A 111,794-nucleotide genomic window follows, 5' to 3' on the forward strand; every position below is an offset into this window, starting at 1 on the left:
GCAGTTGGCAACAATAAACACGGTTTACTGCTATGCAAATTTGATGAGAACTAGTAGTCACAATGTTTCGTCCTACTGTAAGTGTAAGATTAATTTATTTTAACACATTTAAATTCTATTGCTGCTTATTTTGATTCAACTACGAGTATACTTCATGGGGTAAATAATTGTTTGCATTACCATTAAAAAGTATGAATTGTTTTTAATCATTTATAAATATTATACATAAAATGACTATTTTGCGAACTCTAAACACGCCGCAAAATGGATCTTAAGGCCCTACTATGCTAAAGTGTTGTTATGCAAAAGTTTTTTTTTCACAATTTAGAATAAATTTTAAATATTTATCTACAACGTTAAAATTGTTTCGATTCAAAGAACACAAATAGGATAAAAGGAAAGCGGATTTCTTTTTTTTTATAACCAACGTAGTTTATTTCAATCATTCATAAATGAATTAATTCAAAAGACGTACATAATACAGGGTTATTATTATAAATGATTGTAGTCGAAGCAGGCCATGCCCATGTTATGAGATTTTTGCCGTTTTCATGTGAACTGTCAATTTTTGTCGCTGTCACTGTCATTTTTTAGGTGAAAAGTGCGGTGATACCACATTATTTATTTTTTTAAATTAACGATTGAATCCAAAAATATTGAGTTGTTTTGCAACCAATTTTTTCCACGATATCTCGCAGGGTGGAGTGCAGTTTAGTATTGGCATTTTTTATCTACTGTTCCAGTGAAAATAACTGTACCTACCTTGGGATATTTTTTGTTGACAATTTATCTCTTAAAAACACGAAGACAGAAGAGACCTGAAATGTTTCAAAACGAGCGACAAAAAATCGTTTGACTTTCATCACCAAAATCGAGTAAAGAAATTCCTCTTCTCTTCTGTAAATATTACGTCGTTATCTTTACCAAGAACTTCATTTATCAGAAACATTTTTTCTCTTTCCGCCGGGAACACATCCACCAAAGCTCGACACATTTAAATTATCTCAAGAACGCCCTAAAACGTGCTCTCGCTCTATTAAGACACTGGTCCACCTAAAGAATTTAACGCTACCGTCCCATTAGCGCTGCATTTCCGGTAAAATTCAAACCAATTTGTGAAGAGATCCGTCAGACATTCGATCTCTTTATTAAATTGGAGCGACAGGAAGCATACACGTTTTAATCACTTTTGATTTATGTCTTTGGGATATTTTTTATTATCTCGACCAATTTGGTAGAGAAAGGTCGTAAAGTCGACGTGCTAATAAACAAACAGTAAACACAGACAATATTGGAAGGAGCCGGCAATTGTCCCTTATTGACACAATTAAGGTCATTGTAAACAGGGACGGGTGAAAGTGAATATTGGGGGAGCTTCAAAGCCAGCCGACGACCTCCTACCTATGCTGCTCGTCGCCTGGCATGGACCTAATCACCAGTCCTGTTGACTCTTTCAATCAGGACACGATTTGAATATTTGACAAAGGACAAGATTTTGAAAAAATTCCTATCACATTTTTATTGTATTCGGGAGTTTGTATCTAAACGGGTCAGAACTACCTACTGTGATGTAGTGAGTGGCAAGTCTGCCACTTGGGATACTCTTAATTAGAATAAATCTCATGTTTCATCAACACGTGCATGTTACCCACAGGAAGCAATATGTGGTCAACGATTAGACTGGAATGAGGGACTAATGAGAGCAAATGAGACAGAAAGAGTAGAAATTTTAAGTGGTGTTGATAAACCATCAACCATGTGAGTCGGTCCTGACGAATAAGACTACTGAAGATGTCAATTATCTCAACCCGTAAAATAATCACACAACACAAAAGCTCATTTCAGCTCCCATTTCATTCTAAAATCTCATACTTGCACTGCTTACAATGACTACATGATAACTTAAAGCAAGGATTACATTGTACCGATGCTTGTAATGTTTGTTACTTCAGTGATTATGGTGGAAAAATTTGCTGTTAATTACTCGTACAATTGTTAATACCATTTTATTTTACTCGTTTAGATTATTCAGTGGCCGAAATTATTCAAAAAATATACCTATCGTTTTATCTACTTTTGCCCGCTGTTATCTATCTATGCGTTTATTGTTGGGTTTTAATGAGTAATAGATTATTTTAAGCGTTGCGACAAAAGGTCATACGTAATATTCTAATACATATTCATTGATGAACCTAAGGGAATATCGCATAAAAATATACTCCTCCAGTAGATGGTATATAGGTGTAATTTTTAAACAGAAGCAGAGAGCTGCACTTTGTTTCACTTTTTAGAGACAATTTCGAAATGTGGTCGTTGAGGAATCTTTCGTTTTTTAATTTATTGGCACTTCTGGAAATTCTGCCTAGATCACACACTACTTCATTGTGATTTTTATGAACAATATTTCCATGGAATTTTTGCTGCCAGAACAAATATCAGATTTCATTTATTTGTCAAAGTGATTATACTTTTCAAAGCAAATTTTACCGCAAGATGCCTAATGATAATAAAATAACAACCATTGAATTGTTAAAAACCGACTACATATTACTACATATGACACAAACAAGATAGCTATTTTTTTGACATGTGAGAAATCTAAAAATCATCTTACCTACAAATGTACTGTAAATTAATTAAAACGTAAAATACAAATTCATTATTAAATAAATTTGTTATTATGTACACTTTAGTTTTATTATTAATTAATTTAATAACATTTTGAAATATTCGACACTCTTGGCTAAGATTCAAATTCAAAAGTGCTACTCATCTCAATTCTATTTTGTTATTAATCTCTCTAATTATGTAATAAGATTTAAAAAAATTGTGTGTTCAAAATATTTCTTTTTTAAAGGCTTTTTTCAAGATTTTGGAATACAAGGACAATACACTTAATAGTTTCAATTTTGTCTCAATTGAAATTAGTATCTGTGAAAATACTTTTGCTGCAAATTCAGTAAGCTATTTCGAATTGAAAAATGCCTCCTCAAATCGTTCGACAAATAAACTGTACAACTTTTCAGTTTATATTTTTATATCTACAATCTACACTTTAATTGCTGAAAAATATTTGTTGTGAAAAGGAATCATCAAAAATGTCTTAAAAAATGTAAGTAAAAATAGCAGCAGATCATTTACAATGTCACTTGTGGAAGAAAAAAATTATTTTTCATATACCGGGTGTATTATGAAAAACCTTTGGTGCTATAACTTCCTTATTTTTTATCCGATTTTAATAAATGATATGTCAAACAAAATCGTTTTAAATGGGCTACAATTTGAATTGATCCAATATTTGTTCTTGAGTTCTGTTTTTGACAAATGATAGTAAAGTTTTTTTTCTTCAAACCTCCGTAAATTATGACATTATCCTGCTGCATTGATAATGCTAAAGTGTCACTTCATTGTCATGGCATCTAACGAGCTGACGAGCGGCAGATAAAGTTATTATCTCCGCTGATGAGCGGCAGTAAAGTAAACTAGCTAAATCATTTGAAATTCCTACCTGGTTTCTTAACATGTCTTAAATAATTTGTTATGAAGGTTTGAAGAAAAAACAGTATATGTTATTCGGAGCAAAAATGGTTTTATGTACTTTGGTTGGTTTACCAGCCGCAGCACATAAAACTTCATTTTTGCTCCTCATAACATAATATACTATTTTTCAAATGGCACTGTTAACTTTTTTTGCTCAGTTTTATAGAGATTTTTATTTTAAATATGGAAATGTAAACAACCATGCTCATGCATAGAAACAAAAAAAAGTAATCAAAAAATGATGTATTTTTTTTTAAATCAAGCAGTCACATTAAACAGTAATAAAAGTGCATTCTAATTTTGCAAAGTGACCAAGACAGCTATGGACATTCAAAACAATGTCTATTTGATTCCGGCCAATAACAGAGATGATTTAATAAAAAGAATCGTAGCAGTATGTGAACAAATACCGCCACAATTTTTATTAAACACCGCAATGGGGGTCAGTGGAAGGTGTCCAATGTGTCTTAGAGAGAATGGAGGAAATTTCAAATATGTATTTGCTATAGTAAAGTTATGGTTACTTGATTTTTGGAAATGCAATTTTTTTTTTTAAACAAATTTTTTATTTTTTATTTTAATATTTGTGTATTCAGAAGATAAACATCTATCAGAATAAAGATAAAAAGTATACAGTGCAACTTAAAAAACAAAGTTAGCTGCGGTCTGTCAAAAAATATAATGTTAAAAAATAGTTATTTATGATGTAAGTGTTACAAGTGAGCTTTTATTTTGTAAGTGGGGTAGATTGGGAAACGAGCGCAGCGAGTTGACCAACCCCACGAACACAATAAAATCACTTTTAACACGTCCATCATACATCTATTTTTTGTACAACTGGTTTGCATTGCATTAAAAAACGCAGTCGTATTTTTGATGTTTATTTTAATTTCTGCGGCAAAAATCAGGTAGCTAGTCTTGTATTGACATTTGTTTATTAGAAACGTCAAAAAAGTTTTCATTACGTTTTGTAAAACACTTTCAATTCCACGTTATTGCATTCGTAAACATGGAATGCAAAGAAAACGACGTTAACGATGCCGATATCGATGACAGATTTCCCGCAGATATTGAAAAAGCGCCAAATAGAGCCACTTTACCATTTATAAATAAGTAAAAAATAACTAGTGTTAAAAGCTTTTTTTTGCTAGTGTTAAAATAGCTATTTATGTAACCAGTTAGGAAATGCGTTATTTTGTGTAACGAGTGGAATATTTGCGGGATGAGCGCAGCGAGATCCCGCAAAATCACACGAGTTACACAAAATTGCATTTCCTAACGTGTTACATACAAGATTTTTTCTAATTTTGACAAAAAAAAGTTTCTTCAAACGTTAAACGAAGTAATGAATTTCATTAATAATATATTATTATTGTGTTAAAAGATCAAGTAGGTAAGTAGGCACGGTTATTTTGCTTAAAAACAAAAAATATGACAGTGTCAAATTGATGATACAATAAATTTTTCCTAACCAGTTAGGAAAGATTTTACTTTTCGTAACCAGTTACGAAAAGTGTGACGTTTCCCAACGTCAATTAATTTTGAAAAGTGTCACTTTATATGGCAAAATTAGAAAAATACTTTTAACACGGTAAGTTATAAAGAGCAATTTTTAATTAAATTAGCTTCCACTAAAAACGTCACTTTTAATGTCTGTTGTATAACAAAAATCATAGCATGTCGGGCTATAGTGTTTCTAAAACGATTTTGTTTGACGTATCATTTGTTAAAATCCGATAAAAAATAAGGAAGTTATAGCACCAAAGGTTTTTCATAATACACCCGGTACATTAATACAATAAGTGGTCTAATTTTTTCCAACAAAATTTGTCATTTAAGACATGAGTAGCTTTTGCAACGAAAATTTTCCAAAAGCAAAAACTACGAATGTCTTAAATGACAAATTTTGCAGAAAAAATTAGACCGAGAAATTTTTTATCGAGTTGACCTAATAAATTTGACGTTTCATTTTGACATACATTTTTTCGCTGAAAAACTGCCCGTTGTTTTTTCACTCTGCTGTTTGTTTTTTCACTCTGCCCTGTGTTTTTTCAGAAACAATATCACAAGACTTCCCATTTTTTGCCTAAAGCAACAAACTTTGAGTCTAATAAAATCAAAATTTTCCGAAAAAAATGGGAAGTCGAGTTATATTTGTCTAGACAAATTCCCGAATGAACAATTCAAACAAACATTCGGAACAACATCACAAAACGGATTAAAGGTTAGTTTATATTCATCGTGGCACTTTTCCTGCAACAATTTACCTGTTGTATTCCAAATTGTTTTCACACTGTAGTCAATATCACTGCTGGAGTCGTTTCTAAAACGTTTTTTTAAATCCATTTCGGAAAACGTCAAAATAATTTTCTGACATTTTGTTCATTAATTTGTGTTACCAACAAAAACAAAAGCCTTGTCAACATTGTTTTTCACCGGAAGGGAGATTTTTGTCGGCGGAAGACGCATTTTCTGACCATGAGTAGATTTTTTCGCGATATTCGGCACACTATTGGTCAATATCAACTGTTTTCATAACATGAGGGAATTTGTCACTATAAATCAATTTGATTGGTCCAAATTAGGGATGGGCGATATACATCGATGTTAGCCGAACATCGATGTTTTGATTTCAATCTTCGATATTTTGACATCGATGGTATTCTTTTTCAAACGTCAATATTTTATCGATGTTCGTAATAAAACATCGAACATCGACAAAAAAAACAAAAAAAAACAAACAGGAATACAGTTTCCAAGAGATGACGTGAACGGCCCTTCTGGGAAGTGCACGTGTATATTTGGCCCTGACTTCGCAAATCGGGATCGGTTGATCTGTTTCCACTTTCCACTGCGGCGCTGCCATCGCATTTACTTTTGCGTTTCATTCTGAGTCTCTCTGATTCTGAGTCTGAGTTGAAAGTGAACAGAAGAGAAGTGAAAGACTTCTTGTTGTCAATGTTATTATTTTTGCAATCTATTGATAAAAGCTTTTGGAATCTATAATTTTCGTAATTCTAGTTGGATACCTACCTAATTTTAATTTTTTGATATTTTAGTTTTGTACTTTAAACAGTGAATAAACATGTTTTTTTATCAATTTATTAATTTAATATGTTCAAATGACTATTTTCGCCCCAATTTTTAATACCATCGATGTTTCAAAATATCGATGTCTTTTGTTCGATGTTTCCTACCCATCGATGGTCGCTACCGATGTCAACACCGATATTGAACATCGATGTTTGTGTTCGATGTCCCATCCCTAGTCCAAATTTGAAAAATGCTGCAATTTGATTGGTTAAAAATTTTCGAGTTGGATTGTCCATAAAATATTATCGTACCTACATACCTAAAATGTAGATGATTCTTTTTTATAAAATTTTCCTGAAGAAATTGTACTATAAAATATCACACTATTCTAAAATTAAACGTCTATACCTAAATAAAAAGGTATTATTGTGGATCAAGAGATTAGTACAACGGCAAAGGAAATTATGTAAACTGTTGTTTACTCTGACATTATATTACCTAAAGTTTACTTTGAAAGGAAAATGGTGTGAACAATGGAACCTGTTGTTACAGGTCAAGAAACAAGTACAAGACTGCTAATTAGTTTGACTTTATTTAATGTACCTATTCATCTTACAGATCCTTTCTAACCTCGCACAAACTTTCGGAGAAAAATAGTTTGTTTTGAGCAAAGAAAAACGAAACAATTAGGGCATAAAAATTTGCAAAAGAAGATTTTTGTGGCTGACAGAAAAGAATCTCTTTCCGATAACAATAATGAGTAGTTTTTTGGGAGTTTCGTTGAACGAATATCAAGTAGGTAAGTGTGAAAAATATTCTTGACAGACACACCACTTCTCTGTAAAGGACAGATTGATCTACGCAACAGCTGATGATGATGATGCACAGCGCCCCCACTTAATTTATCCAAATGATAAACATTTCAAAATTTAGGACCCCCAATAAAAGTGTAATTTGCATAGTTTAATAGCCCGTTCTGTCGTCATACATAATAACAATACGGTATCTGCAAATCTCCGCAATCGAATCACGCAACCTTTGACTGAGCCGAAATCTCGTTAAATACGAGATATCTTTCAATCTCGACTGTGTGTTTAGACTGTGATAAGCCTATCAGTTTGTTTCTTGCAGTATCACAATCTAGTTGTAAAAGATGCTGATCGTGTAGGCGGTACTCTAGCAGCCATTTGCATGCGGAGCGGCAGCCATTACACCTCAGATCAAAGCATGCCCCGGAACAAAACAAGCGCGGTGTATCAAAATCCGGTAACTAGATTTAGGACCGGTGGATGAGTTTTCCTCGCTTCCACAGCGTTTCCGCCCGAGGGCACCGACTCGGATGGAAAGCGTCACACTCAGCCGAGCTGATGGCGAAAATTTAAATAAAAATCGGAAATTGAAATTGATAAAGGCTGAAAGCTGAAAGTTTTGCGGTGTTTTATAAAGTCAGGCGAGGTGGTCTGGGGATGATGGTTCACAGGTGGTCTACTAACATGAATTTTTTAAATTACATTGTATTTCCAAATCTAAATCTCAAATGTATTTGTAGGTACATATATCTTACATATTTTTAATTGTATTTTCTTTATAACACTTTTTTTATTCATATTTGAATTTTTTAGGTTTTACCTACTGCAGGATTTTAATACCTACTAATAATTAGGTACATCGATTACAGGGTTTAGACTTGACAGCTGCTGACAGTGATTTGTAATGACATTTTATAGAAGTTTCCAGTAAGTACTTACTTTATTTTACATTCAAAGCGAATGTTCAAACTCAAGTTATTTCAAAAATATACCGTGCGATCCAAAAGTCTTTCTATCAAGTGGGTCATGACAGTGGAAACGAATGTCGTTGAGCTGCATCATATTTGGCGCATATTTAAATAAAAATTAAAAATATGTTTTATTAGTCTGTCCGTATCCTTTGATATTTTTAATTTAATATTTTTTTATTTTATGGTGTAATTATAATAATGTCATGGCTCACTTGATAGAAAGAAAGACTTTTGGATCGCTCGGTATTTATTAAAAATCATTAATTCGGTTTTTCAATATCAATGTATTGCAATATAATAATCAATGTGTCCATAATGTTAACAATTTTATTAGAAATATCATTTCAGTGTAAATTATATATTTTTGTTTGATTTAACTACAGTGTGGAATAAAATGATTTACATCTAGTTACCTTTGCATTACCCTTGTAAAAATACGAAATGCCGCTCTACAAAAAAAAAGAAAGCCTAACCTCAAAATATTCCAAAATTCCAAATGTGATTTATTGCGAAGGGATGATATGAGTGCAAAGTAGAGATTGAAATTAAAAAGGAGCTAACAAAAGCAAGTCACAGCTAGTGTTGAAAGTGGCCACCAACGTTTGTTAATTCAATTTAGTAAATTGTAACAATTGTCAATTCGATTGATGACATTTATTGACAGAACTAATAGTTCGGCACTTCAAAAAAAAAGTAGAGCGGTACAGGAAAATTTACATGTGCAAAAATTCCAAAGGTAACTAGATGTAAATCATTTTATTCCACACTGTAGCTTTCATTGTGCTAGTTTGGCACAACAATGAATTATTATGAAAGATATTACTTTGCCTTATAAAGAAACAAATTCTTCAAAAGTTTCAGAATTAAGAGTAAATTTCTTAGATCTAAGATTAGAAAGAGATAATTGACTTATTATTAACTTCCATGTTATACCTAAGATATGACGAAGATTCGAATAAATCTGCCAAAAATTTTAAAAAAACATAACTTTTTGATGGTTTTGTAAATAATTAGAAAATGTTTATTTGCTTCTTATGATTTTATTGTAAATATCATGTAAAAATATGATAATGATGTTTTAATTCAACTCTTCGTATTTTATAAAGAATTCATTTTACACTTAAATCTAAATGGTTCTGCTAACTGTTCTTTCCGAATTTTCCATTGGGCTTAAACAGGTGTCAAACAAATGACAACGTCTCAAAAAGGATTTTAAATGTCTGTGTATTCCCCAGAGTTCGTCTGGATTAAAAACTAGTCGTGCCACGTTCCAAAAATAAGAAAGGAAAAATTCACTGAGAATTTATACACTTAAAAAAATCTGTAGGTCGTCATCGTCAGGTTCTAGAATTTCGGAATTTTCTATTAGGTAACGAATAGACACAACTTCCTTTTTGAACTATTGAGTCCCAAGTGTAGAAAACGACCCGTAGGGGAGTTTCCTATTGGACAAGTGCGCCAATGCCCTTATAAAACCAGTTTTTTGTGTTATTTTTTAGAATTTGCATCCTTGTTTAAATAAAAAAAATAAATTTTTAAATTCTAGGGAATTTTGTATTAATTGGTAATACAAGGTAACGGATGCAACTACATCTGCAACAGATGTTAAAAAGTGGAGTTTGAACATTAATATTGGAAGTTTTTTGGTGTAAATGACAATAATACACTGAGATATTGATAAAAATTTTCTTAGACATCTATTAAACTACGACTCCAAATTTAATACAATAATATACCTATTAGAGACGCAAATTGAAAAAATTAATTATACCCTTGTCTATTTTTTTTAAAACATAAATTAAGAAAGAGTGTTGGAAATTATTATGATCTCTGTTTTGTCTGTGATAGATACAACTGATCTAGAGAAATAAACTATTACTATTAATTCTTTTTGCACTTAAAACTGATGATAAAACTCAGTGGAGTTAAATATTAATTTTAATAAAAATCTAAAAATTCGCCTACCTACTAGTACCTACCACATAATTTAGAAATTGGCCTGCCTTTTTAGTACATTTTTAAATTTAGAATTTAATCTGAAAACTTACACGAAATGAACACTTTAATAAACAAAAAGTTCTTTTCTCGTTAGTGTTTCTTATGTAGAGCCTTCGAACAAAATACCAAAACAGGTAGACAAGTTATATTATACCTTTCTGTCTCGTAGCATTCTGCGTTGGGTTTTTCCAAATTTGGTAATGCCAAAATCCAAAAAAAGATTATAGTAAATTTTTCACATTTACTAGAATTTGCTAATATCTGAGCATCTTTTTAAGAATAAAACTTGCTTTTCTATTTTTAGGGTACTTATAAAGAGCGATCAAATTAATTTGTAATCGAGTTATCCATGAATCTGAAATCGTATGTCATTACTTGAACTCCACGCTCCAATAAACACAGCTTGAGACATAAATTAGATCTTGACATATCAATCGCAAAAGACACACAGATTCAAATCCATGGATGACTCGATTACAACTTAATTTGATCGCTCGATACTTTGTATCTTTTTCAAAATAAATTTTGTTGAATACATAGGTATACAATTTATTTTGTTGGATATGTGGTAATTGATTTTTTTTATACAGGCTGTCTTAAAAAAACGGCCCACGCCTATAACTTCGCTATTGATGACCCAAATGAAAAAAAAATTACAGGAAACGAAATGACTAAAAATTAAAAAAAAAAAAAAAAGATTTATTATTAGCAATGTGCTACAGGAAATCACGTAGGTAAATGTTAAAACACTATACAAAATAAAAACCCTACAAACCTGAGTGAGCATATAATTTTTATACCATCAACCCATTTATGGGCAATGGACAACGTTTATTTTTCAAATGGTAACCTATAATTTTTTTATTAATTCTGTTAGTTTTTTTTTTTTTGTTCCGATTATAATGGCATAAAAAACTATACCCTTTAATAACAAAATTTCCGAGAAAAAAAGGAAAATATGTTCCATCAAAATTAGATTTATGTCATATTTATTACGTTAACTACAGCTTAAGCCTATTTAATATTGTAAATTAACATCATAGCCGTACCCACTTTCTGCTTAAAAAAAAAAACTCAAACTTAAACTACATGTACATGTTCCTCACTAACACTTTAAACTGTGATTGTGGGAGCATCAAATTTTCTAAAGTCCAAGAGTTCCCTATTTTTGATAACCTGGACACTGGCGAATTTACTCCACAGGATGTTCTATTGAATGGAATGACAAACGGACCTCTTGATCTTAAAATTGTACAATTTTCGTAAAGGATAATAATTTTACTTCCTAATTCAGGGCTATCTACCAGACCATTCAATATCCCATGCAAAAAACATACGTCCGCATAAATTCTGTGTGACTCCAGTGAGCTGAGATGCAATATGTTCGCAATTTGAAAATAATCGTGCATGATCCTTATTGATCCTACTTATTCTTTGCCAAAGAGTATCCGACAAACAAAACATTAAACACAGCAAATAAAATTTTAATGAAAAAAAAAGAAGTAATTTTTTAGAAAAAAATATATGTTATGAAAAATTGCCAAAATTTGAACAGCATTTTGAATTACGTAGTATCTCGTATTGTCAAATTAAATCAACCGACAAAAACACAACATGGAAGTAGCGCAAATTTTCTAATAATTTATTTAAACAAAACAATTCGGTTGCCATGGTGACCATAGCACTCCCGATCATTGAAAATATCCCAATTTAACTATAATAAAGAAAAATAAGCACAAATATAATTTCAAGATCATTTCTTAAAGAAATCATAATGAGTTGTTTTTTGTGCCGGTCAGTGTATTTTCCTTTTTTTCTCGGAAATTTTGTTATCAAAGGGTATAGTTTTCTTATGCCATTACAATCAGAAGAAAACTCTAGCAGAATCAATAAAAAAATTACAGATTACCATTTGAAAAATAAAAGTTGCCCATTGCCTATAAATGGGTAGATGATATGCTCACTCAGGTTTGAAGTGTTTTTAGAGCCATTTCATTTCCTGTAAAAAAAATTTCATTTGGATCATCAATAGCAAAGTTATAGCGTGGGCCGTTTTGTTTTAAGACAGCCTGTATATAATTATCTTTATCAATGCTATAGAAATCCTTCAACTTTATTTTTCGGTAATTAATTATTATTATTCACCATTATGATGAAGCTTCAGCAGTCTGGGATGTAGAAAATGAGAACGAACGACCAACAATTCCACAATTTCAGAAGAATTAGGATAATATCAATATCAAACGAATAATTGCCAATGACTTATCTTTAATTCATCTAGAGACTTGGCTCGTTTTAAGGCTTTGCAATGTAGAAAATCAGGATCTTGGTTACATGCAATACCGTCTCCTAATATTGGTACTCTCTTAGATAACACTTCCTTCCAAGTTTGTATTGGTTTAAGACTGGGTTGTAATCTTTGTACACCTCATATTTGCAAATGCAACGCGAAAGTTGACGAAATTGGCAACCACGGTCTAAGTTGTTCCAAAAGCTGTGGTAGATTTTCCAGACACACTGAAATTAATTCTATATATTATCAACCGGTCTTTGACTTCTATTCATGTTAATTCAACTTTAGAATCAAACGGACTGTCTCGGGATGATCGAAAACGTCCAGATGGGATGACTTTAGTACCATGGATTAAAGGTCAACCTTTAGTTTGGGACTGTTGTAGATACACTTGCAGACAGTTACGTCTTGAAAACATCTGAAGTTTCAGGTTTTGCCGCTGAAATGGCTTGCAAACGCAAACATAGCAAATATAGTTCAATTATTTCGTCAAATTACATATTTAAAGATTTTGCTTTTGAGACCTTAGGCCCTTGGTGTCATCGAAAATCGACTCATTGCGGAATCAGGCGATTCAAAATCGCAAAAAGCATTCGGCGAACTTTTCCAGATTCCACATTATTATCGGAAATTTTTGTATTGTAAAACAAAAATTATTATTATTACGAAACTGTATGCCTATGTATTACATACTCGTATACAGTGAGTTTTTTTAAGACTGGCCATAGGCCTATTATCTGGTCATTTACTTCATTTCGTGATACTTAAATGGTTGTAATAGACAATTTACAAACAAAATGCTATTGGCAGAAATCCAAAAAATAGTCTGAATATTACTTTAATAAGGATAGATTCATTATTTATGTTATAACAAGGTTCTTTACTTCAATAAAAATTAAATGAAATATTCAAAATCACCTCCGTAGGCAGTTAAGCAATTAGGTACACAATCAATTACAAATTTCAGGTGAAATTTTAGCCTACTGAAAATTTAAAATTGAACCAAACGGAATTCAAAAAACGCCTTTTTTGCTAGCTTATTCCTTGCTTCGGTTATTAAATTGAAATTGCTTCAATGCATCATATCCCACAACTTTACTACAAAACTGGGTTGAATATTTTCATGAGGACAAAAGTTAACAGGGGGTTGAAAAATTAGCATGTAAAACCCTATGGCCAGTCTTAAAAAAACTCACTGTATACGTACTTACATACAGGGTGTAGAATGAATATTGGCTCCCCTAATTATTTTACAACAAAACCTTAAACACAAAAGTTGTAGAATAAAAAAAAATTGTACCTAAATCCTTATTTTCTAACACCTTCTGGTTCTGTTAACCAAGAAAAATTAAATATTAAAAATCTACCGATAAAATAATAATAGCCATAACTTCCGAGAACAATGAAGTTCATTTTTTGACAAACGTAACGAGTTTGCTGATTCCTCAAAGAATGAACTCTTTTAACAAAGAAGAAAAAGTTAACTTCGTAAAATGGTATTACTCCGGATTGCCTTTTAGAGACATCTATCTGGAGCGACCAATTCCAAATTTGACATGTCGTCTTTGGTTGTCACCTCGGTTACACTTTCCAGCTATTGCTACTTTGACAAATTCTTTAATTCTTTTTTTTTTTGAAAAAATAAATTTTATCTTTCAGGTGAAGTTTTTAAGCTACCTTAGACCATTGTTTTTGAAATGCCATTATGAAACTCGTGAGAAGTGTCCCACTCGTGCGCAAGCGCACGTTGTGTTTCTGTTAAATTAATCGTTTTCGAAAACGTTTTGTAAAACAAATAACACATACGAATGAAATTGACAGTAACATTTGACTGTTTGACTTAACTATGTACTTGATTTTTTGACTTGTTTTTGTTCGTTATAAAATTTATTTTTTCCAACTTTTTTTTTTTTTCAGAAATTTCCTTATGTAAGATAACAAAATTTTTATACTGTCATTTAGACAATTAAAAGGGCTATCAGAATCAAGAAAAAAAAATAGGGGATTTCCATTTAAAAAAAGTATCGATGACGTCATCACTCGAAAACAAATGAATGCTTGGTGTTTTCTTTGGTACTAAAACATGTATTTTTATAAACTAAAATTGACCTGTCCAAAGATTTTTTGAAAAAAAATTCTTTAATTTTTAAGGAATTTATTCCATACTTTTGCCGCTCACTGTATGTAACTTGTAACTGTTTGCAAAATGCTGTAATATAAGCCTAGGAATTCGAGAATTCGATAGTGAGAGGCAAACAACCTCATGGCAGAAACAGTTTTTCTAAGAAAACATTCGTTTTCGTAGGTCTGCTGTCCGCTTTAGAGAAATTTTTGTGATCAGAAATTGAATGAAAAGGCTGTTCGCGTCGTCCGTTGTCGGGAGTGTCCATTTTATAGAACAATTTAATGTGAAGAAACTAATGGGACGAAATTAGAATTTGTCCACTCAAGGGAATTGTCCGCTATTCAGAAGTGTCCGTTAAGGGAAGGGAAGTTTCACTGTACTTCTGAACTCTTGTTGAAAAGTACATATACTAGAAATTATTTTTTTTTGTTCGACACTGTCAGAATTTGAGAATTTTCTCCTATGTGAACGGATTTTGATAAATGTGACAACTTGTCAAAACGAAACGTCAAGTTAATTTTAAGATTTTAAGCGATTTGGAGCCTTTAAGGGGCTCGTCGAACAAAAAAACGTTGTATTCAACTCGTTCTGTTCAACTCGTTCTTGTGTAAATTGGGCCTTTTTTGGCACTCGTGGGCCTTTAAAACGCTCGTTTCACTCGCGTTTAATAATGGCCCATTTGTGAGAAAGAAGGCCCAATTTACACACAAACTCGTCAAATAAACTACTATTAAATTATCTGGATCAATTTTAAACAACATAATCTTAACTTCATTCAACTGAACTTATAGACTGCATAGGTTACTGGTCAGGATGTCATCATATCAACGTCACAATTGTCTCTACTACAACAACAACCGAGTAACAGGATTCTGATTTACATTTTCTTATTCAGTAAAGTTGATTTTAAAAAATGGTTGTTCTTCTAGGTAGTTAAATCTTGAGGAAAGATATGTCAAAATCCTTTTGTATGTCTCCAAATGGTGAGTGAATATCTTAAAAAAATACCATGACATGTTTTATATCACTATCGTAGTGTAATAAAAGGCAATATAAACTTATCTTGTTTATGACTTACCATACGTAGTAAATGATTTAGCTGTAATGTGGTGTACCATGTAAGTGTGGTAAGTAATAAAGATTATACATTGTAATTATTAATGGTTGAAGTTTATTGTTATTTATAAAATGATACCAGATACTGTAAGATAAAAGGGCGCTATTAATGTTTTTTCATATTTATAGGTAGCATAGCAATAAATGTTTAATTTAAAGAGATTTACTGACAACTTATCGACCCACGCACTGTGGCAACCGCGTTCAACCCTCACACAATGTATTCGCTAAAAGCACCGAAAACAACTTTTTCTTCGAAAGACAACGAACACGTCGACGAGCGTGTGGTTTTTCCCAATTTGATTCCTGTCCCAATAAACTCGTTGACATTAAAGTGTCACGGGGTAAATTTCGAGAAGGATTTGCGAAATGGGGCGTTATCGCGGTGGTAAATAATAATAGTCCCAGTTATCTGTGCAACAAATCCTGTAATACAATGCATATAAATTAGCCTCCTAATAGAGAAATGTTGTACACAAGCAAAATTAGGATTAAGCTCCTTATCTGAACCATATGTCATAGAGGCGAGGACACAGCTTTGCAATTTATACAAACTGTCCGTATCATATTTTGCTTTTAATTGTAACAATTCGAGTGATGCGATTACGGTTTTTCATAAGCAATAATTCTAAATGGATTTTTTCAACATTCGTTAAATCGCCCCCCAATTTTGTCCTCGTTATCGAACACTTATGCTGGATTTGGGAATTTTAACTGTACAATATGGGAGATTTAGGACTGATCCTCGCGTGTGTCATAAACCGATGCCGATGGGCATGTTATCAAATAATTCTCGAAGATTTATTGCGAACGGCATGGTCCTCCTATCTTTCAAAACACAAGAACGGTATGCCCTTGCACAAAATTGCCATAAAGTAAACAATGGTGTGACGCTAGTTATCCGTGACGATTTCTTTATGGATTCAGGGTCTCAGATTTGTATTTCAAGGGCTTGAAGACTGAAGAAAAGGAAACCGTTTCCACTTACGTGTACAGTTAAATGCTCAGTGGCGTGGCAGCAGCTACACCGATATTCTTGCCGATGTACCTAAAGTGGTGAATTCGACTTATCACATTATTATCATTTAAAAAATTCCATAAACGGAAAACGAAAAATTTAATTGGAAATAGAAATTACAAAAAAAAAATGTGGAAAAAAGTAAAATTCAACCAAAACATATATTTTGTATGTTTAAGTAAAATTTGTAGTGCAAAAAATATTATACGCTACTCGCTTGTTTTTTGAAAGCAAATATTAAGGATGCCAACATTTTAAAACATTTTGTAGATATTTTTGGGACATCTTTTTAAGGTGCAGACAGACTTATGTTTTTAGGCAGCTAACTGCCCTGGAGCCTCCGTGAGAAATTGTGGGTGGTTTGTTTTGGAGGCCAATTACACGGAAATTTTTAAGGGCATGCGATGAATAAAAGTGACAGTAACAATGACCGGTTTCTACCAAGAAGCGCCACGGATGGCGCGTGGAAACATCATAAATAAGAAAAGTAAGAGTAATAAAAACATAAATAGAGCAATTCGGGCCAAGGGCAACGGGAACTTGCCTTTTCGGACAGAATAGAATGGACAATAACTATAGGTAGTCATGAATTTACTTTTACTGCATAATTAGGGGACGAGATTTGAAAGGAAATGTTTTCTAGAATCATAATTTCAGGGGGACAGTATCTCAGAGCCCTACTTAGTCATGGAGTGTTGCAAGTGACTATTTACAAAATGATATGAAATCGACCATACTGACGATAAATGACGCTTTCAAGTGTACAAACAGATAATTTAACACTTTTCATGATGATTTTCTTTGTTGAAATATTGTTTCATTTTTTGTCATTTTAAGTTTAAACAAAAAGAATATTTTTGGTAAGTGCTGTTTCAATTTTTACTTTGCTTCATAGATGATTCATGATGAATATACCCAATATTCCAAAAACGTTGTAAAAATTTAAATAGTTCTGAGAAGTGACCCAAAAAGCCGGCAAGCTGCAAAGTGTATAAATTTGTCAAAGTGCAGGCGAAAATACTTTTATAATTCACAGCCGTGGAACACTTTATTATTTTATGGATGCTGTTATGATTTTTCTTAGGGCTCACAAATCCATCATCAGTGAATAATTTAATTACCTTTTAAAATACCCTAAAAAACACGAATATGTCATCGGAGGTTAAACAGTATCTAAATATTATTGAGAAGTTCGTTCCAAATACATATTTTACTGGCATTTTCAAAATGGAGTTCCGCCGAGGCATTATCATACCCTAAAAAAAAAAACAAAATATTTCCAGATCATACATTACAAACATTATTAAGTCAGATTTAACTTAAACATTATGCAGAATACATTAAGCAGAAAAACCAATTACCAATTAATAATACATCAGAGAATTAATAAAATAGTAGTTTATTTAACGAGTTTGTGTGTAAATTGGGCCTTTTTGGCATGAGCGGGTCAGTTTAAAACGCGAGTGAAACGAGCGTTTTAACGGCCCACGACTGCCAAAAAAGGCCCAATTACACACGAACGAGTTGAATATAACGTTTTTTTGTTCAACGAGCCCCTTAAAGGCTCCAAATCGCATAAAATCTTTAAAATTAGCTTGACGTTTCGTTTTGACAAGTTGTGACATTTATCAAAATCCGTTCACACAGGAGAAAATTCTCAAATTCTGACAGTGTCGAACAAAAAAGGGTTATTGTGTTAAATTTTGTGATATCTGAACATTCAAAACTTACGAGAAAGCTTTCCATAGAGGTTGTTCGTACTCCATATTTTCTTGTGTCAACGTTTGCATTATATCTAAAAGACTAGAACAAGTAATAAACAAAGTAAAAAATGTTGTTATTGTTAAGAAATATGTACTGCACAATTCAAGAGTATTTTTAACTTTGCAAAAATACATTTTTACCTTTTACAAGTTTGTTGTTTCTTACTGTACCTAGGTACATACCTTGTTCATATAAATTACCAGCAGTGTTTATGTAAGGTACCCTTCTTCTCAAACATCTTTCTAAAAACTCTGTAGAGAATTAGGTATTTTCTATTGTTTACAATGCAACAGAAAATATTTTGTTCATTCTGTTTCGAGAAAAGACGTCAATAATTATCATCTGCTGGAATTTTTCTTCATTATTTCTACTTCCTTACAGTATTTGTCTGAAACAAAATTTCTTATCAAAACTATTATATACAGGGTTATTCATGTAACATGACGAGCCTGACAATTCACAAAGCAATCTCGATCCCTATTACATTATTTGGCATTATCATAATGCACATAAAACATAGACAGCTTTTAACGTCAGCCTAATAAATGTCAATTTCTGACAGAAAAATACTTCTCTCATTAAAGCAAAGTAAAGTAAAGTTCGAAAACATTTTCAAATACTAGATACGAACGGAAAATGCAGTGACAGATATACCTTTTAAGTTAATAGAATACCTACTTGGATTCCTGATTTAATTTTTATTAAATACCAAGACACAATGAATTACTTTGTAAAGTGTATTTTGGGTTGCATGTTTACCTGGTCAGGCTCGTCATCTTACGTGAATAACACTGTAGGACATTTTACCAAATTTTATCATGACTAGAAATGACGTCCTATACAAGTTTTGACATTTCGAAGTCAACTGTTTTAGCTTCCACAGTAAACTAAAATTTCCACTACCTGCTACTTGTTGTAATCCTCTAGTAACCACATCCGCTTTGAGCAGATTATCAGATCGCTAAAACTTCCTATGACAAATATAAATATATTCGGATTCTTAAAATGTAAAATAATGTGAATGGATTCAAAAAGTGAGCAGCATCACTGCATCAGCAATTAAAGATGTCGAGCAAATACATTCCAAATTAACTCAAATTAATAGTTTTATACCGTGCGATCCAAAAGACTTTCTATCAAGTGGGTCATGACAGTGGAAACGAATGTCGTTGGGCTGCAGCATATTTGGCGCATATTTAAATGAAAATCAAAAATATGTTATAATAATGTCATGGCTCACTTGATAGAAAGACTCTTGTGAAAATATAAAATTTTGAAATTGACTAAAGAACGACTCAATTATTTTCATTGAGTGACGTATACAGGGTGATTCTGAAATACATAGTTTGGAAAAAATGAGGAGTACCTATCCTTGACACAAAATAATTCTACGTAAATGACTTTTGGGGGTGAAATCATAAGGATGGAAATTACCTCATATCCTTGTAGGTATTTTCGACGCCTATGAGTAGGGAAAATTTGTCCGAATTTGTTCACTTCATTAGCAACCACTGTTACATCAACTCCACAATAAAGTCATAGATGCAAGTACACTGCTTTGTAAATGTTTCTATGGAAATGATCGAAAGGAGTAATAATTTTGTAAAATCAATAATAGAAAATTCACACTGACGTTTGTGACTGACGGGCACCTTTTACCTTTGACTTTTATTGTTGCTGAACTACCAGGATAATCAATTAATCCTGTGTTACACGGGTGCACTGCCAGTCACACGAACACACGGGTTGGATCTGAGAGACCCAAAATTCAATATTTTTTTTTACAAATGAAATTATGGTTTTTAAGTTCTGTTGTTCATTAGTGTGTCCGTTTTCATCATATCCACCTAATTATAATAAATTTTAAATTAAAAATATACTTTCCGATTTTTTGTTAAGACACTGCATTTTCGATATATATTTTTTTATTTATGTTTAATTCTAAACAAACATTTTGTAATAAAGTGTTATTATTTTTTTTTTCAGTGGACAATACATAACATTGTGCTTTGAAGTCATCAAAATTCATAAACAAAAATCTGTACAGAAATTAAACAGTTTCAAAAATCACTGCCTAAAATTATCCACGCAGACACAACAAAACACCACGGTGTGTTCTAAACATAACCAAGGCTTGCAAAATTTACAAAAATATTTTGTTTTGAGATCTTTACATTATTTACAGCGTCCTAGACTATTTGCAGGTGGATCCGGGCGCTGTTGTTCCGGAAGTCCGGTCAAGCAAATTGCTGATTCTCGGATGCTTGGTTTTAGGTGTATGGATCATTCACTCGCTGTAAATATTACTAGAGGCCACCGTCTTGTGTTTATTATTTGTTATTTGTTGTTTTGTTTGTTATTTGTTATTATAGAAAATAAGATTATAAAAGTTACGCGATGACAGGGGTTGGGTCTCACAGACCCAAATGACCTCCTGACAAAAAACCGCCCTGGAATTATTTTAATCACATAATTCGTACAGACTACAATACTCCATATGTTGAGAAGGTACTGAAAGCCCAATTAAATTACTTAAAACATAACGAAAATATACCTAACTTATCTCACAGACCCAATCCGTATGACACAAGGTTAATCACCTTTAAAACTCAGCAGCGTACTAGCAATTTTGTCAGTCATTTGTATCTCGAAAACGAAAACACTTCTATAAGAAAATTTTGACTTCATCATCACCAATTACCGGGTTTTTTCCAAACTTATTTTAGAATCATCCTGTATATGAAAAATTAACGCTAATTCATATTTTGGGATTTTATGAATTTCTCGTACTTAGAGAAACAATGATACTGATAAGAGTCACCTATGCTACGAGTATGTACGTGTGTTTATGGCACTGTTCTACGCGTAGCATTAAAATACTCGCTGGCTCATGTATGTTACACTGGTAAAAAAATATATGATCATTCGGGGTGACTATGACTATGGCGATAAGATGGGATGAATTAGAATATGACGCTATAATACTGTGTACCTACTTAGAAAAATGGTGCAGAAACAACTTTTATATTCTTTTTGTTAGCGAGAATCCTCTCCGTTTCAAGTGCAACAAAATTCCGACCAACTACTGGGTGAATCGTTATAAATAATCCGAGGATGTCCATGCACCACCGACGATCATAAATATGCGCACACGCTGTGTACACGAAATACTAGATGTTTTCACGAGTCGGTCCATGTTTTGGCGATATGACACGCGGCACAATAACCGCTTAATTTATCGATAATAATCATGCAGAAGCAGATATCGTGATCACCTACAATCATTAATCCCACTTTTATAAGGCCACTGTGAGAACCCATAAAAGACGATTTATAAATCAATCCGATCTGTCTCCGCAAGCAAAACATTTTCCCTTTTTATCGGCGGAGCTTTCAAGTGCCCACCGTTCGTCTTGAATTAACAAATCGCAGCTCACCCCGAAATATAAATAAGTTATTATCATAATTCAATCCCAAAACCAACAAACACGAAAACACCGAAACTGTGTTTACACGAAGTCGACACTTGACCCCTCTCCGGCTGCACAGGGCATAAAACGTCTGCAACGAAATTGAGAATTGTAAAATACGGCCACTTATGCACTTTATGGGTGCCTCCAAATTATTTTCCACCGCCAGAAATCCCACGATTTATTGCTCCCATTCGAACGGTTCGCTTTTAATTTAAAGCTTTGTTGCAAAGCTCCCAATTCCGGCATGAACCGCCGCTTTTATGTGGCATAAATTTTTACACCTAGACTACCTATTATTTAACCAAAAATTAGAAATCGACCAGCGATTTCGTCAGGCTTTTACCAATCGCTCTACACTCAATCCTCCATCGACCCACCACCCTTTTAACACTAACACGTTCGAATTGAATGGAAGAGTTCCAATTTTAACGGCGACTGTGATAATAAACAAACAGCGTTTTATGGGATCTTTTTCAGATTTTTACGTGTTTGTCAATTACTCGGCTACCAGGAAGGACAATAAAATCCACAAAGGACGACCTCGGTTAACAGCGCGCAAGAGATGGTCAATACTTCGCCATCTAGTCCGCTTCTTTGGAATTCGCTAGTGCTGGGAAGCGGGAGGAGATGTCGCTGGCAAGTCCAGGTGCGACTCATTCTTCGGCTCTTCGAGATACCTGCCCATGCACCTGTTCTTCCAACCTGCACGCCTGCTTTGGACGTTGCTGAACAGATGGCAGCAGTTGACATTAAACAAGCGAGGTTCAATTTTTCAGACGAGTACGCTTGGGTACTTCTCAGCTATTCAGATCTTGTGTTTCAGGTGGGGGAAAACTGAAAAACTTTGCGAAAAACTAGATGATCGACAGAAAAGCTTCAAGGGTGTTTTTGCGGTTGAAAAAGATCGAATTAAGTGAAAGCTGAGTTTGAGTGTCTAAATAATAATAATAATAATAATAATAAAAATTCTTGAGGCATTCCTGTAAATAAACTGACCGGCTGGGTTAATTTATTGTCGCGTTATTTTCCTAATGGCTCTCTAAAAGCTTCGCTCCATTTGCATGCGCTGCCCAAATTAGGAGATTTCTAATCCTCTAATTTAATTAAGCTCTTAATTGCGTTTTGCTCGAATCTGAATAATCCAGGGCCGGTCGAAAAAAGTTGTTTTACAGTTGAAGCCGGACTTGGCGCTTTTAAATTTGGCGGTTTTATGACACCAGAACCGGAGAAAAAAGTACCGATTTTCTAGCACTTGCCCACGACGCGCTAATGACACAAGAAATCTGGAATTATTCCACGGAATACTCCACATAGCCAACACAAAAAATGTAGTTCATTAGTCGGCATAAAAAATAAATTACACCAGAACAAGATGTATGTATCGGAGCATAAAAATAAATCTCTTCCAGTCACCTCTCTTCGTCCTGCCGGTCCGCGAAGGACTCTCCGTCTCGCGCTGAAGCTAACGTGGAGCCAACACGAGACCGGAATGGGTTTATATCAAAGCAAGCTGTGCTGGGATATTGTCTTTTTGTCATGAAACGCTGAAGAATGCGAGCAGTGTTGGCATCCTCCTCTTCTTGCTGGGTCTTTCCTCTGTCTGTCCTCGTTCGATGACTCGGACGCGGATAAAAAATAAGAACCGGTACCAGAATGCGGCGTTGCCAGGTCACCGCGAAGAATTACTTTACATATTGGTTTTCAGTTTGTCGAGAGTTTCACGAGAAATTTAAAGGTTGGATTTAATTACCAGGTGGTAATTTAACATTTTGCCGGGTTTTGAGTAATTACGCAATCCGACTGGAGATGTGCAATTAAACTGTTAAGAAAAGTGGCACGAGGATTGTCGATTGTTCCATAAATTATGACAATTTTTAAGAATTTCCCAGTTTCCCTTGCGTCATTTTCGCTTAATTGTTGCGGGAGACCTTGGGGCCCTTTCGATCTGCTCGAGTAAAAATCGCTAATGACGCAAACAATAAACAATCGCTTTTTCCAATCAGTTGGCCAAACATCGTAACGCCAGTGATGGGGACATTAAGCAAACTAATAGGATGAGCCGTAAATTAGGACCGTTTCCTGAAGGACATAAAGCTTTTAATCAAAGCCCGTGGCAGCTAATAAGGAGCCAACTATTGCCAATCTGCAGGAGTTATGTTGTTTGCGGAACATGACGACAACAATGGAACTTTCAGCGGAGTCGTAATATCAGCCCTCCACTGTGTGCGCAGGAAAAAGTTTATTATCCTCCCATCGTGGCGCCAGCGATAACCCTTTTTTGCGGTAGCGTGCGATTCGAGGCCTTTTTTCCGACGTAGCGAAACCATTCAATGGAGGCGAGATTGAATTTCGGCTTGCCCCTACCACGCATCTGTTGTACAGTCACAATAATTTTAAATTACAAGGCGGCATCTAATCGGTGCTACAATGTACGATGGAGAGGAGGTCATTATTACAAACACAATAGAACTGGTCGAGTCGTATTTTAATTTTGGCTTAATAGTTTTCGGGCCAAATTGATGGTTGTCCGAAATACCGTCTAGATTTGTTTCAGGATTTTACAGGTGGGTCAAGTCTGGCATAATGAATTTTACGACTCGCGAAGATGCGTTTTGCTGGTGCTATGCTCTAGATGTCTAGACCCAGTTTCCAAACTACATACTGACATTTAATAGAGATAGGCAATACATAGTTTTGAGAAATAGTGAAATACAATTGACAAAAGGGAAAAACTAAAAGAAAAACTATAATTCTAGTGTCGACAATAATGGCATGTGAATGTGGCATGGCAATTGGCAAAAATATAGTTTTGAACTTTTGAAACACGTTTTTAAAGTTTTAGGAATTTCCAGATAGTTTTAAAGACATATTTTTGAAACTCTATTAATATTAGATTTTTTTTTAATTCATAGACGAAAATTATTTTCAGACAATGCTTTTTTAGATCTTAGATAAGGGGAGGCTGAAACAACCAAATACTTATGGTTTAATGTGAATAATTCAACTGTAAATGTCACAATTACAATAGTTGTGAAGAACGAACATAAAATTATATGAATTAAAATAAATGATGCACCGTTTCAGCAAGATTAGAAATGATTTGGGTTTGAGAACGGTTCCTAAAAGAAACCGCCATCACTAACATTTGATGGTGCCGCCCTCCCGTACGTACAAATGCGACGTAATCCGTATCGTAATTAAACTTAGGTTATGTAGACAGATTTTGTGACAGAGTAGACAATGATTTTGTGCCATACGTTTTCGATTCTTTTGTTTTTCACAGCATCACAGCCTTCCCTAATTTTAAATTTTGTTGATCTTGGTGGACTTCGAGAATATGTATTCTACGTAAGTAGGTACAGATAATCGAATTGGTGGATTTTACATTTCACTATACATAATTCCACTCCTCCAAGTACAAATTAAAAAGAATCAGATAAAAGTTCTTTAGAGCAGTAGCCGAAAAATTCTTTGTAAAATCTTGTCAGGATAAAAACAACCATACCTAGGTACAGTCGATAGACAAATAAAACTGAGACAAAAATGACAATCACATAAGTCAAAATTTACAAATTTGCATCGTTTAATTACGGCTTTATCACAAATAGGTTAACTTAGGTATGACATATTATATAGACACTGACAAATATATTGACAAATCTTTGTTTTCGGAAACTCACTTTACTTTTTATTTTAAATACATAACTAGTGGCTCATACCAACATGTTAAAAAAATCTAACTATACTCGTACCTATATGCAAGCAAGAAACTGAAAATTATTTAAACCGAATATTTACCTAATCAAAACACAACCAACTTTCTGGTGTTCTCATCTGTCAAATATTTTTTACAAATCAAGACTACATTATATTAAGCATTATAGATTTGAATTGTCAAATTCAAGGACGGCCAAGCTTTAGTGACTGTACCGTTTATTTAATGCATGATTGGACTTTTGCTGAAAATGTATTCATAATCAAAAATCATGAAAATGTTATTTGTGTCAAAATTGTGAAATAGAAGTTATGAGGCTTTTAATAATAATTTATTTGCTTCTAGACGTTTTACAGTATCAACCCAAGAAATTATTAGATAATAATTAGATAATGAAGATTGTGTGCATTTACAAAATTTATGGCAAAAATGAAAAACGAAATGACGTGACGGACTTGTCAAAATTTGAAATTTTTATTTATTTTAAGTTGTCATTACAAATAAAAAATTAAAGTGTCCATTGGTATGCCTTAGTAACTTTATCAATAGTAACAACCTAACTGCATTTGGACAATATTAAGTTTTTTCTTTTGCAGGCCAAGGCTTATCTCAGTTATCTCTTCGTATCGGTGGTATAAAAGTTAATTTCTTCTAAACTTCTTAAATAATATAATAATTTTAACTTTCCTTGTTCAAAATATTTCTTCTCTCAACAAGTCTATAATCTATACCTTGTTACTAAGACAATCTTACAAGTTATGAATATCAATAATTTTATTGAAAAAAAGGAAATTATTGATATACTGAGCGGGACAATATGATCATTTTTTAAATTTATGTAAGATTAGGTACTACTTAACTATTTAACCATTTTTGTTAAGTTTTAACAAATTAACAACAAATCATCAACCGAGTTTTCCACAAATAAAAAAGTATGTTTCTGTAGCCATAGAAAAATAGCCACCTTTTTTCACTTATTTTAAATAAGAAATGATAGTTGGTTTCTCATTAGTCATTATTAGTGTGGAAATCAAACATTACAATACTCAAGATGGGAACATTTATTGAAAAAATAATAAAAGTGAAAACAAAATTATTAATATGGAAATTTCTACGAGTTATTTTTGCAATTTGTTAATGTAATGACTGACAATAATTGATTTGAAGATGAAGAAATTGTTATTACATTTTTTTTTTATGACGGTGAATGTTTTTTATTGCCAAAATTTTCACAGCAACATTCATTTATCATTAACTGAATTTTAAAGTTTTTGGTGATCTAATTAGAAAGCAAACAAAAATTTCAATGCTTCCTAATCAATTTTACATAAACGTTATTCAAATGTCAAATTTTCAAATAAGTTTTTTTTAACTACTTAAACGTCTGTATAAAAAATCTTGTGTGGAAATATATGTATAAGCAAACTGGATGATTTTTTTCACTTATGCTTTTGCAAAACTCGCTTACACTCGTTTTACAACTTTCGCATACGAAATGCATAAATAACTATTCTTAGATTCCAATTTGAATCCATTAATCTAAATTGTTAGATGACCCTTTTTTCATACCTACACATATAGACATTTTTGTGGTCGTCAACATTATAGAGATTGCAAAATGTTTAGACTTAATTTATTATTAATTATGCAAATTTTATGGTATGATACAGCGATTTGGTTTGCAAAATTGATGGACGAGTGTCAAATGATATAAATTTAAAACACGGAAAATAACCTAAAAATTAGATTCATTGTATCATGTTTCAACAAAATTTGCTCACAGCAAATATTTCCTAATTATTATTTAGTACCGCTTTATATTTTGTAAGAAAAATTCGATTTAGGGTTGCACACTTTTCTTTCTCTTATCATATTATTTCTATAACTGTCTGACGCAAATATACACCCATTAGTTTTTTTTATACCATTCACAAATGCGAAGATATTCTTCTAACTATGTATCAAAGGGCGCTTAAATTCCTTTCATCTCTTCTTGACTGATATTAGGCTATTTTCTAAACTTGTCTACATTAAATCAAGTTCCTGCATGATTCGGAATTTGGTTCGCTCCTGGCATTTGGGCATTTTGTAATGCTTGACATATTTTCCACTAATAAGGTTGTAATGAATGTCACTTTTTTACTTGTTAAAAAGAGATACGATCTGTCTTTCGAGAACAAAAAAAAATACATTGTCTTTATAATTTCATCATTTTTAAGTGATTAATTCCCACATACATCAAACATGCGCGTTCAGACAATCAGAGCGCTTGCTTTCATCCAATCAAAAATGTTTATCGCGAATAAATCATCCTCCTAATCTGTCTTCTGTCAAAAGCGGATAAAATTTCATGTTACTCCTGTCAGATTCTCAAATTGTTTTTAATAATTGTGTTTTTAATAACTGTAAGTATTATAAATAAATAATTAACGTTAAAGTTTGTATTCTGAAATTAATCTTGCCAAAAATAACGCGACCTAATTTTTTAAATCTGATAAAAAAATTAAGTCTTGTTATTTTATCTTCGATGATTTCTTAAAAAAGGATTGCTTTAATGTAAAATATGCATTTATTCAGCTTAAATGGAATTTATATTTTGTTTACATCATTTTAAAACTTCAAATTTTGTAAGAAATGATGATGGCATCTTTGTATTTTCCAATTGCATCACAAAAATGCTTTAGTGCCACTTGATATCCTTTTCTTAGCATTTCCATGACTCATAGTTTACGTTTCCAATATTTTTTAGAAATTTATACTTAAAGAATTGCAAAATAGCAGAATATTTCCATAAATAGATGAAAAATGTATTTTTTGTTTTCCCAAGTCTGTAACAAAAAAAAAAGAGTTAAAACAAATCAGCCTGATATTGACTATGTCATTTTCTTTCATATACGAAAGCCCTGAACAAAAGCTAGTTAATCATAAATTTACAATAACTAGCAAACTTTTAGCTTACTTTTTCGCATTTGCCCTATTCAAAGCCTAAAATAATGTAAGAATCTGATATGTATATTAAAAAAAAAAACATTATTTATTTACAAAAATTGCAAAATTTCAAAATTTTCTTCAACTTATTTTTAAAATTTTATATTTTATTACTTTCAAAATATTGTCGGCATAAATGTTAATGACATTAAATCAATTGAAAAATGATCAACACTGACCTAAATTAAACAAATTATCATTGACACATATTCTGGTAACATAAAAAGTACCAAAGTTAGTGTTGAAGAGACGATTGTGAAAGCACTACTCGTCAGTTTGCAGAATAAAAACACAAACAATGCGAAAAGTCAGGTTAGATTTAAACAGCTGATCCGTATTTGTAATCCATGGTTAGTTCACAATCGACTCTTCCACGCCAACTTTGAGAAAAAAAATTAAATGAACACCGGATGTTATTATATCGAGTGTTCAATTGAAAAGATCATGAAGCACGCTTTCAATTTTTCACAATATTGTGAAGTATGTATGTCTTACATCAGTGACAAAAGTTAGGTTAGGACCACGTTAAGAAGTGACATTTTTGATTAAATTTATTTTATATGTAATGTGATGGGCAGATTATAAAAAAGGTTTATAATTAGAGCAAGGCATGTCTCTGACTACATATTTGACATTGAATACAAAACCTCTTAATTTGACGAAAGTCAAGTCAATATTGTTTATGTTGAAAGGATTAAATGCACACCAAGACATTATTGCTTACATTGTCGATACGTCAATTACAAATATGTAATCTTCTTGGATAATCTGCTAGATTCAATTCCTGCACTGCTGTGACACGGCAGGGATAAAGATGTAAATTCTTGTGTAACATTTTGTGCGTTGTTCCAATTCCAACAGAGAGATTAATTTGCTGACTCAATTGTCGGATAGATGTTTTTGGTGCATTAATTAAATTTCAATTCCAAAAAAAACGAAACTCAACTTAAAAAAAGACGTTACACTCGCAATACATAACTGACATCTGTCAAAGAAGGCATCATCCCGTTTTCGCTTTATCTTCTTTCAACAAAAAGTCATAGGCCCAGTTGTATCGTGAATTGAATTTGTTATTAGAGTTGGCACTGGAACTGTCAACGCATGTCTAATTTTGAACTATCGCGGCAAACGTCACATTTAATGACAACTGTAAAACAGAAAATGGCGAATTAAGGATTCGAGGGATTAAGAGAAAAATGACAATGGTAATGTTTATTTTATTAAACAATGTTACAACAGATGCTGAAAGTGTTCACCATTTTGTTTTAAGCACAAACGGGCCCTTCGTTAGACTCCACTGATAGCATTTTGTAACATTAATTTATACACAAATAAGTTTATCGATTCAAAAAGACCTACGGGTTCAGTTCCAGCGCCAACTTTAATAACAAATTCAATGGATCGCTCGATATAAACCTTAGTTAACATCGTGTCAGCTAACAGCGCGTCAAGTCGAAAATCCGCCCATTTGATTAGCTGATTCAAATTCAATGTTAAATATCCCACAATCAGATCGCTTGACATTATGTTAACTTTAACAACGAACTTGACATCGCTTTATACAACCGGGCCATACCTAACTTAATAAACTTTTCATTTGAACACCCGTTATAACAGCTGTTATTAAAGTTTGTAAAAAAGATAAAACAAACAAATAAAACGGTTTAACACTTTTCTAATTCACTAACTAATTCACAGTATGTATTTATTTGTATGTCTTTTTTTAGGTATCATCTGTAATTAATTAATGGGCGCATATTTTTCATAAAATAGAAAGTTGATTTGAAATATTTAGGAAAAATTAAATTATGTTCCAAACAAAAACAGTAAAAACAAAATAATTTTGAAGTTCTTTGAAGAAATTCGACCTGTCTTGCAATAAATAAATTTTTAATATTTGGTTTTGTAAGTGATTTGTGCAATTGCAAAGACAAGAACAATTTAAAAAATATTCCGAAAAAAATATAGACGGATGACGCAAACCTATCCATTAATTAATCATTCAAAGAAATCTGTGCACGTAATTTAATTTCCCACAGATCTGGTGTAGTTCCACTAATTGATGTAAATGTAAAATAATTTCTATGACATAATCACTTATTAAAATTTATTTCGAAGGTGTGTCCTTTCCTGTCTTCGGCTCAGACAGAGTTAACGTATACGAAAAGTGAATTAATACCTACCTCAATATTTTTAACGTGTCCATTAACTACACCCCGCTGAAGCACCAGTCAAAATATTTACCCCTTCCCTCTCCGAGGCCTAGTCGCCACCCTTCAGTAACTGGAACAAACCGGAACGAAAATGAAATTCAAATGGGGCGAAGACAGCGGTCCAACCCGGAATTAACATATAGTTCACATTCGCAGCTGTATGAAAATTTATGGTGCGGCTTCTGCAAAAGCAGGTGGTTTGTGTAAATAAATTCAAGGGTGTTAAGTGAAATCTCCCGTCATCTACTACCTGAAGATTAGGGGTTAGGAAGCGCAGGTGGACAACGTCAGCGAACACCTTTGATATCCGACACCCACAATTCCACCACGAGGTTCCCACACACTTTTGCATAAACATATAAAAGCTACCGAAGGAGTGTCTCTGTCACCTGAACACGGTGACAACCTAATTGTAGAACAATGGTTTTACGGCTGACACTCGTCAGTCTCGCGCGATTTACATGAGAGAGGCTTGGCCCAATTTGAGAGGACAAAAATCGGAAAATTTTTCCGGTCGACTCTCGGAAAGGAAGAATTATGATGGTGCTGGTTAATGACGTCCACACAAGCTAACTCGTTATGTATCCGTTATTCATAATCAGCTTGGAGAAGGACAGCGACTGAGAGACGGAGGACAGCTTTGAAAAGAAGACCCATTACTTTTCATTAGAGGCTTGACAATCTCGACCACTTTCAAGTTGGGATTTTTTATGAATTAAATCCGGGTCCACAACTACCTAACCCGATCAATACATTCCATTCACATTCACACGATTAAACAGACGAATGTCATAAAATACTTTATTCAAAATTTCCAAATGTACATCACAAAACATGCTTTAGAAACTAGACTAAACTAAAAAAGAAACCTTACTCAAATTTATTATTAAAACGAATTTTACATTAACATAACCTCAATCGGAATTCATTTGAGATCGATTTGTTCACACAATAGTACATCCGGGCTTTGATCCCATCAAGTTTCCCAAAATAACTTAAAACTTACTACATAGGTTTGTACCGTAACACTTTTTGGGTGCGTTGAACTATACACAGTGACCTAAGTACAACAAAACACGCCCCCAAAACAACCTATCATCTACAAAACAAAATTGCGAGCATGTAGTCCCTTCCTTTATCTATTTACAAGTACAAAAATCACAATATTTACAAAAAAGGAACTAATTTTGTCATTAGGTACCCTTCTTTCATTACCTTCTCATGATATCTTCAATGGTAAAACCAGTCTTCTTGGGAGGATTCTGGGGCGGCCGCGGCGGCGGCAACTCATCTTTCTTCATCGACAAATCACTCGCCACGCTGCTCGACGCCACCGCCGCTTCCATCTTGAGCCCCACGTCGCTGGGTTTCATCGTCGACGGCGGCATCGGCACGCTCTGAGGCACCAGAGTATGCTGCATCGGCGGCTGGTGCATCAACCTCAGTTTCATCTGAGGCGTGTAGGTTGGTCTGTCTGCATCCAGGTGTCGCTTCCTGAAGTTATCCAAGAACTTCTGTTCGACTAAAGCTCCACTGGTGATGGTCGACGATTTCACGGGGTGTAAATCGCGCCGTATTTGGAGCTGGGGGTGGTGTTGAGGGGGTGGTTCCGGTACAGGTTCCGCTTTCTCGCACTCGATTTCCGGTCGATCTTCCTGACCCGGATCGATCTCGGGGTCTTCTTCGAGGTCGTCTTCGTCGTCTATTCCGTGTCTGAAGTCGGGGCGCTCCTGGTGGGGTCTCATGGTGTAAGGACTCGACGAAGAGCATGGCTCGTGGCACTGCGTCCTTTCGGGAGCTTCTTCGCGAGTATCCAATGAGGGGCTTCTGGGTCTCGGAGACATTCCTTCTATGTCGCTGGAGGGCAAGTATCCGTCACCTAGTCCATCTGCCGGGACGTCGCCCACGGCATGGGTGAGAGCGTGTCTTCGCAAGTCGCAGTTGCGTCTGAAGACCTTTCCGCATGAGTTGCATTCGTAGGGTTTGTGGTCGGTGTGTGTTAACAGATGGGTTTTTAAGTTGGAGCGCTGGTTGAAGGAGCGACTGCAGACGGGACACTTGTGCGGCGATTCCTCCATGTGAAGAATTTTGTGGACGGCGAGAGTCCGCGACTGGCAGAATCCTTTGCCGCATTCTCCACATTTGAACGGCTTCTCTTTGCTGTGGATGTATCTGCAATTAAGAAAAAAAGATGCATTACGAAAGCCATTTGCATAGTTATGGTTGTTGGGATGGAATTCGCCTCGTTACACGGGATGAGATCCATTTAAACGATAAAAATCTCGCGTGCCATGCATACAAGAGCTGAGGTTAAACGTTGGATGGACAAGGCCCGAGATACAACAGGGACAGAATAATTACTCCAACTGAGTCAATTAAAGTTAAATCGCAACCATATTTTTGCTAAAGTTTTCCCAAAAATCGTTTTGTTCTAAGATTATTAATTTATATGCGTTTAAGAGAAGACAAAGAGATGAACAAGGCGGGACGTTAGCCCTGAAGCACTCAAGAGGTACTCAAAGTTTACAACGCTTAGACATGGCTGAAACATTGTATCACATATTCTAAGAACGTACTGGCATTTCATAGTAGATAGCTTATTTTTTAAATGTGACAGGGAGGGTAAGAATTAATTGCCTCGCCCTCCAAAATAATAATAATAAAAATAAAATTAGTGGAAACATTAAAAAGATATATATTTCGGTTTTTAAACAGATAAAGAATGAACTAAAGTAGCTGGTTTGAATGGTACAGGGTCATTATAAATTATTGTTCCATCGCAGTAGGCGTTGGTGACGTAGTTGACTGTGCCGCAAGCCTCATAACATGAGTGAGACTAGTATCGCCGATAGGTGGCGCTACTAGCGGTAGTGGAAATCTGTCTACTATTGTATATTTTTTCCTGGTAGGCGGTTGCGCGCGCCATTTACAAAATCCTGCAACAAAATGCAACCTCCCTATTGGTTAGTGGAATAGAGTAACCAATAGGGAGGTCGCATTTCGTTGCACGATTTTGTAAATGGCACGCGCAACCGCCTACCAGGAAAAACTAGACTATAATAGTTTGTCTAACGTTGCGATGCTTGCGGCACATTAAAATTTGTGTGAGTTTTCAACTCCAACTGCGATGGGACATTTATAATGACCCCGCAGAAGAACTAATTTTTACCATTCGACTCTTGAAGTGAGGCTTAAGCAATGATTATTTTTATTAGTGTTATATTTCAATTATTATGTTCGATCAACTGTACATCCGCGTTTTGTACTATGTTTTAATTGACTGCAATAAAAACAGTGGAGAAATCTGATAAAGAATACAAAAAACTTGTGTTGCAGTTTTAGTTTAAAGATTTCTTGTATGGTTAAAGTAAAAAATCCAATTTTACAAATATTTTGCTGATTTTGAAACTTGAAATCGAAAAATGACAAGCAAGAAGTAAGAATCTGCAGATTCGCGTTCAAACGTCAAGAAACAATAGAGGATACGTCCAGGTATTTTTATTTGATCGTACGTTATCATCTGCAACTCATCTTCATCATTTAGCTGTCAATCGGAACCATATACTTTAATAAAACAAATGAGATAGATCTTCATTAAAAAATGGTTCAGTCTTTTATTATCTAGAAATCATGTCGGTCATCAGCTCAATTTAAAAATATGAAAGTAAAGTGTGAAAAAATATCATTTCCAATAAATGTAAAACAATTAATTCTGTTCTGTAAGTAGGTATATTCGAAAACGTGATGGAATTATACAGAAAAAATTTTGTGAATCACAAAGACTTTGACGTGGACATGTTGGACTACACAGTATATTTATTCATGAACAGTTCCACGTAAAGTAAAGTAAGTCGTGGTTTTGAATTCCTCTTTGATGCAATAATAAAACTCCCCTGATTCGTTGTCAATTTGCAGAATGCCCAACAGATGTCAAACAAAACAATGTTAATTAAGACTAAATCATGTTTAGAAGAAAAATATAATAAATATAAAAATAGTACAGAGTACAGTTAAATGTTTCATTTAAAGTGATAACAGCAAGTTCTTTTGTTGTTATACGGTTATACCACTGTTTTGAAAAACTGAAACTGTTGTCCAAAAACAAGATATAATCTTCTTCCAAATTTCAAGAATTCAAGAAGTATGAACGACATAAATGTTGATCTATCATCATTTAGCTACAAATACTTTTTCGTGTTCGTTTCCTGAGAAATATAACCGGGAAAGTGGTATATAACTAAATATATAAACTTTCCTGGTTATATACCTAACTTGTCATCTGTCAAAGATAACCTCAAAATTTATAATAAATTAATGTTTTTTAAGATTTTGCCCAAACGAACACGAAAAATGTTATTCAATATTCGTGCGCTGTCACTTTTCAGGTATGAGGCCGAAATTTGAAGCACGAGGCGTTACCCGAGCTACTCATATGAAAATAACTATTTCCTATTTCAAGTCAAGTCACGTTAAGAACTTAACAGAACTAATGAGATTCAAAGTGTGCATTTTAATAATGAATTTATAACGAAAATGCTTTAAAATGGGCTTATTAAATTCGTCAGCACATAAATATTAAATTGTTTGTCTCTGAACTACGATGATTATTTAAATTACTGTTAGGATGAGGTATGCAATTAAGAAAGCTCTTTTGTAACATTTTATTTTGTCCCAAGTTACCATTTAACTGGGTTTATTACCAGAGACATAATAGATAGAGCAATTTGTTATTTCCACAGTTGGAAACCTTGGTTTGACTTAATTCATCGTGAAACATCTAATGTCTTTTTCTCTCGAATTTTAATAGTTTTAAATAATGTATTACAAAACAATAAATTTAGTTATTTATGTACGCATTTATGTGTACATCACGTTTAACTTTACTCAGACACTGCATCTATCGTCTCGTAATTGGATTTTGTAATTGTTGGGCAATACCTGTGATTAATCTTATTCAATTTTTCTGCCTATTAGCCAGTTTCGAGATTTCATCTTGTTTTCGTGAAATTAAAACTTATCTTGTTCCGAACAAAATCCCAAACAAGTTCTCCAATTACTTGTGGCCCATCAGACAGCTTTTATGTCACTTTATTTAACTTATGACGGTTTGTTATATCGGAAAAAAACATTGTTACACGAAGCTGCGCCATATGTGTGACTAATTAAAAAGATGTAAACGACAATACAACCGTCCCGCCGGTAATGTGGATCGGGTCGTTATCTAGATCAAAAATCAAGTTGGCCCTGAAAGAAGCTGCTGCATATCTTCAGCCTTTGGAAATAGACGTGTTACGTCACCTGAATAGTACACCACGTACGATTACGTAACGCGAACGTAATGCAGAAACGTATAAAAAACGACTTTTCGAAATAAAAAATTAATAATCCTGGCGGTCGGTGTACACGGTTCTCTGCATTCCACAGCGTATTAACCGGAGCAATCTATAATATACGGAGTGGACATGCTGGGAGTCAGCTTACAGTCCGGCTCTGAATAAATTCATAAATTTTTAAGTTAATCCCTCGAGAATCCGACCGTGTACAAGTTATGCGATGCCACCGTAGGGCTAACTTGCGAATTATTCATACGTTGCTAATTACTGGTTGCCGACCAGCTGTTGACGATGGCCAATAAAAATTATTGAATTAACGGAGTCGCGGTGTAAGAAAGTCGTTAAAAACACGGTTTCGGTTTGTTTGAGGGGCACCCACGCAGGTAAGAGCCGAGCAGGGGTGCAACCGGGGCTCAAACGCGCTATAACTAATTGTTTTCGTGGATCGTGATTATGCTATTAAGTGTGTTTGTGCTTCTTCGGGAATGGAGAAACTGAGAACAAACGCACTCAGTTTTGTGATTTATAACTAAATAAATTGAATCCATCGTGTTTGCAACGTACCACATTTCAGTAACAGGTGTCTTCACTGAATATTAATCTACTTTTGCCAGTAAATAATCCCTCAATTCCACTCCCCACCACGATATGGCGGATCGGTCAAAAAAATCTCCTTGGTGGACTAACAAAGAATGTATCATATACGATTATAGCGTGAAGTTTGTTTTTTCTAAGGAGTAATACCAAATTTCAATTCATGGAAGTTTTTTTATTTACGATTAAAATTGTTACTTTACATAACCTCAGAATCAAGAAAACTTAAATTTAGGTGTTTTTATACGTTTAAACAAAAAAAAGTGTGTAACGGTGACACTCTTTTTTCCACTTTTTTCTAGTTATAAATGATTGTCTGGTCCAGCTTGCTATGAAATTTTGAATGTGCCGCTTTATAGAATAAACTCGGCAAATTCTGAATTAACATTTTCAAGTTTGATTGTTGGCAAAATCATACCCTCAAAAATTTTGCCAATCTGTTTAGCTCTAAATGTTATTAACTGTGAAAAAACGAATATATATAAGGAACGAAAACTGGATTAAAAAGTGCGAATAAAATGCCATTAATGTCAAAAGTGACAATTCATAATAATTTAAAATTGGGCATCTGTTTCAAAAAGGCGGCACAATAATATTTTTTGACCCGACAATAATTTATAGAACCCTGTATAATTTGAGAACACTGATGTATGCACGTGCATGTATCAAGACATGCACGGCCGTGTGCAAACCGCTTTATTTCAAAATTATGATTCACAAAGAGATCACTTTCTACTAAAGTTTTTTAGCAAACATATTTTTACATTATAAAAAAAATAAAACAAAAAAAAAATCTCTAAACCAAATAGGTACCTAGTAAAATACCAATAAGTGAAATTTGTTCCTATTTTTATTTCTGCTGCAAATTGCTTAACAAATAAAATATTTGAAGGCAATTAACTTAATGCACTTAACACTTAATCAATAATCAAGTAAATATTTATTAGGAAACTAATACTTAATAAAGGTTTTACACTTTTTTCAATTAAACCTCTCCAATATTTTAAAACCAAAACATAAATTAGTGGATGTAATAAAATTGTCCATCCATTAATAAAATATTAAAGTAGGTATCTCTGAAAAATTGTAAATCTTCTGGCAAAAAAAAAAACATCGCACAGCCGCTGAAAAAAAAATTGTCATGTTGTTAAGGTTAGAATTTTGCTGTCAAGTCCACAATTATTGTTTTAGGTTTTGAAAAATAAAATGTTATTAAGACAATTCGAATGTTAGAATTTTTTTCTGTGTAAATCAGATCGTCTTAACAACCTATTCGATTAGTAACTAAGAAAATGTAATGGGCGGGGCAGATAAAATGTTACGTCGTTCTTAGTATAGTAGTAATCAAAAATAACAAATTAAATTCCATTTCAAAGAATCATGCGTTCAAATGAAAATCTGGGCTGAGTAGGTGTTTAAAAAAGTAAACCACTTGGAACAGTGCAAAGTTTGAATTTCCCGCCGTTTCACACAAATGACATTTGTTTATCGGCACATAATTGAACATGTTTGTTTTTAAAAACAAAGGGTGTCCTTAGATATTTGCTTCGAGAAGAGGAATCGTTAATTATTCTATTTTTAATGCTAAGAAAGAAAGAAGCAGGACGATTTATTGTTTATAAATTTTAGGTTAGCTGTCAACATGCTCTTATTACAACTGTCAATTTACACTTAAAAAAAGCAAAACAATTGACGGTTTCCAGCGCTTCCCCAGAACAGGAATTTTTAATTTTTTTAGTACTCCAAGTGAATTTGGACTAAAATGTACCAAAACAGAAAAGATCTTGTTACTCAACACAAAAGTAAACGGAAGTCCCGAGTTTACATCGAAATACATACTAACATCCATCCTTGAGAGCCTTTTATTATAAAAATAAAAATTATTTGTTACACAGTCTAGGACTGGTTTTACAAATCTATGAGGGGCATGGTGACCACCTCAATAGACCGGGACCAATGGCTTAACGTGACTTCCGAATCACGAGACAGAATATAGCCTTTTTTTTATTATTTTAAATTTCGCCCTGGGTCGGAATCGAACCCGCGACCCTCGCGTCCCTGAGCCGAAACGGACTCCCTTAGGCTATATTATGCCTATTTTTAAAATAATTTATTCCTATCATTTAATTGTTTTTTTTTTTCTTGTATATCCTCTAAATCCTGTACATTCCTGATTAAAACTATTTCGTCAACGCTCTAGTAAAACGACGAAAATATAGGGGACAACGTTTGCTTTGGTGTGGCGCAGCACCCACAACCGTATAGTACGAAAATCGAACCGAACTTGTTCAATTCACACCTGACGCTTGTATGGTGGTCTCTTTCACAAGATACTTGCAGGTTATTTCGTTGTTCGGTCTTTGGCCGGACTCTCCAAGGCTAACCGGATAACAGCCGCTCCGTGCTTCAGATCTCGAGGAACGAACGTCCAGCTGCCATTTTACTCTCGACTTGTCGATGGTCCGGTGTGACATAATTTTCCGGGTTTCTCTGCTATTGTCCGGTCGAATTTCGAGTCTAGTCCGGCCCGGAGGCCGATAATATTTATGATACTGCTCTTCAATTAACAGGTGGAGTTTTGGTATCGCTCTTACCCTTCTATTTTTAGTGCAAGACAGATGATGACCGGGGGCTAAATATTATCTCGTTTATGCATATAACCTGAAATTATGGGCTTTATATTTTAATTCGTCTTGATTTATTTTCAAGATGGTCGAGGAACGATGGTCGGAGTCGGTTTGCGGCTGAAATTTCACCGGTTATCTAGTAGAAGCTGACCGTGGTTTAATGAACGAAGCTCGAGCTCGTGCTTCTATACATGACATGTGAAGGTCTATAAATTTCAGACACAAATGGTTTGAAGGGTTATGATACTAAACAACGCATTTTAGTCAATTTACCTTAATCAACAGTAAATCATCACTAAAAGAATGCACAAAGTACAATAATAATTTATATCTACATAAAAATATGTCCTTTTAAACATAAACATAATGCAAAATTTCTGAAACCAATATTGAAATGTTAATTGGAAATGTAAAAATGTTATTATGACTTTTATCCCTTCTAATTACTGTAAGGACGTTTGAAATGTTTCAAAAGATTAGTTCATTTTAAATCAAAATGAATTGTTAGTTAAAGAAGGTTTAAAAATGGAATTTTAATTTTGAAACAATTATTACCAGTATGTATTTGATTAAATTTTTATTGGGTTGGGACAGTAGGTACACGTGCAGTCGATTAATTTCTACAATTAAATATTAAATATTGGGCAATTATGTGATTACCTATTTGAAATTTGTAATTTCGTATGTCTTGCCAAAATGTTGGAAACACTTTTTTCTAAGATTTTCTACCAGTGTAAGTTATAAAAATATTTTAATTTAATAAACATTATTCAAATATTAATAAAAATGAAGACATGTTTACCTTTAAAAATAGTGAATAATGTCAAGAAGTATTTATGAAAAGTAACAAAAAGTAGCCCAGTGTGAGTGTGATGTCAGATTATTTCTTAATACTAAATATGTAATATTAAATTACTGATTAACGATTATTACAATCTGATGAAAAATTTAATTGATAGCACAAGAGCAAAAAATACAACATTTTTTAAAAACAGAAAAATGTTTCAACGCATTCTACATTGTTTTGTCAATTTTGACGTTTTTGATGATGTAATAATTTGGAAATTTATGTGTCAGACAAAAACCCTCCTGGAGAAAGTGTAAACACCGTTCACATTGTTTTGGCATAATGGGAGGCCATGATTTATTTTTTAACGTTGGACACACTGGTTCATTTCCCTCACTAAAGTGTCTGACATGAGGAGCTATCAAAATGAACAAAGCAATCATGTAGCTGAATTTGGCGCGATGTCTGAGTATTCTTCTATTGCAAACTGACAACAATGCACTAGACATTGATGCTATTTATAACCTCAAATTTAGAAAAATTTGAAACCTAATTCAGCAGGCAGCTTTCCATGGCCTCCCATTATGCCAAAACAACGTGAATGCATTTTAAGAATGAAAAATATGGGTGCACTATTAATTTTGTTTTTTTCTTTCGACAATGACTGAAGGAAAAAATTGTTTGGTGCTACTTCAGCGTTATAGAACGCGCAACTATGGCGTAAGTTAACTAAAAAGAGAATATTATGCTAGGATAGGAAGCGGTAGCTTATACAAAGAACTGTAACAATGGAATAAAAAATGTAGAAATAATGCCATTAAAATCTAAAAAAATAAGGCAACAGAATAAAAAGTGAATATCGTGAAATCACATACAGTTAATAATAAACAATATTTTCCACTGAAATGAAACCACAAAAGTTATTTTTCTAAGTAGGTGTAGATTCTACATACTGATCCATTTTTTCTAGACAAAGCGTAATTGTTTGCTATTTTTGTAGGTCGATTTACGTAAGTTCTCTGAATAGTAGAGCGAAACCACAAAAACATATCGTCATAAAAATAACTCATTTTAATTTGATTTTCATGTAAAACTTTTATCACATAATTTGTGTTAAATAATATCAAAAGGAGAAAATAATAAATTCAATTAGAGATACCCCATATTATTTTTTTGCAAAAGTTATTTTTTTTTCAAACGGCCATAAATATGACATTGCACTGCTGCATTGATAATGTTAAAATGTCACTTCATTGTCATGGCATCTAACGAGCTGACCAGCGTCCGTGAAGTTATTATCTCCGCTGAGGAGCGTCCGTGAAGTTATTATCTCGGCTGAGGGCGTCCGTGAAGTTATTATCTCCGCTGATGAGCGGCTGTAAAGTAAACTAGCTAAATCATGTGAAATTCCTACCTGGTTTCTTAACATGTCTTAAATAATTTGTTATGAAGGTTTGAAGAAAAAATAGTATACATATGTTATTCGGAGCAAAAATGGTTTTATGTGCTTTGGCTGGTTTGTCTGCCTCACTGCATAATATACTATTTTTTATATCGGGCGTTCATTTAAATTTATCCTCAAAGTAGGAGTTGAAGAGTCGACTGTGAACGCACCACGGATTACGGATCACGGATCAGTTGTTTAAATCTAACCTTACTTTTTGCGTTGTTCGTGTTTTTACTGTGCAGACTGACGACTGGTGCGTTCACAATCGATTTTTCAACGCCAGCTTTGAGGATACAGTTAAATGAACACCCGATATACTCTCCAAAAAAATAATCAATTATTATGAGGGGGCAAAAGACTCATGGAGTGCTACAATAATCTGTAATCCTAATCGCTCCATTATCAAGTTTTAGCTAAGAAACATTTGTCAAGGATCCCACTAAATATTCTTGTTGAAAAGTGCTAAGAAAAAAATGTGTGTGAAAAAGACCTTTATCCAACATTCAATAGTAATATTGTGTTTTACTAGTTAGTTTTAATTAAGTAAACTGGGCTATAACTAGTCTGTTGTTATAACCCACGTTGCCATTTGCACCGTGGGTTATAACATACATAACCCACGTTGCCATTAGCACCGTGGGTTATTAACGTCCATAACCCATCGGGAGCAGAATTTCATCAATAATGTCATTATCTAAAAATTTTGGAATATTGAATAAAACGTTGTATGGCATACGTGGGTTATTAAGTACTACCCACTCGAGGTAATAACCTACTCGGGCAAGCCCTCGTAGGTTACAAATACCTCTCGTGGGTAATATCTTAAATAACCCACTTATACCATAAATAACTATTAGGGTATAGAAATTAAAAACAAGTTGAGAAACATCCTGTTAAGATTATGTAGGTATTTTCTTTTTAAATAATTTGATACTGTTTATAAATTGCACTGAGTAAAGTGAAATTTGAAATACATATTTGATAACGTTATGTAAAAATCAGTGTACTGCTTCGGCAAAAATTTTTAGTTTATCTCCTAAAATATCTTACAAGTTTCCTATTGCAAAATGATGTAAAACCAGCTGTTTCTCAGTCAGTAGCAGTTAAAAGTAAATTCAACACGATTCTGTACTTTTGGAAGATAACTTTTGTGCAAGGTCGTGATGTGCAAAGGTATCTAATAAAAATTTGAAACTATGGATCAATAAACAGTACCTAATTAAGCTTTAGCAACTGTGCAGAAGAGTTTCGTTACTCGAATGCACCAGACGTGCGACCCCGATTAAAATCTACACCAAACGTATAATTCAAGAAGCCGGACGTACTCTTCCGGTACTCGTTAAGATGTTTGATTGAGGAGCTTCCGTGGTTTACATGCTTATTACTTTGGCGATAAGCCCGAATCCAAAACACCAATCTAATTAAAATGCTAATAGAGTTAATTGGCCGCATCGTTCACATCATAAACAATATCCCCGACAAATTACGCCAGTCTGTCGAACGCGTCATAAAATTTGGGTCAAAAATCGTGGATCGGGTTGCGGTCAGAAGTCGATCGAGTTCTTGTGGCGAGCGAGAAGGAGGGAAGGTCTCGGGGCGGACTGAATGCAGTCGTCGAACTCGTTATTTTGACGCACGAATGATTTCGAATGATAAAATTCTTATTGCCGACGTTAGAACGGCCTACCACAGGAGCGTAGAGTAAATGTAGTGTAAGTAATTACAACCTACAAGTAGTATGTCCGTGGTTATGGACGCGTAAGATCTAGAATCATGAAGTAATTAGTTTTAATTGGATATCGGATGAGCGGTCGGGATTCTTTCGAAGATGCCACCGGAGAGGAATGCAGATCGCCGAATTCTTAATTAAAGGCAACACGGTCGATTGCCATAACCAGACGATGCGGATGCTGCTAGCAAAAACCTGATGGTGGTCATGGCGAAACGTATGGTGAAAAATTATTTTATGTCCAACTGCTGGAAGGACAGCTCTCTGGACGCAAATGAGTGATGTGCTTTCAAATTCGAAGTGGACACAGAAGACAAGTGATTAATCTTCTCATTTAAAATATTTTTCGGGTACCTTTCCAGTCTAGTTTCTTTGTTTGGTACACATTAATAAAATATCTACATTTCTCATCTGCATCAAGTATACCGCCTGGATGATAGAATCTTCCCCAAATACTGACTTTTACCAAACACTTCAAATCCTAGGAGCTGCACTTTACCAGTCAACTTTTATTTTTGCAGTCTATTAAAAAATAAAATCAAATTTATCCTGAAGATGTCTACAACCACATATTGATCATAATCGTTAAGATTGTTTAAAATTGAAGAAAATTAAAAATTAAAAAAAATTGCTATTACATACAAAAATTAAGGATAGTTTTATGAAATATGAAACCTGGTGGCTTTTGTAAAAACCGTTTCGCAGAAATATCTCAATATACAGGGTGTTAGGTAAATGTCCTGCCAAACTTTAACCGCGAGCTACTGGCTTCATGTAGAACTCGGAAAAAATATTTAAAAAATTCTGTCAAAAAATAAATTGACATTTAATTTTTGAGGTAAAATTTTTTTTAATTACTTTTAGTCTTCTACGTTGTCCCACAACCTCGTAGGTAAAATTTCGACATATTTTTAAAATACACCCTGTATAACATATTTTATAAAATGTACGCCAATGCGAAGTAACCTCTAGGAAATATGCTTTAAAACAAGAAAACCGCATTGGTGTACGTTTTATAAAATATGATATACAGGGTGTATTTTTAAAATGTGCCGGAATTTTACTTACGAGATTGTGGGACAACGTAGAAGACTAAAAGTAATTAAAAAAAAATTGTACCTCAAAAATTAAATGGCAATTTATTTTTTGACATAGAATTTTTTTAATATTTTTTCCGAGTTCTACATGAAGCCGGTAGCTCGCGGTTAAAGTTTGGCAGGACGTTTATCTAACACCCTGTATAATTAATTTGTTAAAAGAATTAATATCTTTACCTACTCTTTTTACAAAGATGTACTATATTTAGATAATATTTGTAAATCAATTTATTCTTAATTCTTGGTATTAAAAATGTCTATTTTTATTTATTAATATGTATCACATTTAAAAAAAAATGGGTAATAACTGGATGCCTATTTTTATTGTTAGTTTTAAGACTATATTATCTTATGTAACCGTGTTTCAGTGTTTCATAACTTCTTTTTTATATTCTTATACTCTCTGCGCCTTCGGAAAGGTGCGGACAACTTATCTAGAGTTTCTAATTTTTATTCAAATGTTTAAATTAAAAATCTTGTCATTTCTCAATTTCTAGAAATGAAGAATTTAATTTATTATTGTAACGTCTGGGTTTAACTAACTGAGCTGCGGGTTTAAATTTAGAATATGTATACAAGTTTCCAAAAATTATGAGTAATAATTACCAAAGAATGCAAACACAATAAAGGACCTCCCACTGTGCATTCCCGACCACTCTTTATTTGAATTTGTTTCTTTACGCTATGTACTCCTGTCTCCACACCACAAGACGCTAATTAGAAACTAGTCGAACCTCCGACCACCACACCATCGTGATTTTGGCCATACGATGGCAATCGCAATGACTGTTCGAAAGATTTGATTAGCGAGTATTGATGCATGATTAAAGATGAATTGATTGATTCGAGAGCAGAGAATGCTCGCTTAGAAATGAGGACATGATCTTGTCGGTCTGCCGTCAAAAAGAAGGCGGACGGGTACCAGCACTCCCTTTTGTTCCTGTGAGCGAATTTCGTGCTCTTCTGTTGCATTTATAATGGTTTCAGATCCGTGGGAGTTGACAGAAACGAGTTAACGACGAAAAATTAAGACAACAGAGGTCACCGACAACAACAAATTGACTGATCATAATGAAAAGAAATTTGAATAATCTTACGATTTTGTACGTTCGTGTTGGCAAAGTCGTACTTTTGTCGTGGAAATTGTGCCAAGGGTCTGCGAGCTTCATTCCTCAATTTGTCTTCGCGAAAAAGAAAGACAAAGGACTGAAGTTTCAGGAAAAACGCAAGGTGATCGTTGTCTGTTCGCAAGTAAATGTCACGAATTATCTTCGTATTTGAATCATTATCATCTTCATGATCTTCACACTTTCAACAGAGGCTTTAACGAGACAGTTGTTTTATGTAATGCAGTTGTTCATTAAATATTCGTGACGAATTATCCTTTGTATTTTTTATACTCACCAAAGTACTTCGCTGCAAGTAAGATCAATATGTTACATTCCTCAGGTTATTATCTTCGTCGATATGATTTTGCAGCTTTCACATTTTTCATGAAAAATGAAGAATCAGATTACTTTACTTATATGTACAGTAGCGAGCAATAAATTTTGGTCGACAATGTCATTCTTTGACGCAATGGAAAATGTTCCATTGTAAATATCATAACCTATTATCATGTTGTATGACATTAATTGTCATTTTTTTCTAATTTTTCTGACACTTTATTGACATGGGTACAATCAGGCAGGGAAAAATGTTTAATTTGTGGCAATCTAACCAAATTCTGAAATGACATTGACGACCAAAATTAATTGCTCGCGACTGTACATACAGACTGATTCACATAACTTTCCGACTCTAACGAAATTTAAATGCAACCAGTAATACGTTATTCAGTGATAACTTGATAGCTTTATTTACTCTAAAATCTGGACACTCCTGCCATTATTGACAATCACTTGACAGTTCCTTTTTGTACAATTCTGAAATAATTTTTGTTAGTTAAAATGTGCTCCAATGACAAAAGGATCGATATGATATCGATATAATTATGAGTCAGTTATTATTGCTATTTTTAAATTTTGACTTTTGTGAAGGATGTCCAAACCATACAAAACTTTAAAATAATTCAAGTTTTTGGATCAAGTTATGAATGAAAAATGCATTACTGGCTGCATTTATGTTTCGTCAGGGTCGGAAAGATATGTCAATCAGTCTGTATTAAAAATAAACATTTTAGGTTAGTTTATTTTATTTGAAATCATTTAAGTTTTTATTTTATAATTTTTTGTCAAGTTAAAAAATAACTGATAGAATGAACAAGTTATAAATGTATGTACACTGACTGGAAGTAGCGCAAATTTTCTAATAATTTATTTAAACAAAACAATTCGGTTGGCATGGTGACCATAGCACTCCCGATCATTGAAAATATCCCATTTAACTATAATAAAGAAAAATAAGCACAAATATAATTTCAAGATCGTTTATTAAAGAAATCATGAGTCGTTTTTTGTGCCGGTCAGTGTATTTACAAAAACAGAAAAATGGAATAATTATTTAAGTTCCCTCTATTTATCAGGACTGTCTATATTTAAAGAAATACATTTTAATCGTTTGATACTTTACAATTCTAAAGTCTAAGTTTTTAAAAACAACAAACATTTTCAAAAAATTAAAACCATATTATGCAAAACCTATCTGACGCTTTGCATATTTTTCACACAAAGTTTCATTTATAACTTAATATTTGCTCAATAAACATCTTCAAAAATGGAAAGATATTATTAACTTGCGAATTAACAACAGCTAAGTGAGAATTACTCTCATGAGAAAGTCGGTTTTTCAAAGTAATATACATCACAGTTACTCTTTCTGAATAATATTTCTATTTCAACAATTATACACTTTCTAAAATTTATTAATAAACAAATTTCGTATACTTTTTCGGTACCTAAAGTGAGAAAAATGTTGAAAGTGATAGCTTTGAAATGACTTAGTTTTTTGTTGATCTGTATAACAAAATTCATTATTTTATCTGCTCAAAAGAAAGTTGTTTAATAAAAACCAATGTCAAAATAATAAAAGCAGTAATAAAAGAGAAAACAATCAAATTTTAGATCATTTCATCATCCTCAGGACAATATTACGATTACGATGGTGTACCTATGTGAACTGATAAAGCAAACTTTCTATCTAAATGATCCTTTTGACAAAATAGTTTTCTTCAAATCATACATTAAATAATTTATCTCCAGTTTATCTTCTTTATAATGTGAAAAGTAATTAAAATAATGCACATTCATAACAAACTGGTTGCCTCAAAGTAATTAAAATTCATAATGAGGAAGCATTTAAACAATTTTTCTAGAAAAAAAATAAACAGAATATTGCCAAATTACGTAAGTAATGTCAAAGAAATGACCTCATATAACTGCAGCAGACAGACTTACGAGCAAATAATTTCTGAACGTGTTTCAGAATTTTGAGGAAATTCTTTCCAAGAAAAAATCTTCAGGTTCGAATAGAATTTACTCACCAAGTCACCAATACTGACAACGAATGATGAAACTAAGTTAAACAGATTAGTTTTTGAATGTTTAAGTGAAAATTGGGAAATTTATCAGATATTAAAAATTAGGTCGTGTTATTTTTGGCAAAAATTAATTCCAGAATACTTTAACGTTAGGTAATTAATTATTTATAACACAGTTATTAAAAACACAAGTAACAATTTGAGAATCTGAGACATCTGCAATTTTAATCACTTTTGACAGATGACAGAGTAGGAGGACGTTTTTATCGCGATAAACATTTTTGATTGGATGAAAGCAAGCGCTCTGATTGGCTGAATATGCACGTTTGATGTACGTGGGAATTAATCAGTACTAAATTTGTTTTGTGAAAGTGGCTAGTTTTATATTGGTTTTTTTTAAATTTGATGTTCAAATCACAAGCGAATTTGAAAAAACTGTGGCCTTTCATTTAATAAGAGACATAAATAAAGCAATACATTCCAAATGGTATCATTAGTTATTGAGTAATCTTTATCTTAACGCAAAATTAGAATTTTTTTACTATTCTAGCAAATTGAGAGTAAGGAATGTGTCGTTAAAGTGGAAAAAATATTAAGATTACAGTTATCTAAGTTTCCATCATGCAAAAGGTAGTGATATAGAATTATGAAAATAAATTCCAGTTATTCATATGTAAATTTGTTTTGTGTTATAGTTTATTTAGACCTGCATTTACATTACATATAATAGACTTAATAAATTAAGTTTTACGTTATCTTCTTAATTCTTCTGAAGATAAGTTTCGACTTTATAAGAAAACAAAATAATAAAATTAAATCTTGTCCTAAGTTACAATAAATCTTTTATTTCTCCTAAATATTCTAAACACGCTTAGGTTATGTTACCTACTTTTTAAGTTGCTCATTCTCCAACATTCTTCTTAAAAAACTAAATAATTACAAAAGAAAAAAATTGTTTTGCAAAAAACGGAAAAATAACGATAACATTTTTCAAAGTGGATCCATAAAACTAAGAACCGTCATGATAATTCAATTTTATTAGCAGTCCTGGAAACACTTTCGAAAAGCATTCCAATAACGTGTCCTAAACGGTACGTTTCTGCATAAATTCTTCGTTGGCTCATGCCAAACGTCATCGAATTCTTTCGCAGCTCCAATTTCGATCAAGTTTTTTCTTTCGGCATAAGTGACGGTACCGAACGGTCGAGTAATCAAATGAACCACGTTAAACGTGACACCGGATTAGTCAATCACCATTTAAATTTGCCTTCATTCGAAGCCGAACGATCACAAAATTGATAATTATCTAAACACTCATAAAGTAATAAAATTTTGAAACCTTGATGTGTGAAAATTTCTACGGGCCGCGATGACTCACGTCAAAAAACGTGTGAAATACAGAGGCGTAACGACGAAAATTGACGGTGTTCAGTAATTTGGCCGTAAAAGCCGTAAAATAATAAGGTTTTATTAGTGTTTGCCTAATTATGTCAGTAAAATGCAGTCGGGCAGTAAAATTTTATCCTGCATTAGGCAGACTCCTGCCTTTCGAAAAAACAGTTACGTTTTGAAATATGTATCTTCGATACAAGGCGATCGATTTAATTGTTGCAGGTGTATTGATTTTTTTCCGACAATAGATACACCGGATTTAATTAAGCTGAGCCTTATTAAAAGTTGAGGCTGCAATGTAATCATGTATTTTTTTCCTGTACAAGCTATTCGTAGAGAATTTTATGTCCCGCGGAGTGCTCTAGTAATTTCAAGAGATGGATCTAGAAACCAGTTTGTTGCCGCAGGCCTACCAACTGTGAGACAAGGATGTTTACAAAACGTGCAACACAACCTGATTATAAAACGCGTCTCTGTAATAACCCGATCGAGAAAAACACCGATCGAACGGTTCGATTTTAAATCGAATTATATAAGGGAAGTTTTGATGGAACTGTACCTCCACGCACGGCCAGGAGTCACAAACATTAGATAAAATCTGGGGTTAGGGCCAGGTCGGCCGTCCTAAACAGCGTCCACTTTTTTCCATCTTCAGATTCTACCTGCCGTACCTGTCTGGCCCCTCTTGTCTCATTGTGAGCCGAAAATGATTAATTCCGTCTTTCGGAAATTTCGGCGTTTCAGAAAATCGAACAACAACTACAGCTCCAACCTGTTTCAGATCCTTAATCCGAAAATGTCGTTATAAATACGACTTAAAAAGTCGAGGACTTGGCATTTATGATCAATATTTCAGAGGCCGGAGCTACCGGGAATTTTTAATTCGGCGCCCCCTAGTGCGGGCCGCGACCACAAATCATCCCGATTTTCCTAATTCGATTAAATTAAATTGAATTTTGGTCGGGTTGAACGTCGACTTTTTTCCTCTAATCAGTTCGTCCATCTCTCGAGGAATTAAAAGTCGAGGATTCCTGGGTTGTCATTATCGCGATGGCCGTCAAAGTCTGCGGCAATTATAATAAAAATTGTGTGGCTGATGTTGAGAAATGTGGACTCAAGGCCGCCATCTTCAAAAATGTTGATTGCTTGTAATTACTTTTAATCGGCGATCAATTTATTCAATAATTGGGGAGATCTAAAAAATGATTACGTTTTAAAGTCATAATTACGGGGCCGCGTCATGGGACATGTAAATTTTCATCCAGGACCCCGCCGAGTCGGATGTTTTTTTCGAAACGATCCGGACTAAATAATCGCTGATAATGATACCCACTAGCTTCAATTTTTTCCTTTTGTCCACTTTAATTACCACAAGTAATTGTCAAAGTAATTACACGTTCGATGGAAAATGAGACGCAGTTGTTAATTACATCTTGATTTGTTTTCTTCCGTCAAGATTTTTACTCAATATATTATTATTTCTCTCCTTACTGTAAAGCCACTTAAAAATACTTTTTCTCTTTATTATTTGTTCACTGTGTACAGTTTGATTTTGAAAGTTGTGCAGATATTTTAACCTGAGGTAGTACCTACACCTACGTGTTAAAACAAAGCAAAATAATCCAACTTGCCTAATACAGAGCTATTTACACAAGAGTATGCAACCCAAATTACATTAAAAACCATGGCGCCTGTGAAATGTAATTTGGGTTGCCTGTTAGGCTTGTACTCTTGTGTGAATATAGTGAATAACCCTGTACAAATGTGTTAGTTTACAAGAGAATCAAAGGAATCAGTTGAAAATTTTCAAATTTGGCGGGCAGTTTTGACGTAGAGGTATTTTGAATAGAGAAGAACCTGTCACGTGATATGCGTAGGAAACGAAATTAGGTCGGACTCGGGCGGAGTAGTTCATTTCTTTCTGCAGGGGGAGGTGGCGAGTCAGTTGCGCACTTGCGCAGGTGTGGCGTCATTTAATTTCAATTAACAGGTTCTGAAATAGGTATTGTTACGTCTAATAATGCCTGTTAAAGTGATGTATGCAAACTTTTAAAATGTATTCAACAATTTTTAAAATATTATCACATAATCAAGCTATGTCGAACGTCAAACAGCGGGGAAAAAATAATTTGCTACGCCACTGCGCTCGGTGTCCCTTCCACTTCAACGCGCAGCAAAGGCCACGTGACAGGTTCTTCTCTATTCAAATTACCTCTAGAATCAACCTAAAAACTCAAGTTTTTATGTCATTCGAGGTTATGTTTGACTTTCATCATTTTATTTTTTTTTTGATAACTTTTTATAAAATTTGTAAAGTGACGATAAAATGCAAACAACAAGGGCTTAAACAACAAAGTAAAAAGACGGTAATTGTGAGTAAAAGCATAAAATAAAACATCAAAGAAGTCGCATATTTCATCATTCCGACCCAGAGTTCAAACTCCAGCATGAAATGGTGACATCGAAGGTCTCGATGAAATTGAAAATTTAGAGCCCATCCCTAGGCGGACAAGATCATGGCTAGAATTTTTTTGCAATGCTGAAGGAATTTTAATGATTGATTACGTGGAACGCAACCACATAATCACTTCAGGATCAAGCTGCTGTGCAAAAGAGCCGCGTTTCTTTGAACACAATTCTAGGACTTGATGACGCATCCACCATATTCACCTGATCTAGCTCCTAGTGATTTTTATTTCCATATTCCCAAAACTGAAGCAAAGTACCTCAGAAATTCTTTTGCGATCAAGATCAAGGTGGTTTCTTGTTAAAACATACGTGAAATAAGTTTTGTCAAGTGCACGGTGTTTTATTGAAAAATAATTTTGCAAGTTTTAAACCATAAATGCTAACAACACTCTTGTAAGTAACATTGCCGGGAAGACTGATTATGTACAGTCGTTGACCAAAATAAAATAGGACACAGTAAATTTCGATTGTGTAATTCGATATTTTTGCGAATCCATCTCTAAAGCTTGTTTGACATGATGCTAAATTTTGTAGAAAATTTGTTAGAAAATGAGAGAGACCCTCGATCAGGACCAATGAACGATCAGGATCATCGTCTGTCTTTGTCAGATCCTGATCGGTCATTGGTCCTCTCTCATTTTCTAACAAATTTTCTACAAAATTTAGCATCGTGTCATACAGCCTTTAGGAAACAAAAGTGTCAAAAATAAAAAAAAAATTCTGATAAGTGTCATCATTCGACAATATTTCAAAAATTCACAATCATTCAATTGAACAAAGTGACAGTGACGAGATGACAAGTGAAAAAACACAACCTAACTTTTTGTAAATCAATCGTCAAGTCAAATCAAGTTGTAATCTGAGACACATACGCCTCAGTTACACTACACAAATCTTTGAATTGTGAAACTGTCTAAGGTAACACTTTGTCCTATTTTATTTTGGTCAACGACTGTATCTAAAAGATAACATAAAAACATCATTTTATAAGGGCATTGGCGCACTCGTCCCATATAAAACTCCCCTACGGCTCGTTTTCTACAGTTGGGACTCGTGCCCCAAATCAACCCTTATAAAACTCGTTCTTTAATATACTATAATACCTTAATGAAGCAGAAAAAGATAAAACTGCGGTTAGTTTTAACAAAATGTAGTACTCAGTACCTATACTTTTTAAAGGTTTATCCAAGAAGTACCATCTTTAGAATATACCTTCATATGTGTTCATACAGTGATTATTGTTTTGAAAGAAGTGCTATGTTTCATACTTCGAAGTTGTATTTTTGTCTACTCCTCTAAAACACCCAAAATTTGCGATTTCGGCTACAGCAAGATATTCACGAGTGATAATAAGCCCAACGGAATTGAAAATGCAACCCACAATACATTTCCAAAGTTAACGTGACTATTTTAAATGTCGTATTGTTTTAAAATGAAACTGACATTTATGAAAAAGTTAAAATACGATTAAAATGTATTCGAACGATTAAAATGTAATAAAAAAGCTTCTGCCGTTGCGCGTTTATGCAGACAATAAACATTTTCCCAAAAACTCTTCGTTTTTTCATAATTTCATTTAACCAAGCGAATGACGTTTATATCAAAATTTACGAAACTGCACAGCTAACTACGTTTTATGTTTTTTATATCAAAAAACAAAATATTCACGTTAACTTTGCAAGTGTATTGTGGGTTGCATTTTCAATTCCGTCGGGCTGATTATCACTCGTGAAATACGTGGAGGGATAAAGAAATCAAGTCAGTTCAAGAATAGGTGCAACGATATGAGCAATAAAAAAACTGTGGACGATTGTCTAATAGAGTTTGAACAACCCCAAAACGTAAATTGTTTGTATTTGGAAGAAAAATCCACAAATAACTCTGCGCCTAGCATGTGCACGCTATTTTAAATGGAAATATAAACCTTAATATTGAAACACCCAGTTCAATTCCATATTTGAGGATCTAAAGTTCAAGGATGTTTCTCGTGGTTTACGCAAAATATAAGAGCACGAGAGCACATCTATTAGAAATGTTTTTTACAATCTGTTAAAGAATGGTTTTCACGATATAATAAAGCATTGATACTACAAGAGGATAACGGCCGCAACATTACATTCCACTGTGTGAAGCTTGAAAAGAAGAAAGGAGATCGATCGCATGGAATAGCCTTCTGCATTCCCGGATGCGAATCCGATCGAATTTGTCTGGACCATTCTAAGACTTAAGCTGATAGGTAAATGTCTAATAACACTTAAGTGGGTAAATACTTATGTGGAAAAACAACTACATACTTAATACAAACGCATCTTTGTATAATTAATATATTTTTGTTTGCAATAAATTAACTTTCATCTACTTTTATTATGTGTCAATTATTGATGCCACACACTTCTGAAACTAAAATAGTTATTTACCAAATGAGTGCGATAATGACATTTTTCGTGTATGAGCGCATTATTTGCGGCACGAGCCACCAAGGACCGAGTGCTTCATTTGCGCGAATGTGCCGAATACGTCTTCTTGCATCGAAGTTCGTACAATATTTTTTGAAACGAACATTATGTCTGATTTGTCGTGTATCCTTTGTGAGTAGGATGACCCTTATCCATGCGCTTGTTAAAGTGTCAATCGAATTAACAGCGGTTTATTTTCACTCTTTCGAAATTTTCATCATCCAAATTGGAGAAATGGCGTTTTGTAAACTAGAGTTTATTATTATCAAGTCAAATTATTTTCAGAATGCTCAAAAAGGCGAATGCTTTTTGGATGATTTTAAAACACTAGTGCGCGAAATCGACGTTCACGCACTAGTGTTTCAAAATCATCCAAATGGCATTCGCACTAGTGCGCGAACGTCGATTTCGCGAACTACTATGCGTTCGCGAGATATCATTTTGAAGGTAGTGAGTTCAAAAAATTTAGAGAACCATGTTTCTGAATTGTTAATTTCAAAAATTGTAATCGATGTATGTAATTGGTTATACCTTCATCATAGCTACTAATTATTAAATGAATTAATAATTTGCAAGAAACCTGTTTCTTAACATTTAGAGTACTACAATAGAAAATCAAGGCAATTTCCATAGTGTTCTGGTAACTAAACTTCCAAACTGTAGCATTTCATAACATTTATATTACATATTTCTGTCAATTACTTTCCGGAAGTGAACCTAACTTGCAAATTCCAATTTCGTTCAATCGATTTCTTAGGCATTTTAATGAATTTATTTCGTCTTTATTCGAAGAATACGGCCATCCGCAATTTGTCGCCTCATTAAAACAAGTACCTATTTGTAATTTCGATAATATACCAACTGTGCTTGTTAAGTTCCGTTTGAATAAAGACCACCTGCCACATGTGAATTAAGAAAAAAATGAGATCACAGCAATAAAATTAATTTTATTCGGCATGTTTATGGGAGTGTCTCCTACACGGCGATAGCCTTAACAGCGCGTATAGATATTGAAACTTAATTGGGCCACAACTTTTCAACGCTAAATGTCAGATCGGCGATTCGACAAACTCACCTATGATCCCTCAGATGGTCCTGTCTCCTGAAGGCTTTACCACAGATATCACACGAGTACGGTCTCTCGTCAGTATGCGTACGTTCATGAATCAACAAGTTATAACTCTTGGTAAACTGTCTGTTGCAAAATTTACAAATAAACTGCTTCTTCGGCCTGGAGGCCCTCCCGGGCGCCCTCAGCAGCCGCCTGTCCAAGTGCGCATGCATTTGCGGAGGTCCCGGCTGGAACAGGGCGCTGCTGCTCGGGAACGGAAACGAAGCACTTCCCGGATTGTTGGGCAAGAATCCCGGATAGCCCGGATGGGTCTGCGACGAAGAGGACGACTCCAGCAGTCCCGCAGGCGGTCCGGGTCGATGGGGGAGCATCAAAGCGGCGGCGTGAGCGGCGGCAACGCACGCCGCGCCTTCTCGCTGCAGCTGCAACTCTTTTCTCTTGTCGTTCATCATCACCATCAGCTCGAAACTCGTCGACTTCCGGGAATAAATCGACGAAGAGCTGTCACCGCTTTTGCTAGAGTCGCCTCGCTCGTCGCCCAAGAGGAGGGGATGCATGTCGGCGGGGTACAACATGGGGTGCATGTTTCTGGAGGGTACGACAGGAACGAAGGCGGAAGACTCTCGGTGGTGGCTCATGGTGGCCGGAAGGGGGAGCTGGTGGTGGTAGGTGATTTGGGGGTCATAACTGGAAGTTGTGCGGCTTCCGGAAGAGCTCCTGGTGCTGCTTCCGGATGACGGTAGAGGAAACTCCCGGCGAGATAAGGCCAGAGGGCGCTCTTCGGCTTGAGTGGTGGCTGCTGTTTCGGGCATCGCGCCTGCAATCAAAACAAAGTTCTCATTGATTTCAGATCATATGTCAATGTGTGAAATGGGGTAAAATCACCGATAAATTTATATAATCTTCGTCAAATGGCGGAAGTGTGAAAAGTAAATGCATACGAAATAAATTAATCCGCATATAACAAAAAAAAAAGTTATACCCAAAAAATCAACAGATGAAAATTTAATAAAAACTGAAGATAAAAACACTATAATAATGTCTTATCAATGTCATATTATGGAAACTATATGAGTATATTTCGGGTGTGCATTTAAATTTCTCCTCAAAGCTGGCGATGAAGAGTCGATTGTGAACGCACCACTCGTCAGGCTGCGGAGCAAAAACACGAACAACGCAAAAAGTGAGGTTAGATTTAAATAGCTGATCCCTGATCAGTAATCGGTGGTACGTTCACAACCGAGTCTTCAACGCTAACTTTGAGGAGTAATTTAAATTAACACCCCATATAAACTATCGCTTATTACCTTTTTATACAGGGTCATTATAAATTATTCACCGATCGCAGTTGGCGCCACCTATTGGCGATACTAGTCTCACTCATGTTATGAGGCTTACGGCACATTAGACTACATCGCCAACGCCTACTGCGATGGGACAATCATTTATAATGACCCTGTAGAACATCAGCTACATTAAAACAAGTGAAAATGTTTAGAAAATGGCATTATTCATGCATAGATTATTTGTATTACTTTCCTTAAATTGTTGTATATAAAGATAAATGCAAAAACAAAAAAGAATTTATTCTTTATACACGCCACCTTTCCTGGGTAATCACTACAGTGGTTTGGAGATTGAATACAATGAACGGTGATTTTGCAAAATTTAATTATTTATACATGCATGACTAAAACTAAACCACAGGACCACAGCTCATTGATAATAAAGCTTGTTTACTCTGGGATTTCAGGATGATTAGCTAAATTTTCTTGATCCATTTTTAAGGATGAACTGGAGTAACAATCTCAGCAAAAAGTTGCGGAATTCTTAGAATGCTATGAGACGTTTATTACGAGGATTCACTATTTGAAAAAAAAGTTTTAAATTTTTGGAAACGAATTGTAATCAGTTGCAAGTAAATTTTGTGTTTACATATTTTCTTGATATTTAGATAATTACTTACATGTGATTTTACAATCTTTTGACTAAGACTGTACGTGAAAGTAAACAGAACCACACTGAATTCAATTTTCATTGCATTTCTGTTAAAGTTCTTAACGTAACTGTAGTAAAACGTGCGGTATGAGTGTAATGTTGCATACCGACGTCAATTATATCCATTTTGTTCACTTTTTATTGAAATTAAAACAGGTACATAACCTCAAAAACCGTGTTTTTTCCACATATAATTAGTGATTACATGGAAAATCCTCTAAATTCATTAGAACATTCTACGATATCGATACTTTATGTGTGAAAAATTTAAGAAAAATTGGCCATTTTGAAATATGTTTTTTATCAATTTATTATACGAGCATTGATCGATTTCTCATAAGAACGCGTGTAAAATATGCCGAAACTTTAAAAGGTAATAACTTTAAAATTCCTCGATATATTTTTTTTTAATTTGGCACAGTACTTTAGCATGGATGAAAGGACTATTGTACCAATTTTAATCAATTTTCGCCATTTTCAATGTTACTCTAGTTCATCCTTAACAATATGAAGCAATACGAATATGTTGAATACAACGGATGTTAATCTAACTGCTTTCATGGCGAGTTCCTTAAGGTGTCTAATTGTTTATTTTTGTTCGACACTGTCAGAATTTGAGAATTTTCTCCTGTGTGAACGGATTTTGATAAATGTCACAACTTGTCAAAACGAAACGTCAAACTAATTTTAAAGATTTTAAGCGATTTGAAGTCTCTAAGGGGCTCGTCGAACAAAAAAACGTTTCATTCGCGTTTTAAAATGACCCACTTGTGCCAAAAAAAAAGCCCAATTTACACACGAACTCGTTAAATAAATAACTATTATTCAATATAATACTGGGCAACTTTTAATGATTGAGACAAATTTAGTGGGTTGGCACTCCCGAATAATTGGTATGTCTAGTCATTTGTCAGAGTTGTCTACTGATTGACAATTTGCTTTATTTTGACTTTTGAACTGTCATATTTGAATTGACAGTCAAGTTACCAACATAAAATAGTAAATGTGTTGCCAACAAAAGTCACCCGGAATAACAAGTAGTAGAATAATTATCATGGATATAATCTACGAGTGAAACCGAGCTCATCCTACGGACTCGTATGTGCTGCTCCAGTTTCACGAGTCATATTATCGATTACTTATCATATCAGCAATTTATATTTGATGAGAGAATATAATGAATGAATAAATGAGGAACAGTTAAATCGATAAACAGGCACCACTGGCTTTGTTTTTTGATAATTGTATTTTTGGCGACTTACTCATTGTTTCATTTCACCGACACAGCGATGTCTCTCCAACGATTAGTACATCTTTTTTAGCTTACAATCGCGCAATTTGAAGAAACATGTTTAGCTGTCAAACTTTACAAACGTTACCGTTACAAACGGACCAATGAAAATAGTCGAAAACTGATGATGTGACACAAGAATTACATTCTCATTTAAATAATCGATACTCAATTTTTTCTTATTTAAGAAATAAACAGCAACATATTGCAGCAGATGATGTCTTCTATGTTGCTTATGTTACCAAGGCGTTCCTCAAGTATTCATTTCGATCGTGATCTAGATCAGAGATTCTTAAACTTTTTTCACTCCTGATTTCTTTTCGTAAGACAAAATTGTGAAGGACCTCTTAGTGTCATAGATTCTATGGATATAAAGTACGAGTTATAAAAGTGGGATTCCAAAATGCTTTCATCAGATGTCTGGTCTAGATCAGCTCAATCGTGTAGTGTGTTTTTAAAGTAGTGTTTGTTAATGTTCACAAAACAGTGGCTTAAAACAAATTAATTTGTAGTAATAGTAATATTTAAAAAAATAACAATTAATTTTCCTTCAACTTCAAATCTATTTTTTGGCTTTATTTTTAGAAAAATACAGTCCAAGTCTGAAATAATTTGAACTTGAACTTGGCACATGTGGAAGAGAGAAGAAATTAAAATATGTCAGCTGTCAACTAGTAAATGTTTATCCAGAAAAAAACTTGTTCAAATGGACTGTTAAAAATGCTTTTTACACAAACCTTGAAGAAACACAGAAATATGTTTTATTGATGGTTTTTAACAACATCCAAGAAAACTAAAGGACAGAAACTTTCCCATTTACCCTGTTCTCATACTAAAAACCTCTTATACGCAAGGATAAATGAGGAAATGTCAAAACAAAATATATATGGATTTTGATTTGATGGCTATCTTTTATTCGACAGGTTATGCAGAAATTTGTCTTGTTGTTGATCTGTTTGATTGTGTTATACCAATAAAAATAATAATAATGGAGCTCATCAGCCTCGGATGCACCAAGGCTGGTAAGAGCAAGAACACAGTGTTTGCCCAAGACGGACCTATTTGCTTTACTATTATACCGCACTGTTGACTTTTACGTTCCAAGAAGTTGGAGGAAAAAAAAATTTGGCTTGTTTGTCTTGAACATATCTCCGAAAGGGGGAAATCGATCAAGGCTCGGAACCACGTAGGTGCCTTCCATAATTGTAAATTCATGAAGAAACCAATTAAGTCATCGGTTTACTTTATCTTACCAAGAATGATTACCATATAGATTTAATTTATTGCGCATGGATCCTTAATTATACCTCCCAACAGGCTCGATAATTAGTCTAAGAAAAAATCCAATTAAAGCCACATTCACACGACCACAACCCTCAAATAAATCGTGCAAAGTCTTATCTCTACACGCCATTTGCGATTATTCCGTAGTCGTAATTAAGGCGACGCCTAGAATGCACCGGTGCAGTGAATTTTATCTAGTGATTGTCTGTAACGCTTTTGTCACGATTCCAACCGACAAATTCGCAGAATTCAAATTACTGCAGTCGTTTATTAATATTAATTATGTCTTGTTGCATTATGAGGAAACTTGTGGTCGAAAGAACAAAAGAAATGTAAAAATAGATTCCAACGCCACCGAGTCCGTGATATGATTGTTGATAAGTCTGTTCGATACGGTTTGACGTGTGTTGCTTCTTGCTGGGAGATTTCCAAGAAATCCGAACAACTTCCCCATGAGAAAATTCACGAGTAATTGCCGCGTTCCACATACCAAACACTCAGGAACTATCGCGTGTCTTCGGCCTGATCCAGTACGAACAATCTTCTGGCCGCATGCAAATGTAACACGGTCACAGATAACACGAAAACAACTTCTGGAGGCGAAGACCAGTGAACGAGCAACTGCCCAAAATCCCATTTCCTCGACGGACCGACAAATACGTCACGCTTTGCGGTCGCGTTGATACCGTTTTCCCGAAAATATCACTGACTACTGTTGTCACTTATAAATATTTATGCGTGACCAATCTATTTTCAAAGGAAATTGTAACTACAGTGAAAAATCGTACGAATGAAGGTGTCCCACAGTGTGGACTGGGTACTGACGATATTTGTTGGTCAAATATTTACGCTCCAACTGACTTCGTTGGTGTTCGTAAATCCTTAAGATTCCGCTAACTCACTAACCTCAAAATTTACAGCAACTGATGGACACTATAATTATGTATTTAAATTATTTTCGCGGAGTAAGTTATAGTATCCATTACAAAGTGAATTAAAAAGTTTAATTCCATACCTGTCTGGTGTGTCGATAAAGTATATCATTTGCATTTTAATTTTTCCACTTGAAGAGATCAAGATTAATGCAAGGAATGTCTGTGAGATTGTGACAAATTACCAAAACCTTCAACCGAAAAGAACAGGGACGTCCAGACAACTACAAAATTCTTCATTCGGCTATTATAACTGATTTATATTTAAAGGACAAAACAAAATTAATTAAACAATGAATTAAACTTATGCCTTTAAGCTCAGCTACAACTGAAGTTGTTGTAAATCATGCAAAACAGCTCCAATTTATCACAAGGCAAGTTTTTTGAATTTTCTGATTCAGCCCTTCACCTCATTCCAGTTGCGAAATAATTTAATACAAAAACAAAAACATGTATAAAGAGAAAACCGGTAACTTGCAGTTTTGTGCTGAATTATTGTTACGTGAGATGCAGAAAATAGTTGTTTGGTGCTCTGTTTCTAGGAAGATTGAATAACAATTTCTTGACAATATCAAGCGCGACCTCGCTTGGCAAAAATACGAAGAAAATCTGATCTTCCGGTACTTTCGGAGTTTGCAAACACCTAGTCTATCACTTGTTGATATCGCCCGTTCAAATGTAATCCTGGGCTGGGAAGGCCGCAGGCGTTGGAAACCGTCAATTGTGCTTTTTTAAAGCGTAGATTAATTGGAGCATGTTGACAACTAACCTAAAATTTAGAGCCAAAAAATCTTTCTTTTTTTTCCTCCTTTGCAATGTTTTATATTAAAAATCTGATAACTTAACGATTCCTATTCTCGAGGCAAATATCTAAGGGCACCTTTTGCTGAAAAAAAACATGTTCACTTATGTCCCGATCAAACATAAACAAATGTCATTCGTGTCAAACGGCGGGAAATTCAAACTTTACACTGTTCTAAGCGGTTTAATTTTTCCAACCCTATTCAGCCCAGGATTTCATTTGAACGCGCGATAATAATCTTTACAATCAACCTATTATTATGTTAAAGCATTACTGAACTCTCTGTTTTGAAATAGTTTTGACATTTTTTTAGAATTTATGCTTGAGCAATCTTCACAGTTATTATTTATTGTCGTTGTGTCCGTTTTAACACTTCTGGTACAAATAACCATAAAAAAATCATTCACACTGTTCCGTATCAGCGGCGGAAAAGATGATAAAAAGAACTGTACCTTGCCTATTCGGAATATTAATTCTGTCGGTCTTCTCAAATTATAAAGATATTTATTTTAGTATTCATATAATGTTCTGAAAGAATGTCAACAAATAAAACTGTCAAAACACAGCGTTTATTATCACGGCCGTCAGTCGACTGATTAGTTGTGTTACATTGTTAATTTCGCATTATACAGATTTTATCAAAAATCGCACGTGGTTTCTAGGAATCTCGATTTCGAATTTTATCTGTTGCAAAAATTAGCACCCAACCTTGAACAATAACGAGAATAAAATTTATTGGGCGTAACCTGTCGCTCAGAGTTCTAGTAATTAAGGAACGGAAAGTGTGAAATTCCAAATTTTTGAGTGGGTTTGTGATAAACGACCAAATTCTTACAAAAGTTTGGATTCTGATCGAGGTGTCCCAATAACATGCATATTATTGTCGGAAAGGTTGACAAAATTGTGACCTTTAGCGAATCTGCATTTTACCATCAGCACCAACCGGTAGCAGAATTACCACTTGACCGGCAGTGATTTTCACCAAGATGGAGCAGTGCAAATGAAGTTATGACTTCTTGGTCCTTAAAAGTATTTTATTGGTCTCATCAAAGCCCCACTTGAGTAATCTGAATCGAAATGATTATTCATTTTATGTTCGTGGTGATTTCATCACCTATTCAAAAGAGAATCGGCTGAAGAAATTCTTTTCAAGAGGTTATGAAATCGTTACAAATAAAAGGTGAATAGACAAACTAAGGATGTTATTAACATAACAGCTGTAGAACACAAAACGTACCAAGTTCTTTTGTGGACCAACCTGGTTATTCTTATAAAAATTTATTGATTGTGTTGGCAACTTACCTTGATGATCGAATTAGAAAATTTTGAAGAAAAGTGAAATCTAGTTTCAAGGCAGGTGTTTTGTTCCACAACACAAACAAGACATAAAACATAAAATACGTGTCGATATTTTACAAAAACTAGCAATAAAACATAGAAATTCTTTGCATTTATTTGTACGAAATGGAGTTCAAGTTTGTGACCAAAAACTTGCTTTTGAGAGTCATATTATAGCTGGACCTGTGAAATAAATAAGTAGTTTGAATCTAGTTATGTAAATTTAATTTAATTAATTCTTTTGGGTAAACTAATGATCTTTTTCAAAAATGTCAGTGTTGCTTCATCCTGCGGCTCGCTGTTGGGAAAATTAGCTTCGACAAGTGGAACGTTAACTGTTCAAACATCTGTAACTGGAATTCTCTGAAAAATTATTCGTCTCATTTTGGACTTGACAAATAGTTCATTTTAAGTCGACTAAGTTTTCCAATTATGTAACTTTGGCTTTTTAGGCTGATTGTTGTGTTCAAAAGTGCTAAAAGTTACTAATTTTAATTAAAATACTCGTTCAAATACAGCATTTAGAAAATATTTGAAAATTGACTTTACAGCATTTGGGTAGTAGGTATGTATTTCACTGAACGGTCCACATACGTATCAGGTGTTCATTTAAATGTATCGTCAATGTTGGCGGTGAAGAGTCGATTGTGAACGCAGCATTCGTCAGCCTGCAGAGTAAAAACAGAAATGACGCAAAAAGTGAGGTTATATTTAAACAGTTGCTCCGTGATCTGTAATCCGTGGTGCGTTCACAATCGACTCTTCAACGCCTACTTTGAGGAGGAATTTAAATGAACACCCGATATGTTCGTAATGTTAAATCACAATTAAAAAACAGTTAAATAAAAAGGAGAAAGTATAAAAACTGCTTATCTGCATTGCATGCATATTTGCAATAAACGTAACTAAGCAAATATTGATGAAAAAAGGGAAATTCTTGCTGAAAGGAAAGCGACATTTAAAAAAAATATCGTAAAAAAAACTGCTTGGAAAAATAAATTATTTTTATTTCTGCTAATTCAACGAGGACAAAAATACAAATTATTTCTAAATATGGTCAAAGAATATGGTAGGACATCTATATTCTGCATAAAAGGAATTTATTGGTGGCACAATCTGCACTATATCTCGTTAATCTAATTCAATTAAAATACGGCTCAAGAAAATTTCCCGACATTAGAGTGACATAACGCCTCTAAGTTGTAAAATGACATTTAATTTTTCATTTAAAGTTCAAAGTTCGTGCATGAGCATTTATTACAAAAACTGTAAAATTTTAACCAACACACATGCCGCCTCATCTTTCACGCGAATTTACAGTTCTAAATCCTCATGAAATTCTCAAACAAAGAACTATAATTAATGACAAATAAAAATGTTTTTCAAACAATTACACGAATTTTTAAAAGAAGCAGAAATATCAGGAAATTATAAAATACCGATCTAGACCACCGTTTACGTCTTTTTTTGTATACAAACATTTCATACGCAACACGAAATCGCTTCACCTTGTATTTAAAGGAAGAGAGAAGATAAGATAATGAAAATATAAACAACACCAATCCCAAATCTGCCTAATTAATATTAATCTGTGGACTTTTCCCTGCTTTTGTAAGATCTAATACGATTCGGTCAAATATTTTGATCAGGATTTCTTGTGCACTGAAAGGTGAACACACTCCTGCCCATTAGTCAATAGTTTTCGTTGGATCGTGAATGCCCCGGGCGGCCCAAATTTAGATCAATTTACACAAAACGAAAGCAACAAGTCGAGAAAATAACATTCCAATTAGTCCACTTTTCGACACTTCTCGCAGCACCGCTTCCTTCCTCGTCCCTATCTCGAAAACAGAGTCAAAAACCAAAGAAAAGCGAGGTTGCCAGACTCACCGCAGCGTTGTGAAAAACGCGACCGCGTTATGTTAATGTGAACCGTCTAGATAAATACGCAACGTTAGAAACAAACGCCCATCGCGTAGAGTAGCAGCTAAATATGTAAATCAAATTTATTCCAGTGTGTATCAAGTGACACATGACATATTGTCTACTACCATTATGTACGTGCGACTTTCCCAACGTGAGCATGACCCCGCAAAAACGCTCAATTAATTCAAACACGTAACCGCAACCAAAAAAAGGACTATTTGTAGTACGAAATAAGGAGCGCGACCGCGAACAAGATGGCCGCCCTGAGCGCCCGCATCCGTGCGACGGTGCACGTGGCAACATCGCGCGAACATAGCCTACTTACATCGGCTGAGATAAGGGGCAAATATTAAATTTTCGTCTAAGCCACCACTTTTATGGTGATTAAACAAGAAGACAGCATTAAGGCGTGGATTAAAGTGCCGTTGTCGACAACAAACAAGATTAGTGCGTTCTCCTGGCGCTAACTCTCTCTCAAAGCGTCAATGGACACGATTTTAGCACTCTTTTTGTTTGGGTCCACCCATTCAAGACGCGACTTATTGTTTCTGGCGAAGAAAGCTCCCGCGATTAGAAAGTCATCGGTGACCACCAGGAAAAGGGCTAGACTGACGCTGATTGGATCTCGAGTGCAATTGCAGAAGCACAAACAGAACCGTGTTTGCTTATGATGAATGATGATAATGTGCGTAATACGGATAAAAGGGCCAAATTCTTACCTAATTGCATCCAAAACGTCCGTAATAAATCACATTATAGGGCACTTGTTGTGAAGGGGGCAACCACTCGAATCACCGCGTAACAATTGTCACATTTTCCGCAAATCCACAGGTGCTGTGGACAACAAAGGTCCGACAAGAAGGGCACAAAAGGGCTCTATAAAGCGATAAACGCACGGGAGCAGGTAGTAGAAGTCGCGTCGTCCAGCCTGCTTTGACTCTGATCTCGACTAAGGTATGCCTGGCTTTGCTCAGGTGAACCTGCTGGTCTGGAAGGGGGCTCCGTGTAGAAGTTACGGTAGTAGAAGGCCTCGCCACTACGGCAGCGGTGGCGCATTCAACTGTTCTATGTTCGGCCGCCGTGTGGGCCCCCCTTTCTCCCCCTGTTACGGGCCTGTAGGCGTTTGGCGGCGAGTATTAATGGGAATTTCGATGGACGCGCGGTTCTTCCCGGATTTATTAGGCGGACTGACGCCCCTCTCGATCCTATTATACCTCTAAGAAGACGAATGGGAAAAAAATATCACAACGAAATACCAAGGGGAAATTACATTTTACCAAGCGATCGTAAAATAAGAAATGTACACATTTATACCTCGTCGGGGTGCTAAAGTGGCCAAAGGACCACCCGGATGCCTACTGTGCAATTGTTTTTAGCAGCTTTAGTATCTTTTTATGATTTGCAGTCAATAACGAAGCTTTGAATAACGATGGAACACGGCAAAGAAACTTGCCGAGTTTACATTGTGACTGATTAATTTTATTTTAAATGAGTAAGTATTCCTTTGTCGGCTCACTGTTTACATATTATAAAAAGTTCATTATTTGTTTGTCTTTTCTTTATTTCCCTTTATAAAAATGATAAAAATTAAATGAGAAGTGACTGACACAAATAGAGAGTGGGGCAACGAGAATGAAACGGGCTTATTATGATGTTATGTGACACTTAATTTAAATTTTTCCAAAAACGGTCGGTCAGGTCAAATTAATTTTTCGTGTTCGTTTCCTGAGATATATAACCGAGAAAGTGGTATACAACTAAATATATAAACTTATGTACCGGTTATACAGGCTGTTTCTGAAATACGTGTGTTAAGCTAGTATGACACGATACTAAATTTCACAGAAAATTCTGTAAAAATGACAAAGACAGACAATGATCCTGATCGTTCATTGGTCCTGATCGAGGGTCTCTCTCATTTTCTAACAAATTTTCTACAAAATTTAGCATCGTGTCAAACTAGCTTTAATTTTAACTAGTGAAAGAACTCGCTAACTTATGAAACTTTTCTCTATAACATTTTGTAAAATTCGTAAAAGTACTCCAAGATTTTTTGCCCCACAATTTTTACCAAACGAGTCGTTTTGTGTGATTAACTAGTTTCTATTTTTTGTAACACTGAGAATCTAAATTTTGATTATTTATTTTTTCTATAACAATGGAACTTTTTAACAAAGCTCTGTTTCTATCACAACAGAAAATTTTCGCCCTTACCCATAGGTATAGTCCATTTTTTTATTATAGTCCGATGAGCTTAGTCCGAATCAAGAAGTCGACATGACCTGCGTCTGTTTTCGACATTTGACAGCAGTGCATGGTTCTACCAATATTTGAAAATTTATTTAGGCAACATGAGACAGATATTGTGTTCTTTCGTGCTTTCTTGGTATTTCTGCAAATTCATTCCTCCGTTTTAATTTTATCTTTCAAAAAACCGCTCCCTTCAGAATGCTTTTGATAACTATTTACATATCAACTAATAGGTCAGATATATTAAAAATTGTTGAAAACAGCACTAAACAACCACGTTTAGACTGTTTTTCTTTCTTCCTAGATTTTGTTTCGGCAACGCCATGAACACAAAACAACCTCTATGAATTATTTTACCCCCTTACCTGTTAACTTCCAGTCTTGCAAGTTTCCGCGCAATTCCAATATTGTTTTTGCAATTTACAAATTCTGTAAAAGGATCTGTCCACATGCTTTTCGTTAGCATCATACGGAGGACATTTCAAGCAAAATTAAACAAAATTATCCCAAATAACGTGGTTAAAACGTAACCTAAAAATTTGACGTCGCTAGTGGAATAAACGTACAATTCGCGTCTTGCTCTAATCGCACATGCTAAAGCGAGATGCATAGTGGGACACGCTTAATACAATACGTACAAGAATTCAATAGTTTGTTTACATTATGTTGAAAAGAGATAGCAATATGACAGTTGTTCTGCTTTTTAATTGATACATCGGACTATAATTAAAAAATGGACTATATACACTTTGATGGTTAATTTATTCCAAATTTTAAATCAATTTGTATTGCTTTTTCGTAAAAATGTTATAGAGAAAAGTTCCATGATTTGGCTCGTTCTTCCACTGGTTAAAATTAACACACGTATTTCAGAAACACCCTGTATACCTAACTTGAAATCTGTCAAAGATAACCTCAAAATTTACAATAAATTAATGTTTTTTAAGACTTTGCCCAAATGAACACGAAAAATGTTATTTAATATTCGTGCGCTGTCAGTTTTCAGGTATTCGGCCTGTTTTGCATCACTTGGCTGACGGCTCGTGCTTCAAATGTCGGCCTCATACCTGAAAAGTGATCTGATAGCGCTACTCATATGAAAATAACTATTGAAGGGTCACGTGTAATATGGCTATTTTCCTTTAGACGAAATACTCCACCCTTGGAAATAGGGGTATCAAAATGAATTACCTCTACAGTAGTGTTTTGTTTTTGGATTTTGGGCAACAGATCTCCAGAAAAGCAGTCTAAAGAAACAGTATATTTAAGGGTTGAAATTACTTTTATTTCAATTATTTCATATTCTACACTCTACATGAGTGTGTAAATGGAAAATGAAAAAGCCATTTTTTTTTTAATTTTGATTTCGTTTTCATATTTTGCAGACCTCATTTATTATTCATAAGGCACATAATATCAAAAAATTAAATTAAATTTTTCTATAATTGATTCAAAAAATTGAAATTCACGCATAGTTATCTGTGCATGAAGTGGGTCATTTTCTTACGTGTCTTTTTTTTACATTGTTAGTAAGATCGAAACCATAGAAACCATACAAAACAGTGTGTGAAATGCAATTTCACGCATACGACTATTTCTGTTTTTCATTTCACGCACTGTTTTTTATTAGTTACCTAGCAACATGGTCACTGCATTGAAACTTCAGAGTTCCTTCAAAAATTTGAATTTTTAATTTCAATTTTTTGAATCAATTATAGAAAAAATATTGTTTATATTTCGTGCGCGAAGATGTTTTTGTGCATTCAAAGGCTTATACTGCCTCGACCTTCGTCTCGGCGTAAAAGAAATTTTCATGCACAAAAAACACTCTTCGCGCACTTAATATAAAAATAACTATTTTCTCAATTCTTAAGGGTAATTTTGCCACCGGCTGTAAAAGATGAATCACCCTGTATAAATTTTTCTTTTTCTTTGTATTCTTTCCTGCTGTGGACACTGAAAATGTACTTATTTTCCTATATCTATTTCTTAACCTTATTCTACATAATCTATTTGATACTTTGGAATGGACTACAAAATATAAAAAAACCTAAGTTCTGGGGGTACAGTAAGGTACTCTTCCTATATACAGAATATTGCAGAACTGCCTCCCCAGAGAAAAAATAGAGTATTTGTCAAAACGAAACGTCAAGTTAATTTTAATGATTTTAGGCGATTTAGAGCCTTTAAGGGGCTCGTCGAACAATAAAACGTCATATTCAACTCGTTCGTGTGTAAATTGGGCTCTTTATGGCATGAGTGGACTCATTTCACTCGCGTTTTAAAGACACGCGTTAAATAATAGTAATAATACTCGTTAAATAATATATGTTATGACATTTTGGAAAACTACTTTAAATTTATCAATAAACAATACTAAATTAAAATCCGAGCCTATTCAAATTAAACGGGGAATTTATCAAGGAGATTCTTTAAGTCCTTTATGGTTTTGTCTAGCCATTAATCCTTTGACAAATCTATTAAACAGCACTGGATATGGTTTCTAATACCACACTATCCAAATTAAATCACCTTCTTTATATGGATGACATAAAACTTTATGCATCTAAAAAGAATCACATTTTATCTTTACTAACAATAACTGAAAATTTCTCAAATGATATTGGCATGAGTTTTGGTATTGATAAGTGTAAAACGCAATCAATATGTCGTGGTCATTACGAAAATTTAGAATATATAACTAAAGAAGGAGAAATCATTAAAAATTTAAATAAAGGAGAATTTTATAAATATTTAGGTATTAATCAATCAAATCATATTCAACATTCAATTATAAAAGAAAATTTAGAAAAACAATTTTATTTAAGAATTAAATCCAATTTAAAATCAAAATTAAACGGCAATAATTTAATTAAAGCTGTTAATACATATGCTGTTCCATTGTTGACCTATTCTTTTGGTGTTATAAAATGGTCCAAAACTAATTTACAGAATATAAATATTCAAACTAGAGTTCTCTTTACAAAATTTTGTAAACATCACCCCAAATCTGCTATTGAAAGATTTAATTTACCACGCGAAAATGGTGGTAGGGGGTTTTCAAATCTAGAAATTCTACAACACAATCAAATTGCTTCACTAAAAAATTATTTTCTCAATAGAGCTCGTGATAACACTTTTTTTAATGCTTTGGTTTCAGCGGATGTAATGTAATGTAATTTCAGATATTGTTGAGCCAAATATACCTGACACTATAGCAAATATAAAACAAAAGTCTTTACATGGGAGATATTTTAAAGAGCTAGAACAGCCAGAAATTAATATTCAAGCTTCTCATGCATGGCTTAAAAAATCAAATATTCATCCTGAGACTGAGGGTTTTATATATTATATATTTGCAATACAAGATCGTGTTATAAATACAAGAAATTATAAAAAACACATATGCGGTTTACAATCGATCATCGATAAATGTAGGATTTGCGGAACTGAAGGGGAAACAATTGAACACATCATTTCTTCTTGCACCGTTTTGGCTCAAAGCGAATATAAAAAACGTCATGATATATTCGCAAAAATTATACACATGAATTTAGCAGTTAAATTCAATTTATTAAAGGATACACAACCACATTACATTTATAAACCAGAAAGTTGTTTAGAAAATGACAATTACAAATTATATTTTGATCGCACAGTTTTAACTGACATTCACATTCAGCATAACAGACCTGACATTATTATTTTAAATAAATAACAAAAGGAAGCATATCTTTTAGATATAGCTGTTCCAAATTCACACAATATAACACAGACATATAATACAAAAATTAATAAATATTTAGAACTATCCGTTGCTATGAGAAATCTTTGGTGTTTAGAAAAAATTTCGATTTTACCATTTATAATTTCAGCAACAGGAATAGTACCGCAATCTCTTTTTAAAAATTTAAAAATTTTGGACTTACAGAACACATTGGTGGTTGAAATTCAAAAAGGTATATTATTATACTCATGTCACATCGTGAGGAAATTCCTTAACATTGACACAGAACATAAAACACAAAAAAGTCAAAATGTGGAGGCGAGACGCCGGTAATTATGTTGATAAGCACTGCACTATTACTTGATAGTATTATCCGTAATAGTGTATGTACTCCGGCAAAATTGCCGTGCCGCCGGGTGGAGGTGGGATACGAAAATATGTACTATTAAATAAGGAGGTAAGTCAGAAACATGACAAAACATAATGAAATGTTGTAAAAACGTATGCTAATACAGAAACTACATATCTTTTGTATTTAATTTATTCAGGAGTTAGAGTAGGTACTTAAGTAGGTACTATCGCTGGCCAAAAAAAACTCGTACAGCCAAAATTTTAGTATTGTACATTAAAGTTTACAACGTCAAACATTACTGTCAGTGTCAAAGTCAATTCGAAAATAGTAGTTTATTTAACGAATTCGTGTGTTTAAAGGCCCACGAGTGCCAAAAAGAGACCTATTTACAAACGAACGAGTTGAATACAACATTTTTTTTTGTTCGACGAGCCCCTTAAAGACTCCAAATCGCTTAGAATCTTCAAAATTAGCTTGTTCCGTTCACACAGGAGAAAATTCTCAAATTCTGACAGTGTCGAACAAAAAATATGTTTAACTGAAATTCAAAAACAGACTACATTAAGAGACGGGATTTCGATACGGGCAATTGCTGCTAAGGTTGGTGTTGTACCGTTTTATTGGCCAAACAAAAAATCAAACCTATGCATTCATAATCTTTATTGAAAAAGCGATATTTACACAACTCAAATTTTTAATTTTTGAATCTGTTGTTCTGTCATCTGTGTTTGTTTTGACCAGCGATAGTACTATGGCGGACAATAAATTTAGGCCGGCCTGTCATTGGCTTGACATCAAACTGTGAAGCTGGCATTATGTTCAACTAACCCCATTTTCGATTTTTGTCATTTTTGTCATCGTGACAGCGATAATCAAAATTAAAATTGGGGAAAGAAGCGTGCACCAGAGAGAAGTGCTACTACAAATCAGTTATGCTAGTGCGTCATGATCTGTAAGTTATGAAAAGGGCGAAGAAAACGCCAAACAGCTTGAAAACCTCCAGTTTGACAAACTGACACATCAGTCATAATGACAATAAATGGTCGCTTGCATTGACTTTTTTGAAAGGTCAGAAATTTGCCGGCCTAAATTTATTGTCCGCCATAGTATAGTTCTCCTAGAGCTGCAGCGATTTTATGGCAGGGTACCATTGTATAAACGTTAACAACACCGACAATAGGTTTAAACCGCAAGTACAACCCCTAATCGTAAATTCGTCCAAGTACTACCCTGTAAACTGACAGGTATAGAACGAAAATGATGATTGACAGGGGTCTGTTTATGTCGCTTATCGGCAGCTCAACAGGCGTAATAATTACTATTACCCTGCCATAAAATCGCTGTAGCTCTGGGAGAACTATACTAGTATATTTAATAGGATAAAAAAATTTTGTAAATTTTTATTTTATAAAAATGATTGTGATATGATTAATCATAAAAACCAATAAAACATTCAGGTGAAATTTTGCCGTTCTTATTTAGGTGTTGCATATGTTTTATAGGAAATAATAGCAACTAAAATTTGTGCACTTTCTAAATAGTTTCTGTTGCTCTACTTTTACAAACAATAAAATATAATTTTTAGAATTTGGATCTCTAATAGGTCTATTATTGTATTCAATTTGGAGTCGTTTATGGCTATCTATTAAAGCACTCGTGGTTTAATAGATCTCTAAGAAAATTTTTATCAATATTTCAGTGCATTATTGTCATTTACACCAAAAAACTTCCAATATTAATGTTCAAACTCTACTTTTTAACATCTGTTGCAGATGTAGTTGCATTCGTTACCTTGAATTACCAATTAATACAAAATTCCCTAGAATTTGAAAATTTATTTTTTTATTTAAAAATTAAAACAAGGTTGCAAATTCGAAAAAACTCGTTTTATAAGAGCATTGGCGCACTCATCCCATAGAAAACTCCCCTACGGCTCGTTTTCTACACTTGGGACTCGTGCGTCAAATCAACCGTTAAAAAACTCGTTCTTTAATATACTATTTTATAATAGTACATTCTTTGATCATTATTTCAGAAATTAAAAAAAGATAATTAATATTAATTATTAATTAAATTTGGGGAATTTAATCATATCTATTGGCTACTTCTGCCAACGCCTGTCATTTTTAATGTCCTTGAAAGTACGTAAACTAGCATTTAAAATTTGAGCGTGTTATTAAAAATGCCTCGCAAAATGAGACATTTATTAAACTCTCAAATTGGTTGTTATTAGTTGTTATGAACTTTATTAAAATGCTGCGCTACTACGTAATATCTCTACATAACCACAATTTTTATATTATAAAAATTTTCACTCTAGATCAAAAGTGTACATTGTTGCCAGCTCTATTTTGGGTGTAAATAGCGGTGTTGTGGTTCTTTGATAAAAAAACAGACTATACATCTTTTACTCCCACTCTGTGAATAAACATGTACTATTCCAGACACGGAGTTTTGACCAACATTTTTTAGATATTTCTAAAAAAAATTATGTACAGTCGATGGACAAATAAAACTGGGACAAAAATAACAATCACATAAGTCAAAATTTACAAATTTGCATCGTTTAATTACGGTTTTATCACAAATAGGTTAACTTTGGTATGACATATTATACAGACACTGACAAATATATTGACAATTCAATGGTCTGATTTACATAGATTAAATTTTAAGTGTCCCAGTTTTATTTGTCCACCGACCGTACCTAAACCAATCATTAGTGTCATTAATAAATGACAATTATTAAAAATCACATTGAAGTTTTTCTTGTGACCTCAAAAAAGCATGGAAACGGCATTATCGAGTCAAAAGTTATGTTATATTCAATAAAGGTCAGTTCACACATATCGAGCGATCAAATTAATTTGTAATCGAGTCATCCATGGATTTGAATCCGTATGTCTTTTGCGATTGATACTCTCGTGTCAAAAATGGATTACTCCCTAGGATTTAGGGATATTCGTTACTAGGTTGCCATAAATTTGGTTAGGTTGGAGGCTATGTGGTTTCTGGTGACAAACAAAAGATATCCCAAAAATGTAAGACAGGCAAATGGCTAATTTCTCGCTAAGTGATAGATGATTTTCCGTTTCACAATCAATTTTGGTTACTGGCGGCATATTTATTTGGATTTAATCTCTCAATTCAAAGTAACCAACCTTAGGCATTCAAAATTACTTTTGAAAAATCTAGTTACATACAACATGAAAAACGTTATTTCCCTAAAGTTCGAATTCTAGGGAGTAATCCATTTTTGACACGAGAATATATCGGGATCTAACTTGTGTTTCAAGCTGTGTTTATTGATTTGATCGTTCTTTATTTGTTAGTTAAATGTCAGTTGTGGCCAAGATTCCGTGTCCGGAATAGTATCTAATAAAATGTTTTTAATTACTTTTTATATGATATCACAAACTTTATTATTTGATTTCATCTTATTTATTATTAAAAAATTTTCATAGATACTCTAAGGGCCGATTTCACTAACGCCAATTAACGTTAACTGTAAGTTAAAATGTTTCGTTACTTTAGGGCGGGTTGCGCCAACGTGAGTTAAATTTAACTCCAGATTAAAATATAAGTAAACATTGTTATAACAATAGGTAACTAAAGTAACGAAGCATTTTAACCTATAGTTAAATTTAACTGGCGTTGGTGCAACCGGTCCTTAGTTACCTATTGTTATTATAACAATGTTTTCGTATATTTTAATCTGTAGTTAAATTTAACTCACGTTGATGAAACCGGCCCTAAATGAAATTTAGCTTTGCAGTCCCAGTTAAAGTGCTATCGTAGCTTAAAATGTTCTTAATAATATTCATTAAGAACCCAGAAATTAAAGAGAGTTCTCTGTTTTATTATACCTATCATATAATGAAAAATGAAATGAATAAATAAAGCTTCTAAATGGTTTTTAATTGTAGGATTTGTTAGCTGCAAATCTCTAAAAATATAAATATACATAAGCTTCTTTAATGACTGTTCAGTGCTCCCACGTTATTTTTTAGACTGTTAAATATAACATTTTAAATATTAAATACGGTTTGTTTAATTAATCAAAATAACAGACAAATACGATTTATTCAGATGTGTTGAATTAATATTTGCATAAAAAATAAGTCTGTTACATTGACAAATTACTGAAACTAATTTATTGCTATTTCTGGAAAATAAACGTCTAGCGATTTGCTGCGAAGATGTTTCTTATTTTATAATTAACCAAGTTTTTATAACGTAAATGTGGTTAAAAACAATCGAGGCATTTAAATAACAAAAGTTCTGTCATACCTTTGAAAAACGTTGTAAACTACTGCAATTGTTTCTGAGAAAAACAAGCACAACGTTTAAACAACGCTACTTTTAAAACCCATCTAATAAATAATAATAACAATGTGGCAAAGTTGCAACTGCGATTATATTAAAAATTAACACTAATTTGTGGAGTCGCGGTGTTTTTAATTTTCGACATTACCTATGCAGTGTTTAGACTTTGATAAAGCCGTCATGTTGCAAACTTGGGGAATTGTTTGTATAACTTATTAGTGCCAATTATTGCCAATTTGCAGGACACATTTCCTTACAAGACAAAATTCTTGTCCGACTAGTTTTTTTTCACAGTCACAGTATGGTATATCCTGCTCTCTTAGTTATTTTGTGTTGAAATTATGACCCCGCAAACGATTTTTGACACTTTTTTTGAAAATCTGATGCCATTAAGTATGCAGCTCCTCAACAAAAACATTTTTATAGCTCTGATAATCAACTGTTAAATATTTAATTTATCTCATTGAGATCTCGGCTTGTGTTGGGACTCGGAGTGAATATTTACTTACAATTCGTGGGCAGATAACGAAAAGTTAAAATTTTAATTGACGTATGCAGCAAGACGTATTTAAACCAGTCTTGACCACCAATGCAGGTGTTCCGAGATCACTGACAGTGGTCACTCAGATTCAAATCAGTGAAATAAATTCTTTCTAATTAAAAAGGAAATCGGTTGTAAATATTTCGACAAAATTAAAATTCGCCCCCGCCGCCACTGTCCGTTATGCGGGACCACACGGTACGGTTACCACCATTGCAAAACCTCAACCCAAGTCAGGAAGTGCGAACGCAAAGCGTTACACCACTCATGCAAGAACGAGACATGGATATGTAGGTGTGGTCGGGACATAAAGACAAGATCAAAGATGTATAACGAAAGGCTTCTTCACACCGAATAAATTTTATTATTCTCCAAGTGTCTGCCAATATTCTCCTGGGTAAAACACGCTCGTCGGGGGACACGTATCTTTCAGCTGCTCCTCGAAGTATTGTTTCAAAAGATCTACATTGATTTTCACCAGTTTCTTGTGTTTCTTTCGCTCCAGAAGTTTGACACTCTTTAAATACTGCCTGTACCAGGCTTTTTCTTCAGGAGTGAGAGACGTCACACCTTCGGTGGCTATTTTGTGCAAGACGGTCTTTCGGGTTTCGGTAAAGTTTTGGAATTCTCTGAACCAATCGGAATCTTCGAAGTTTATTTCAGATGGGGTTTTAGTACTCTTGGCAAAAACTTCATTTTCTAACTCTTTCAAGTCGACTGATTCTTTCTCGATAATTTCTTCTGGCTCTACGATTTCGGCGAGCTTGTCGGTCAGCTCCAGCAAAGCACGTTTTGGACGTCCTTTTCCTCTTTCGCTGTCCAGTTCATAGGAAAAAATATGTTCCCTCGAGAGCAAAGAGTATTCAGCTTCGGCTTTACCTAAATCGTCGAAGTTTTAGATCATGGCTTATTGTTTATAAAATATACTAACCATACCAAAGCTGGCCATGATAGTCGATGTAAATTATATCTCCAGAGGGCTTATTGTTAGTGAAATTACTAGTTAGATGACTGCCATTTTTGAAAGTATACGTTCCGGGGCCATTATATTTGTACTTCAGAATTTTTCCAGTATACTGATCTTCATTTTGATAAGTTACTTTCAAATTTTCCGCTTCATTTAACTTATCTTCTTTCCAATTTCCTTCATACGTTTGACCGTCGTGAGTAACGTAAAGCCCTGGACCCTGTCTCCACGCTAACCCACTCACGTGAGCGTTGTAGTGACCGGAGTATTTGTCTTCATTCGGAAACGTAAATTCCCACTCGCCTTCCTGAAATCCTTTCTTGTTCATTCCCGCCACAAATTTCTCCAAACATTAAAATTTGACAAAGAAGAAATCTCGCAGCTCCCTCTATTCAAGTTTAACCATAATTAAACTTCTGTCCAATTTTCAGGAAACCTTTTTTCAGCATTGTAGGAATCAATATTTTAAAATAAGATAAAAAAAGTGATGTCTACATCTAGTTTCTTAATAAATCTTGAGATATATTTTAAATAATGGTTAAAAATTATTTTTTTTTAATTGGAAGAGGCGCCACCTGGTGGCCCCCGACGTCATCTGATATTGACGTATGACGTGTACATTGTGTACATGTCAACGAAATGTCAACAATTTAAAATTAATTTATCAATGATTTGAGTGTTTGTGCCATGGAATATTTTCGGAGTGGTTTGAAATCAGTTCTGGGCACTCCCGCTCCAGGAACCCAACCAACGGGAGCAGAAACCGTAAGTTAATTTCCACAGAAACCCAAGACATCTGCCAAAATCCACATAACCTCAATTTTTAAGGTGGAGAGATTAGTTAGCAGAGTAAGTACTTCGACGTTACTGGAAGACCGCCGAGATGCCTGTCGAGCCCTCAAAGCCCTGTCTCGTAAATATCGTCTCGAAGTGGGGGCGCAAGGAATGGATGTGCTACGGCAAGTCTTGGAGCTGGATCGATCAGACTGTGAGATTATTGGCTACTGCTTGGATACCCTGTGCAATATCACCTCAAAAGAGATTTTTGAGGAAGAGAATGAGTCTAATATTAATATGAAGGTGAATGTTGGGGAGCAATTTACTGAAATGTTTATAAAAAACACTGAAAATGTCACTCTTGTATTGGGCTTTCTTGAAGAGTATGATTTCCGGGTGAGATGGCCTGCAGTTAAATTATTGACATCACTGTTAGCTAGTAAGCCTAAGGAAATTCAAGACATAATATTGGTTAGTCCAATGGGAGTTTCAAAATTAATGGATTTGTTAGTTGAGAGTCGTGAAGTAATAAGAAATGATGCTCTTCTCTTGTTAATTAACTTGACCAAATCAAATGCCAACATTCAAAAGATTGTTGCATTTGAAAATGCCTTTGACCGCCTTTTTGATGTTATAAAAGAGGAAGGATTGACTGATGGTGGTATTGTTGTTGAAGATTGCATGTTATTAATGTTAAATCTGTTAAAAAACAACACCAGTAACATAAACTTTTTCAAAGAAGGTTCATATGTACAGAAACTGGCCCCCATGTTTTTACTCCCTGACAATATCGAAGAAATCGGGTGGAGCCCCCAGAAAGTATCAAATATGCATTGCATCCTTCAGTTGGTTCGTACTTTAGTCTCCCCAAATAATCCAGTTCAGATTGTAACTTCGTGCCAAAAGACCATGAGAAATGCGAATTTATTAGAGGCGTTGTGTAATATCTTAATGGCCAGCGGGGTTCCAGCCGACATTCTTACAGAAACAATCAATACTGTTGGGGAAGTTATCAGAGGAAATTTGACCAATCAGGAGTATTTTGCCAACGTATTGGCGCCTTCCAATCCCCCGCGGCCAGCTATTGTTGTTTTACTGATGTCTATGGTCAACGAAAAACAACCGTTCTCGTTGAGATGCGCCGTCTTGTATTGTTTCCAATGTTTTCTCTTCAAAAACGAAATCGGACAAGAACAAGTGGTTCAAACTCTCTTGCCCAGCTCTACGAACTCCACCCTCACAACAGGTCAACTCTTGTGCGGAGGCTTGTTCAGTAGCGACTCTTTGAGCAATTGGTTTTCAGCAGTCGCTCTCTCTCACACGTTAATCGAAAATCCCGCCCAAAGAGAGCAACTGCTGAGAGTACTACTGGCGACCAATTTGGGGGCCCAACCAGTGAGTTTGTTGCATCAGTGTGCCGTTTATTTGCAACAAACGTCGAAGCTTCAAGCTAAAATCGGAGTCTTGATGTTGTTGGCGATATGGATGAGTCACTGTCCACAAGCTGTACAGGTTTTCCTCAACGTTCCTGGGGCGATGGCGTTTCTGACGGCGCAGACCAGTGCCAGCGAATACGACAACAATGAAGAAATATTGCAAGGATTGTGTGCCTTTCTGATGGGATTATGTGTCGCGTTTAACGACAATTCTGTCCAGAATTATTCGAAGGAAAATTTGTCGCAACTAATCGAGAAGAGAGTAGGGACTGAAACTTACTGCAAGAAGCTGAGCGAGATCTCCAGACACGAAGTATACGCAAAAGCGGCGAAACAACCCCAAATTAGAGCGAAACATTCCAGTGAATTGTTGTTAGAATTCGAGTTTTGTAAATTGTTCAAGGCTCTCGAACCAGTCATTATTAAAGCTTTAGGGGTGCAGAGGGATTTGTCCAATGGAATGTCAGAGTTGAGTTTGAGCGAGCACGAAAACGCTTTACTGCTCCAGTATAAAGAATTAATTCGGGACCAAGATAAAAAGTTGCAAGATTTGCAGAAGAATATCAACAATATGCAGAGGGAAAATCAAGATTTAAAGGTAATCACATTTATGTGGAACTGATTATTTTATTTTAAAGTCGATGTTATACAGGGTTATTCTAAATGATTGTAGTCGAAGTAGGCGTGAAAACTGAATGTAAAATTTATGGTTGCCGCTCCACATAAAAAAATCCTCAAAATGATGTGTTAAATTGGGTGCAAAACAACTCAATATTTTTAAAATTGATTGTAGAACAACTCAATATTTCTGGATTCAATCGTTAATTTAACAAAAATAAATAAAATCCTCATCACCGCACTTTTCACCTAAAAAATGACAGTGACAGCGACACAACTGACAGTTCACATGAAAGCGGCAAAAACGTAATAACATGGGCATGGCCTACTTCGACTACAATCATTTAGAATAACCCTGTATAATTTCAAATATCTTTTTGATGTACAGTTGGTTGTAAAAAAAACGGGAACTGTCAGAATAAAATTGACACATTTTTACAATTTTTTCATAGTGTGAGACCTTCTTCCGAGAGATAGGTTAGAATTATGGTCAAAATTCAAGGACATTTTTAAAAATTATTTGACAGGTATTGTCAAGTAGACAATAAATTGACAAATTGTCAAAACCAAATTTACATTAAGAAAATATTCGTTTTTCGTTTTTTTTTTTTTTTTTTTTGTAACCAACTACGGTCGATGGGCAAATAAAACTGGGACACTTAAAATTTAATCAATGTAAATCAAACTATTGAATTGTCAATATATTTGTCAGTGTCTATATAATATGTCATACCAAAGTTAACCTATTTGTGATAAAGCCGTAATTAAACGATGCAAATTTTTTCATTTTGACTTGTGTGATTGTCATTTTTGTCATCGTTTTATTTGTCCATCGACACGGACGCTTCACGCTTAAATAATAATCAATACGCAATGTAACAAAGAACAATAACAACACCAAACACAAAAACAACGAACAATAAAGCAGCAAAAAACAAGGAGTTTTTTACCTTCAAATTTAAAATGTCATTTGAACAAGAAACATTTTCGGTGACCATATATCTTAATTTCCCCAAAAAGCGCCCGTACACTAGCGCTCTGCGGGGATCACTCAAACTACACTTTTGAACAGGCCGGTTATATTGGGTGATTCGAAATGATTGTGAGAGTCGACATTTATATGACATTTTATAGGCGTGCATTTGATTTTTTTTTATACCATTGCACATTGATTTGACAATTTTCAAAATTGCGCGACTATGAACTGTCAAAGAAATGTCAACTCTATCTTACCCACATACATTTTCGAACATAGTTGCCATACTTATTCACAATCATTTTGAATCACTCAATAATACAGCAGGTCGTGTTCTAACCCATCTCTCGTAAAAAGGTGTCACACCATGAAAAAAATGTGTCAATTTTATTCTGACAGTTCCCGTTTTTTTTTTGCAACCAACTATACACGTTGAATAATGAATTGAGCATTGCTAAATTCGCATTATGTTGGTTCCCTTCATTATCACTATCTACAAGACATAATCATATAACCAAAAAACAAAATTATTTGACCTTGAAATACGCAATTCATCCTGAATTCACTTTAGACGCTGTATAGAGTATTTTTTTATTTACAGACACAAATAGAGGAACTCCGCCAGACCAACTCTCAGCTTCACGACCAGAACACATTATTGAAAGCTCAATTGCAGTTGTCTGCAGGAGCAACAATCGTAAATGAGCCATGTGATAAAATCAAGCAACTCGAAGCGGAACTAGTTGAAAAAGATGCAGAACTGGAGAGGATAAGAAAGGATCAAGACGACCTTTTAGAATTGTTGACTGATCAAGACACCAAATTAAATTCGTTTAAAAATAGATTGAAAGAACTTGGAGAAACCATCGAGGATGTAGATTCCGAGGATAACAATTCACTGGGTTCAGACAATGAGGTGTAAATAAATTTAAGTTTCAATTATTTATTAAGACATGTAAAAATGATCTAATATTTTATTTAATACCAAAAGTGAAAAATGTTGAACTGGATGGAAAGTGAGTTATTTAACGTCGGCTTTTTTTAAATATACAATTATGAATTGCATTGAGTTGTATTGTATTGCATTTTGATTTATCTGCCACCACGAATAATATTTATCCCGTTGTTCACAAACATTATTGATATTCCTGTTAACAGTATGACAGCCACAATAACAGTCACAAATAACCCAACAGAAACAACGAGTAAATTGTGGCAGTCTGACTTTACTACCTTGATATCTACCGAATCATCTTCGTTGGTTGAATATGTGAAGTGGACTTGACACACTTTTCGGTTTTCTCTATGTTGAAAACTACAACTCTGCTGGATTTCAAGATTTTTAAACATTTCTATACGAACAGTGTTTCTGATTTTACATGAAATATTCCTTTTCGTTAAGATGTAATAGGCAACATAATGTTCGTAATACTTGCACAGTTCACCGCATTTGTCACATCGTTCGCAGTGTCTCCCAGAAAAACCCTCGTCGCATTTACACTTATCGCATACACATTTACCGTTATTGCTGCATTCGATTTCATTTCCACGTGTTTTGCAGTTTTTTGTAGAATTCAAACAAGTACAGTCTTCGCCGACGTATTTATTACGACACCGACAGGCACCGTCGACGCAATTACCGTGACCTCCACATATCAATTTGGTAGAATCATTAAAAGGACAGACATACTGGCAAAATTCTCCCGAACATGGAAAAAAACAATGACATTTGTTGCCCCTACAGTTTCCACTAAAACAAAATTATCACATATATCACAAGTGCAAAATTTTTAATCGGAAAATTTTTTTGCTAATGAACGAAAACATCCATAAATGAGGTCAGAAGACCAATTATTATCAAATAAGAGCATGAGACGAAGTCGAGGGCTTTTATTTGATAATAATAATTGGTCTTCTGACCGAATAATTTATGGATGTTTGAGTTCATTAGCAAAAAATTTGCCTATATTAAAATTTTGCACGGGGGGTATACGGCTGATTATTTCCTGAATAGAATGAAAAGAAACGCATTATTTCCAATCCTTTTAATTCAAAATAATTTATTTAAAAAAAAAATCAGGTACCGACATTTTTTATCCGATTATTGCACAGTGTGCATTTTAGAGAAATTTTTTCGGGCTATTTTTTGTTTTCTTGTTTTGATTGGTCAATATTTGTCACGCACTTGGTTGAAGACATATTAAGGAAATAATCAGTAACAATTCTCAACAATAAAATTTATATGTACTATCGCGGCCACGGAATTTTGGCCGTCACTTTCATGTCAATTAAAAAAAAATGGATGTAGTCCATGCTTTATTGTCATTATGATTGACTTTTGGAATTGACATCCAAAAATTTGTCAATGTCATACTTCATTCAAATAGTTGCGAACATGGCACCAATACCCTATTTTAATAAAGTGCAGATAATATCCCTGTTCCAAGATGGTCTATCACATTCTAAAATTTCGGAACGTTTGGGTATAGGAAGAAGCCCGATAAAATGGAGGCAAAATCAAACAGTGGAACGACGACCAGATTCCGGGGGAAGTCGAATTTCTACACGTAATCAAGACGAACAACTTTTAACTGTGATACGAAACAGTCCTTTTACTACTGCCACTGCAACAGTGAATATCAGTAATTTTCTGGGCTCCGTCAGAACTTCACGTCGTCGTCTGCGGAATAGTGAACTTCGAAACCACGCAGCTGCTAGGAAAATACGCCTTACCCCTCGGCATAAAGAGGCAAGAGTTGGATTTGCTTTAGAGCACTTAGCAAAAGATAATGCTTTTTGGAGCCGAGTTGTGTTCTCCGACGAAAAGGTCTTCCAGTCGTCGCATAATGGTCGTGTTAGGGTGTATAGACCACGAAACAGCCGATATGATGAACGCTACGTTGAACCGACCGAACGATCCGGTCGCTTTTCTGCTAACGTATGGGGGTGGATTTCTGCTGTTAGTCCTGGGGTAATGCTCCATGTGGAAGAGCGGCTGAACTCTGGCGTTTATATTAGGATCCTGGAAAATGTGATGCGCCCTTCAGTGACTAGGGTTTATCCCAATCAAAACTTTATCTTTCAGCAGGACAACTGCTCCGTGCATAAGTCTCATAGGGTAGGTAGCAACATGGTTCCAGGATCAAAATATAAACGTCCTCGACTGGCCCAGTCGTAGTACAGATGTGAACCCGATTGAAAATATGTGGGGTTTTTTGGTAAGGCATTTGCAAAAACAGAGACAAATTTATCGTAATAGACAGGAACTCCTTACTGCGATCACTGATGCATGGCACGCGTTACCTCAGGACTACATCAGAAATCTATGGCTTTCCATGCCCAATAGACTAAGAAAAGTTTTAGACGCAAATGGGGCAGTTACAAAATACTAGTTTCTTTGCATACCTATTTTACCTATTTATTATGTTTTTATTTTCCGTATTATTTATTATTTATTTTATTATCCGTACCTATTTACGCTTTCTTTTTCTTTGTCAACATTAGGTTAATAAAATATCATTGTTTGATCTTCACTTAAAGTAGCTTTACAAGATATCGCATTTTGTGCAGGAAGGCATGTTTGTGCTTATTTAATGAAAGGCGTGCTGCAGCACATGCGCACCTCCGCTAGGGTGCACAGATCTTACCGAGAGCTAAGAAAGATTCAAGAAGATCCAAGAAAGTCTTGTCTTGAATCCGACGGGAATGGATCTCTTTGCGTTATTCCTGCATATACATCTATAATATGTGTGTGCTTGACTTGTTGCAGGCAATGAGGAAGCGCGTTTTCATGCAAGTCAGTCAAAATGACAAGTCTTGCAACTTGCAATAGCAGAAAGTGAGGTTACGAATACGTAAGGGGCGCTTTACATCTCATGTCAATGGAATGACAAGTGACGGCCAAAATTCCGTGGCCGCAATTGTATTTACCATCCGGAACACTGCAAGGCTACGGAATTGTTTTCTTCACTGCAACTTTCTTTGATATCAGCCAAGTGTACAGTTTCTTGACTTGCTCTTTGTTCTTCATTGTTTTCAGTGCAGTTTGAATTACATTTTAAAAGTTCTTGATTTCCTCTTATGTTGCAGCGATAATTCTGGAAATTCTGAAAACAAATTCGTCACTCCTCGAAAGTCAAAACTCTAATTTTCAGTAAAAATTACTTTGCAAATTAGAATTATGTTATTTGTTAATATGTGAGGTAGGTATACATTATATTTTTTCGCGTGGATGTCGAAACTGGATGGTTCAAAATTATCTATTTTGTTTTGTATATTGCGCTGGACAGAGAAACCGTTAATAAAAAAAGATAGTTAATTGTTAAGTTGAAACTTGTGGCAACAAAGCATTGAAGAATGTCCTTACGAAAATCAAGGGCTTCAGAGGTTCACGGAAAAGATGTTTAAATGTAAATTTAGTATACATACTATCTTTTTATGGTTTTTTATAATAATGCACATGTTTACAAACCTGATCACTACACCAAAGACAACAATAATGTGCTTGTATGCAGTTTCTACAATTATTTTCTTTCTTACAAATATTGGAGTAATTTTCACACTCTTGACTGGCCCAAATGATTTTATTTGGTGATAATGAGACAATTAAAAATGATATACTTATCAGCAGCATTACATAAATATGTTGTATTGATGAATAAAACGTACCCACTTTTACTAGGAATATGTTATGGTTATGTACACAGTTTTACGCACCCTTTGTATAATATTTGATAAAGCGACCTTCAAGCGTTTGTACATATAAGGGACCTTCCTTTTTCTCTGAACCAATCTTTTTATGAACAACGAAAAATTCCAGTTATGACGATATACTACAGTAAAGAATAGGTATTATATTAATTTTTCTAACACTAATATCTTATACTGTATCCATGGTGCATTTGAGCTCACACCTTATGTTTCCCATAAAATACACTTTATCCAACATTCAATAGTAATATCGTGTTTTACTAGTTAGTTTTAATTGAGTAAACTGGGCTATAACTAGTCTGTTGTTTTAACCCACGTTGCCATTTGCACCGTGGGTTATAACATACATAACCCACGTTGCCATTAGCACCGTGGGTTATTAACGTCCATAACCCATCGGGAGCAGAATTTCATCAATAATGTCATTATCTAAAAATTTTGGAATATTGGATAAAACGTTGTATGGCATACGTGGGTTATTAAGTACTACCCACTCGAGGTAATAACCTACTCGGGCAAGCCCTCGTAGGTTACAAATACCTCTCGTGGGTAATATCTTAAATAACCCACTTATACCATAAATAACTATTTCTCTATAAGACACGTCGTCAATAGCAACGTATCTTATAGAGTCATAAAATACGCTCACACATATCATTCAAGTAGCATTTTATTCTTCATTTTTACAGTAATTATCACAAAAGTGAAAAGTACAATTATTGAATTGGAACTGCCACATTAGATTCGTGCTCTTGTTCCTAACATCTTCTTTAACTTCTGCTGTTTCATCCAATGCAAGTGCCCGGCCATCGAAAACTGGCAATCTTTACATTTTCTTCAAATGATTCTTGCCGTAGTGTGAATTAACTTTTAATGAAGTTCTACACGCTTACCCCATATCAAGAAAAGCCAAAATGACATCTTCCGTTACCTCCGTGATGCTTTTTTTTTTATTGTTCCGGCCTTGAAACGAAACATACACCTTTTCGAATGCACTTTTAGACTTCATTGGTAACAAATTGCCCCTTTTTTCTTATTTCTTCTGGAACGTTTTGGCACATTTCAACGATGAAAATTGTTTTTTTCCAAATTTGTTGATATTATTACCATAGTATCCACGGCAACCTCTGCATTTTGTGTATTGTGACGCGCCTCGAATAATTTCTGAATTTATTAAAATGTCTGATAAGATGTTAGTGTTAGAAAAAATCTTGAAGACAACGCGTGTTTTATAGTTTAAAAATCTCGGGGCCCGTTTACAGAAATGAAATTAAGTTAATCGTAATCAAATGCGAGATTAACTGAACACGTGATCAGATTGAACCAATCCAAGTTTCGGATTCAAGGGTTAATGGCGCATTAAAATTTAATTCAAATTAAATATTTAATTCTCTTTCTATAAACTGGCCCATGATCTATTAAATCCTCGCTCCCTGCGGTCGCTCTGATTTAAACTACGATCTCGATTTTTAAGTCGTCTATAAAACACTTGTTGTCTTAATAGCTATAAACCACAAAACAGAACAAATAGTACTATTGCGGCCAAAAAATTTCGTCCGTCACTTTCAAGGCCCTGACATAAAGTGTAAACTACCCTTAAGCACCAATAACCTCGCTTTTTTATCGTTATTGTCATTTTGACAATCTGTCATTCAGTCCATCAGTTCAAATTTTGTGAATACAAAGGACAAGTTCTACTCTTACACAATTACCACACGACCGCTAGTTGCACTAGAGGCAGACTTGCGGCTATTTTTGGATTAAAGTACCAAACAGAGAACCGTGGAAATTATACGAGTATGCCGTAGTTTTAAAAAATCAAACGAAAAACATTAAGGCAAAAACAAGGAAATGAAACATTTATTTTTGTTTAAGTACTTAGCTAAATCAAAAGATAAAATGAATGAAGTTTAAAATCAATACTTGGGCATCGCTCCATTGGCATCAATAACTCGCCTTACACGACGCGACATGGAGAGGCATAAATCTCTGTGATAATTCCTAGGTAATGATTGCCATGCATTAGTAATCGCAGTCAAAAGTTCTGCCCTATTCCGAATCAATTGTCGTTGTTGCAAATTACGAACCAAAAGTCCCTACATGTTTTCTTTAGGGTTCAAATCAGGATTGCGACTCGGCCAATCAAGAACGTTTATGCTATTATTCCTGAACCATTCTGCTACCCTATGTGCTGTATGCACTGAACAATTGTCTTGTTGAAATATGAAGTTAAAATTCGGAAAAATTCTTGAAACTGAGGGCATCATCACGTCTTCAAGAATCCTAACATAAACACATCACTGTTGAGCTGATCTTCTAGATGCAACATTATCCCGGGGCTATCTACTGAAATCCATGCCCATATGTTTGCCGAAAATCGACCGCTCCTTTCCGTTGTATTTGCTTGTATTTACCGCTTCAACAGCCGTCATAAAAGGGCTATTGCGTAATCTATTGAGAAGCATATTATTTTCTTCTGCAGTAGATGTGCTAGGCCTCCCTGAGCCTTGGCGTCTTTCAATAGTTTCATTTTGCCTCCATTTCTGAAAAATGGACGAAATTGTACTTTTAGGTATATGAAGGTCCATCGAAATCTCAGCTTGGGACATTCCTTTTTGTGCAAGAGACTTTCAAAAGTGACAAGTAAAAACATCAATCATAATGACAATAAGGAATGGACTACACCGATTTTTTTGAAATGACGGAAAAATGACGGACGAAATTTTTTGGCCGCCATAGTACCTAGTTTATTTAACGAGTGGGCCTTTAAAACGCGAGTGAAACGAGCGTTTTAAACTGGCCCACTCATGCCAAAAAAGGCCCAATTTACACACGAACGAGTTGAATACAACGTTTTTTTTTGTTCGACGAGCCCCTTAAAGGCTCCAAATCGCTTAAAATCTTTAAAATTAGCTTGACGTTTCGTTTTGACAAGTTGTGACATTTATCAAAATCCGTTCACACAGGAGAAAATTCTCAAATTCTGACAGTGTCGAACAAAAAACTAAGTTATTAGGTAATGCAATTCAAAAAAATACAACAAAGAGACATTCTATCTAGTACAAAAACCTGCAATAGTGAAAAAGTAAAAAAATAATTCTACTGTGAATGCAAAAAATAATCGAAGGTAAAATAACAAGACCTATAATCTGTTTCAAAATCGAAAATCCACCAACACTGCATTCTACCTCGAAAATACAACCGACAACGTCGCCAACTTTTGTTTTTAGTGTGTTTGCAAGTGTCGGAAAAAGTGGGGTTATGAAAGAAAACTGTTGACAGTCGTTTTGGTCGTAGTTCATCGTGTTTTTTATTCTCATTTTATTATTTCACTCAAAAGGTATGATATGGTAGCTACCATCTTTCTGTACATAATAATTATTTTGTGTTACGTAATAAACTCAACAGTTCGATGTCAAATTTTGGCGGGACGTTGAGCCAACCCAAAAAAATGAAATTTATTCTAGGGATTTCTTTGTTTCTGCCAACATAATTCAACAAGTGGTGGATTTTTGATTTTGAAACAGATTATAATTTTTTTATCGGATAAATTTTTCAATTTTACGAAAACTTTGCTTTGACAATTTTACGAGATGAATTTGGGCATTTTTATTCTGGTTAGAGCAGAGAGCTTTAGCTCCAGCTTTGAATAAAAATGCCCAAATATCAACGAATAAAGTTTTAAGTGAAAATTGGGAAATTTATCAGGTATAAAAAATTAGGTCGTGTTATTTTTGGCAGAATACACACTCTAACGTTAGGTATTATACAGTTATTAAAAATACAATTATTATTAAAAACAATTTGAGAATCCGACATTTTTGATTGTATAAAAGCAAGTGCTCTGATTGGCTGAACACGCACGTTTGATGTACTATGGCGGCCAAAAAATTTCGTCCGTCATTTTTCCGTCATTTCAAAAAAATCGGTGTAGTCCATTCTTTATTGTCATTATGACTGATGTTTTTACTTGTCACTTTTGAAAGTCAAGCAAAATGCCATCGGTATCAAATTTTAATAAGATTAAAGTAGTAAAAAGTGGACTATTGAAAGACGCTAAGGCTCAGGGAGGCCTAGCACATCTACTGCAGAACAAGATAATATGCTTCTCAATAGATTACGCAATAGTCCTTTTATGACGGCTGTTGAAGCGGTAAATACAAGCGGTTTCCCAGGTTCCTTTAGAACCGCTCGTCGCCGTGTAAGAGGAAGCGAGCTTAAGAATCATGTCGCGGCAAGGAAATTGAGGCTTACACCTATGCATAGGGAGGCCCGCATGGCATTTTGTTTGGAGCATCTAGCAAGAGATGACGCTTTTTGGGCTCAAGTCATTTTTTCGGATGAAAAAGTGTTTCAATCGTGTCCAAATGGCCGCCTAACAGTCTACAGACCAAGGAACTCCCGGTATGATGAACCGTATGTCCAGACAACGGAAAGGAGCGGTCGATTTTCGGCAAACATATGGGCATGGATTTCAGTAGATAGCCCCGGGGTAATGTTGCATGTAGAAGATTGGCTCAACAGCGATGTTTATGTTAGGATTCTTGAAGATGTGATGCTGCCTTCAGTTTCAAGAATTTTTCCGAATTTTAACTTCATATTTCAACAAGACAATTGTTCAGTGCATACAGCACATAGGGTAGCAGAGTGGTTCAGGAATAATAACATAAACGTTCTTGATTGGCTGAGTCGCAGTCCAGATTTGAACCCTATAGAAAACATGTGGGGACTATTGGTTCGTAATTTGCAACAGCGGCGACAAGTTTTTCGGAATAGGGCAGAACTTTTGACTGCGAGATTTATGCCTCTCCATGTCGCGTCGTGTAAGGCGAATTATAAATGCGGATGGAGCGATGACAAAGTATTAATTTTAAACTTCACTCATTTTATCTTTTGATTTAGCTATTTAAATAAAAATAAATGTTCCATTTCCTTGTTTTTGCCTTAATGTCTTTCGTTTTATTTTTTTTTAAATTACGGCATATACTCGTATAATTTCCACGGTTCTCTCGTTTGGTACTTTAATCCAAAAATAGTCGCAAGACTGCCTCTAGTGCCACTAGCGGTCGTATGGTGATTGTGTAAGAGTGGAACTTGTCCTTTGTATTCACAAAATTTGAACCGATGGACTGAATGACAGATTGTCAAAATGACAATAATGATAAAAAAGCGAGGTTATTGGTGCTTAAGGGTAGTTTACACTTTATGTCAGTGCCCTGAAAGTGACGGACGAAATTTTTTGGCCGCAGTAGTATGTAGGAATTAATTTTACTGTTCTCAATTTTGCATTGTACGGCAAATGGCAGGCGCCGCTTCCCAACCTTTACACACACAACCATTGTGCCCGTTAATCGGTCATAATATGTATGCAATAAAATTTTACGACCTACAACCAAATTGAGAATACTATACATGGCGTACAAAAAACAACAAGAGGTTCTCGTTGTGAAGTACTTACGTAGCACTTCGTAAGTTACTTCCGGACTTCCGGAGGATGAGTTTCCGCAACAGTATACAGTTGTACAGTTGCGGAATTAAAATTTCGGGCAGTATTGTCAATGTCATGATATAAACTCTAAAACAACCTTTACGTTAATAACCTTATTTTTTACTCTTGTCATGTTTTTGTCTTTTTGGCATTCAAAAATTGTCATGTTTAATTTTTGAATGTCAGTCATGATGACAGTAGAAGGTGCTTCACAGAGATTTTGTTGAAGTGACAGAAAAATAGTGCCCGAAATTTTAATTCCGCAACTGTACGTACTGTCGCGAGTAATACATTTTGGTCGTCAAGGTCATTCTTTGACGCAACGGAAAATGCTCTAATGTGAAACGAGCTAACCTCTAATAAATTCTATTTGTCTTGTTTTGTCAAGATCTTGTCAACTTTTTGGAAATCCCAACTGGGTTACCACCCTAGCTTCTGACACATCCGTCACTATCAGCGAAATAATTTTTACTCTGTTAAAATACGATATTGGGGCCATAATTTTGAATATTTAGAATAAAACTTTGTCACATTTTTTTTTATTGATGTTTTATTGACATTGGCCCTAATTAATCAGGCAAAATTTTTAATTTGTGACAGAAGCGGGAAATTTCAAAATGACCTTGACGACCAAGATTTAATGCTCACGACTGTACATCCCCTAAATTGCTCTTGGTATTGGCAGTATACTTTTAAGCAGAACTAACAAAATGATTTATTAGCTGTTGGGGTTACTGACTCTTATTCTCCGAGAAGATCGTGGTTTTTGGGTAAATGTACTTAGATACCAAAAAATGAACTATTGCTCAATATAAAGCAAATTTCCTTTATTCATTTTGCATATAAGCGTATAAAAACAGATCTACTACATATTTGACTAACATGAAAATGTAAAATGAGACCATTTTCATTTATTCTTGTTTACTGTGTAGCTGCACCAACTCCATTGGGTTATCATATTGAGTGACAGGAGATTTATAAAGTGGATTTTCTCCAGACTGTGTCCCTTGACTTTGTTTTTTCATAAAGTCCTGATATTCTCTCCTGTCGCGATACATATTTCTTCCTTTGATTACTAAAATTGCCAATATTCCGGCTAACAGTATTGCACCTATAATAATAATAGCAAGCATGCCAGCAGCTATGGGTGCACTGCATTGTGATTTTGTTGCTTTTATATTTACTGATCTATCAGGGTTAATTATATATTGAAAATTAACGTTGCATTTTTTCTCTTCTTCCTCATATCGGTAAACACACTGTATATTATCCAAATCTTCGACGATTGTAACGCGAACGGTATCATTTTCTACACTCTCAACATCTTCATTTTTGACGACTTTCTTAATAACGTAAGATTCATAATGGTTACATAATCCGTTGCATGTGTCACACTTTTCGCAATATTTTCCATAAAAGCCCTCGCTGCAGCTGCACTTATCGCAATTACATGTACCATTATTGTAGCATTGTAGTTCACTGCCAGGAATTTTGCAGTCCTCGGTGGAATTTAGACAAGTACAGTCGTCACCAATATATTGTCCTCGACATTGACATTTGCCTTCGATGCAGTCACCATGGCCTCCGCAAATCAGTTTAGTAGATGTAGGAAAAGGACATTCGTACTGACAATATTCTCCAGAGCGAGGAAAATAACATTCGCATTTGCTGCATATGCAATCTCCACTAAAATAAAATTATCAGTAATAATTTTAGTAGTAACAATGTTTATAGTTACAATCCGGAACAAGTCAGTGACACATAATCATTATCTTTAAATCTGCACTTTTCTAAGATATTAACACAAGATTCGGAACAATCGATACCCGTCCTGAAAAATTTACCTTTAAATAATAATTTTATTATTAGATAAAAATAATTCAAAACAAAAATCAGTTTATTTTGGATAAATTACTTGCTAAAAAATTAAAAACTCTCGATGTTGTTTCCGCTTACCATCCATCGTCACAAGTACAGTTACCGCATTCAGGTTTACCATGTTGACATTTATAAGGTAACTTATTTGAACGATAACTACAATCACATGTTGCTCCAACAAAGTTAATATTCAGCTTGATTTTTTCACTAACTTTACTTTCTTCGACGTATAAAGTTGCCTTAAAAAGAATGTACATATGTAATTAATGTATAATAAAAAGGGTTGACCAAATTACAGAAGAGTTACTTTGATATTCAGTTAACATTAATTGGATGAGAAACTTAATTGGTTCCCCTTCCTTTGCGTTGTCGCAAGTGTGCGTTTTCTTCATCTCTCCTGGAACGCACTCAGCAAAAAAGTCAACTTTAAGCCCTTCAATATCTTTTGTGTCTACAGACAAAGCAACTTGTTTCATGAAAGCATAATAACCATCCTCCACTAACTGCAAGACGTTCATGGACTCTGCCTCAAGTTCTCCGACAAACAATGTATCTTGAGCAAGTTTAGCCATTTTCTTGTAGTAGTCAAGAATTGTGGACTTTGCCATTATAATGACGTTTGTTTTTTTTCTTTTAAGTTCGTGGTGAACTTCCTCTAGAGAAGGATAATCGTATAAAGTGTCGTTCATGTAGTTTCCATCGTCATCAATTAAACACTTCTTCTTGTTATTTCTTTTTATGCTTCCTGCCAGTATACCGTCGCCTGCAAGATGCATTCCTCCTTCTGTAGCAATTACCACCAACTTTCTTGATATATCCAACCAATTTAACCTTTTTTGGCAAGAAAGTAGTTGCATCAAGACATCCATTCCTCCTTCTAAATTATCCAAGTTTGCAGTAACATCACTACGCTCTATCTAAAAATAATGCAAATCAGGGTTTTTAATTGTTTTTAATTTCATAATTCAGACTTCTTTAATAAACTCATCTGTGTCGTTAGTAAATTCGCGTCTATGTTTGAATAAGTAACCTCGTTCACAATTCTCATTTTCGATAATACAAGGGTTTTCAATTTCTCGGTCAGTCATCGAATAAAACGGCATTGCTAATTTATCCACATAAGAACCAAAAGCAATGCGATAATTTTGGGTTAACTTTGCCAAAGTCGTGGTTAATTCGGAACCTAGATTTATAAGAGTTTTCAAGTCTTGTTTCATGGAAAACGTAAGATCCATTAAGTAGTATAGATCCAGAGGATAGTTCTTTGCTGGTTGAAAGTAAACGGTGATGTTTTCAGCCTCGCCTAAAAGATGGATTATAGAAATTAAAAAAGATCTATGTTGTGTGAGTCATAATTCACCATATCTGAGGTTTATGTCGAATTCATTAGGACGAAATTGCACTGCTGAAGATTCAGCATCAAAGTTTGCAAAATTTCTATTTACTTTTATTGTTGATTTCGTTTCGTTGTTATATTCAATAAAACGGAAATTACATTTGAACTGTAATAAATTTTCTTCAATGTTGCATCGATTAGCCTTGAATGTATCAGCCTGAAAATATACGCAATGAAGACGCTCATGTGTAAAACAAATTTTCAGAAATAACCGATATAAAGAAATACGTATTAATTAGATACAAACAAATTAATGTAATAATGAAAATAGTAATTATCATTACTTGATATAATAATATTAAAATTAGCTTAGGTGGCGACTGCCCATTTTTAATCTGATCTGTAACAGTAATACAAATACCCGGTGACTATATAAATGAATGTGTCTTTTTTTTCGTAGGTTGGTAGGTAATACTATTGTTGGTAATTCTGCTGTCAATTCTTTTTTAACGTGATAGTTGACATAAACATAGGCGTACTCGCCAATTTGACACAATTTATTAATACATAAAATGTCAAATTGATGTTTTGTACGCCAATTGTTAATTAAGATTGTATGTACTTATCAGGTTTGCTAAAGTAATTTTTGAAAAATTTTCACAACTTAAGAAGAAAAGACACATTCATTTATAGCCACCTAGTTTAAGTAATATAATTTAAAAATTATATTGGGTGATTCAAAATGATTGTGGATAAGTATGGCAACTATGTATGAAAATTTATGTGGCAACTGTGTGATGGGTGGGGTAGAGTTGACATTTGTATGACATTTCATAAGCGCGCATTTGATTTTTTTATACCATTGCACGTTGATTTGACAATTTTCAAAATAGCGCGATTATGAACTGTCAAAGAAATGTCAACTCTGTCCTACTCGCACAGTTGCCACATACATTTTCGTACATTGACGTACGGTTGATGGACAAACAAAACTGGGACACTTAAAATTTAATCTGTGTAAATCAGACTATTGAATTGTCAATATACAGGGCAAGTCACATAAGGTTTATTTCTGAATTTATTTTGTACGCAACCAAGAATACTAATTAGGCTGACCAGTTGATACCATTTATAATGTGATTTTATTTAGTAATCCACGTAGGTATGTAATTTGGCTAAAAATGTCAAAATGACAGTTGATGAATTTAATTTTTGATTTCATTAATCAGAACAGGAAAACGTCATTGTGACATTTTTAGCCAAATTACATACCTACGTTGATTACTAAATTAAATCACATTACGTCATTAGTATTTTTGGTTGCGTACAAAATAAATTCGGAAATAACCCTTATGTGACTTGCCCTGTATATGTTAGTGTCTATACAGGGTGTTATTGAAAGTTGTACAGATATTTTAACCACGAGCTACTGCCTTCATGTAGAACTCGGAAAAAATATATAAAAAACACTTTTATTTGAATTATGACATGGTTAAAATAATTTGAACACATCCCAGTGTTAAAAAAAAATCGATCTTTCGACTCATTTGGAAAAACGGCAGCACAGGACAGCATAATTTTTTTTTCATAAGGACGGCCACCACTTGGCACGATACTGGATGACAATGGCGCCAAAACTATGGAAGCGTCATATCATAATGTTTGGATGGATGACAGGGAAAACGGCATTCCGTTAGAGACACATCTTCCTTACATATTTGCTTTCAATATTGTCAAATAAATAATAATATAAACCGAGTACCTTCAAAGTTGTTATCATTATAAAAATATCCGTAACGATAAATACATCCTGTCTTGATGGGGTGACCTTTTTTTCATGATTGTAATAACAGACAATTTAAACAGTACCGGGTGAGTTAAGTTTTACCGCCCGCACGCTAAACCCTATTAAAAAATTTGTAAAAATTACGAATCTTTAAGGTTGCATTCCTTTGATATAAGGTTTAAAACGTGTGTAATCCCAATCAATTTTCCCGTATCTCTCCATTCAGAGCCATAAAATTAAAAAAAATGATTTTGAGCAAAAAAAATGTTCTCTTAAAAAATAAATACAGGGTTGTTATAAATATTTCTAACGTCTAGTTGGCGTAGCGGCGCACCTAACGCATAGCGCACAGCCACCTACGATTTAGAAACATTTATAATAACTTCGTAAACATCACTCTACGAATGGTCGGTTGCTTCGCAGAGAAAATGATCCTGAAGTTGGTCACAACAGTCAACAAATTTAAATTTAAGAAAAACCTGCAAACTGTAGTGCATAGATGACTAACTAATTTTCTTTTGGAAATAAAAGTTAATTATGTATAATATCAAGGCGGTCTTTAGTTAGTCTTAGTTTAGTTAAATAAAGATCGCCTTGATAACACGATTCTTAAATGACGCAATTGAAATTAAAAAAAGGCAGGAAAGCGTTTTCATATAAAAAATAATATTTTTTTTATTGGTAAGTTATTTTGCTCATTTAAAACACGCCTGAGCGTGTATAAATCGAACTTTTAAAAACGCGCGTTTTTTAAAGTTTCCATGGCATCATCAACAATCCGAGAGGACTGGAGAAACGTGAAGTCTAAATATTAACTTATTAATGATTGATCTGACAGGAGTACCTTGTAATGTCAAATAAAATACTACTAACAAACGTTTCAAAAGCTTTAATCAAATATTCAACAATCTTAATCTTTTAAATGAATGTGAATAATATAGTGAGATTAAGTGACAGATTGGAAATTAATTTTGGTTTTTTTCATTTTCCATGACAACGAAAGGTATATTCATGTCACATCAGTAATGTATTCACGTTCTTATTTCCATTTTTTGTAATATTTATGATTTCAAAGTGTACCAATAAAAAAAAATAGCGTAAAGTATTCGTGGATAACTGGTCTTTAAAACACTTGCTCTATTTCGAACACACCGGCTGCGCCGTCGTGCCCGAACAATCGCGCGTGTTTTAAAGACCTTTTTATCCACTTATACTTTAATATACAAATTTGTGATTGGTTATACCTAGTCTATAAGAATGAATGTAGTACATACCTGATCGCTGCACCAGACACAACAACTGTGTGCTCGTTTACAATTTCCGCAACTGCTTTCTTTGATGCAAACATTGGCGACATTCCGACAGTCTTCAGTAGCGCATACAATTTTATTAATCACTGTTAATAACATAAAGAATGATATTTTTATGTAGATCATTCTGAAATGTCGATTATTTAGGGGAAACTCAGTGTAACCAACACATTATCAACAAATAAATATTTGCATAAATTTGTATACCAGCAGCGTCGAGAGGAGTGAGGGTATACCTATCTACCTTCTTTTAAAAGTATTGTGTTCAGCGTTGAACCACAATTCATTTTTTTATCTTCAAACGTCATAAAAATGACAAATTGTGTCACTCAAATGACAAGGTAAAAGTGTAATTTTATGTGATTAAACACATAAAATAGCAAAATTGACTATTTTATGTGCCGAATCACATAAACTACAAAAAACAAAGAGTTCAGCGAAATCATTTATTAATATTTATTGTGAACGTACAATTATTTAAAACTGGGTTTTGAAAAAAAACACTTTCACTCACTTCACTTAAGTTATTGTTAATATTTCCCAAATTAAGTTTTGCAATCACATCAGACCCTCGGTCAGATCCACTGGTACTGGGTTCACTATTCGACTGGATGGTAACAAATTTTCAATTCATGCTTTTGCTGCTTCAGAAATCTCGGGCATTCTAATTCGGATTCTGACATCATTGTGAATTTCTTTTCGGAATCACTTGAAAATTCTTGTAAACTTATTACACTTTTAAAGTTTTTTTCAAAATTTTGTTTTTGTTGACAACGTAACCACGGACAAATTGTATTAGGTATTACGATTTATCATGAATAATTACATAATAAACAATACTAAATTAAAATCCAAGCCTATTCAAATTAAACGGGGAATTTATCAAGGAGATTCTTTAAGTCCTTTATGGTTTTGTCTAGCCATTAATCCTTTGACAAATCTATTAAATAGCACTGGATATGGTTTCAATATTAGACTTAATAATACCACACTATCCAAATTAAATCACCTTCTTTATATGGATGACAAAACTTTATGCATCTAAAAAGAATCACATTTTATTTTTACTAACTGAAAATTTCTCAAATGATATTGGCATGAGTTTTGGTATTGATAAGTGTAAAACGCAATCAATATGTCGCGGTCATTACGAAAATTTAGAATATATAACTAAAGAAGGAGAAATCATTAAAAATTTAAATAAAGGAGAATTAATCAATCAAATCATATTCAACATTCAATTATAAAAGAAAATTTAGAAAAACAATTTTATTTAAGAATTAAATCTATTTTAAAATCAAAATTAAACGGTAATAATTTAATTAAAGCAGTTAATACATATGCTGTTCCATTGTTGACCTATTCTTTTGGTGTTATAAAATGGTCCAAAACTAATTTACAGAATATAAATATTCAAACTAGAGTTCTCTTTACAAAATTTTGTAAACATCACCCCAAATCTGCTATTGAAAGATTTAATTTACCACGCGAAAATGGTGGTAGGGGTTTTTCAAATCTAGAAATTCTACAACATAATCAAATTGCTTCACTAAAAAATTATTTTCTCAAAAGAGCTCGTGATAACACTTTTTTTAATGCTTTGGTTTCAGCGGATAAAGGTTACACACCTTTAAATTTAAGTGATAATATAATTTCAGATATTGTTGAGCCAAATAGCCTGACACTATAGCAAATATAAAACAAAAGTCTTTACATGGGAGATATTTTAAAGAACTAGAACAACCAGAAATTAATATTCAAGCTTCTCATGCATGGCTTAAAAAATCAAATACAGGCTGTTTGATGAAAAACGCCTCAACCCATAACTTTTTTATTTATGACCCGATTTCAATGAACAAAAAAATCAAAGTCTGGTAAGGTTTTTTTTTCTGAATCTAATGATGTATTGAAAGTTATCATTTGGTTCATAGCTAACTAAAAAAAAAAATAAAACAATTTTTTGTGGTTCAGCTTATTATAACATCTTTAAGAGTGCCGTGAAAAACAATCGGAATACAAAGTACGATGAGAGTCCGATTCGAGCAGTCGAAGCGAGCGGACCTGTTTTACGGCGCGCGATAAGATAAGCGGCAAGTAAAAACGAGGTAGAATGAAAAAAAGTGATAGTGAAAGCGAGAGAGACGAAGATCACAAAAGGAAAAGAGAAGAAGGACGAGAATCAGAAGAGAGGATTAACCCATTTCGGAAAAGTAAAAAAGTGGAAAGATCACCTGTTAAAAAGGCAATGGATGAGGAAATGAAAAAGATGTTGGAAAAAATTATGGAGGATGTAGGGGAGATAAAGGAAGAGAATCGGAAGATGAGCCGGGAATTGGAACAACTGAAAAGTATGATGCGTGAAAAGGAAGAAAAATGGGAAAGAGAAAAGATGGAATTAAAAGAAAAAATGACAAAATTGGAGGAGAAAATGGAAGAGCAGGAAAAAAGAATGAGAAAAAAGAATATTGTCGTAACGGGACTGGATGAAGAGGAATGTGAGAACGAGAAGAAACTGGAAAAATGGATGAAGGCAGAATTAGAGGTTGAAGTAAGGGTGAAAGAGATGTATAAAATAAATGGAGGAAAAATGATTGTGGCAGAACTTGAGAGCTGGGGGGAAAAACGGAAAGTTATGGAAAATAAAAGGAAACTAAGAAAAAAAAAAGGAAAGAGAGTGTACATAGAAGATGATATGACAAAAAAGGAGAGAGACACACAGAAGAAATTAAGAACGCTAGCCAAAGAAGAGCGAGAAAAAGGACTGCGGGTGAAAGTGGGTTATAAAAAGATATGGATAGAGGGAAAAGGTTTTAGGTGGGATGAAGAAAACGGGAAGTTACATACAGCAAATTTTTGAATAAGAGCGTAAGAAAAAGACGACAGGGCAGAAAAGGGAAAACGAACATGGAGAGGAATAAAGGAGAAAACGAGCAAATAAGAATAGTATTCTGGAATGTAGCGGGAATAAAAAATAAAGAGAATGAGTTTTGGAAGTATTTGGGAGAATTTGACGTAGTGGGATTGGTAGAAACGTGGGTGGAAGAAAAAGGCTGGGAAAGATTGGAAAAGAGAATGCCGAGAGAGTTTGAGTGGAAGTGTCAATATGCAGAGAGGGAAAGCAAGAAAGGGAGAGCGAAAGGTGGGATAATAATGGGTGTGAAAAAGGGACTGGAAGAAGAAAACGGATCTGGAGTAAAAGAAGAAAGAGGGTTTATGGAAAGAACGGTAAAAAGAAAACAGAGAAAATGGAGAATTGTAACAATATACAGCAGAAGTATGAAAGAAACGAAGAGAATAATAGAAGAGCGAGTAAAAGAGCAGGAAGAAGGAACTCTGGTGATTGGGGGGGATTTTAATGCAAGAATTGGGGGAAAAGGAAGGCGGATGGAAGAACAAGCAACAATAGAAAGAAGACCAACAAAAGATGGAATAGAAAACGCAGAAGGGAGAGAACTGGTTAGCTTAGTAGAAGAAAGAGGATGGGACGTACTTAATGGAAACTGCATAGGAGACGAGAAAGGGGAGTACACGTATATTGGATCAAGAGGGGAGACAGTTATTGATTATGTTATGGTGAATGAAGAAGCATGGGATAAAATAGAAGAATTTAAGGTGGGAGAAAGAGTGGAGTCGGATCATATGCCATTGGAAGTGAGGACAAAAGGAAGAGAGAAAGAGAGAAGTATGAAGGATGTTAAAAAAAAATTGTGAAGAATATTTGGACGGAAGAAGGAAAAGAAAAGTATAGAGCAAGACTTAGGGAGGCAAAATACGAAGAAGGAGAAATAAACGAAAAAGTGAGGGAGCTGAGCGAGAACGTAAAAAATGCAACAGAAAAAAAAGAGATAGAGATAAGAGAGAAGATGGGGCTGTGGAAAAACGAGTGGTGGGATAAAGAATGCAGGGAAGGGAAGCAAGCAGCAAGAAAGAAACTAAGAAATTGGAAAAAAGAAAAAGCAACGAAGGAAGAGTACAAGAGAGCACGCAAGAGGTACAAATTAGTATGCAAAGAGAAGAAGGAAAAGAAACGGATGGAAGAAGAAATGAAGATGAAAGGTATAAAGACGGAAGAAGAGGTGTGGAGATACATAAATAGGGAAAGAAAGAAAAAAGGAGAAATAGTGAGTGATAGAATTACTATGGAGGAATGGAGAAAGTACTTCAGTGAGTTGTTGGGGGGTGAGGAAAACAGACAAGAAAAGGAAAAGAGACAATACAGAGTGGGAGAAATAGAAGAGATAACAAGAGAAGAATTAGAGCAACAACTAAGAAAACTGAAAAGGAAAAAGGCACCGGGGAGGGACGGTATACAGAACGAATCGTGGATATATGGAACTGAAAGGGAAGTTGATAGGTTGTTAGAGATAATGAATGGAGTGTGGAAGGGAGAGGGCTTCCCCCAGGAGTGGAAGGAGGGGATAATATGCCCCATATATAAGAAAGGAGAAAAGGATACAGCCAGCAATTACAGGGGGATCACGCTCCTTAATACGGCATATAAGGTATACGCGATGATTGTGGAAGAAAGACTGATGAAGGAAATGAATGAGCGGGGTGCGTTACCAGACGGGCAGGCGGGATTTAGGAAAGGTAGAGGGACTATGGACAACGTATATATCTTGAATCATATAATAGGAAATGAGATAAAAAAGAGGGGTAGCAAGATATATGCATTTTTTGTAGACTTGAAGGCGGCTTTTGATAATGTGGAAAGAGACTTACTGTGGGAATACTTGAGAAAGAAAGGGATAAATGAGCATCTGGTAACAAAAATAGAAGAGATATATGAAGAGACGATAAGTAGAGTGAGAGTGGATGGAAGAGTGAGTGAATGTTTCAAGACGTATAAGGGAGTAAGACAAGGTTGTCCACTAAGCCCCAGCCTGTTTGCAGCGTTTATAGGAGATATAGAGGAGATGTTCAGGAAGGGGCAGGCAGGGGGGGTCGTGGTGGGCAAAGAAAAAGTGTGGTCTTTGGCATACGCGGATGACTTGGTGGTGCTAGCGAAAGAGGAGAAAGGTATGAAAGAAATGTTGGGAAACATGGAGAAATATATGAGGAGGAAAAAGTTGACGGTGAATGTAGAGAAATCCAAGATGATGGTGTTTAGAAAGGGGGGTGGTAGGAGAAAAATAAATGAGTGGAGATGGGAAAAGGATAAAATTGAAGAAGTGAAAGAATTTAAGTATTTAGGTTATGTGATGAATGAAAGAAACACAGCAGCAGCACATGTGAGAGAGTTAGTGAAAAAAGCGAATAAGATAATAGGAGCGGTATGGGGGATAGGAGAGAGAAAATTTGGACATGACTTTAGAAGGAGAATAATGATGTTTGATAGTCTGGTGAAAAGCGTGATGATGTATGGAGCGGAAATATGGGGATGGAGAGAGCAAGAAGGGTTGGAAGGGGTGCAAGGAAAATATTTGAAATGGGTGCTAGGAGTAGATAGAGAGACACCGGGCTATATAGTGATGGAGGAAACAAAAAGGGATGGAATAAGAATAGAAGCAGGAAAGAGAGCAATAAGATTTGAGGAGAGGTTGATAGAGAGAGGAGAGTGTAGAATTTTGCAAGAGTGTCTGAAAGAAAAAAGGAAAGAAATAGGAAAAGGGGTATGGAAAGAGAGGGAGGCATATTTCGAAAGAAATGGGTATGCAGGAGCGGAGATAGAAAGAATGCGAGAGGGAGGCAGAGCAATGACATATGAATTGGTGCAGAGAGACAGAGATGTGCAAGTGCAGGAAAGAAGAACGAGAATTAGGGAATCTAGGTACAATGGGAAGTATGAAAAAATAATAACGGAAGAACTACCAAAGTACCTAGGAAGAGAGAGTAGAAAGGAGAGAGTGATAATAGCAAGATTTAGGTGTGGAAATGAGGAGAGAGAGAATAAATATTGGAATGAGGATAGGATTAGAGTGTGCAGGATGTGTGGAGAAAAAAAGGAGACGATAGAACATATGTTGAATGAATGCGTAGAATTGAGAGAGAGAGAGGAAAGTAGAGAAGAAATGTTGAATGAGGACGGAAGAGGGATCGAATGGATGAAGAAGGTTGAGTGGAGAAGAGGGACAATATGTGGGGAGGGATAATTGTATTTGGAAAGCTGCTAATTTGTTAGTTAGTTTTAGTTATTATATTATATTTTATTGTATTTTATTGAGTTAGTGGGAAATGTCGAAAATCGGATAATTTATAAACCTGTATAGGTATTAAATATACATACAACAACAACAAAGTACGATGAATGTCATCTAAACGTCAGCTTAGAAATTTTCATCTGCTTTTTTAAACTTTTTTTATTTAAGTATAAAATAACATTGTCAGCCATGCAGGATAGCAGTCATTTGACTATTATTTTATGTTCGAGTGTAATAAAAATCGTAATTAGTCAAAAACAAAAATTTAATAGAAAAAATAATAATTATTATTCATGTTTTCCAAGAAAAAAATATTAAAACTCTTCAAGATTGCACCTGAAAATTTTCAAACTCACACTTGACATTTGTTTCTATTTGTATTTCAATTGTTTTTCACGGCACACTCGAAAATTTCATAATAAGCTGAACCACAATTAAAAATTGTTTTATCTTTTTTTCAGTCAGCTATGGACCAAACGATAACTTTTGATACATCATTAGATTCAAAAAAAAACTTTACCAGACTAAGCCTAAAAAACTACATGTGTCCATTTAAAAAAAAAAGTTGACTATCGGTAGCTACTGAAAATAACGCCAAAAAAAAAAAATTTTATGGCTGCTTCGTAACGCATGAAAAACCATATCTTTGGTTTTTTTGTTCATTGAAATCGGATAATAAATAAAAAAGTTATGGGTTGAGGCGTTTTTTATCAAACAGCCTCTATTCATCCTGAGACGGAGGGTTTTATATTTGCAATACAATACAAGATCGTGTTATAAATACAAGAAATTATAAAAAACACAAATGCGGTTTACAATCGATCATCGATGAATGTAGGATTTGCGGAACTGAAGGGGAAACCATTGAACACATCATTTCTTCTTGCACCGTTTTGGCTCAAAGCGAATATAAAAAACGTCACGATATATTCGCAAAAATTATACGCATGAATTTAGCAGTTATATTAAGTATAACATTTAAATTCAACTTATTAAAGGATACACAACCACATTATATTTATAAACCAGAAAGTTGTTTGGAAAATGACAATTACAAATTATATTTTGATCGTACAGTTTTAACTGACATTCATATTCAGCATAACAGACCAGACATTATTATTTTAAATAAACAACAAAAGCAAGCATATCTTTTAGATATAGCTGTTCCAAATTCACACAATATAACACAGACATATGTATAATACAAAAATTAATAAATATTTAGAACTCTCCGTTGCTATGAGAAATCTTTGGTGTTTAGAAAAAAATTCGATTTTACCATTTATAATTTCAGCAACAGGAATAGTACCGCAATCTCTTTTTAAAAATTTAAAAATTTTGGACTTAGAGAACACATTGGTGGTTGAAATTCAAAAAGGTATATTATTATACTCATGTCATATTGTGAGGAAATTCCTTAAAATTGACACAGAACATAAAACACAAAAAAATCAAAATGTGGAGGCGAGACGCCGGCAATTATGTTGATAAGCACTGCACTATTACTTGATAGTATTATTCGTAATAGTGTATGTACTCCGGCAAAATTGCCGTGCCGCCGGGTGGAGGTGGGATACGAATTACACAATACTTATTAATAATTTAAATCACCAAAATTGCGTTCCAATGGTGTTCGTTTTATGGTTTTATTGCGTTTGAAGATAAAATACTATACCGCGTGTAGAATTGGTTTACGAGACAGGATTTTACATGTAAAAATAAAGAGTTTCAATTATTGGCTCCCCTAATAATTTTATGCCAAAATAGTTAAAATGAAAGTTAAGGCTGTATGACACGATGCTAAATTTTGTAGAAAATTTGTTAGAAAATGAGAGAGGACCAATGAACGATCAGGATCTGACAAAGACAGACTATGATCCTGATCGTTCATTGGTCCTGATCGAGGGTCTCTCTCATTTTCTAACAAATTTACTACGAAATTTAGCATCGTGTCAAACAAGCTTTAGAGAGAATTAAAAATATTGTCTAATTCCACTCTTTTTTTTTTCTAACATCTTGTGGTACTGAAAGAAAAGCAAGAAAGGAGTTAACACAAAAATACTAAAAAGTAGCACTAACCATGTAATTTGACTTTTAAAATACTATGTATTTATCGGATGGTTTCTCTATTATTTAATTGTCTTTTAATTTGCCCTTCAAATGAAGTCGTACAGGACTACAGGATAAATGAAAAGGTATCTTCCATTATAAATGTTCAAACTTCTCTACAATTCTTCCAATTGTTTCTGTGGCAGGAATTGATCGGTCTGGGAAACCTGAAGCAAATGTTGCTTGGAAGTTGCTTAAAAAAGATCCTCCATAATAACATTTAAAGAAAGAAATACAATTTCATGCTTAATAGTACTTTTTACTGTTTTTGTGTCAACTTCTTTCTTGCCTTTCTTTCAGTACCACAAGATGTTAGAAAAAAAGTAAGACTGAAATTAGGCATTAATTTTAATTCTCTCCAACTTTCATTTTAACTATTTTGCCGTAATAGTATATAACGGTATTAGGCCGATATGGGTTATATAACAGACGATAATCAACCGAGTCTGTTATATCCATATCGGCCGTATGTTGTTTTATAGTTTTCTTTATACCAATAATACTTAACATTTAACGATGATTTATTTGTAAGACTGACATTTCTCTTTACTTCAAAAATTAAATTTAGTTGTCATTTGTGCCATAACCGTAGCAACGGCAGCAAAAATAACGGCCTCGGTCTGATAATTTTGAATAACGGCCTAGACTGTTATAGGTGTTATATCAATCAAGCATTGAGTACTGATAAATCCTAATAACAGTATGGTACAAAGAAAAAATAATTCATTACAAAAAATACAGATCGCATCATCTTCTTCATCCGTGTCTATGTCGAATTCTCTCACTTTGGCTCCTCTGCTTCATTTATAACTTCTTTTTCACCTTACGGGTAGATTTCTTTCGTTCTACTTCTTTTTGGTTGACTTTTGCTTTTAAAATTACTATTTCTAATATCCTGTTAATGAGCTATCAGGGGTTCATTCAAAGAAAACTACATCTAATAGCTGTATACGATATAACAACATAATTTTGTGCAACTGAAAAAAAAGCGATAAAATAATGCCATCGTTGAGTTGTCGTATTGCCGTTGTCGGTGATTTGTGTTAATTTGTAGAAGCAATACCTAACGGTAATACATAAAATGGCACAATTAACGAATTGACCGATTTGGATTAACCCACGACTGAAATACCGGGCCTAAGCCCGACACATTTATCAAATATCAAGAGCAGTTTCCTCATCGTCGAATATCAACATTCGTATATACAATTGTAAGAATAGTTCAGCATCTTCGAGACGATGGATCTTATAAACCCCAAACACATGATCGTGGTGTACAACGTCCTCGTCGTGTTCCAAATATGGAAATAGTAATTTACGTTATAAATCCGGTAGGTTACAAGTACTACCGGATGTATATCGTAATGTATTTTGTTCACAATCGGTTAGTAACGTCCAGCTTTTCTAACCTCTTAAAGGTTAGAAAGTGAGCGATTACTCGTGTACACATCAACCGGTCAGTAATGATGAAAAGAGGAGTCAGTAATGAGTCGTAAGCGGTCAGTAATGAAACCCATAACTGACCTGTGGTGGCGCTACTGTAGCACCAATCGCGAAAATCTCTGTACGTTTTTCTGATATCGTAATTTGCTTTTCTCAGGTAAGAGATTGAGTGTTAATTTGTGTGGGGATTCGCGCAATTCCGGGGAGGGTACACTCTATTTCACTATCGCACATTTTGTTTGTTAAAAAAATATGAGCAAATGCCAATTTGGTTTGACTTTTGTGAACTAAAATTTAATACAATCTCAATCGTGCGCGCCTACTAAGTTTTAATATTTTGCCGAAATAAACGATAATATTACGGAGGTTGGTTTTTATTAATTTTTATTATTATAATGTTGCTTGTTTTATTCAATGATTGATTGTGAATAAAATAGTATACAAACCTTGGCGAAAGTCCATTCCTGTGTCTCGAGAACTAGTTCACCTCGAGGGCAAGCCTCTCGGTAAACTATTGTTCTCTCGACAGGAATGGAACACTTTCCTCCTCGGTATGTAATATACTATTATTCGGAATCGTATTGTACCTAATATGCAAATTCCTAACCTTATACGAGGGCGGAAAGTTAACCATTCCTTTTTATCTTTACTTCCCTTTCTTGGTCAGTAATAGGCCACTTTCCACCCTATTATAAGGTTTTTCCAGTGGCGTACTTAATGAAAGTTGAAAAACAGTAGAAATGAAACTGCATCAAATTAATTGTTTATTTGCTAAAAATGTAATGATTCCGAATAAAATAGTATACAAACCTCGGTCGGAATGTGTTTCATTCCTGTTTCGAGCATTAGTTCACCTCGGCTACGCCTTGGTAAACTATCTTAGCTCTCGACAGGAATGAAACACTTCCCACCTCGGTATGTAATCTACTATTCTTTCATACTGGAAGTCTCTTGTGCATCATAATTTTATTTCAAAAATTAAAAAATCACACTATTCTGTGAAAATAGCATCACCCTTTTCCTGTGGCAACGGCCGTTGCTATTGTTTTTTTAGATTGAATATTTTTTTACTTTTTCAATTTTCAGTGTCAGATTTGATGGATAAAAATAAAACAGTCCGGTAGGTGTTGCTTAGTGACACTTTCCGGCTCTGATACTGTTATAATATAACTCACCTACCGGACTCAAATTGATGATGCAATCGAGCATCTACCGGACAGTATGAAATAAAAGATATTTTGATATTTTGTTGACTTGCACGTCAATATAACATCTCACACAGTACTGTTTGGTGAATATTAAAGATATCCGTACCATGTACCATGTGCAAAAAGTTCAGTGTTTGCAGCCTGCTAATTTACCACGTACACAGGATTTTTGCGAATGAATTTTAGCACAAATCAACACTCAATCAAACTTTTTAAACAATGTGATATACACGGATGAGGCAAGATTCACTCGAGAAGGAGTGTTTAATGTGCATAACAATAGAGAAGCACTTGGACAAAATGACAACAGTGATGGTGGGAATTTTGAATATTTATTTTATTGTAAGAATCGTTGGCTGTTTTTTTATTTGGCGCTACCAAGAATTTAATTTTTTTTATTTGGTTTCGCAATAAAGTGTGTAAACTTGGTACAGGTTGCAAAGACACACTTGTCATTTGCAACAGCACTTTTATGGCATTAGTCATTTGAAATTACTTTAAAACTGTACTTATATGGAAAATATTCAACCCAAACTATGATTTTCTGATCCCTTTGTGCCTTTATTTGGTTCAGAAATATGAAAAAAATGCTGTTGCAAATGACAAGTGTGTCTTTGTAACCTGTACCGTAGTATTACACACAATAGGTAATGCTTCCATTCCATGGACGAGTAAGTCAATTTCTGGAAAATTTTCGATGATTTTTTTAACGCTTCAGAGCAATTTTTCCCCAAAAAGTTACTAAACTTATTGGTTGTGCTTGAGTTGCTTGAGTTTTATTACCACTTAAAATGATTGTATACCTCGTTCAGCGAGAGATTGGGAGATTTTAAATTGTAGGCTTGTAACCCAACACTACAAAATGCAGTGGAATAGGTACATTAATTAGAGCATAATTTCAGGGCAAAAAAATAAATAAATTAACAATCAAGATTTATTAAAATTTAACATAAAATAACATTTTTAATTTACAATGCGAAAATTTCCGATAATAATGCGGAATCTGGAAAAGTGCCCCGAATGCTTGCAGCGTTTCCACGTTGAATGGCAAGGGAAATCCTCTCAAAAAGGAATTTCTTAGATTTTGAATCCCCTGATTCCGCGATAAGTCGGTCTCCGATGACATTAATAAAATCTATTGTTTCTTTGCACCAAGGGCCTAAGGTTTCAAAGGCTAAACCTTTAAATATGTAGTTTGACGAAATAATTGAACGATATTTGTTATGTTTGCGTTTGCAAGCCATTTCAGCGGCAAAACCTGAGACTTCAGATGTTTTCAATACGTAACTGTCTGCAAGTGTATCTACGACAGTAACGTCCCAAACCAAAGGTTGACCTTTATTCCACGGTATTAAAGTCATCCCATCAGGGCGTTTTCCGTCATCACGAGATAGTCCGTTTGGTTCTAAAGTTGAATTAACATGAATAGAAGTCAAAGACCGGTTGATAATAGAATTAATTTCAGTGTGTCTTGAAAATCTACCACTGCTTTTGGAACAACTTAGACCGTGAATACCAATTTCATCAACTTTCGCATTGCATTTGCAAATATGAGGTGTACAAAGATTACAACCCAATCTTAAACCAACACAAACTTGGAAGGAAGTGTTATCTAAAAGAGTACCAATATTAGGAGAAGGTATTGCATGTAACCAAGATCCTGATTCTCTGCATTGCAAAGCCTTAAAACGAGCTAGGTAGTATTTTCTCTGCGTAGAATTTAGTGATTTTTATGTCAACCAATCTCTCGCTGGACAAACTATACCACCTTAACTATACCACAATTAACTCCAATTTTGCAACTAATACTCGTGCGTTTCAATTGTTTCTTTCATAGCTAGGTAGATTTCTTTTCTAGTCGCCCTCAGCTATTTCAATGCATCCAACTGCAATTGAATCGCTGATTGCAGAAAGGGTACAAGTCAGTGAACAGAAATTTTGAGAGACACGCAAAAAAATTGCTTTTTTTGGAACTTGCGTATGATAATTGATGGAACTTCAATCAAAAATCAAATACACATTGAAACACTATCTTTTTCAGCAGTATTTCAAAATATTTGCTTTACTCGCTTAAGACTGTGATTTTTCAAGTAATAATTACAAAATGCTAGAAAACATGACGTGTATCCTTTCTGCAATCAGCGATTCAATTACTGTAGTTGTAATCTAATGACCCTTTTGCAAGACGTGGGAAAAAAGGATTGGCGGGAGACAACTCGCATATGCCCGCAATTTCTTCGGTCTCCAGGAATGAAGCGCCGAAGTGTAGGTGCCTTCTCCTCGCTAGATTGGGACATTTGCATATAATCTGATGTAATCTACTTGGTTGTAGAATTTCTTTTCTTCTTAGATGGACTCTCAATGAATCTTCGCGCTGCCTCAGTCCAGGGACCCTCATCCAATAGTCCCCGTGCTTCTAGGTCCTGGTCCTATTAGAACTCTGTCAGACCCCTTTTTGCGAGGTGATCTGACCTTTCATTCCCTTCTATGCCCTGGTATTCAGGAATACATTCAAGATTCACGCTGTTATGTGCTGCCAGTGTCACCGGCGGAGCAAGATATTTTCGGACAAGTCGGGGATTGAACTGTCGTGTTACCCAGAGCGCTTAGTGCTGTTTGGCTGTTTTCAGCTTTTTTACAGCTTTCAAGATTTAATATTTGTGTAGTTATTTATTGTATTGTATTGTAATTATGAGTGGATTATAAGACAAATAAAACTCGCGGCACGAGACCGCATGGCCGAGTGTCTAAATTTACAAAAATTTTATTTGCTGGTAATCCACAAATGCAATACAACATTTTATCCACAATCAGGTACAAAGAATCACGTTTTTCCTTTATTTTTTTGGAAACTTTTTATTTAACATTTTCAAATGACGTTTGTCATTAGTTAATTTATATCAGGAAGTCATGGAACGGTTGCTAATATTTATTTCCAATTGTTTTGTAGACCCTATTTGCAATTTGCAATCATCAAACTGAAAAAGCGACTTTAGAGTCATTACCACGAAAGTCGAAGAAAGTCTATGACAATTTGTAAACTTTATTAATTGGAAAGAAAAAAAAAAGAGTGTAACATCAGTGATAACCGAAGAGCAAGAACTGCTATCGGTGTAATTCTTCAATGTCAGTAAAAAGTATGTAGGTACAGTTGCGGAATTAAAATTTCGGGCAGTATTGTCAATGTCATGATATAAACTCTAAAACAACCTTTACGTTAATAACTTTATTTTTTACTCTTGTCATGTTTTTGTTTTTATGGCATTCAGAAATTGTCATTTGTGGCATAATAACGGGTAAGGTCC

At 34.4% G+C, this 111,794-nt stretch overlaps 6 protein-coding genes and 3 long non-coding RNA genes across 10 annotated transcripts; 3 read left to right on the top strand and 6 right to left on the bottom strand.

Moving 5' to 3' along the window:
• The first annotated feature begins 8,196 nt into the window (after positions 1-8,196).
• Positions 8,197-23,095, top strand: LOC138138164 (uncharacterized). The gene is made up of 3 exons (XR_011161974.1): positions 8,197-8,309; positions 22,618-22,920; positions 22,964-23,095. It is a non-coding gene; the product is annotated as an uncharacterized lncRNA (long non-coding RNA).
• LOC138138734 (uncharacterized) lies at positions 15,394-19,542 on the bottom strand. The gene is made up of 4 exons (XR_011162087.1): positions 19,475-19,542; positions 18,850-19,055; positions 18,635-18,706; positions 15,394-18,159 (listed from the first exon to the last, which is right to left on the bottom strand). It is a non-coding gene; the product is annotated as an uncharacterized lncRNA (long non-coding RNA).
• Positions 23,096-28,437: 5,342 nt separating the features above from the next.
• Positions 28,438-31,534, bottom strand: LOC138137761 (uncharacterized). The gene is made up of 3 exons (XR_011161873.1): positions 31,307-31,534; positions 31,027-31,126; positions 28,438-28,683 (listed from the first exon to the last, which is right to left on the bottom strand). It is a non-coding gene; the product is annotated as an uncharacterized lncRNA (long non-coding RNA).
• A 309-nt stretch (positions 31,535-31,843) lies between these two features.
• Positions 31,844-66,146, bottom strand: LOC138138163 (protein bowel-like). Of its 2 annotated transcripts, none has more exons than XM_069057944.1 (3): positions 65,828-66,146; positions 55,541-56,354; positions 31,844-33,228 (listed from the first exon to the last, which is right to left on the bottom strand). In XM_069057944.1, the coding sequence occupies exons 1-3, from the start codon at positions 65,835-65,837 to the stop codon at positions 32,268-32,270; spliced, it is 1,785 nt and encodes a 594-aa protein (XP_068914045.1). In that variant the 5' UTR covers positions 65,838-66,146; the 3' UTR covers positions 31,844-32,267. The 2 variants fall into 2 exon arrangements, with proteins under 2 accessions (XP_068914045.1, XP_068914046.1); XM_069057945.1 differs by lacking the exon at positions 65,828-66,146 and adding an exon at positions 60,601-60,877.
• Positions 66,147-76,645: 10,499 nt separating this feature from the next.
• LOC138139329 (radial spoke head 1 homolog) lies at positions 76,646-77,675 on the bottom strand. Its single transcript, XM_069059567.1, has 2 exons — positions 77,236-77,675; positions 76,646-77,183 (listed from the first exon to the last, which is right to left on the bottom strand). The coding sequence occupies exons 1-2, from the start codon at positions 77,597-77,599 to the stop codon at positions 76,669-76,671; spliced, it is 879 nt and encodes a 292-aa protein (XP_068915668.1). The 5' UTR covers positions 77,600-77,675; the 3' UTR covers positions 76,646-76,668.
• A 205-nt stretch (positions 77,676-77,880) lies between these two features.
• Positions 77,881-82,143, top strand: p115 (General vesicular transport factor p115). Its single transcript, XM_069059847.1, has 3 exons — positions 77,881-78,036; positions 78,100-80,082; positions 81,680-82,143. Exons 1-3 carry the CDS (start codon positions 77,959-77,961, stop codon positions 81,998-82,000), a joined length of 2,382 nt encoding a protein of 793 aa, XP_068915948.1. The 5' UTR covers positions 77,881-77,958; the 3' UTR covers positions 82,001-82,143.
• LOC138139540 (integrin beta-5-like) lies at positions 82,006-85,740 on the bottom strand. The gene is made up of 3 exons (XM_069059850.1): positions 85,550-85,740; positions 85,009-85,184; positions 82,006-82,828 (listed from the first exon to the last, which is right to left on the bottom strand). The coding sequence occupies exons 1-3, from the start codon at positions 85,709-85,711 to the stop codon at positions 82,171-82,173; spliced, it is 996 nt and encodes a 331-aa protein (XP_068915951.1). The 5' UTR covers positions 85,712-85,740; the 3' UTR covers positions 82,006-82,170.
• A 6,348-nt stretch (positions 85,741-92,088) lies between these two features.
• LOC138139539 (integrin beta-nu-like) lies at positions 92,089-97,763 on the bottom strand. The gene is made up of 7 exons (XM_069059848.1): positions 97,551-97,763; positions 94,515-94,707; positions 94,126-94,457; positions 93,451-94,071; positions 93,233-93,393; positions 93,015-93,107; positions 92,089-92,962 (listed from the first exon to the last, which is right to left on the bottom strand). Exons 1-7 carry the CDS (start codon positions 97,710-97,712, stop codon positions 92,188-92,190), a joined length of 2,337 nt encoding a protein of 778 aa, XP_068915949.1. The 5' UTR covers positions 97,713-97,763; the 3' UTR covers positions 92,089-92,187.
• Positions 97,764-99,696: 1,933 nt separating this feature from the next.
• Positions 99,697-100,443, top strand: LOC138138607 (golgin subfamily A member 6-like protein 22). Its single transcript, XM_069058594.1, has one exon. It carries the CDS (start codon positions 99,697-99,699, stop codon positions 100,441-100,443), a length of 747 nt encoding a protein of 248 aa, XP_068914695.1.
• The last annotated feature ends 11,351 nt before the right edge of the window (positions 100,444-111,794 follow it).

The sequence above is a fragment of the Tenebrio molitor genome, chromosome 9 (assembly GCF_963966145.1).
Source record: "Tenebrio molitor chromosome 9, icTenMoli1.1, whole genome shotgun sequence".
NCBI classification, from domain to species: Eukaryota; Metazoa; Arthropoda; class Insecta; order Coleoptera; family Tenebrionidae; genus Tenebrio; species Tenebrio molitor.

Excerpts from the sequence above, each read along its gene's own strand:
- LOC138139329 (XM_069059567.1), bottom strand. The coding sequence starts at position 77,599 with ATGAACAAGAAAGGATTTCAGGAAGGCGAGTGGGAATTTACGTTTCCG. Across the intron at positions 77,184-77,235 it reads TCATGGCCAGCTTTGGTATG|GTAAAGCCGAAGCTGAATAC; the intron begins GTTAGTATATTT and ends TCGACGATTTAG.
- LOC138139540 (XM_069059850.1), bottom strand. The coding sequence starts at position 85,711 with ATGCTGCTGATAAGTATATCATTTTTAATTGTCTCATTATCACCAAAT. Across the intron at positions 85,185-85,549 it reads GTCTTTGGTGTAGTGATCAG|AATTTCCAGAATTATCGCTG; the intron begins GTTTGTAAACAT and ends ATTTGTTTTCAG. Across the intron at positions 82,829-85,008 it reads GCCTTGCAGTGTTCCGGATG|TGGAAACTGTAGGGGCAACA; the intron begins GTAAATACAATT and ends ATTTTGTTTTAG.
- LOC138139539 (XM_069059848.1), bottom strand. The coding sequence starts at position 97,712 with ATGATCTACATAAAAATATCATTCTTTATGTTATTAACAGTGATTAAT. Across the intron at positions 94,708-97,550 it reads GTGTCTGGTGCAGCGATCAG|GCTGATACATTCAAGGCTAA; the intron begins GTATGTACTACA and ends GTATATTTTCAG. Across the intron at positions 93,108-93,232 it reads TGTACTTGTGACGATGGATG|GACGGGTATCGATTGTTCCG; the intron begins GTAAGCGGAAAC and ends TAAATTTTTCAG.
- p115 (XM_069059847.1), top strand. The coding sequence starts at position 77,959 with ATGGAATATTTTCGGAGTGGTTTGAAATCAGTTCTGGGCACTCCCGCT. Across the intron at positions 78,037-78,099 it reads AACCAACGGGAGCAGAAACC|GTGGAGAGATTAGTTAGCAG; the intron begins GTAAGTTAATTT and ends TCAATTTTTAAG. Across the intron at positions 80,083-81,679 it reads GGGAAAATCAAGATTTAAAG|ACACAAATAGAGGAACTCCG; the intron begins GTAATCACATTT and ends TTTTATTTACAG.
- LOC138138607 (XM_069058594.1), top strand. The coding sequence starts at position 99,697 with ATGAAAAAAAGTGATAGTGAAAGCGAGAGAGACGAAGATCACAAAAGG.
- LOC138138163 (XM_069057944.1), bottom strand. Across the intron at positions 33,229-55,540 it reads GACCATCTGAGGGATCATAG|ATACATCCACAGCAAAGAGA; the intron begins GTGAGTTTGTCG and ends TCTTAATTGCAG.